Source organism: Stegodyphus dumicola, chromosome 6 (genome assembly GCF_044657685.1).
Source record: "Stegodyphus dumicola isolate Sdum_Otavi_A_Nest chromosome 6, ASM4465768v1".
NCBI classification, from domain to species: domain Eukaryota; kingdom Metazoa; phylum Arthropoda; class Arachnida; order Araneae; family Eresidae; genus Stegodyphus; species Stegodyphus dumicola.
Window position 1 is genome coordinate 178,471,466 of NC_140773.1, and position 144,179 is coordinate 178,615,644.

Below are 144,179 nucleotides of genomic sequence, written 5' to 3' on the forward strand. Positions count from 1 at the left end.
TACCAATTTTTTGGAGTTTTCCCCATATTTAATGTAAGCCACTTTTTCTTTCTTTAAGAACACAGAATTTTTTCATAGCATATTTAAATAAAACTGCTATGCCAGTTAAATTTCCTTGATAGCAGCGTCAACACAGACTAGGACTAGCATCTCGCTGTACACTTTACTGTTGAGGATTTTAGCTCTTTCCAGATAGTCTTTGTGGACAATACCATGGAAATCCCATAAGCATGTGCTCTTTGTTAACCAAATTGCGTTTTACGACACTACCGACAGGCTCACCAGGTTGAGACCAAGCAACTTTTCGGCTTGTGTTGTTGAAGTAAATACACTTCTCACCACAAGTGATGATCTGGTCCAGAATTTTGTCCTTACATAGTGAAACTAGTGGGCATGGCACTACCATCTAACTCCTTAGCAAGCTCTCGAGTGGTTGCATACTGATCTTCTTCCACAACTTCTCGCATGCGAGCCTCATCAACATTGGTAGGCCAGCAAAAGCACTCTGCTTCTTGGATGCCACAGTCCTTGTTTTTTAACTTTCTGTTCCAAACATTCAGAGTGTCATATGATACAACATTAGTACCTGAAGTTATACACATGATTTGGTGACATTTTGTAGCTGACTTTTTGCAAAAGAAGTGGAAGTAAATTATGGTTCTAATCTGGTAGCATGATAGTTCCATTTCAGACACCTTGCATTTAATGACAGTGATCTTTCTTACAAATTTCACAACAGTGTTCTAAAGCAAATCTCTTTTTTTCAAAATGCTAAAAATCATTTGACAAAATAAGATTAAACACACCAACATGAAATATTTGTGCAGTTGATGTTTACAGTGGCAGGACTTTCATTAAAACCCCATAAATCAGATTACCAAGAATTAATGGGTAAAAGAACTAATTTTTCAGAGAAATGTTTCTTCATAGTAGAACTGAAAGATATTTTAATCTTGTAAGCAATATGGAAATGCGAAAAATTATACTATGTAAAATTGTAATCTCTCATTGAACAATTTCGACAAACATTGTAATTTAGCACCAGTAATGATTTAGCAAGATGTTACAATGTACTCAGAAGATGTTTGCCTTGGTTTTATAGCATCTTGGCCAGTTTTTATATGCTATAGTGCTCATTTATTTATATCTCTTCATTATTTAACTAAATAAAAAGTTATCAGTTCTTTCCAGACTTCCTCTGGAATCACTGGTACAAGTTTAAGCTTATAATTACATAAATTTGTATATGCTATATCCATAACTTGTACCTATTACTTGTACCTTATCTAACAAAATAAAAAGCAATCTATATCTTCAAAACTTCCATCAGTGTAAGAATAACTGATGTAAGTTTCAGGATCTCTGCAAACTTTCATACTCAACAAAGTACTGAAAAATTAAATAAGATATTTTTTATTACTATTTTTTAACAGGTGAAAAATATGTCATTTCATTTAGGTGACTTAAAAGAAGCAGCTTAGAACTTAGCACTTAAATATCTAAATGACATAAATGCTGCAAAAATTTCATCAGAAATATCTAGTTTTAAAGCTAATTATTTACGGACACAAAACAGCTTAAATTTTAAATCATTCAAAGATAATTCAAGAATACAACTAAGTTCAAGGTATATCAGAATCTGGAATTTGTTTTAAGAATATTTTAACACTGACACTTATCATTGCTAGTGGTAAGAGAAGCTTCACCAAACTTAAAATAATTTTTTAAACATATAGAAGATTAGATTAGATGAGTAGATTTAAGGGTGCCCCTTGGTATTATCTGTTAGCATAAATTTAGGTATTTTGCATAATGAAACTCGAAAGGCATACGAAACGAACGTGCGCCAAGCTATATAATGGCGAGAGAAAGTAAAGTTCGTGAGCAATGCAGTATATTTGACTTTCACTTTAGTTACGTGGAGTGCATTCGAGTCTCACCTTATAAGCTATTTTGCACCTGGCCAAAGGTCTAATGCAGTTAGTACTTTCTTCTCTTTCAGGTACTATGCCGAAGTATGTTCCTGTTTCTTTTTTCTTATTGCCTAAAATAGGTAAGCCTGATGATATTTAGGACTGATGATGATTCTATGTAAGTTATCTCCTTTTCAATACTTCAATGTTTTAATGTCCGTGAAGATTATTACTTTTTGTTATGCTTAAGTTGAGCAAAATTATCCTATTTTATTAAATAAAGATTTCGTAGTTAACTTTTTGACTTATGATTCTTTAATGAAAACTGTGCTTGAGGAAACTTACTCAATACGCCTTCAGTGCTAATGCACAATCCAACAAAAGATTATGAGACTGATTAATTTAATAAGCTTGAGAAAATTGCCTTGTAGAAATGCTTCTAAAAAAATTGTAATGATTCCAGTGGCATAAAGTATTAAAACGTTTTGTTGAAAATACTAGTTACAAAGTTTATAAGAATAATTGTAACAAATAATAATGTCTATTTTAAAAGAATCAATTTGTATAGAAAAGTTAACAGATGAAAATTATTCAGTGCGGAAATTTAAAATAGAACAACTTCTAATAAAAGAAGGTTTAGATGATGTTGCAATCGAAGAAAAACCGGAAACTGTTACTGATATTTGGTTAAAGAATGATCGTAAAGCTAAAGCTTTAATATGCTTAAACATTTCGGATTCGCAAATTATCCATGTTTTGCATAGTAAATCTGCAAAAGAAATTTGGCAGAAGTTAAAATGTGTCCATGAACGTGTGAATTCAACAAACAAGTTATTTCTTCTTAGAAAACTATATTCCATTAGATATAAGTTCTAAAATGCAGGAACATATCAAAGGAGTACCAGAATAGGCTGAAAAGCTGCGTAGTATAGGTGAAGAAATTAAAGAAAATAACTTAATAGCAATATTACTATGTTCTTTACCAAATTCATACAACTCCTTAATAACTGCAATAGAAAGTAAATCGGAAGCTGAATTGTCGCTAGAATATGTTAAAAACAACACTAGAATGTGTTAAAAACAAACTAATAGATGAGTATTGTAGATGTGTGGAAACTAAGAAAGTTCAAAAATACGATTCAGTTGCTTTAAAAAGTAAAAGCGAAAATAAATCACGATATTTTACATATTGTAAGAGAAATAACCATACAATAAATGACTGTTTTGTTTTCATTTAAAATGCAACGCTACAACTTCCCCGAAAACAGATGTAAATAATAGTAAAGTAAGAAATTATTCTCAAAATTAATAAAAGTAATGCATGCCAAATAGCAAATACACAAAGTGTAGAAAACATAACAAAACTTAAAGAAAATAAGTATCTTAAAAGTATTGAAACTGAAAATTCGCAGTTTTATCAAGTTCTAAAAGTGGAAAATAAACTCTCAGTTAAATGACTCTAATAAACAAATAGTAACTGTAGCCAATGATGCTAAATTAAATTCTTATGGTATTGGTGAAGGCTATTTTAAAATTCAAAACCCAAAGGGTCAGGTTATACAAATAAAGTTAGAAAATGTATTGTATGTACCAGGTTTAGATAGTAATTTACTTTCCGTTCAATCTGTTACGAATAAAGGTTGCATTGTTACATTTGATAGTAATAAGTGTTACATAAAGTGTAACAATATACTCGTAGCCGACGGCAACACTGAGCAAGGTTTATATAAATTGACCGTAAACTCAATTGACGAGAAAGCATACTTACCTAATGATGTTTCATGTTCTAATACGAACTGTATACTAAAATGGCATCAAAAATCAGGCCACAGAAATATAGATGCCATAAAAACACTTGAGAAAAATGATTTGGCAGATGGCATTAAACTTGGCAAATGCACTCATAGTGTGGAATGTTCTACTTGTGTAAAAGCGAAACTAACTAAAAAATCTTATCCCAAAACTAGTTTTAGATCTAAAAATCCACTGGATTTAGTGCACACTGATGTGTGTGGGCCAATTGAAATCAACAGCTTAGGAGGGAAAAGATATTTTGTAACTTTCATTGATGAATATTCGCGTTATACTCAAATTTATTTTATTACTTCAAAAGATGAAGTATTCGACAAACTTAAACAGTATGTTGCATCGACAACAAATAAATTTAGAAAGAAAATAAAGGTTCTCAGATCCAACAACAGTACAGAATACTGTAACGAAACTACTGAAAATTATTTAAAGAAACTTGGAATTTTTCATCAAACTTCAGTTTCTTATTGTCCGGCATAGAACGGCGTCGCAGAAAAGAAAAATCGTTCTTTAATAGAAATGACAAAAGCTATGCTAATAAACTCTATAAATTACCGAAAAGATTCTGGGCTGAAGCAGCAGCTACCACTGCATATCTTCAAAATAGGTTACCAACTAAAGCCACAGATAGAACACCATATGATTTGTGGAATGGTAGAAAACCAAACTTAAGTCACTTACGAGTATTTGGCTATAAAACATTTTATTATGTGAACAAACAAAAACGGCGTAAATTCGACAACAGAGCTGAAGAAGGAATATTCGTAGGATACGATTTACGAAGTAAGGGATACAGGATTTATGTAGGTGGAAGAAAAATAATAGTAAGTAGAACTGTTAAATTTTCAGAAAACGCGTCTTTATCTAACAAACATGCAGAAAATAATGCTGAAGATTTAGAATTAATTCACTTCAATAACTCGCAAGAAGATGAAGAAAATAATGAAGAAACATCTCTTGGCGATGATTTTACAGAAGATTCAAAAAGTTCCGAAGAGTTAATTAAATGTGAAGAAAATGTAGAAAGAAGGGTTTCTAGCAAATCAACCAAAGGAGTCCCACCAGAAAGATTCTCTTATAAAGCAGAAGACGAAGAATCAATCTTACCTAAAAATAAAGATCCAGAAAGCTTTGAAGAAATTCTAAACTTACCAAAACGTGAACAAGAAGCTTGGATCAAGGCTATGCAAGAAGAAATACATTCTCTAAAAGAAAATGAAACTTATACACTTACAGAATTACCACCAGGAAAACATGCAGTAGGCAGCAAATGGGTGTTTAAGACAAAATACGATGAAACTGATAAAAATATAAAATATAAAGCACGCTTGGTAGCCAAAGGATTTACTCAAAAATACGGCAGTGATTATGATGAAACATTTTCACCAGTAGTGAAACGCACTATGATAAGAGTTTTCTTAGCATGGGCAGCGTATAATAATGCCAAGGTACGTCCACTAAATGTTAAAACAGCCTTTTTGTACGGCAACTTAAATGAAGAAATATATATGGAACAACCAGAAGGATTTGTGGTTCCAGAAGAAAGACATAAAGTTTGTAAATTACAGAAGTCGATTTATGGTCTCAAACAAGCAGCTAGGTGCTGGAATGCAGAAATTGAAAATACATTGAAGAATCTTGGGTTCAGTCAAAGCAAAGCAGATGCGTGTCTTTTCACAAAAGTGGTTCGTGATAAAAGAATTAATTTAATAGTGTATGTTGATGACATCCTAATAAGTTCTACAAAAGAAGGACCAATTCTTCAAACAATTAATGATTTAAAGAAACGTTACCAAATAACGCATCTTGGTGAAGCTAAATATTTCTTAGGCATGGAAATAAATCGCAAGCAAGATGGAAGTTATCTCTTATCACAGAAAAATAAAATAAATCACCTTGTCAAGCAATTTCAACTTGAAGAAGTGAAACCCGCTAGCACACCAATGGAAACGAACTATTATAACCTAAACAAGGAAGAAAATCTCCTAACTTCAAATGATAAATTTCGCCAAGCTATTGGAAGTATTTTGTATATATCGTCTATCACAAGACCAGATATCACAGCTTCAACTCACATACTCAGCAGAAGGTGTAATAATCCACATCAAAAGGACTGGAATGCTGTTAAAAGAATCCTTAGATACTTAACACTAGAAGTGCCGTCGGGGTCATTTTGACCTTTTTTTCCAATTTTCCGCGTTTTTTTTAACATACAGCCGAGCTTCGAAGCTGATATTTTTTTACTTTTTCTAAAATGTTTCCAAGTATACTATGCCAATTTTTCATATTTCTACGTTAATTATTTAAATAAATAATCGCAAATATACCTAAAACAGCCAACTGGGGTCATTTACACCCTCATAAGAAAAACGACATATTTTTAAGCGAATGTCCGTTTTCGAATTCCCGATGCCACGTTTTCGTTTTCTGTGCATTGGGAAACACGCAGCTTTTATCGCGATGACTTAGAGGAGAAAAATAAAATCCAGAACGGAGCATATTCTCTCTCCATTGCAATGCCAAGAGGAAGAGGATTGAGTACACAAGAGTGCCTTGCCCTCCTTGAAAAGTTGGAATCAGATATAAGTGGTGATGATAGCAGTGATGAAGATTTTAACGTTGATGTGAACTTGCAGAATGTGTCGCTCTCTGAAAGCAGTAATAGTGATGTCGAGGACAATTCTGGAAATGGGATCCCTATGCGGGAACCGGAAGCTCACGTGGACGCGGTCGTGGTCAAGGACGAGGCAACAACGTTGCTGGCAGCAGTAATGAGAAGTATACATCATTCAGCGGTATTCTCTGGACCCCTATGAACCTTAGCAGCACCGCTTCTACTTCAGGTCGCACGCCAGCTCAAAATATTGTAATCACTGCAAGTGGACCAACGTCGTTTGCTCGTCGTAATATAGGAACAAATCCTGCTTCAGCGTGGCATTTGATGGTGAGTGAATCAATGGTGAAACACATTCAATCATGTACAGGTTCTGAGTCACGACGCCAACTTAGAGATGATAGTAACTGGCATGTTACTCTGGAAAAACTTGATGCCTTTTTTGCCCTTTTGTGTGCCCGTGGAGCACTAGGCCATTCAAAACTTTGTGCAGATGATTTGTGGAACAAGAATTTGGGACCACCTGTGTTCAAAGAAACAATGTCACGCAATCGGTTCATCTCAGATTCGATGTTCGAAGCACCAAAGTTGATCATCTCGCCACTAACAAATTTGCTCTCGCTTCTGAAACCTGGTACAAGCTAATGGAAAACTGTTATTTATGCTATAATCCTGGACCAGAAATAACCGTTGATGAACAACTGTTGACTTGTAAATCAAGATGTAGATTTATCCAGTACATGACGAATAAACCAGACAAGTTTGGCATCAAATTCTGGCTAGCAACTGATGTATAATCCAAACATGTTTTGAATGGTTATCCTTATCTAGGCAAGGATGAAGAACGACCAACTAATTTACAACTTGGGGAAAGTGTAGTTCTCAAATTACTGCAATCACATCTAAACTCTGGAATCAATGTCACAACTAACAATTTTTTTACTTCTGTGAAACTTTCAGATGAACTTTCTGCAAAAGAACCACAATTGTCGGGACGATGCGTCTGAATAACCCCTATTGCTCGTAACACTTCTTCGGCGCGATATTCATCTTTTGCACTGAAAAATGGAGACAAGAAACTCACAATATATAGGTGCAAGAGCAAAAAGAATGTCGTGATTCTGCACACGATGCACAGTAATGTGTTTGTTAACGACAGCATAAAGAAAAAACCGAACACTGTCCCTTACTACAACAGTACAAAATGTGGCATTGATGTCGCAGATAAGATGCTGAGGAAATAGAGTACAAGTAGTGGAAGTCGCAGATGGCCTGTACATGTTTTTTACAACATACAACTTGACATTGCTGCACTCAATGCTATATTCAAAGAATCCTTGGGCACCTTTATTTTCCGTCGAGAATTTATTCTTGCACTCGTGGAAGAACTACGAGTTGGTGCACTACGCAACAGATGCCCCCAGTTGCTCAAATACAGACACTTAAACAAAAGAAATGTGCATTTCAAATTTGAAAGGGACCAAATAAGACTGTTGTCAGCTGTGAGGGATGCCAGAAACCAATTTGTGGTAAATGTGTTGCTGTCACTGTCAAGCATTCATATTGTATCACCTGCGGTAATATATAACAATTTTTGGAAAATATTGGGTGTTTATTCCCAATTTATGTTTTTTCTGTAATTTTTTGCATATGTTCTACTTTCCACTTTTTGCATTTGTATCTTTTGTTTGTTTTTCATAGATTTTGTTTTTGTAATCTTACATTGAAAGATATTGTGTGCTAATTTGCACTAATTGCACGAAAAAAAATTCTAAAATATAAAAAATAAATAAAAACCTCTAAAAACTCTTTTATGTGGTCATTTCAATCATTTACTGTGTTTCTACTTACATTTCTTATGAGGGTCAAATTGACCCCCAATGGCGGTTTTCGGTTAGTCTGAAATTCGGCTGTTCTAGTTTGTAAGAATCTATCCTTACAAATTTTGTCGAGTGAAGAACCTAATATTACAGTTTATTCAGATGCTGATTGGGGACAAGATATTGAAGACAGAAAATCTACATCAGGAAGTGTTATTTTATTAGGAAAAAACTGTATTCCGTGGTTTTCAAGAAAACAAACTTGTGTTTCTTTATCCTCAGCAGAAGCTGAATATGTTACACTATCGCAAGCTACACAAGGGCTATTATAGCTATTAAAATTAACAGAAGATTTCAAGCTACCCCAAACTCTACCGATAAAGGTATTTGAAGATAATTAGTCTACTATAAGACTTGTAGATTCTGAAAAATTCAGTTCGCGCACAAAACATATTGATACAAAAGTTCATCATATACACGACTTGAATAACAAAGGAATAATAAAACTTGCTTACCTTTCAACAGAGCAAATGGTTGCTGATATTATGACTAAACCAATTCCTAAAGCTAAATTTCCATTTTTCAGGCATGAATTGCAATTGATATGAGTTTCATTAGTAAAACAGGGGCAATGTTAGCATAAATTTAGGTATTTTGCATAATGAAACTCGAAAGGCATACAAAACAAACGTACGCCAAGATATATATTGGCTAGAGAAAGTAAAGTTCGTGAGCAATGCAGTATATTTGACTTTAACCTTAGCTACGTGGAGTGCATTACCTTATAAGCTATTTTGCACCTGGCCAAAGGTCTAATGCAGTTAATACTTTCTTCTCTTTCAGGTACTATGTCGAAGTATGTTCCTGTTTCTTTTTTCTTATTGCCTAAAATAGGTAAGCCTGATGATATTTAGGACTGATGATGATTCTACGTAAGTTATCTCCTTTTCAATACTTCAGTGTTTTAATGTCTGTGAAGGTTATTACTTTTTGTTATGCTTATGTTAAGCAAAATTATCCTATTTTATTAAATAAAGATTCCGTAGTTAACTTTTTGACTTGTGATTCTTTAATGAAAACTGTGCTCGAGGAAACTTACTCAATATGCCTTCAATGCTAATGCACAATCCAACATTATCACTAATTTGTTGTTTCATTTATGGTAACCTGAGTAGTTAAATGCTATGGAAACTCTCTTATGACATAATTGGTTGCATGATTGCGGTGAATTTGAATGATGGAAAAAAGTAAAGGGCTTGTTTGTGCATTAGATGTTACATAGGAAGTACGGTGGTTATTTTGTGGTTTACACGGTAAAATGGCTGAATGTGATAAGATTAACTTGAAGTTTCAGTATAATTTGGAATGAAAGGGAGAAAGCATTAATTGACTGGTATGTAAATGAAGGTTTACTTAGTAGCAATTACAAGTGTTGTTTGTAGGAAGGAAATGTGTATGATCGAACGTAGGACAATACTGGCACTGTGGAGGATATTTTTTACTCTTATTTTTGTGAATTTATGTGGCAATGCAAGTATAAACATTCTAGTTCAGATAATTTAGGAAGTTTTAGGATGCTGTTAAGGAATTTTGTTTGACACTGAAGACTCGGAAATTCGTAAATAAGGTAAGGGATATTTCCTTCGTGTAATGGTAAGATAAATTTCCTTTTTAATGTTACTTCATTGTTCAATTTAAACTGTTGTTTATTGAGATTATATATATTTTATTGGCTGCTCCTTACACCTTTTTAAGTGAATATGTGTACATGGATGAAGTCAAGGGAGTGTGCCATGTCTAGTCTGCAATTCGCTGATGTTTTTTAAAGTGAAAATAGGTCAATGTGTGCATAGATACCGAGCTTGTACAATTCTTTGAGTTGTTATTTTGGATTTGTGCAGCGGCGAGTTTTGGCGTAAAAATCGCCACTACACAAAATAACAAGTCAAAGAATTGCACAAACTTGGTGTCCGTGTACTGCCAAGGAGGTGCCGTAAATATATTTTTATCGTAAGATCTTCACTTACACAAGAAAAACTCTCAAATATGTCAATTTTTCCCCCGCAGCATAAATTATATAACTTGATGTAAATTTTGGGAAAAAAATAATTGACAAAATAGAAAAAATTATTAAGAAGTGCTTAAAAGTTAGTATAATACATTTTACACTATTATTTACATTTGTATTATCTGATCTTTTAAAAACTACAAACCATTTCCATAATTTTTTAACACGTAAAGTTGCAATTAAAAATATTATAAGAGTTACAGTATAGTGATTTAAAACAGTATTATAATATTATGATTTAACTTTAACTAATATAAAAATGTACTAATATAATATAGCTAATTTGTCTAATATAGTAAATGTGACTACAGATAAAGACACACATATAGCTCTTTCCTCCAGGTGAAGAAATATCTAGCTATGATTTTGCCTATGCATATTATCCGAATAATACTTTTAAAAAAGGGAGAACATACCTTATATACTACCCCTTTTAAAGAGCAACTAAGGATTAAGGGATTCAATTGGCAAATCCTGATATTGATGAATTATCCTCCACCACCTTTTAGTTCAGGCACCACTTGTTGTTGTCGAGCCCATATAACATGGAAGAATGATTGCCAGAGCCTACTCCAAAGAGAGGTTTGGGCACCACTTCTAGAGTCATTTAGAATCTTTTGATATCAGGAAACTGAAGAAATCTTGAATGCCCTCCCTAGGATTCAAACTCCGGACCTCTCAAATAAACATTGCGTGTGATTCCAGTTACACCAGGAAGGCATGTGGAAAGGAGGGAGAAATTGTCTTACACTCATATTTTATAACTTAAATTTTAATATATTCCTTAGTCTATACTTTCATTCAAATAATTTGAATAATAATTTCAGACAAATGCATGTTCTGTTAAAAAAAATGAACAATATACTTATTTTCATACACTCAGCAGTTTTAATATATTAAAAATTATAACGTCTCTTTAGTTTTCTTAGTCTCAAAATTTCACAAATAATAAAGAAACTTTATATAAGCTTCAAAATGGAGGTGGAAACTTCGCAACATACTGGTTCCAAAATTATATAAAAATTACTGTTACAATCAATTACACATATTAATGTAAACAAGGATAGTATGTCAGTCACTAAAGACTATAAGAAAGTACAGTACTATAAGAAAAACGTTTTTCCGAATAAAACCTACCTGCTAAACTATGCAAGGAAATAAAAGGCCTAGCAATTATTTGCATAGAAGCTGAAAATAATCAACTACGGGATAATTACAGACTACAGTTTTATTGAACATATGACAACTTTTTAAATGTTAACACAATCGAAATGAAGAAAAATGTCACCACTTCATAATTTAGAATAATTTTCTGGCCATTCAAACAATTTAGGAAATTGATCGAGTTCTTCTTGTGAATATTCACTTAATCTTTTCGGCGCCGGTCGCAACTGTCGTATTTGTGAGCATATATTTTCTTTAATTTCTTCAGGAATTTCACTACCAGGGAAGAGATGCAGTCGTTCCATTCTAGTATGACGAAGTAAACTCGTCCCGCATGCTTTATAAACAGCCTTCCATAATACTTTGGTTGCATCTTTATTATGAAGTTCCCATGCAGGAGTAAATGAACTTTTAGCACCCCGCATGTCATTGTGTTGATACATTCTATACTTCCATTCTGTACCCGGCATAGCAATATCTGCAGTATTTATAACAACAACATGATCACCACAGTCGCTTAAAGTGTGGAAAATTGGTTTATGTTTTCCAGACAAATACTTCGCTATGAGATCCGCTGAATCAAACGGATTCTGCCATTTTGCATCATATATATGCCACAAACGAGAAAAAACAGCCCACTGTTTTGCTCTCCTGTGCTTAGATAAAATTACTTTAGCCATGTAGGTTTTAATAAAGTCTAGAGCAAACAACATTAGAAAACAAAAAATTTCATAAAATGAATGTTTGTTGCCAGCGGCAGAATTAAAATTAAGTGCTGATTAGATTGCCAAAACCAAAGAATTCATAATAGGAAGATATATTTCATAATAAAATCTGGCCAAACTTTAGCGATCAGTAGGTAAAATACTTAATTTCAGTCAATATTTTTATTACGTTACAAATTCTAGATCATAGTTCAGTGTTCGAATTATTGTTAAGAAACTTCAGGTCTTTCTTTACTACAAATAAGGAATAGTTAAGAAGCTTGAAAATCAAGCATTTATGCACACAATTTCAAAAAAAAAAAAAAAAAAAACCTTTCTCTGTCAATAAATTAAACTAAAACAATGCTACGAAAAGATTTAAACCATTTTGTGTTTCCATCTTTTCGTAATCAAGTTGTAAATTTTCCGCCTTTCTCTAGTTTTAGAGAATAATAATTTTAATCTAACGCGAATGGCTTTTTATTTCACTTATATATCATAAGTTTTATTGTCAATGAGTGCGTCTAAATCTCTGTTTTTAAATAATTATTTATTTATTCCAGAAATTTTCATCAAGCCATTCAAAATTAAATTAAAACTTCAGAATGGCAATAATAGTAGTGAAGTGTGTTTTGTGTCTGTTTTGATTTTGTGGGTGATCGTGCTCGTAGAATTTTTGTGCACATTGAAATTTTACAAAGTGCTTGTTTTGTTCAGTATGGCTTCGACGTTGGAAAGTTACGTTAATCGTATCCTTTTATGCTCTTGTGTTGTCTGTGGTCAAAATATTATGCTTCAACATGACAGTGAATGAAGGGATGCTAACTGTAAGCATGTAATGTTTTCTTTTTTAATAATGATGGGATAAATCTGACTTCTTGCTGATAGTATTTCTTAGCAAATGATTTCGAATGATTATTAAACTAGCTTTTTTATATCGTTTAGTTGCGTGATATAATTTGCAGGTTATTTAATTGCTTATTTTGCATCGAAACTTTTCCATTAGCAAAATTTAACCATCGTACATACCTTGTCAGTAGATCATTTCAAAACAGATGGAGCTGTAAAAAATGTACTTGATGTTCGTTACTTTGTTTGTAGTATATATGTTTCTTGAAAATTTCTTTTGTCTTAGCATAGTAATACTTAGTTACTTAATATTGAAGATAAAAATACCTGGGTAAAATCCTAGTATATGGTACGGCCTTGCTGTGATTTTGAAAATTGTCGCCAACACCAAAATGACCTGTTTACATAATAAAATATGTAAATATTAATGACAAAACCATCTTAAATGTCCTGTACCATATACTAGAGTTAAACAAATGCCTGTTTTTAGGGCCTGTCTTTTCCAAATATATAGAAGTTCAGAGCTAAAGTAACATTGTAAAACTTCTCGAAATTAAAAAAAAATTAATATTAATGAATAAAAAGTATTTGTATAATATTTCTCATTAACAATGAAGACAGAAATAAGTATATTAAGCATAATTCTCATTAGAAGATATTTTTAAAGAAATCACCTTTTATATACATTTCTGAGAAGGAAGATGTTGCAACAATTTTGAATTATTGTTTTTTGAACCATGTTACAAGCAGGTTTTTGTTTGCAGGACGTTGTTCATAATTTGTTTTCTTTTGTTGGCATAGTAACAGCGAAGGGACTAAGATTCCAGGTAATTTAAATTCAACTAACATAGCAAACTACATTATTCTGTAACTTTATAATTTGATTCATCTTTATTTTTTCAGAATTTTAGTCATACTACTATTTCTTCCGTTGCAGACAAATTCCACAAGTGCATATTTTAAATTGAATTTCACATTTAACAAAAAGTATGATTTGTTTGTAAATGATTCGATATAAAAATAAAAATATAATTTAAAAATTATAAAAATATGATTTGTTATAAAAATCATTGTAACTTGGACACACACACAAAAAGTAATATCTCATCTTAGAAACATGTGTTTAGCACTTGATTTAATAGTATATCTTGATGCTCCAATAAAATGAGTGCAAAAAGACAGAGCTAATCCATCGAGTACTAGAAAAAATTGTGGAAGACTGTAGGGATAAAAATCTTATACCCACTTTACGAAGAGAAGGAGTTGATTCCCAAAGTCAAAATTATGATTAAATCCCCAACTATGATTAGCTATCAAGGAATTTTGCCTTTTGAGACCCAAGATTTGTGTTCTTTGATATGAAACTTCAATGCTGTTTCAACCAAACTTCAACTCGTATAGCATATAGTGTTAGTGTGGTTTGAGATATATTGGGCAGATGCTACTGCAGTTTGGCCAATATGTCTCAAACCACACTAACACAATGTGCTATAAATTCTCCAAGAATTAAAGTCAGAAATACAATCTTTAAGAAACAAACTGTGAATTCTATTGATAGACAAGAAAATGACTTGAAAACTGAACTTTTAGAGAATTCATGCAATTTTACAACTAACAGAAAGATGAAATGGAATTACAGCAACGTTATTAATCTTACTTCTAACAGCGGAACGTCTTCTTTGATGGCAAGTTGAAAATTTTTTAAATGCTTTATCAATGACCATGGAAGAAAATCCTCAGTTAGTGACAAAGGAACTCAAATAATTGAGTTCATTAGTAAGCATTGGTTCCAAGGAACAAACTTTTAGAGTGCGGAATACACAATAATAAAAACAAAAGTTTTTGGCTTAGCCGGATGATATGGCATAGCTTGGGGTGGTAAAGAAACAAAAAAGGGTTTATGGCATAGCAAATTATGGTTGATCTTTACATTATGGTAACTTGGCGTTTTTTTGGCGAAAATTTGGCGATCAACTCTCCTACAGCAACCCTCTATTTTTTTTTCCCGCCGCCATTTTGTCTTCACGAAGTAAAGACGTGTTTCTTTTCTTTTTATCTACTGAACACTTCTTCCAACAATCTACTAGCCGAATTACACTTATGCTAGAAATTTTATCTAACAAAACTGCTTAATCATGACAAATATTCACTGCAAAATTGGGAAAAAGTGCACAATACCATACTCCTTATGTGTTTATCAAAATAACACATACACATAAACCATGTACACGCCGACTTATTTTTACTTAAAAAAACATCCCAGAATTGCACAAAAATGGCATTGCGCACACTCTTCACTATATCCATGTACACTGCTTTTTTCTCATAAATTAGAAAAATTTCACGAAAATACATGACAATTTTCTCAATCTTTAAACCCGGTAAAAAGAACATATATCTGAAATTACCTGATCGCGAAAAAGTATTTACCCTTTCCAAATATGAACATTTCCACATATAAAATAAATAAAATATCCAAAAACTTTTACCTCTAAATCATCTATTACATTATACACGTCACCAACGAATTCATACCGCAAGCATTACAAATACTTAGTATCAAATATTTAAATTATTTCCATGCACGTTTACTTCAACTTAAACGTATACCAAATTCCTACAAACATAAAATTCACAAAATAACTATCATTTAATTAAAATATCACTAAACCATGTACACGTCGACTTATTTTTACTTAAAAAAACATCCCAGAATTGCACAAAAATGGCATTGCGCACACTCTTCACTATATCCATGTACACTGCTTTTTTCTCATAAATTAGAAAAATTTCACGAAAATACATGACAATTTTCTCAATCTTTAAACCCGGTAAAAAGAACATATATGAAATTACCTGATCGCGAAAAAGTATTTACCCTTTCCAAATATGAACATTTCCACATATAAAATAAATAAAATATCCAAAAACTTTTACCTCTAAATCATCTATTATATTATAAATGTCACCATACAAATACTTAGTGTCAGATATTTAAATTATTTCCATGCACGTTTACTTCAACTGAAACATATACCAAATTCCTACAAACATAAAATTCACAAAATAACTATCATTTAATTAAAATATAATTAAATTCAAAAACACTACTTAAAATATAAATGAGCACATACATTAAATTAATAAAAATTACCTTACAATCCTAATTACTTTAAACTAAATCATTGCTAATAACAATTTTCCCAATAATACCAAATTCCTTTACTTCCACCTTACATTTAGAACAATGCATAAAAATAATATCCTCAAATAATTAAAAATACTAACTTACCTAATCTTCTTCAGAATCTTGATTACGTGTCCGATAAACTTTTCTTTAGTTACGGCCATGGGATCCAAAAATTCACGAACACTGTTTCACACAACACAGAATAAACCAAATACAAAATTTCCAGATTTTTTCCCGATTAACCCCTTTTCCGATTAAAGAACCGTAATTCGTCCATTAATATCACATGAAATATCCCATGATCTCTCATTTCCCTCACACAAAATAATGCGTAATCGGAACTGAGTACTGCTCACATTATTACCAAAGTCCCAGGTAGTAACCTTTATCGCCTCCAAAATGTCGCCAAACTACCAGTTACCATATTGTAAAGATCAACCCAAATTATTTATATTAATTAGCATTTATTATGAAATGAAAAAAACTGGCATTAGTTATTTCTAAGAAACAGTATAACTTCGATAAGATCTGATTTGATGAACTTAAGAGCTGAGAAGACTCTTTCCACACTAACTTGAGTAGGAGGAAGAGCTGTTACTGGTAGGGCTACTTTTAACTTTTCAGTATAGTTTTTTTTATAAAAAATCTATACTGAAGAATGTACTGAAAGTTCTAAAAGAGGTGTCTTGCAAGCACAATCATATTTCTCTATTTCTTCAAAGAACCTTGTTTGTATTTTTTCATTTTTATATGTAAAGGCTCTTGGTTATTTATTTTCATTCGCTTTGCCTTAGTCTTTTCAATATTATCCCAAAATATTTCTTAAAATTTAATTCATCACTGGAAGAGGATGATGTAGACTGATTTGCAACGTCCGCAGTTTGACTGTCCTGATTTGAATTCTCCAGTCTGAGAATAATTTCATTATTAATGAAAGTTCATAGATGACGTTCTTTGCCTTTTTAATTTGTTTGTCATCCAAGAAAATTCGGTGTTTCGGATCTACATATATTGAACCCAGCAAGATCTCATTGTCTAGCAAACTATCTTCTCTTTTCTTCATTGAAAAAATGATTCCTTCTGCAATAAACCCTCTATTTCCGAAAGAAGAAACACTTGGGTTCGATTCCAGACAAATGAGTTGGCTACATTGGCAGTTTCGTGACTTTTTCCCATATGCAATATGTATATGAGCGAGTTTGAAAAGACCTTGTTTCTAAATTTACAAATAAAAGAAATAAAGAATACAAATTTAAAAAAAAAAAAAAAATCTGAAAGGTTTCAAATTTTAAATTACATCTAAAGGGGCTTTTTTTTAACATTTTGTGTGTTACCTATATTTATTAAATATCATGTTCTTCGCATTTAAACCATAAAACTCAGTTCAATAGCAATATTGCAAAATAATTTTAAAATGAGCATATCTTTAGAATTTCCGATACAGAGTCTCGTGCACTGGAGATTAAAACGTTTTTTCTCCCCGTAGAGTGTTGCCATTGCTTGTTTTGAAATCGTTTAGTTTGTAAATCAAAAATTCGTTGAAGCGTTACAAAATATAAAATCAATAATAAAACAAAATTCAAATTAGAGCTTCCACATATCCTAATTTGTATTTGAATTCGTATCTTCCATCTTTTATGGAAGATTGCGTTATTAAAATTTTGATGGCTCTATATACCGTTGTTTTATCACAGTGCGAGAAACATACATACATTCATGCAGATTCTTCGTTATTTGATTTCTTTAAATATAATACAGGATAATAATATTTGGTGGCAACAATTTAAAAAGTGAAACAATGGTTATCATGAATCGACTCAAAATGCCAAAATGAAATAAATAGTCCTTCTGGGCATTGCCCCTTTGGACTAATAAGTAAACAATAAATTTTTTCCTAATAATTTAAAGTAAGAAAGTGATTTACTCTGAGCTATAGAAATTGTTTTCAGGAATTCTGAGTTTTGATATTCATTTCATAGCTGACATTAATGATATCTATGTTAATGATATTACTGTACAAAGTCTGTAATCCGGACGTCCAATGTCCGGAATGATCTATAATCCGGACCTCAAAGCCACAAACTTTATGCATGCGTATAAAGAATGCACATATATTACGCATGCACGCGTTGAAAGAAATGTTTAATAAAGTAAACAAATAAATAGTAAGCTTTTTTTCTTAAAATTTGATACCCTTTAGATCATAATTGCTCTTTATTTCATAAATTACGGTTTCATGTTTTTAATTGTATAATTTCTGCATGCCATCTTACCAGATTTAAATTGATGATCTATAATCCAGAAAACCCCCTAATCCAGAATCGCCGAACTCCCGACAAGTCCGGATTACGAACTTTGTACTGTAATGATATCTAAATATGATGACTTATTGTGTATGATAATTTTTCAAATGCAGATCTGTATAAAATTTTGCAAATCGGATTCTTTAACATTGTTTTAGATACTGTGTCTATTATAACTGCTGATGGAAGAAACATTGTCGTAAGTATATTACATATTATGTTTTTAACTGATTTAGAAAAAAAAAATTGGGTTTATCTTTACAATATGGTAACTGGTAGTTTGGCGACATTTTGGAGGCGATAAAGGTTACTACCTGGGACTTTGGTAATAATGTGAGCAGTACTCAGTTCCGATTACTCATTATTTTGTGTGAGGGAAATGAGAGATCATGGGATATGTCATGTGATATTAATGGACGAATTACGGTTCTTTAATCGGAAAAGGGGGGAAATCGGGAAAAAATCTGGAAATTTTGTATTTGGCTTTATTCTGTGTTGTGTGAAACAGTGTTCGTGAATTTTTGGATCCCATGGCCGTAATTAAAGTGAATTCGAAATGGGTATTTATGTATGTATTAATTTAATGTATGTGCTCATTTATATTTTAAGTAGTGTTTTTGAATTTAATTATATTTTAATTAAATGATAGTTATTTTGTGAATTTTATGTTTGTAGGAATTTGGTATACGTTTTAGTTGAAGTAAACGTGCATGGAAATAATTTAAATATCTGACAATAAGTATTTGTAATGGTTGCGGTATGAATTCGTTGGTGACGTGTATAATGTAATAGATGATTTAGAGGTAAAAGTGTTTGGATATTTTATTTATTAAATATGTGGAAATGTTCATTACTTTTTCGCGATCAGGTAATTTCATATATGTTCTTTTTCCCGGGTTTAAAGATTGAGAAAATTGTCATGTATTTTGTGAAATTTTTCTAATTTATGAGAAAAAAGCAGTGTACATGGATATAGTGAAGGGTGTGCGCAATGCCATTTTTGTGCAATTCTGGGATGTTTTTTTAAGTAAAAATAAGTCGGTGTGTACATGGTTTATGTGTATGTGTTATTTTGAAAAATGCGTAAGGAGTATGGTATTGTGCACTTTTTCCCAATTTTGCAGTGAATATTTGTCATGATTAAGCAGTTTTGTTAGATAAAATTTCTAGCATAAGTGTAATTCGGGTAGTAGATTGTTGGAAGAAGTGTTCAGTAGATAAAAAGAAAAGAAACATGTCTTTACTTCGTGAAGACAAAATGGCGGCGGGAAAAAAAATAGAGGGTTGCTGTAGGAGAGTTGGTCGCCAAAAAAACGCCAAGTTACCATAATGTAAAGATCAACCAAAAATTGATTTAATCCAGTGGCTTGCTGGGTATATTTGACTAATTGAAATTTTTAGTGAAAATTCAATACTTGTGTTCTATGACAGCCTTAGCGAGAAAGTGGGTTTCGTGCATTTTTGCATTGGCAAGAAACAAACAGTTAACTATATACATGTATGCAAGAAACAAATGGTTAACCATCTAACTAGTGTTTCACAATTGCATTGGGTCAGTATAGTGGCTTTTCATTGCAAAATACTCATTTTGCTTATTTATTTTCAATCCTTCATCAAGGGAAAAAGAAGCTATAGTTGATATTTGAGCCATTTTAAGCAGAAATTAACATATATATCCTATTTATTATTTTATTCAATACAATTTCTGAAATCCGGATGTCCATTATCTGAAATGATCTAAAATCCGCACCTCAAAGCCACAAACTTTTTTTTCTTTTTGTATGCTCTACGCATGCGCATTTGATTTTTCCTTCCATAATAAAACATCTGGAGATTTCCACTTGAAAATTTCAGTTCTTAATTTCACTTAGACACTAAATAAAATACCTCATTATGGAAAAACAATCATGTAAGCATAAATTTGTGAGATTAATAATTTGGCTCCATAGCTGAATGTCTGCTTGGCATACATCTCAAACTGAAACATTCATCTATTTTTTATCCCTGACACCGACCTGGCGAGTCATTATTTATTATATTATGCTTTCATCACCACATGTTTATCAATACATGTCAGCTTCAATAATAACTCATGCAGTGATGTCTAAACTTTTTTTAATTCATAATTAAATAACAAAAGTATGGCAACCTTTTATGCTAACATTACGCTTGGCGATGATTATAGATTTTTAAATGCTCTAAGAAATATTGACGAGGAAAAGTCAACAAAAATTTCTTTTCATATGCTAAAAATAGATTTTATTAATGAAACTCATCGGCCAAAACATTACATTTACTGATATTTTAATTAAGAATAACTGATATGTTATTCACCATAAACCCAGAAATGGCGGTAGAATATGTCCGCACCGGCCAGCAGAATTTAGGGAAGATGAAATTTTTCGAATTTGGGAAAGCACGGAGCAGCAAAATTAAAGGGATGGGAAGTTTTTTAGGATTTAGGGAAAGCACTGGGATCCAAAGTTTAGGCATAGTGAAAATTTAGAACATAGGAAGGCACTTTGTAGCAGAATTTAGGACCCATAGAGACTGCACCAGGTGGTATCTAGCGCCAACCCTAGATAAAGCCTTAAGTTTATGTGAGAGTTTATTCAAGACTCAGATTAGTTTTAAACATGTGCAAGGAATAAATGTAGGTATATTAAATAACTAAACTAATACAATTCAGGCTTAATTCAGTACACAATAAGAGCAAGACAAAATTTAGCGAAACAACTTGCCTTTCGTCTCCAATCTTGTGATACGAGCCAATAATGTATAACGGACACTATTAAGGTAGGCTAAAATTATCTTTACTGATTCTAAGGCATTTCAGTTAATATAGCAGACTGCACTGCTTCCTAATCTTCTAATTTGATCCAGCTTATTATTTTTTGCAGACTGTTATTATTATGGCAATTTTATAAAAAGTAAGCTTTAACTTTCGATTATGTCAAAAATTCCAATTCTGGAGCTGCCAAAGGATCTACAAAGCAAAACCATGTTTCGATGTCCATTAAACAAAAAGTGAAATTGCTGCAAAAAAATGGATAAAGGCATTTATCCATTTTTTGCAGCAATTTCACTTTTCAAAATTATGCGAGGAGTATGGCATTGGAAAGTCAACTGTATATGACATAAGAAAAAAGAACTTTTTGAATTTTTTGTGGAAGCAACTTAAACAACTTTACATTGAAAGAAATGTTTAATAAAGTAAACAAAAAAATATTAAGCCTTTTTTTTTTTTCGTAAATTTGATACTCTTTAGATCATAATTGTTCTTTATTTCATAAATTGATTTCATATTTTTAATTGTATAATTTCTGCATGCCATTTTACCAGATTTAAATTGGTGATCTAATATCTGGAATCACCAAGGTCCTGACGAGTCCAGATTTCGGACTTTGTACTGTATCGTTATTTTAAATAAATTACTGACAAAATAGTATTAAATATAATAAATGCAAATTTACAATGAATTTCTTATATATGTGTATATTAAATAATCTGCATTATGTAGATATTGCATAGCTGCAAACTCACTCAGTTTTACCGAGAGACTCCTTGATTTTCATCAAATCTTCCTGTCTCTCAGTAAATCATCAAATTTCCTGGTTTTTAATTTTTAGCCTTTAATAAGAAATGTTTCCCAGCAATAAATGATGTTTATTGAATTAATGAACCTTAAGTTATGGGAATTGCAATACTACACCTCTAGCAATTTTCGGAATAATTTTTCTTATTAAATTTGATTTAATCTAAAAATTTTTTGATTTTATTAGATTTTTCTGAACTTTTCGAGTATGAGAACCAGAATGGATGGATATGTTTATGTATTGCAAGTATATACATACATATGTATGGATGTGTTTATATATGCACATGCACACACGCCTACATTTCTAAATCTGGTTCTAATAACTGAAATGTACCAATTTTTCTTAATAAATTTCATTTGATCTGAGCTGTCATAATCTACTAAAGCTATCTGTAGATTTTTATATGAAGATTCAAGAAATTTTTAATTAGCTGATATTTGTATTGAATTTTATTTTACATCAATAATTGCTACATTACTAAGTTTATTCACACAAATATTTATCAATTTTATTTTATCAAAAGTACTTTGATAAACAAAGTTTCGCTATTTGGTATATTTTCGGTAGAAGGTGTAAGAAAATATTAAAATAAAATTAGCATTAAGAACATGAAATCTAGAATATCTAATTAAATGCTAATATATTTTACATCAGAATTGTATTACAAATTGTTCATTAACTTGAAACATGTAATGTGAAGTAAATTAAACTCAGTTTGGAGTTAATTTAAATGCTGTCACTACTCAGCATAAAAACCTCCCAGTTTCTTCTGGTTTTCTGGCAAAAATCTCCACGTTTTTAAGATTGTAAGGTTGGCAGCTATGATATTGAATTAGCTGATATAGCATATCCAAATTGGGATGAGTTTCTAAAGAATTCTCCATGTAGTTTCAGGGCAGTTCTATAATAGGTGAGGTATTTAAATCACACTGAGATTGAAAAACATACCAAGTAACGCTAGTGGAAGGTTCCTGTCCATTGTGGAGAGCTGTTGCTGATCAGTTCCCAATTTTTACCGTGCCTAAATTTTGGGTTTCAGTGCTTTTCCTAAATTCTAGAAATTTTGTCATCCTTTTTATTATTATTATTATTATTATTATTATTATTAACTCACTGCTTTTTTAAATTCAAAAAGTTTTGTCCTCCCTAAATTCTGCCACCCATTGTGGCCATATGATCTCTATTGCCAATGCTGGTTTTATGTGAATAACAGATCAGTTATTCTTAACACTAAATGCAATCTTTTGGCCTATAAGTATCATTAACAAAGTCTCTTTTTAGCATTTGTTAAATTTTTCTTTCTCAACATTTCTTGGCACATTTAACTTAAATATGTTATCATTGCCAAGCATAATGTCAACAGAAAAGGTTATTATACTCTTTGTTATTCAATTACTAATATTAAAAAGAATTCTTTAGGCATCACTGCATGAATCATTACTCAAGTTGTCATGTGTTGGATAAACATGCGGTGATAGAAGCAAAATATATTTAATAATTATTCACCAGGTTGGTGCAGTGATGTAAAATCAATGATGCTTCTATGTAGAATGTTTCAGTTTGAGATGTATGCCAAGCAGATACGCTGCGATGGAGTCAAATTGTTGATCACACAAATTTATGCTAAAATGATGGTTTCTTCAATAACAAGATAATTTATTTAGTGCTGAAGTGAAATTAAGAATCGTGACTTACCACATGTTTTATTATGGGTGAAAAAATCAAATATGCCCATGCATAAAGGGAAAAAAAAAAAAAAAAACTGAAAGAAAAGTTGTTGGTGGCTTTGAACTTTGAAGTCCAGATTTTAGATTATTCTGGGTATTGGATGTCGGGATCTTGGACTTTGTACTGTATTATAATTAATTTCAGTCAGTATTAATTTTTGAGAGAAAAATGACAGAAGTTCAACATGGTTATTATTATGCTGATGTAAAAATGCACCAATTTCAATTTCTGAGGCATCGGTAAAGAAAAATACAACCTAGATTTAGCTTTGTAGCATGATAGGAATGTAGTATTAGCTATTGTATTGTACGTCTACAATTTACAAGCTGCAAAGAAAGATGCTGTGGCTCAAGTCAGTAGACCAAGCCAATAATTTCTCTCTTTTTTTTCTTTTTCTTTTTTTTTCCCCTCGATCTTCCCTTTAAGCATAGTATACATGGAGCTTGTAACTGAGCAGCAGTATGGATAAACAATAATTGTTTTTTTAATTTTCGGAAAATATTGTAACTCAATTATAGTTGACAATAAAGGATAATCCTTCAGGCACTCATTCACATCAGGTGCTGCTGATTGAAGTAGTCAACTGCAGCTCTCCACTGGTAACTGCTGCTACTGTTGCACTTGGTTCGAAGAAATAGTTAGGCTTATTCTTAAGTGGATTGTGTGCCTAGTACTCTTCATCCAAACTTTGCCTACGGCAGATGCTGGTGAAGCATTCAAATAATAATGAGTTATTTGTCATCTGGGGAAATAATAGTTGCCATAAGCTTATGTTAAAATTGAAAATGACAAAAGCAATCTTAATAATTGCTTAAAATAGTTTTAATTAATCCTTAATATCATTCTTTTTTTTAATTAGAATTGTTATTCACTTATTTTGGTAGATGTGACAATGCTAATAAGTGGAGGAGGGGAATGTTCTATAATTTTTTTTTACTTTTCTGTGACAATCCAGGCAGACAAACTTTCATTCCCTTGAATTTTATTGTAATGGGGTTTGACTTTATTTTAAATTTTCATTTTGAAGGATGAATTTGTTTAATATAAAGAGTGCTGCAAAATAATCTTTTACTTTTGGAGAATGAAACAGTAATGCTTGGGATGACTGAACTAGTATACAACCAGCTTCTTTCCAATGTAAAATTATTATGATTAAAAGGTTTCTTCCTGTAATTTGTCAGTTATATTACTTAGGCATTGTGTTATGACTTTCATAGTTTGACTGACATTGTGGAACAATACAAATATTCTCTTATAATAGAAAAGATATTTACTGGCAAAGATAGCCTATAAGCTTTCATATGATCCAATAAATTTTGAAAGATCACAACATGTATATGCTTTGACTATTTTCAGAAGGCAAAACATGCATCGATATTTGTGTTGCTTTGAAAAGAACAAAGAGAAAATCTGAATTTTGATTATGATAAATTTTCGTCGGTGTTTGAGAGACTATACCAAGTTCAGTCAGCATTGTACTGAGCAGACGTTATCTATATTACTGATCCATAAATAATCTGTATGTGACTAGAGATGCACATTAAACTAGCTGGCCAATAATTGTTTGTCTCTAGGTTCACCTGAAGTTGAAGGTCTGTAAAGTATCACTGTAAAATGTGGCAGACCTAAGCAAAGGATGCTTGTAAAACAAAGAACACTAGAAAATGCCAAAAGCAACTTATTTCATAAGAACAAATATGTTTCATTTCTAAGGAATAATATTTAGAGTTTTATCAAAAGTAAATATATAATTTTTAATGCTGTATTATCTAATATTCACCTGTCCTTTAGGAAGAGAATTAGATTTTATACATTAGTTTCCAGGGTTCCTTTCTGCCTTTTGTTGTAGGACAAAATTATGTAGTACTAATTTGCAATGCCACTTTATCATAGACCTGATGTTTATCTGCAACATGACATAAGAATGCCTTGTTAGTGGAAAAGCTATCTTTTTATGTAATATTATAGCACTTTAAGATCATTTGCATGAAAAAATAAGTAAAACAATCATCTAATACTCTGAGATATTATTCTAGCCTATGATTTCTTGACTTCCTGTGTATCTCAATGACTTTGGATGTCAATAGCTGCAGGAAAATACACTTTTACATTATTTGGTATATGCTTAGCTTGGATAAAAACATAATTTGTTTAAAATGTTATATTTAGTATTTGTTCCTCTGTGTTAACATAATTTTCATGCCATGATTTTTCAGATTTATATAACTCTCAAAAATTTTCATATATCAAACAGGTTTTTTTAAAAAGTACTTGTATTTTTAATAGGGTACCCTCAAAGGTTTTGATCAAACAATTAATTTGATCCTTGATGAAAGCCATGAAAGAGTTTATAGCTCCTCTCAAGGCATAGAACAAGTAGTTCTTGGTTTATATATTGTGCGTGGAGACAATGTGTAAGTAACTTTATGCAATAAACACTTTATATAAAAAGCATCTACAGTCAAAAGTCTTTAATCCGGACTCGGTGATTCTGGATTATCAGTTTTTCCCCATTATAGATCATCAGTTTAAATCTGGTAAGATGGTATGCAGAAATTATAAAATTAAAAATATGAAACCGTAATTTATGAAATAAAGAGCAATTATTATCTAAAGGGTATCAAAATTTACAAAAAAAGCTTAATATTTATTTGTTTACTTTATTAAACATTTCTTTCAATGTGCGCATGCATAAAGCATACATTACGCATAGTCGAAATTAGAAAGTTGCAAGCAGAAAATTATTTGATGTGTGTTCGTGATATTTATAATCACGAGGAATTTGATTTAAATCATATCAGAGTACCATAGACACCAACTACTACGGATTCTCCGTAGTTTCTACGGAAATTCATGAAAAACTATGAGCTACAAAAAGTATGGAAAAAACTACGGATTTTACAGAAACAAGAGCAGGAGAACCAGTACGCAAAACGGAACCAACTAATTCATCCGATGATTGGCTGAATACTCATGTTATCATATATCACGTGTTGAGTGCGTTCCTAGTTTTGAAGAATTAGCCAATCGTAGATCAGTAACTCCAACCGTTAACGACTTATCAATAGTTCTACCCAATTGTCTGTCTCCCAGGTTCCTCACTGATGCGTGTTTAGGCTGCATTCGGCTGCATTGTGTAGTTTACGGCGAGAGCTTAGCATGTGTCTTGTGAACTGTGAATCAGGTGAAAGATTTTTAATCATAATGCTGCCTCGAACGAAGAAGCCAAAATTATCAAAGCAGAAGTTTAAGATTCATATTCTTCAGAATTTCCATGCATTAAAGCGTCCGAAATTTCTGTGAATCACGCACACTGCAGTGTATGCAACAAAGACTTCTCAGTTGCTCATGGCGGAAAAGATGACTGTAAACGGCATGTGTTTTCTCAAAAGCATATAGAACTCGGCACCGTAAAATCTAAAGAAATAACAAATTTCTTAATAAAAGATGATGAAACAGATCCTATAAAAGCCGAATGCTATTTTGTTCGTTTTTTAATTGAACATAATCTACCGCTTTCTGTTTCGGATCATTCCAAAGAGCTTTTCAAAGCAATGTTTCCGGATTCTGCCATAGCAAAAAAATTTAGCTGCGGTCATACCAAAACTGCTGCTATTGTGAAAACGCTTGCAGAAAATACTGTTGCTGATATTATAAAATCAGTGTGCAGTACATCATTTTCTCTAAGTACTGATGGAAGTAATGATAACAATGATAACAAACTGTACCCATTGGTTATAACATACTACAGTAAAGAAAAGGGAGTGATAATTACTTCATTGATTTCTATTTTAGAATGCACGAATAATACAGGAGAAGGTATTTTTAATTGTATAAATGAAAACTTTAAAAACAAAGGTTTAGAAGGGAAAAATTGCTTATCATTTTCTTCAGATAATGCTAGTAATATGATTGGAAAGTTTAAAGGTGTAGCATCATTTATCAAAATGCATCAACCAAGTATAATCACCCGAGGTTGTCCGTGCCACCTCTTGCATATAGCTGCAAAAAAAGCTACTGAAAAATTAATTGGCTCAGAAATTGAAATGTTGATAATAGATATATATTTTTACTTGGAGAAAAGTTCGAAACGGAAGCATAGCTTCAAAGTTGCTCAACAAATTTTGGAACAGAATGCAAAATCTCATAAAATTTTGAAATATTGCAGTACGAGATGGTTGTCTCTTTTAGAATCTATAACAAGGATTTTGGAACAGTGGGATGCTATGATAAATTTTTTTGGAGATAAACCAGATAACAGTGAGAATGAAGGAAAGAGATTGCAAAACATTAAAAAAATTTTACAGTCACCGACCACCAAATTGTACTTGTTATTTTTGAAAAATACTTTGCCTTTGTTTATAACAGTAAATATTAATTTGCAACAACAAGCTCCTTATATACATAAATTGAGAAGAGAACTTTTTGAACTTTTAATGAATTTATTTGTTAGATTCGTAAAACCATCAGTAATTTCTAAAGAAAATGAAGATGTTACTCTAACGTCTATTCCATTTCAGAAGTATAGTAAACAAAAAGAAAATGAAAATTTAGTGATTGGTGCGGAAACAAGACTAGATTTAAAAAATGCCAAGTTGAATGAAAGTGAAGTGAAATCATTTTTCAATTCTGTGCGAGCTTTTTTTGTAACTGCATGTTCATATATAATTGATAAATTTCCACTGAGTGATCCATTTCTAAAACATGCTGAAGTTGCTGACATCAACTTGAGAACTGAAGTCTCATTTTCATCTGTTCTTTACTTGATGAATACTTTTCCATCCATTATTGATGAAAAATGTCTTAATCAAGTAGAAATTGAATTTTCCATGTATCAAGTAGATGATTTGAAAGAAATTGTAGATTTGCGTATTGATATAGCATGGGGAGAAATTGCCAAATTAAAAAATATGAATGGGTGTATTAAATACAAAGTATTGCCTTCTGTAATGCTTGCTGTCTTAATAATACCTCATTCAAATGCAGCTTGCGAAAGAATTTTTTCTATTGTTAAAAAAAAATCAGACGGAATTTCGACCAAATTTAGGTCTTAAAACTCTTGAAGCAGTTTTGATTGAAAAAATAAATATGCAGGCAAATGAAGAACTGTGTTATAAAAAAACATTCTCAAAATCAGAACTTAAGCTTGCTAAGCATGCTACATATAAATCTTTGCATTCATAAATTATGCGTATTTTGTTTAATACTTATATGTATCATTCTTGGTTATTTAAATTTTATTTCCCTGTAGAAATCATATCCAGAATAAAGATATAATTTATAGCTTCTGATTTTTTCTATGATTAGTAGTGATTTGAAGTACTTAGTGAATGCTTGAGGAGTTAAAAGAAAATTTCTGATTAAATGTACATATAATTTACAAGGTATATTTTTAATTATTCAGTTTTATATGTATATGGATTTTAAATTTAATAAAATTGATTACAATTAATTATTAATTTAAAATTAATGAATGGTTAATTACAACATACGCTACGCGCACATTTTCAAAGTTGTAAAAATGTTGTTCGCGCGTTGACTACTGACAAGGTTTGCTGAAGGTTGGAGTCTATGGAGTACATCGAGATGAAATATTACATTTAGTAAGGAATTATAAGCTGAATAAAATAAAAACATCTGCCCTGAAGATAAGGATAGTGCTGACAGATCAACTTCCAGTTCATTGTGCTCCGCCACGTCTTCCCCCCCCCAACACAGCTGCGTGAAATTGATTAACAGATTTCAGAATGGTTAGAGAAACAAAGGATATGCCTTTATCCATTTTTTGCAGCAATTCCACTTTTTGTTTGATGGACATCAAAACATGCTTTCGCTTTGTAGATCCTTTGGCAGCTCCAGAATCGGAAATTCCGTAATCGAAAGTTCAAGCTTACTTTTATAAAATTGCTGTAACAGTCTGCAAAAAATAATAAGTCGGATCCAATTAGAAGATTAAGGAACAACGCAATCTGCAACATTAAATGAAATAGATAATTAGATAATTTTAACTTAGCTTATACCGTCTGTTATACATTAAATGCACGTGCATAAACATATTATGCGCATGCGTAAAGGTATTATGCGAATGCGTTTACGCATGCGCAGAAAGTTTGTAGCTTTGAGGTCTGGATTATGGACGTCCGAATTAAAGACTTTTGACTGTAATATGAATTATAAAACCACACTATGTTACACATCTACACATATATAAAGCAAACTCAGTTATTGTACATTATGTTTATCTTAATTCCCCTATTTTTAAGTTCTTCATTTCATAAGTGATAAATAAAGTATTTAGAAATGGAATTTTAATGGTTTATATTGATACTTGTCAGTTTTACCTATGATCAGTCACTTAATAGAGCAGCATTTAATTCCAAACACTATAGCAAACTACAAAGCCAAAACCAGGTAATGAGAATCATGGAATTATTTTTTTTTTCGGAGGGGAGGGCATGAGGAATTCAAAATTATGCCAATTTTCATTTTATAATCAAATGAAAATAAAGCTGTTGCATTCTTCAAGAAAGGAGTATATTAAACTCACTCAAATTTGAACAAAAAAAAAAAGCATGAATACAACATTTTTCTTAATTATATTATTATATTTTTGGAAATCGATTAGTTATTTGGGAGGAGATATAGTGCCTAAACATGCCGGTATATTATCCTTGCCGCTTTGGTCACCGTTAAAACCAATAAGTACCTTTATTTAAAACTTTTAAAAAAAATATTAGAGAATTAATTATACAGTCAAAAGTCGTTAATTCGGACACCCATAATCCGAAATGATCTATAATCCGAACCTCAAACCTTAAAACTTTCTGCGCATGCGCTGCGTTGACACATGCGCATAGGCATTTACGCGTGCACGTAAGACCTTTTACCACTGCGCATATGCGTGTGCGCAAGCGTAGAATACGTTTTTGCGTGCACGTTTTATGTATAACGGACAGTATAAGCTAAAATTGTGTAATTATCTATTTCAGTAAATGTTGATGATTGCATTGTTCCTTAATTTTCGAATTGGTTCCGGCTTATTATTTTTTGCAGACTGTAAGAGCAATACTATAAAAGTAAACTTGAACTTTCGATTATGTCAAATAGAATTTCCGATTCTGGAGCTCCCAAAGGATCGTACAAAACGAAAGTATGTTTCGATGTTCATCAAACAAAAAGTGGAATTGCTGCAAAAAATGGATAAAGACATGAAGAATGTAACAGAGAGGTTAGTGAAAACGAAAAAATTTCGAATGACAAGTTATTCGAATCGGTATTCTCGGCACAACAATTAACGGGACTTGAACAGCGGAACTTTGTAATTGAACAAGAAATTGTGTCTGTTTATAGAATTAAAGAGAAAGTAAAACCTAAAACGAAGCAACTTAAAACAACTTACACTGAAAGAAATGTTTAATAAAGTAAACAAATAAATATTAAGTTTTTTTTTTTTTTTTTTTTTTTTTAAATTTTGATACCCTTTAGATTATAATTGTTCTTTATTTCATAAATTAAGGTTTCATATTTTTAATTTTAGAATTTCTGCATGCCATCTTACGAGATTTAAACTGATGATCTATAATCTGGAATCGCCGAAGTCCCGACAGGTCCGTATTAACGACTTTTGACTGTAATTGCTTGGAGAGTATTAAAAAAAGATCAACTTTAATTTTCAATGGTTATAGATAGTAATGATTGCAGTGGCTTAGTATAACCGTTTGCAATTAAAAGATAAACTTTAATTGAAGTGAATTAGTTATATTGAATTTTCGGAGGTTCAATAAAAAATTTATAGAAATTTCAAGAACTTTGTCTTTTTTACCTCAAGATATGCATTGTATGTAACCAGTTATAATATCAGTTACTTCAACAACATGGGCCAAAAAGGGGTTTGGTCTGCACCCAGTGAGCTCGTCAGTAGCATCGTAAAGTGTAATTTGACTAACAAAAAGATCATGCTTTGTATCTGCTGGCGTTACTGTGGTATTAAAATAAAATCGGTATAAATAATAGCTCTTATCTGGTTCTTGATCTTATGAGCTTCAAAAGAGTACTAGAAAATTACTTAGCTTCTAATCCTCTATTGGCACATTATAACGAAGGGCAATTCACTTGACAAGACACATCTTACACATTTAGCTACATTCCAAAGATAAAAGTAAACAAATTAGTTTTAAATTCAAGGGCTCTCTAGCGCCCCCTATTGACTGAGTTTGCAACATTCTCTGATTCATCAGGAGACGCAAATGTTCATTAAGTGTTGACTGAGAGTTCCAGAGGACATAACAGTTGTACAGGTCTCCTAATGAGAGTTCCATTCGAAAGTCTCATGGTGCATGCATGGACACGACCATCACGTCCAGAATGTAATTCTGTCATACCTATTCGCCATACAAGTCTAGGCACATTGTCATCTTTTATAAAAACTGCAGCGTTCTCTTGAAGTTCTGTGGGCCGGTTTACTGATCGTGATTAGTGAGCTGGCCTAAGCTCAAGAAGCTATGATGCCTTCCATCTTTTCCAAATTCGATTAAGTAAATTTTCTTGGTGTCTTCTCATCTTCAAAAGTTGAGATTCGGACGAAGGATTTCCTTTAATTCCTTTAGTCGCTTGAGGGAGAGTTAATAATCATCGTCCAATCAAGAAATGTCCAGATGTTAGTGGCTCTGGTTCATTTGGATCGCCGAAAACATAAGTGAGAGGCCTAGATAGTTGATAACTGCCTCTATCTCTATCAGTATTATAATTTCCAGTTCTTGAAATGAAATTGATGTTCTTCCTAAGGTTCTCTTCAGAGACATTTTAACTGACCTTACTAAGTGTTCCCAAAACCCCACCAGACGGCTCTTTCGACGATAAATTTTCACTTGATAGATATCTTACCAAATAAATTTTGCACTTCTTCCCCTCTCATGACTTTCCACAGCAAATTCAGTTCTCGGTTTGCCTTCATGACTTTCCACAGCAAATTCAGTTCTCGGTTTGCCTTGTGGAATGTGTTTGCATTATTACTATAGATCACACTGCAAATGCCTCTTCTTCCAACAAATTTTCGAAAAGCTTATAGAAATGACTGAGTGGTTAAGTCAAGAGTCAATTCCAAATGTATCGCTTTTGTTACTGCACAAGTAAAGAGCAGTACATAGGTCTTCTTCATTGTATCTCGATCTTCAATATATAATGGTCCTAAGTAATCCAATCCAGTAGTTTGAAAAGGATATGCGTCTGATATTCTGTCAGCTGACAGTGGTGCAGTAATCTGGGTCACTGGCTTCATCGAAATTTCTGGCATATAAAGCATTTATGTATAACACTCTTAATTCTTTCTCTGGCCCTTAAAATCCATGTTTTTTCTCTAAGATGAGTTAGTGTTCTTGCTACACCTCAATGTTTTAGTCTTTTATGGCAGCCCTTAATGATAAGATCAGACAAGTGAGGAGCGCTTGGCAACAAAACTGGATGTGCTTCTTCTTGTGAAATATTAGCATATTGAAAATACCCTCCAATTAAAATTATTCCTCTTTCATCTGGAATAGGGTTAAATTGCTTAATGATTGAATTTGTTGGCAATGGTTTTTCTTTAGTTAAAGCCAAATATTCTTGCTGAAAGTACTCCATCTGTGTTCCTTTGACCAATACTCTTCAGCCAGTTGAAGTTCTTCTATTGTTAAATACCCATTTTCCTTATTGTGTGAACTCTTCAAATTGTAAATAAATCTCAATCCAAGCTGTGATTCATAATACGTTGCTAAATTTGCTGAATTTCCGTATGTCAAAAAGTGTTTCTGATTCAGTTCCTACAGAAAAGGTAATAGAATTTTCTATTTCAGATTCAGCTTCAAACGAATCAGAAATTCCACTACTCAAGTGTGGTCAGTGGTCTTCGTCTTTTCTTATCCAGGGTGGTCCATTCCACCACAGTTCCTTGTCCTTAAGAGCCACTAAGTTGTCTCCTCTAGACAGCAAATCTGCTGGGTTTCCTTTCCGAAACAGTGATTCCACCAATCTGAATTAGAAATAGTCCTTATTTCTTCAACTCTGTTTTTTTACAAACACCTTCAATTTTCAAGAATTTCCCTTGATTCAATGAAGAACAATCATTGAATCGGACCAGAAATAAAATTTAGTATCCTTTGGAAGTTCCGAGTTGTTTTGAATGTACTGAAATAATCTAGCTCCTACAAGCGCTGCAAGAAATTCCAGCCTAGGTAATGTAATTTCATACACTGGTGCAATTCTTGATTTTGAAGCTACTAAAACCAAACTAGAGTTTCCAACTAAATCGCTGTAACGTAAATAAACTACAGCTTCATAAGCTGTTTTGCTTGCATCTACAAAACAATGAATTTCTCAATTAATTAATTTGTCATTTTCTTTTAGTTCAAATAAATGCAGTGGTGACGTCACTTCATTCAAGTATTGCAATTCATCACACCAATCTTAATATGTTTTCACCAAATCTGGTGGTAAGGGTTCATCCCATTTCAGTCTTCTCTTCCATATTTCTTAAAGTATCATTTACGTTCTGATTGTGAACGGAGAAATAAGTCTAATTGGATTAAACACCTTTCCAACAGTTCTTATTACCTCTTTTCGATGATTTGAATTCATATGCATTCCTCGTATTCATCAGTTTTTCATTGCCAATGCTTATACAATCTTCCTCGGAATTCCAGCAATAACTGGGTACCTTACAGGGCAAAGTATCAAAAGCAATTTTCTCATTGAATCGGTCCTGAAGCAGAGGAATATTTATTCACCAATTCCTCGTGTTAAATCCAGCTTCATCTAAAACGAACTTCGCATGCCAATATACTTCAAAAGCAGTTTCTTCATTTTGCAAACTATGGATTAGATCATCAACATATAACTTGTTACTTAGGATTTGGAACGCAATTGGATAATCTCTTTCATACTTACTTACGTGGTGTTTCAATGTTGCATTTAGCAAGAATGGACTTGACTTTAGTCCGAAACTAACCCATGTCATTCTCAGCACTTCTGGTTCCATGTTCGTATCATCTTTAATCCACAGAAATCTGACAGCATCTCTGTCTTCTGGTGCTAATGCTATCTGCGAGAATCCACTTTCAATGTCAGCTGTCAAGGCGACCCTGTTCAATTTGAACTGCAGAAATAAGGCCAACAAATCTGGCGTTAAATTCGGACCAGGGTTCAGACAGTTGTTAAGGGAAACAGAGTTTGCTACACTAGAAGATCATCAAAAACAATCCTCATTTTTGTAGTTAATATATCTTCATGAATTACAGCTTGGTGAGGCATATAATAAACTGAACTTTCAGCCATACTGGAATCAACCTTTTCGCTTATTCCTTCTGCAACATGCTTCGAAATGATTTCTTTATGCTGATTAAGAAAGGAAGAATTTTTCTTAAATTTATTAACTAATTTTTGAAAATGTCCTTCCGCAATATCATAGTTATCAGATAAAAATTCAACATTTTCATTCCACGGAAGACTGACTTCATAGCAACCATTAACCATTTATATAGCGCCGTCGAATTCCCTTAAAACTTCATTGTCTTTAAAATTTTCATTGCACGCGATTCCCAAACTTTCTAAATCAATTATTTTCTTTAAAATTTCCACTTCTTCTACATTTTCATTTTGAACAATAGTTTTCAGTACTCTGACTTCCCTAGAGTTCAATCTGATTGAGGTCTCAGATCCATTGAACACATATCCAAGTTTCGTTTCCATTCGTACTAATCCTGGCATCCATTTTATTTTCCCAGTAACGATACTCTAAAAATAATCTGAACCAATTAACAATGATATTCTTAAATTTTAATTTTTTTTATTTATTTTAATTCTTAAATTTAAAATTATTTTCAAAATCTAATTCATCTGCCATTTATATTCTCATCTGCTTACAGTAATCATTAATCTTTCTACCAGTTTGTTAACTATAGCTTTGAAAATACACAGAGTTTCGATAGCTTCTAAAGTTATTACTTCCTTCGAATTGTAAACACTTCTGAAGTTTACCTTCACATGATTACTCGTTATTGTTTTTTTCTGCTTTGGAACCAAAAACAAAAATACTCAAACGTTCCTGACTTATCACTTCTAACTTTAATTTACAAGATATCAATTTTTCAATAAAAGTTCTTTCACTCCCTGTATTGAATAAACACTTAATTTTCACTTCCTGTTTTCCCTTAGTTAGCATACCTATGGCTGTCTGCAAATATATGTTGCAACCCTCTCGACTTGAAACAGAATAATTTTATGTATGATTAATATCACTGTCATCAATCTTTGTTTTATTTATTTAATTTCCCAATAAGTCTTTTGTCACTGATCACTCTTTGCAAATATAATGGCTATGTTTTTTACTGCACTTCTTGCACCGTATTCGATCGCGGCAAAATCTAGAAATATGAGATTTTTTTCAAACAATTAAAACAATATCTGAGACATAATAAACTAGCTTTCCGTTCACTTACAGGTAAATGACATCGTATGTTCATGTGTAGAACAAAATATACATGCATTTTTAATTGTAGTAGTATTTAACACTGCTGCTGTTGGTAGATGTTTAGAATTCTCATTTCCTGAACTGCGAAAATTTCATTTTATCGGCTTTGTTTATCTTTAAAAATAAAAATGTTTTCTCACGTGTTTCTGTTTCCTTTTTAAGTAACTGGAGTAATTTTGAACAATTCCACGAGTCTTCTTCATTAACAGAATGATTATATTTTATTATTTTATTACATCTTTAGGAATTAATTTTACTAAAATGGCAAAAAGAATTCCACCATAATTATTTAGTTCTATTCCGGCTGTTTTGAGACTTCGAATCTGAACAGTAATTATGTCATGTAATTGTCTCAGTTCCTTTAAGTTCAAACATGATTTCACAGGAGTTTACATGTGAACCTAAAAGTTTGTTTACTTAAAGTGTGTGCCTAAAAGTTTGTTTACATGTGAACATACAATAATTTCGTTTTTACCAAATAGCTCTTTTAATAGCTCAAGGGCTAAATCATAATTATTTTGCGTTAAATGTCAATCCTTGTATACATTTTAATGCGGAATCCTTTAAGAACGATTTTAAATAGTTAAATTTATCAATTCATGATAACTGTTTATTCTCATAAATTGCACCTTCAAACTGTCCCCAAAATCCCTGCCAATTTTCATATTTGCCGTCGAAAGGTTCAATACCGGCAGTTTGACATTAGGATAATTAATAATTACTGCAAAAACTATTTAACAGGAAAAATAAATCATTTCAAGAAAATTTATTCATTGATGTTTCTAAGTACTAATTGCATGCATTATTTTTTTTTCCCCCTGTAGAAAAAAGATCGTGAATTTTTTTTTTTTTTTTTTTTTTACTAGCTTTTTCTTTAAACAGTATACAATTAATGCTTATAATAATCATTCCTTCTTTCACTATTTTATTACATTCTCACATTCAAAAAGCCCCTAATTATGAGAATATATTAAATCCAGTTTTGTTATTGCAACTATACATTACAATATCCTTTTTCTGTGCAATGGCAGGGGATTATTACAAGAAGCATCAGCTGTATTTTAAAAAAATAATTTGATTTATTTATTTATAAGTAAATTATTATCCAGCATTCACATTCTCTCTTAATTAAGGTTTCAAATGATCAAGCTAAGCAAAACATTATAGACTAAAATATTTAATTAATTATAAATTAAAAATAAAATGTTGAAAAAGTGTATTTAGTGAGTAAAACTGCTAAATACATTTTAAGAAAAAATTATTTCTAAGCTTGCTGTTAAAGAAAAGGTTATTTTTCTCTCAAAGTGCATACTGTATTTTTACTTAATTACCATGTAATAAACATGGTAATAAACATAAAGAAAAACATGGTAATTATCATATATATAATAAATATATATGATAATTACCATGTTTTTCTTTAAATGTACCATAGATATGAATATTTTGATAATACACTATGTATTTAATTTTCTTGCAGTTGGTTTTGTATTAACTTGTATTTGTTTAAAAAAAAATAGACTTGCATAGACTTTGTATTTTATTTGCAGAGCTGTTGTTGGAGAAGTTGATGATGAACTAGATCAAAGATTAGATTTAACGAACATCAAAGCGGAGCCATTGAATCCTGTTGTACACTGAAATCATTTAAACATAAGCATCAAGTGTATTTTATTTGTAAATAAACACACTTTTTTACACTTTTTAAATGAGTGTTTAAATACCAAGAAAGCCATTTACTCGCTGTTGCCCAAATGATCTGGATAAAAATGGGAACTTCCCAAATTCAAATGAACTTCAACAATTCCCAAATTCAATGTTGATGGATAAGAATTACAGCTGTTGCACTAATTTGTAAAAATGGAATTGCAGATCTAAATGCAAAATATCCCTTACCAAATGATTACTGCAGCCAGATGAATGCTTCCAACATATTGATTTGAACAGGACTTGTCTGGCTCTTTCCACATTTTCAGGGATATGTGTCATTCATGTAGCTCCTAGCAGTTTTTTATTCATAATCATGCTGAAGATGTGAATTATGCTGTGTTTTTACAAAACAAATGAAAAGCAGCCTCAGTGAGTATAATGTAAATACTTTGTTTAAATTCATTTGTGCTCCAAATGAAATTTTTTCTGCTTTTGCAAAAAATTTTAGAAGTTTATAGAAATGTAAAAGTTATTTTGCTACTTTACTGTTAAAATACAATTCATGTAAAAAGACATATGCTTTCTTATTTAACTTGGATAAATAACACTTGACCTAAAAAAAAAATGAAGGTACATTATTGTCTATTATTATGCTGTTTTCATTATTGACACTATTATGTTAACACTTTGCGGGCCATCGCATTTATCGAAGTGCTGTTACGCTGCCTCCGGTTCACGCAGGTTCTACTGCTTGCCAATGGTGATATTTACGCAATTTTTCTAAACATAAGTAGTTGGTATATAATTATTTTTAAAGAAAGCACTAAAATAACTGTTACACTATTTTTATTCTATTTTATTCAAATTATATTTTTTAATTAGTACTAAAACATTTTATTTAAAAAATTTAACTCCTAGGATCCATAGTTCTTTTTAGTATGATAATTCTGAAAACATTTTCCAGCGTGCAGAGAAACGTTTCAGGAAGAACACATGTATGCAGTGGAACTTCTTTTCTTGGCAGCAGTGCAGACTTTTCAGGCCCTTCACGGGTTTTGAATTCTCCTATTACCACTAATATGTGTTATTCTATGTTTTCTCATGTCCGTAGTAAGTCTGCCTGGTGAATCAAACCTCGGCGATCTTTTATCACATTCAGCAGCCATTCTTGATTGTTGCTCCTCTTCATTTCCATTAATCCATGCTAGTGCAAGGTTTAGTAAAAATTGTTTGAATCTAATAGGATTTTCAGAATTTTTTATGTATATCTGGAATGCATTGAGTAATGCACAGTTTATGAGATATAAAACCTTCTTCTTTTTTTTTTTTTTTTTTCCCATTTTTTGTTTTTGTTTTGCAAAGTATGGAATAACACGATAGGTATTGATCGGCATGATCAACACCTTTCATAAATTTATTATACTCTTGTATGCAAATTGGTTTAATGCACTTCTTTTTGGTTCTTTTACTCACACATTCGACCATGTCTGCTGAATGTATTGTAGAAATCATCATTATAAATTTTTTGGCTGAATTCCATTTTTGTACCATAATTTTCCTTTTTCTACGAAATTTCATTGACTTATTTTTCAATGTAGCAGATTTTAAACGATTTGGCACTCCTTTGTTTACTCTAATTGTGCCACAGATGTTTGTTTTATGCTTTAGTAACTCCTCTGCAACCTTTACACTATTGTAATAGTATTCCATATATACATCGTGCCATAAATTTAAATATGGCGATAGCAGGGACAATATTGTCGCAATTAGTGATTTTCCTTGCGTGCAATATATTTCTAAATTGCATATATAACCAGATGTCACCTCACACACCATATGGACTAAAATTCCATATTTTATAATTTTCGCAGGATTATATGTACGAAAAGATAGCGTGCCCCTCCATGGAATGATACCTTCATCCAGTGATAATTCTTTCTCGGGTTTATAAATTTTTTGAAACTTTTCTACCTGGTATGAGTAAACTGGTTTTGTTTTATAAAGCTTTTGTTGGCTATGCTCATTATTACTGAAGTGCCAATACTTCCATAACTGCCGAAATCGGTTCCTTGGCATAGTATTCCCAAAAATAGGTATATGTAATCCAGGGTGAGTAGACCAATAATCGTCTTGTTCTGGTTTTCTTATTATTCCCATTAGGATAACAAGCCCCAAAAGTTTTTTCATTTCTACAACATTTGTATCAATCCATGCTTTATTCTTTGTTGATGCATTGTTGTTATCATTATTCTGCTGATTATGATATAAGTTTGTTCATCATGACTGACTGAGTTCTGCCCCCAATTTTGATAGAGAGCACCCCAGGGGGGGACGAGTCTGATTTCCCACCCCTCTTCCCTTACCACCAACCTCTTGAGAGGACTTCTGGCTCTCTGTGTATTTAGAATTCCCCATGCTACACAGACATTATACATTTACAAACATCCACGCCTTTTCCAAGATTCAAAGGACCTGAACCTTTCGGTATAGCAGTCAGGATCCCTAACCACTATCCTGACTGGGCAACGACAAATTTATTATCATATGTAAGTTTTAAAACATAGGGACAGCCTGTTATTATCCATGGTTATTTAAATTATGGCAAAGCACTTAAACTACTACTTTTAGATGAATAACAATCGTGAATTCTCTACTAAGCATTAAATACGAGATACAAATGAAACTACATATACAGCATGTTTCAAAAAGAATATACGCATTTCGAATGCATATATTTATTAAATAGTATGACATATGAATGTGAAACTTTACATACATATGTATGAACCTCTCAAGTTCAGATTACAGATGTTCAATATGTCCTCCATCAGCGACACGAACAATATCACATCGATACTCAAATTCCTCCCATATTCGGGCAAGCATGTCCGTCGTCACTATGTTATGACAGTACGGATCCGGTTCTTCAGCTCTTCCAGGTTCTGTGGAAGTGGTGGTACATAAATGTTGTCTTTAATGAAACCCCATAGGAAGAAGTCAAATCTGGTGACCATGGAGGCCAGCTGAGACATGCTAAGTCACCAGCTTCTTGATGACCAATCCAACAGTTCGATAGAGTTTCATTCAGATAATCGTACACTTGGCGACACCAGTAAAGGGGGGCCCCGTCTTGTTGAAAAGTTGCCTTCGTGCAGCCTAGGAAACAACTAGCAAGTAACATAATTTCTGCTATTTATAACATAGCAAGATGCTTCTGACCGTTAACCGTGTTTCCATCAAAGAAGAATGGGCCGTAAACAGATGATCAGGATATCGCATAAAACACATTGATTTTGGGCGAATCTCATACATGTTCAGTAGCTGCATGTGGGTTCTGTAGGCCCCAAAATTCGAACATTGTGTTTGTTACATGATTACTAACATGAAACGTCGCTTCATCACTGAACACGGTGCATTGTGCGAAAGTCTTAGCATTGTCAACAGCATCAATAATCTGGTTACAAAATGCCACATGTTTGCATTTGTCATCAGGACGCAAAGCCTGTAACAAATGTAACTTGTACGGCCTCATAACCAACCGACATCTCAAAACACGCCAAATTGTTGTTGTAGGCAGTTGTAACTCTCAACTGGCACGATGAGTTGATTTTGAAGGACTATGTTGAAAAGCAGTTTGAATTCATGCAACATTTTCATCGGGAACATGAGGGCAGCCAGAACTCTTTCCTTTACATACACATCCTGTATTTACAAACTGTCAATACCATCTGCAAATGGATCTCATTCGGAGGATCACTTTGGTATCTCAACTTGAAACATCTTAGCACTGTAATCACGGAATTGCATTTTGCAAACTCCAGAACGCAAAATGGTTTCTGCTTCAGAGTAGCCATTTTAAATATGTGATGGTTACCATGCAAAACAGAAGATAAATGACATCTAAGCGGCTATTAATATAAAATAGGACTGTATTCGTTTTGCCAACAGCCAAGCCGAGGCACAGTGGTCGATAGTTTGGACAAAATAACACTAATATGTATATTCTGTTTGAAACATTCTGTATATTACTTTTATTTACAAATTTAAATCTGTGACTAATAAATATAAATTTCCATCTAAATAAAAAAAATATCACCTTTTAACTGAAAAATAAAGTTAGATTTAATAACTTTAGAGTGGAGTAAGATATGAGAATATGCAGAGTTGTGCAGCATTATCTAATTACTATGAGTATCTAAAAACCAATTAATGACTATTAATTTTATCTGCACATCATTGAATGTATCTATTATCTGTAACTAAACTTCACTTGTTCTAAGTTCTTTACAGGCGAAATCAAAGAGCAGTGAAATTAAGAGGTAAAAACTCTTAATGAAGCAAAGAGAAAAAAAAAGGATTGGGGGTTTTCCAAATTTGACTATTAAAGAGCACTTCCATATGTGAAATAAAGTACACATGCTATTTTTCCCATCCACATAATTTGTTTGCATCTGCTCTACGTGTGAGAATACAAACTGCCACGGAACTTTCTTAAAATACTTTCTCAAAACCCAGCTCCAAGACAAGAGAGTTGAGTAAACAGTCTGGAGTTGCTTTACAGTAAATCTTCATGATTTCTTAATGAGATTTAGTTATAAAGGTAGTTAATGTTTCATTAATAAAGATAATAATAATGATATAATACAGAGGTGGCTAACCTGCAGCTCTTTGAAGGATTATTTGTGGCTCTCGATAAATGTAGCCAAGTTCCCTTTTCATTTTTGTGTTATTATATTTTTAAAAATGATTATCCTTCCATGTGTGTTTCAAAATGTCTTTTGAATTACAAACCACAAATATGAAAGACTTAAGTGCAATGTTGTAACAAATTTCATTTCCGTCCAAGTTAACTGTTTCGCATCGAGAGAGGGCAAAATATCTTTTCCCCAAACATCGAAAATGCCTGTGTCTACGAATTTCTCCTGGAATGCTTTTCCTTCCCCTATGACTAATTGAATATTACAGCGCTAACAATAACCTACTTAAGTAAAGCGAGAACTTCTTTCATGGATGCTTTCACCCTGTGTGAAGTTCCCCCTTGGGACCTGATTGCAACTTCGGGCATCAAAAAGCTAAACATTGACAGTAAACAATGGAAAGAGAAGGTGCATTAAAATAACAAAACTACTATTAGTCGCTTCAAAAGAATCACTAGCATGTCATTTGACAACACCTGAAAGCAATGAGCAATGCAGTAACGTGATGGGGGAAAGCACTAGGTAGGAATTTATTCAGGCATTTGGGATGTCCAGCAGATGTCTGAATGTGACTTCAGACCGATTTTGAATTTGTAAACTTTCATTGCAATGGACAGTTGACATTGTGCTCTGGAAGAAACAATTTGTATCACTCTTGCATTAGAATTATGGACATTAGAATGTCTTCAAAGGTGTACCCTACCCTTAGACAGATGGCCTTCATATTGCTTTGCTATAATCTAAAAAATCCAATCAAATCCTTGATGCTGAATATTACAGATCAAAACAAAAAATAAATTTATTAATCAACAAAATATTGGATCATTAATTATTGTAAAAGTCAAAATGTCTTTTGTAAGCATAATATGCTGCAGATAATGTATGACATTTAGTATACTAAAGTACTTCTGTCCTAATAATAATATATAGAATGTCATAAACAGTATATAAAATTTCGCAAATAAATTATGCATAAAAATTGTCTTTTGGCAAAGCTCTTTATTAGATTCAGATATACAGTATATATAATAAAAATTTACACCATGAAACACAGTTTGAAAATATAACATCAAGACTGTGCAGAGAAATAGTTCAAAATTCACAGAAAACAGCCAAGAAAAGTTCAAATTTTTGGTTTAAAAAAATGCATCCATTTTCAATAGATAATACTTTAATGTAGATGTAAATGCATCACTGAATTTTAAAAGTTAGCTGCATTTTATATAATTACTATACTTACAGTTTTATATAATTAACTTTGGGGGGAAAAATTAGATCTTCACAATTTTACACAAATTTTTAAATTCAAACACCATCTTATCAGTTTATCACCAAGTAATTAAAATTCTTCACCAAAGATCATTTTAATTTTAATCTAAATTTAAGATGTACTAGTAAAAGCTTTAAATGCTATGATGAATTAAGCACTATTTAAAGACACCAAAATCTATGTTTCAAAACATCAGATTTTTAGAAACAAAAGTATTCAATATAAAACACTTACAAAATGAGAAACATTTTTAAAATGCATAAAAGAATATACTGTGGGGGTATAAATATAACAAATAGAACATTGTGAAATGGAACATCAAAAGTGATTCCAATGAGATTGACCAAGCACTGTGACCAAGAGACATCAAAAAGAATGTTTAGCAAGAATATATATTTCAATAGTAACTTTATAAACCTGTAAAGAACAAAATAAGATTAAGCTTATGAAATAAAATGATAAAAATAAATGCTCGCAATTTCTAAATCTAATAAACATGATTTTGATAATTATTTTTTAAAAATTGAAAAATATTTTACACATATAGAATAATTAAAGTACTGCTGAAATAATCAAAAAATAAATTTATTGAACTCAGGATAATATTACAAAATTAGAATACTATAACTGTAATAAATTTACTTTTTTGTTACTATAAATAAAAATGATCATTAGACCATATGAACACTAGAGAATACGACTGCAAATCACCAAAGAAAATAACTGAATAATGTTTTTTAAAATTACTTTATCTCCACCATAGGATTCCTAAAGCATCTGACTTTAGCTACACTAAAAAAGATGTTTCAAGAACTGGCCAATGTAAAAAAAAAAAATTACATTTTGAGATCAAAAGCTTAACAAATGTTAATGTGATTTCATTCTGAAAGACATACAAATCAAACATTAAAACAGTACATTTAGCACACGTAGTAATCACCACCCAAATCTGTAATTTTTAGCTGTTTTGGTAGTTTTTCAAAGCCAAAAACAATTTTTTTCCATTTAAGATATCTTGTATTTAATGATACTTTTTTAAAAATTTCATAATACACTGCTAAAAAACTTGGTGGTCGTGAATCCAAAAACCTCATTTCAGACGTCTTGTGCAGCACAGCGGATAGCACCAGAAGATGTAGCTGCAGCTATGAAAAAAGGTAGAAGCCCAAAGTGATATGATAAAAGGTAGAAGCCCAGAGTGATATCAGGGCTATATGGTGGTGTAGTAAAAGATACCATTCAAGACCGTACAGAGTTCAGCTGGTGAATGCAAATATATGCAGTCTTGCACTATCCTGATGGAACATTACCCTTCTGTGCCGGAACTCAGTTCGACATTTTCCCTTGATAGCAGCATCAACACGGATTAACATCTTGCTGTACACTTTACTGTCGAGGGTTTTACCTTTTTCCAGATACTCTTAGTGGATAATACTACGACAATCCCACCAGATAAAAAGCATGATCTTTTTGTTAGTCAAATTGCATTTTGGGATGCTGCCAACAGGCTCACTGTGCACAAACCAACACCTTTTCAGCCGTGTTATTGAAGTAAATCCACTTTTTGTCACAAGTTACGATCCGGTCCAGAATTTTGTCCTTGTGTTGATATTAGAGCAGATTAGTTCAGGCCCAAACATGTTTGTCCTTATCTGCCAGAGTCAGCTCATGCGGCACACAGCAATTGAACTTAGACATCACATTTTTGCGATGCATTGAGCGACTAATGGACATGCAACAAGGTCTAAATCCGTAGCAAGATCTCGAGTGGTGGCATATTGGTCTTCTTCCACAAGTATTTGTAGGCGGGCCTCATCAGTAGCCCAGACAGAGTGTTCTGCTTCTTCATTGTTACAGTCCATGTTTTTGAACTTTCAGTACCAAACCTTCACAGTGTCATATGAAACAACATTAGTACCTAAAGCTATAGACATGATTTAACAACATTCTGTAGCTGACTTTTTGCAACAGAACTGGAAGTAAATTATGGTTCTAATCTGGTAACATGATAGTTCCGTTTCAGATATCTTGTACTTAATAATACTTTTTCTTTTATTTCACAATACAGTGTTTAAAAGGAAGTCTCTCTCTTTCAAATACCAAAAATTATTTGACAAAGTATGATTAAACATGCCAATGCCAACTGTTTACACAGATTATATTTGCAGTGGCAGGAAACTTTCGTTAAAACCCGATATATATGTATCTGATCATAAAAAGCAATACGGTATGCATAGGAAAGAAATGCATATCACCCAATAGAATGGATTTAATTGCATGTCCATGCAATGTGCAGTATTTATTAAACTATACCCTTGCTGTTAATTTTAAGGTAATGTTCATGCACAAGGTGGCTGGTTTGATAATTAATTTTCACAGGTCTAAAGAAATGAATTTTAATTTCATAACAAAATTTAATCTTTAAAAAATGTCTCGATCCTATACATTTTAGCATGCAAAATGGTGTTTTTTTAATATTATTTCAAATAGCTTAGCTAAATGATTAAAGGGCAAAGTTGGCACATGCTCTCTATTTTGTATTCTTAAACTTAATGGTAACATTTGCATATCCATCTAAATTTTCATATTTTAAATTTGATTAACTGGCAAGCTTATCAAAAATTTCATTTTGATGAAATATGGTCGTAAAACGACATAAATAAATTTGAAATTTATCTTTTCAAACTAATTTTTTTAAAAGAAAAATTGCTGGTAAAGCATTGCTGAATTTAAAACTTTGCAAACAATTTTTTGTAACTGTAAAGCAATCAGAAGCTTATATTTCCGAAAATCCAAGTAATCAAGTTCCACTGAGTCTGAATTTGTCTCTCAGTGGCAGAAGCCTTAGGAATGACTGCTATTAAGTTATGTATAGAATCAACTTCTACCAAGTCTATATTAGTTTATTTTACTTTGTTGGTTTTTAGTCATTTTCAATATAAATAGTGCCTATTTTTTATCCATCACTTATTAGTAAAAGATCTGCTGAATGATATAACTACCTATAGATGTTATTGCCTTGTCTATGAATTTCCTGGATTAATGAGCCAGAGCCTCAAGGAGGTTGAACTTCTATTTCCACCCCAATTTTAAGGAAGATCACCTGGAGAGTACGAGGGTATCCCATAACTATTCGGTCTATTGGAAAGTTATATCCTTTTTATGACAATTTTTGACACGTAAGCACATTTATTTGCTGTATGTTCGGTTCTCTATTTTTATCGCTTAATGTATACATAGTGAAGTAGCAAGTTAACTAAAACAAAGTTGATTCACGTTAGTCTTAAGTGTGAAGCGATAGTATACCCTTGGCCACTAATAAAGTTCATTTACGCAGCTGTATTTTATACGAATTTCAACAAGGAAGAAATGCTACAGAAGCATGTAGAAATTTATTGAAAGTGTTCGTGAAGGTACAGTTTCTGATAAGGCATGCAGAAGATAGTTCAAAAAATTTGAAACAGGTGATTTTGAACTTTCTGATAAGCCACGTTCTGGGCGATCATCTTTTATCAGCGATGGTGTTGTTACGACCATGTTGGTGCAAGATCCTTTTGTGATAACATCGGAGATCGCAAAAAGGCTTAATTCAGCTCAGCAAACCATATTCGAATGATAGGATTGGTGTGGAAATATTCAAGATCGGCGCCATATGAATTAAGTCGGAAGAATTTGATGATCGAGTCGTCATATGCACATCTCTGCTTGCTCTGAACAAAATGAAGCCTTTTTTGAACCGGATGATAACTGGGAATGAAAAGTGGATCACCGATAGAAACATCGTAAGGGAAAGGGCATATTGTGAACCCAGAAACCCAGCCCTCCCACCTCTAAACCAAATATGACTCTGAATAAGGAGAATGTGGTGTATATGGTGAGGACCAGTACATTATGAACTTTTAAAACTGAAAAAAAAGCTCAATTCGGAGAAGTACTGTCAGCAATTAGACAATTTAGACACAACAGTCCAAGAAAACAGGCCAGCGATTTTCAACAAGGAGGACATCGTACTGCATCATGATCATGCTAGGCCACATGCTGCTTTGGGGACTCGTCAAAAAATTGCAGAACTAGGCTGGGAAATTCTGACACATATACCATATTCCCCAGACTTAGCACCCTCTGACTATCACTTGTTTTTGTCCTTACGAACTTTTTTGAAGGGCAAAAAATTCAAAATGAAGTAGATATCAAGCAAGAAAGAGATCCAAGATCAATCAAATTAAGGGGAACGGAGTGGAAGATCTGTTTAATGACTATCATGCAGTACACATCAGCACCATTCTGAAGAGAGGAAAGAAGAAAAATATTTTAGAAAACTGGACCTCCCCTCCCCAAAAAAAGAAGATGTGAGACAAGATGAAGAGCAGTTGAGACATTCCTTTCTAATGAATAACCAAGAATACATATACTAAACTAAAAACTTAAAATTGTATGCATATATAACACCATAGGTGCAAACAATCTTACAAATAATAAAAGTTTTAACATTTCCAACATAGAGATGTATTTAATATTATTTGCCTCTTTTTTTACAATGCTTCTTTATTTCGAATCAAATTCAAGAAGGGATTAAAATTATTCCATATTATCCTATTAAAAATCATGTCCTGCATATTTTTTTTAAAAGGTGCAGAAATGCTATCTTAGAATGGATTGCATACATTAAGATTATGTTCAGCACCACTGTAAATTTGTTTTCTTTAAGGAGCATTAAATTTTAAAAAACTGTTACATAAAAGAAAAATCAATACATTTCAAATTAAAAAAAAACATTAAAAACTTATGTTAAGATTCTAAAAGAACTTACTCATAAAATTATCCCATTGGCTCATATTTGGCTTTATCAATATATTTGCCAAGACAGCAAGCTAATATTACACCCAAAAGCTAAAAAATATATATATATATATATATTAAGAGAAGAAAATTCACACATAGTAAAAGTTAAAGCCAACAAATATTTTATATAAATATATGTAATCCTTAACCAGCTATTATTATTATAGCACAAAACAGGTTAAAGCTAGCAAATATTTTATGTAATTGTTTTAACCAACTATTATTATAACACAAAACAGTTTATTAACTGAATATTCCTTAAACAAAATGAATGTATTTCCATTTCAAGAAATTACCTAATAATTATTTGTTTACATAGCTTATGTATTGAGAGAGGTAGAGTCAATTATTCAAATAAGATAATTATCTTAAATTTGATGATTTAAAAAGCTGTTTTTCTTTATTTTAGCTAGAAATTCTAAAAGTTTGCTCTTCAATTACAATTCACTCAATAAGTCTTTCAATTTAGTTGATCCTTATGAAGATTACAAATTTTTGTACTCATATTTATTTAAATATGGTATCAGATTTAAATTTTAAAACGCAATAGAGTGTGTGCATAATGATATTAAAAAGCAACACTAATTATAAAATCACGAGAAAACAAATTTATACGTTAAAAGTTAAAAATAAAGTGAAAAAAATTAACAGTATCATAACCTCTCCAGTTTCAGAAATCAAAATTATAAATAAAAATAAAATTAGGACAAAATGAAGGAAAAATTCTAGCTAAAATAACGAAAAACAGCTTTTTAAATCATCAAATTTAAGATAATTAATTATCTTATTTGAATAATTGACTCTACCTCTCTTAATACATAAGCTATGTAAACATAAATAATTATTAGGTAATTTCTTGAAATGGAAAGTTTATAAGTTATAAACATATCTGCATAAAAATCAAAATGTCTAGTACTATCATCCACTGACAGACAAAAATTTAGCTTCTTGTTATGTAATGCATGATTTTATATGATTTTTCAAGATAATGAATTTCATTTACTATTAAATTAACAAAAAACAACAATATTTAAGCCAAAGCTTCAATAACATACTATTACGAATTTTGTACATATAACAAATAATTGTAGTGTAATAATACATAATTTATACATAACATATATATATATAACATGAAAACTAAAGAAGCGAAGCTTGCAAAAAAAGTAAGACTACAGGGGCAATTCTTTTTGACATTGAGTAAATGGTCATCTCACTAGTTTGGCGAAATACTACCAAGCTGACAACAATTTTGGCAACTAATTTTTGTTGTCAAACATTGACAACCTTGACGATATTTTGGTCCAGTCCCTGCAAAAGTATAATGAGTACGGTAATTGATGCTATAAGGAGCTGTAACTGTATCCGGCCCTCATATGCCTTTCAGTAATTTTGAAAAGTACTACAGATTTCTTGGCAGCTGAGTGAAAACTATAAAAAAGTAGAGGGAGCATCTGCTCTCAGTTTTTAGTTCAGAGCTGAACTGAATATTGAGATACCCGTCTTAGATTCACTCTTTAGATGCACTTTGCTTTACATGGTGCTCTGTTCTTAGTAGTTTAAAGTGCAACCACTGATTGTATTCTGTATGAGTATTTTTGTGGAATGTTCTAGAAGTGTGAAGTGTTTCTTAAGGTAAAATAAATTTTATCAAGCTATCATCAGTTCTGTCTGCATTCAATCTATTATGAACCCATTATAAATGCAACAAGACACTTTTTTAAAAAATTTAAATTATAACAAGAATAATTCAAAATAGAATCAATTATGATAAAATGAAATCCAATTTGTAAATGTAATCTCACACATTTTGTTTCTTTAAATAAGCCAAAGCATGGGAGGGCTATCTGCTTAATCCTCTAAACTTACATTCATCAAGATGACATTTATATTATTAATGAAAGTAAGAAAGCAAAATATCTTAAATTATAAGCTAATATATAACAAGTGACAAAAATCTGACAAACATCTCATGATAGGATAAAGCCAGTCATGCACTCAGAGGATTAAGGTGTGGGATGCCTTCATGCAGGACTTTTAAGGGAAACTGGCTTATGTTATGCATTGTTATCTACATTCTGATAAAATAAAAATACTCCACAGATGCTTCTATACTCTAAAGTGGATGCAGTTCATATAATTTTTACACCAGTATTTTATAATTAAAAAGCACTTCATATTTTATATTTATAAAAGCTACACATACCTGAAAGCAAGCTAGGCCTACAGCACCTCCAAAAATAGCTCCCAAGTTCTGATTTACAAAATCAACAACTTTATTGTAACAACCCTGATAATGAAAAATAAAAAAAATAGTCAAATATTCAGAAATTTATATAGTTATGTCAGGAAACTTGCAGTTCAAAAAATTGTTTCATAAGCCAAAAACACTATTTGAAACACATTAAAAAACGCCTCAATGCAGGAGATTTGTTTTATTTATATGTAAATATTAATAATTACAGAGTTATAAATACATGCATCTTTTAAAATAGAAATTTATGTAAATATATGCCAATTTAAAAATACTAGCATACATACTTATACATAGACCATAAAAGCAAACATAATTTATGTATTTATATCAATTATGTATTTGATCCCTTCTTCTAATATCACTTATTTAGTTATTACAGAGATCAATCAAAATAGCACATGCAGACTGAAAAAAAAATAACTGGGTACACTAAGCTTTGTTTATTCTTTGAAAACTTTGAAATTTAAACTGTATATTTATTTACGTTTACAGTTTTAAAACGTTGTGAAATTAGTAATGCTTTCTTTTTGTCTTTCTTCACAAAACTGTTGAAATGCATATTATACAAAAATTTAATGTAGTGACAGGAATTTACAAAATTTCCATTACTTTACTGACACAGTGTGAATTTCTCATTAAATAATCTTCAGTATCAGTCTCTTCTTCATAACCATGCAGAAGTTCACTTGCACTTTCTTGAATACCTCTTAATTCTATTGTTGCTACATTTTCAGAGATATTCATAATCCTTCAAAACTATTCAATCCATTTTATGTCGCATAATGTTTTTATCACTATTTATATATCAGTGGTAAATCATTTTTAGTTTCATTTTCTAAATAAAGAGGCCTTCTTTCAATAATTTTAATATATCTTTTAAGGATATTTTTCAACATCCAACAAAGTTTATTAATAGCATCAGTTATTATTATTTAACATGTGCTATCTAGTGAACTATTTGTCTTTCGCTCTTCCCACAATGAATAATTCCCAAATTCTGTAGAAATTTATGCAAGTACACGAAAGAAACAGCATTCTGAAATTAAAAGAATGCAAAATTATTACACTACCAAAGACAAAGTACAGGATAGAAATTTTATCTTATCTTCCACCATTCTTCTACATTCATTCAAATGATCTTCAATAACAGTTTTATAGAAAGGCACAATGAGAAAGCTTGTTAAGAAAAATGTCTAGTGAAAATTTTCTGTAATACATAAATGGACGTATCTTTTGAAGTATGATGCATAAATGAAAATCACTTTACATTATTCAAAAATATCTTAAGCCAAGATAATTGAAAATCGGTATATAACTAAGCTGCAGTACAAAGCCTGAGATCCAGACGTCCAATATCCGCAATGACTTAAAAATCCAGACCTCAAAACCAACAACAATCTTTTTTTCCCCCTTGATTGCTTTACGCATGCACATTTCATTTTTCCTCCTCCATAATAAAACACATGGAGAGTCCAGATTCTTAATTTTACTTAATTTTACCTCATTGTTGAAGAAACAATCATCTTAGCATAAATTTGTGTGATCAATAATTTGGCTACCTAACTATGTATCTGCTTGACATACATCTCAAACCAAAAATTTCTAGTACATAGAAGGATCATTAATTTTACACTTACTAAAACTTTATATCTCTGACACCAACCTGGCGAATCATTATTTATTATATTTTGCTTTCATCACTGCATATTTATCAACACATGACAGCTTGAGTAATGACTCATACAGTGATGCCTAAACAATTTTTTTTACATTAGTAACTGAATAACAAACTGCATGGTAACCTTTTATGCTGACATTATGCTTAGCGGTGATCACAGATTTAAGCTTAATGAGCTAAGAAATGTTGACAAGGAAAAATTTGACAAAACATTCTTTTCATATGCTAAAAATAGATTTTGTTAATGAAACTCATAGTCCAAAAGATCACATTTAGTGCTATTTGAATTAAGAATAACTGATAAATTATTCACATAAACCCAGAACCGGGGTCAGAGCTTATATGGCTGCATCGGGTGGCAGAATTTAGAAAAGACAAACTGTTTGGAATTTGGAGAAGCACCGAGCGGCAAAATTAAGAGATGACAAATTTTTATAATTTAGGAAAAGCACTGGGATCCAAAGTTTAGGGGCAGCAAAAATTTAGAACTTAGGGAGGAACTTGGTTGCAGAATTTAGGACCTGCAGAGATCAGGCGGTAAGATATCTAGTGCCTGCCCTCGATGTGGAAATTTTTTTATTCAGGACTCTGATAACCCTTAAGAATGAACAAGAAATAGATGTTAGTATAATAAATAATTTAAAAAATATATTTTAGGCTTAACTGTCTCTGAGCGCAATAGAAACAAAAGAAAATTTACTGGAACAACTTGTCTTTCATCTCCAATCTCATGTTACATAGCCAATAATGTAAAAAAAAAAAAAAAAAAACATTTTTAAGCTAGGCTAAAATTATTCTTTACTGATTCCAAGGAATTTCAGTTAATACAGCAGATTATGCTGCTCCTTAACTTTCTGATTTGATCCAGCATATTATTTTTTACAGGCTGTTATTATTACAGTAATTTTATGAAAATTAAGTTTGAACTTTCAATAATATCGAAAAGAGTTTCTATTTCTGGAGCTGCAACAGGATCTACAAAGCGAAAGCATGTTTTGATGTCCATTAAACAAAAATTGGAATTGCTGCAAAAAATGAATAAAGGTATATCCGCCTCAGCATTATGCTACACAAGGAGTAAGGCACTGGAAAGTCAGTATTGAAGAGGAAATAATATGGCATAAGGAAATGTATATGATACAGTACAAAGTCCGTAACTCGGACATCCATTATCCAGAATGGTCTATAATCCGGACCTCAAAGCCACAAACTTTTTTTTGTATGCTTTATGCATGCGTGTAATGCATTTACACATGCGTGTTTAATGCGCACTTCTGATAGTGAAGAAAGTGACAGAGAGGTTATTGAAAATGATAATATTTCGATTGACAAGTTAGTCAGTATTCTCGACACAGCAATTACAGGACTTGAACAGTGGAGCTTTGTAACTGAACAAGAAATTATGTCTGTTTATAGAATTAAAGAGAAAGTATTAGCACAAAAAATGAAGCAACTTAAACAACTTACATTGAAAGAAATGTTTAATAAAGTAAACAAATAAATATTAAGCTTTTTTTGAAAATTTTGATACCCTTTAGATCATAATTGCACTTTATTTCATAAATTACAGTTTCATATTTTTAATTGTATAATTTCTGCATGCCATCTTACCAGATTTAAATTGATGATCTATAATCCGGAAAAAACCCTAATCCAGAATCGAAGTCCTGATGAGTCCGGATTACGGACTGTGTAAGAAAACCGAAAAAGTAACTTTTTGAATATTTTGTGGATTCCAACACTCCACTCACAATGAATAACAGAAAAATTATTTATTATGCTAAAAGTGACGATCATGACAAAGTGATAACTGAATGGGTCAGCCAATGTTGCAGCAAGGACGTGCCACTGACGGCCCCAATGCTAATGGCTCAAGCCAAAATATTTCAAGATATTAACTTAAAAGCTGAGTACACATATTTGACAGGTTGGTTAACCAAACTTAAAAATTGCCATTGTATAAGGCACTGAAAAATTTCAGGTGAAAAGGCTTTAGCTGATATGGAAGCTGCTGAACTATTTGTAAATGAATTCATTAATAATGAAAAGTTATCTCCAGGACAAATTTACAATGCTGATGAAACTGGTCTTTTCTGACAATATGTACCAAGAAATACTGTAGCAATCTCTACAGAAAAGGCTTCAACTAGTGTCAAAGATTCCAAAGTGAGACTAACAATTTTAACATGCACAAATGCTGCAGGAACGCACAAGTATAAACTTTTCATAATCGGGAAAAATACATGACCTCCAGCATTTAAAGGAGTAGAGATTTTCTCTACTATATATTGTACAAATAAAAAAACATGGATGACACAAACATTAATGAATTGATTTTAAAATCATTTCATGCCTGAGGCTTGGCAACATTTGAATTCCGTTTGTTTACCTGATGACGCAAAAATAATCCTAATTGCAGACAACTGTTTGGCTCATACTTCACTATATGTTTTAATGAAAGATAATGTATCCATGTTACTCTTTCCTCCAAATTATACATCCATCATTCAGCCTATGAAGATAGGAATAGTGCTGGGCTGAAATGCAAATATAAAGTAGGCATTTTCAAAATCCATGCTAATTTTTTTTTTTTTTTTTTTTAATAATGGCAAGACTAGTCAAGAAATTTTTAAATATTTAGAATAAAATCTGCTGTGTGGAGCATCGCAAGATCATGGGAGGATGTGTTTCCAAATGCTTTAAAAAAGGCTTGCCATAATTTATGACCAGCTACCATATTTCATGGTAAGGATGATGATGATGACAGATGGGAATTTGAAGGTTTTCGGATATTGCAAACCAAAGATAAAATTTTCTAATTAATGAATTTTGCAAAGAAATGACGAGTTTTTTATTGCAATGACAATGCCCCAGTCATCAATCAATTAACAGACATGGAAATCTGTAATATGGTTCTAGATCCAAAAAAACTGCTACCGATAGTGAAGAAAGTGACAGAGAGGGTACTGAAAATGAAAAAATTTTGATTGACAAGTCGGTTAGAATTCTTGACACAGCAATTACAGGATTCGAGCAATGGAAGTTCATGACTGAACAAGATAATTCGTCTGTCTACAGAATTAAAGAGAAAGTATTAGCATACAAAATAAAGCAACTTAAACAATTTACATTGAAAGGAATGTTTAATAAAGTAAAGTAATAAATATTAACCGCTCGCCTGATTATCCCGAGTTATCTCGGGTTCGTATATATTGCAGTTACTTATTATCCCGAGAAAACTCGGGCGAAGCAGAATTTGTTAGTATGATTTCTCTTATCACGGTTTTACTCGGTCTGGAGGAAATGAAAGGAAATATTTAGCTTTGATTGGCAGTTTGCCAAATTTTGTTGGTTGCACGGTTCTTTTGTAGGGGCTGGTCGCGTGTTTCCCTATTGTACAGTATACGTTGGCTTGTGGATTAGTAATGTATAAAGAAGGATGCATGTGTTGGAAAAAAATAAAATAATGGCAATGATGGAAGATAGCAAAAGCAACGATTTTTCAGATAGTGATTATGAAAAGGTTGGGGAAAAAAATCAAATCCAACGAGACAGTGTACTCTGTCAACACCTTCTTAAATACAAGCCTCCCTACTGAAGGCTCATAGTTTAGTGATGTCACAAACTGTTGGCCTTTCTCAGTGGGGTGCAAAAGATCGCCCTTAAACCAAGGCCATCTAGATGGCATTAGCAAGTTAGGGGAATTTTGTCCTTGGTCGTGAGAAGGCGCGTTAGTGAACCACGTCTTCTTAATTTAATACTAATATTTTTTTCGATTTCCATTATGCCTTTAAAGTGCTGTGTGCCGTTATGCTGAGGAAATTATACTGACGGTCCTAAAGTGTCAGTATATAGATTTCCTAAGCAACAAGATGCTCTACATAGATGGTTAAAATTGATACCACGAGAAAATTTTACCATTTCCAAGTATTCTCGAGTAAGTTAAGCCTAACTTGAAATTTATTAAGGTAATTGCTTCTGTATTTAAAAGAATGGATACGTTAATATTAAGGAATTTCATTTCTATAGTATACATTATGTATAACATTGTGTAATAACGTATCAATAAGTATAATTATGTATCGAATTGTATGGTTAATAATTATGTATCAAATTGTATGCTGAATATTCACTTACTTTTTAAAATCTCCAATTTTTTACTTTTTGACAAATTTTATAACTTGGAACTTTCAACTTCATACGTATATGGTAGAAAATGAAATTATTTAACTTACTATTTAATATATTTTGGTATTAAAAAATTTTCTAAAGAAACTGTGAAGGCAATAAAATGCTTATGGTTTTTTAAATTGTAATATAAAGTGCACAGTTTTGCGTAAAATAATAAATAATTTAAATTCTTAATACATGAAAATTCAAATATTATTAAAACTTATGTCACTAGGAATTCATTTCTCCCCCTTTCCTCCCGAGTGGGAGACAAACACACATATGCTTGCTATTAACTGTTTTGTTAAAATATAAATTGCATTACTAGAAATCCTACTTTTATTACTTTAAAATTAGTAATTAGGTCTATGTTTACATTTGCGGAGATTTAGGTCTGTGAATTACATTTTCATGAGAAAGATTTTCAGCGGGTTTCTGAATACTACGATTAAAAAACGGGGAAGAAAATGGAAGTTCCATTAAAAAAAGTACTATTGAAAGAAAATGCAGTTCCTTCAATTTTCAGTGCTTGCCCCAAATATTTGTCTTCAACAAAATCATCTCATGAAGAGCCGCTGAAGAAAAAAGAGAGAATGGAAAGTGAGCAACTTGAAGCAGCAATATCTGAAAACATAGCAGAACAGCAAGTATATGAAAAGAAATACTGTTATAGTAATCTGAGTGAGCTTTAATCATGTCTAAAAAATGTCAAGATACCTGTTGATTTAACAATTGTGATTAAAGAAAATAGTATATTTTTTCTACAGGTCAGCACAGAATCTGCTCCTTTTATTTCTGCATCAGTTGTTATCCATGATGATCTGCAAGTGAAAGCATGTTTTAGAGATATTCCATTAACAAAAGTTAGTAACCATGAATTCCCTTTAAAAATTAATAATGTGCATAATCTCTGTTCATTGCTTAAAGAAGTTGCAAAAATTAAAGGTGATAATAATGAAAACAGCTTTAAAAATTTATTATTCCTAACTCAAGGCCTTCTTCGTGAAATAGAAAAAAATGCTCCTGAACATAAAAAGAAAGTAGTTCAGTTTATATTTGAGCAGATGTCATTACTCCTTTTGCATAAAAATAACAATAGGTATAGTTCTGATCTATTAATATTATCAAGTTTGATGTTTTCAATCTCTCCACATTGCTATAAATTTTTAAGAAATAGTGCATATGTTACTTTGCCACATCCTTCTACATTGAAAAGATTGTATTCTGATAATGTTGATCCTAAAGTGGAGCAAATTCCTGAAAATTTCCTGAATTATGCTAAGGAAAAAATTCTCTTTTTAGATGAAAACGATAAGTATGTCACTTTAATGGTTGACGAAATTCACATTAAGCCATTCTTAGATTTCAAAGGTGGAAATCTAATAGGAATGGCATATAATTGTGAAAAAGCTAATTCTGCTGCAGTGTTTTATGCTGCAGAGTTTCTAGTGTTTTATGCTAGAGTATTCTAGTGTTTTATGCTGCAGAGTATTAGATCTTCATATAAAGATGTTATAAGTATTGTCCCAGTAAAATCATTATCAGTGCAATTTTTGCATGGATATATTATGAAAATAATAAAAGGTTTAGAAAATTTAGGTTTTCGTGTAATATGTGTTGCTACAGATAATAATGCTGTAAACAGACGAGCTCTTTCATATTTTGCTAATCCTCCAAAAATTAGTATTGTGTACCAACATCCAACTGATCCTATTCGACCACTGTTTTATATAATTGACAGTGTTCATGTACTTAAATGTGTTCACAATAACTGGCTGAATCAAAAGAATTTAGGGCAATGCATGTATTTCCCAGATTTTCTGGAAACACCAGAAACGAAATCTGCAGAAATTTTAAAACCAGCATCTTTATTGTGCTTAAAGAAACTTCATGAAATTGAATACAGCAGTATTGTGAAATATGCTCCGATTCTGACTACTAAGTCATTGTATCCGAACAATCTAGAAAGACAAAATGTTAAACTAGCGCTTCAGTTGTTTAATTTGAATGTGGCTGAAGGTCTTCGTATTGCTGGTCCTATATATGACATTTAAGAATGGAAACAAACTGCTGAATACATTCGAATTATAAGCACATGGTGGCACATAGTTAATGTAAAATCTTTGTATCAGGGAGAACATAAACTTGATATTTTTCAGGAACCGATTACACATTCGGTAGATGATCAAAGAATTAAATTTTTAAATATGTTCTTGGATTGGTTAGACAAATGGGAAATCAGTGGAGCGGATACCGGTTGTTATACGAAAGAAACTCATCTTGCATTAAAGCACACTACGTATGCTATTATAGAAATTTCGAGATACTGCATAGAAGAACTAAACCAAAAATATGTTCTAACAGCAAAATTGCAAACAGATAGTTTAGAAGATCGATTTGGTCAATAAAGACAGTTATGTGGTTCTCAGTATAATGTATCTATTACAGTCAAAAGTCGTTAATCCGGACTCGTCGGGACTTCGGCAATTCCGGATTATCGATTTTTCCGGATTATAGATCATCAGTTTAAATCTCGTAAGATGGCATGCAGAAACTCTAAAATTAAAAATATGAAACCGTAATTTATGAAATAAAGTATAATTATGATCTATGATCTAAAGGGTATCAAAATTTATACAAAAAAAAGCTTAATATTTATTTTACTTTATTAAACATTTCTTTCAATGTAAGTTGTTTAAGTTGCTTCGTTTTATGTGATAATACTTTCTCTTTAATTCTATAAACAGACATAATTTCTTGTTCAGTTACAAAGTTCCGCTGTTCAAGTCTCGTTAATTGCTGTGCCGAGAATACCGACTAACTTGTCAATCGAAATTTTTTCGTTTTCACTAACCTCTCTGTCACATTCTTCATGTCTTTATCCATTTTTTGCAGCAATTTCACTTTTCGTTTGTTGGACATCGAAACATACTTTCGTTTTGTAGATCCTATGGAAGTTCCAGCATCGGAAATTCTATTTGACATAATCGAAAGTTTCAAGTTTACTTTTATAAAATTGCTCTTACAGTCTGCAAAAAATAATAAGCGGGATCCAATTGGAAGTTTAATGAACAACGCAATCATTAACATTAACTGAAATATATAATTAGATAATTTTAGCTTACACCGTCCGTTATACATTAAACGCGCAGGCGAAAACGTATTCTGCACTTGCGCACATGCATATGCTCAGTAGTCAAGGTCTTACGCGCACGCATAAAACGCCTGTGCGCATGTGGCAATGCGGCGCATGCGCAGAAAGTTTTTAGCTTTGAGGTCCGGATTATAGATCATTCCGGATTATGGGTGTCCGAATTAACAACTTTTGACTGTACACAAGTATATGAAGCAGAGAAAAAATTGCGGGTTCGCTCTCTTCTTCCTTTAACTTTAAAGTCTGCCATTCATGGTGAAATTACCATAAGTAAAATTGAATGTGAGCAAGAGATGGATGGTCACATAGAGGAAACAGAAATAACTGGATCTAAACTTGTTGTTAACGAACAAGACATTATAAATATTAAAGATAGTCTTAGTCCACTGATGTATATAGCTGGTTATTGTGTGCATTCTGTGATGAAAATATTGTAAAGATTATTTATTATTATCAAACGAATTTCATTATAAAGGAGCATGTGAGCTGATAAAAAATTTAGACTTTGGAGGGTTGAAGTATCCATGTGATGAAGTTATCACTATCATTATTTATAACTACATTATTATATCCAAGCTAATATCTTTTGAAAATGAATCTTTTTTTTTTTTTTTTTTTTTTTTTTTTTTTTTAATGTAGAAATCATAGGGCTATAGCAACCCAGCTTACTACAGAGAGATTATGTAGCGATGAAAAGTATTTGCCATTTGAGACATGTGAAAATGAACACTCGTCCAACAGACTTCTTAAACTTCTTGTGCATGTAGCTACAAACATCTTCCTTAAGAATTACTGTAAAAAAATTAATGACTCATTGTCCAAACAAGGTGGAAAGAAAAGAAAAATTCAAACTTTTAATGATGAAAAAATATTACTTTAAATTTTATTTTGAGAAACTTCATTTTCGTTCATGGCATAAAAGTTTAATTGCATAGATACAGATGCCAGTCAGAGCACAAAACTTTACTGAAAAATTTTTATTTAATCTTAATTTGTATGAAAAAAATCTACAATTTGAATGTAATAAGAATATTTTGAGAATATTATTAAAATACTTGGTAAATTGACAGCAGAGGAAAATTTATTTAAAAATTGTGAATTTCAATACGGGAGGGATGGAGTGTTAATGCAAGGGACGTCCGGTATCCTATTATGTCATAGCACTTTTCCTGACATAATTAGGCTCTACCACGTACACTCTGGTAACAAGGATTGGAAACCTCAGCTAACACCTTGCTATTTAAGAATAAAAATAAAAAAGAATTGTAATTCAACTTGTGTATATAGAATTAGTTTCTTTAATGGAAGCTTTTGTGCTTATAAATCTACCCTGCTAAAATTTAAAAGCTTCTAATATCCTTAAAAATATTTCCATACATCCTTCCTATTATTTTTTATGCAGTTAAGTGACTTGAATATTAGTAAAGAGGGAGATTCCAACATTTCCTTACTGTTACTTATCAAAAGTCAACCAGTACTTTAAAGCATTATTTTAACTGTAAACATGCAATACAAGACCATAAAAAAATTAATAGTATACAATATACTTTGCGCATATGAAGAGGTTATCAATATTATATCCGCTACTGAATTGAAAATACATATTTTCATCTCTCTCTCTCTCTATATATATATATATTTACATATAGATAAAGTAAAAAAAAGAAAAATAATATGTACCTACATCACTAGAAAACACCATCTTGTTAGTAAAGCTTTAATAACATATATATTTTAAAGGTAAGTAGTAGGTGACCAACGGCGATTGTCAGCCGCCAGTTTGTGACGTCACGATCTCGTAGTTGGGCTTCTGTTTAAGAAGGTGTTGACTCTGTGCTCCCGTGAAAGAGATTCTAGCGATAAGCCAGTAAAAAAAAGAGACCAGATACCAGTGTAGAATGTCAGGTATTACTCTGTGTTGTCCCTTGTTTCAAAAACTATCATACAAAGATTAATATTTAACTTTTTTTCGTTTGCCCGAGATAACTCGGGATAGTAAACTAATATTAAAAATAAATGCTTTTACACCTTCAAAAAATTAAAAATTCAACTTAAAATCTACATATTTTGATTTGTTTCGTTTTGTTGTATTTAATAATAAAATAAAAAAAATGTGATTTTTTTTGCAATTTTTTTCAAAAAAATTTGTAAGGGAAGCGGTTAAGCTCTTTTATTTGTGATATCTTTCAGATCATAAATGTTTCATTATTTCATATGTCACAAATTTTTAATTTTATAATTTCTACATGTCATCTTACTAGATTTAAACCGATGATCTAATATCCAGAAAAACCCCAAATCCAGAATTGCCGAAGTCCCGATTAGTGACGAGTCCGGATCTCGGACTTGGTACTGCATATACATAAATGCTGAACATATAATTGAAATGTTTGCAGATATTTTTTAAGGTTTAAACTTTAACCAGTCTATAAAGAAAACAGCAAATATATAACTCATCAACCATTCAATAAAATGCAAGACATCTAAATGGTTATGCAAATACAATAAATTAAAAAATGCATGTACGCATAATAAATTTAAATTAAAAGTTCTATAAATAATTAAAGAAGGTGTACGCATAATGAATTCAAATTAAAAGTTCTATAAATAATTAAAGAAGGTATTATAAAACTAAAACAAACATGGCACATGATAAAATGATGATAATGCAGAATTCCAATAATTTATGAAGATCTGCAATCCAAACTCATTTTTGGATGTAAACGAAGAAAATTTCGAATTCTAGAAAATTCAACATAATTTCAATGGTTGTTTTCTCTAATATACACAAAGAAATAAACTTCTTAAAAAAGTACACTATGTTTACAATATACAAGGTAATTAAAGTTGCAATATCAAAATGCTCTAAAACCAAAAGTCAGAATGACATGATATTTTACTAGAACAATTTTGAAGCAATGAAATTAATTTTGGCGAAGGAATAAATAGTTCCAAAATTTACTGAAAGATGGCACTGTCAGAGTTCAATTTGCTACTGTAGAGATATGCAAATTACTAAGGCATGACATGCACACCTCAGACACTGCTGTTATAAAAATGCAGAACACTGCATTTTTAAGTAAAATGGTTATGTAAAATGCAGTGTGGCTGCCACATTCCCTCGACTTGAACCCGTGTGATTTTTGGATTTGGGGAAACTTAAAGAATGTTGTTTACAACTCGCAGGTTGTGAATCTGGCAGACTTGAAGGTAAGCATCAGGCACCATATTCATTGCATCAGCACAGATATTCTTCAATCTGTAGTGGAACATACCGTTTTGCACTTCCAAATAGTAGCGGAACTTGGCGAATCGCATATTGAACAACGTATGCGTTAATCATGCATTTGTTGAGTTCCCCTTTTTCTCTTGTCACTATAACTGTTTTCGCTGTAAACACATATTCTTGTCTTTTTACTAATTTGCCGCAATATTGTTTCCTTTCGGCTAACAAAATTCCTCTGTTTAATGAACCCATTTAGGACTTCCTGATGTTACCCTGAGAGTGCCATCTATTGGCACATTTTTTTATGTTTTTCTTCGCCTTCTCACAATTATTCTGGTAAAATATCAAGTCATTCTGACCAATAATTTTAAAGTTAGAGTATTTTAAAATTTCAACTTTAGTTATAATCACCCCATACATTGATTAAAGAAATTAATTTTACTCATTATTAAAGTTTTATATAAAATTTTCTGCATAACTCTCTGTAATGACAAATAATAAATTTGCAAATTTTGTGTTTTAGATAAATCATTGCTTTTGAGTTGCTAATCCATTCTTTTAATATTAATTTTGAGTTTATGCAGTCTGTGTGTGCAAAGAATTTATTTGTTCACAGCTTCAGATGCAGAGTTTCAAATGAAATGCACTTCAAAATTGATTTGTTTACATTCCGCAGAATGAATGCATACCTGTTCATATAGTTAGCCAACAGAGTCAGATTCTTACCCTTACATAGATTTATGCCACATTAAAAATAAAAAACACGGTAACAGTGATAAAGAAAAAAAAATTCTTTTAGTAAAACTACACTTTCATTTCGAGCACTGTAAAATTGCTCACTTGTAAAATTGTAATTTACTTGTAAAATTGCTAATGATTTTATTAAACCAGCAACACAGATGTCATGGCAGACAAGTGTATGGATTCATTTTGGGAAAAACTTTCTATCAAGACTTTTTTAAACTATTTATTTGTGTACCCAGTTTTTCTTTCATTTAAGAGCATAAAAATGCTATCCACAAAATGCTAAATCATTTATCCTTTTCTCCCCTATACATTTCCTTGTATTGACATTTTCTCTGTATATATTTAAAATATTTCATCATTATTCATGGCATAACAGCCCAGGGTTTTCCAAGGCCTTCTTGGACTAGATCTTTCCAACCACCTCTACTAACAGTCAAACTTTTCCAATTTTTAGTTTTAAGGACTAAAGGCCTCATTCAATTGAAACATTTAGTTATCGTTAGTCGTCATCAGTTGCGATTGATTTTGCTGCTTTGGTATTCAATTGAAACATAATGATTACTCTGAGCTCGCGATCGATCGTTTTCATAGCGATCACTTGGAACCCATCATTCCGCAGTGAAAAACGATCGAATCAATATGGCGGCTGTGTTGTTTGTGCTTTCACGAGGACAGAAATCAAGTGTGCTAAAGAAAATGCTTTAGATCTGCTGAGTGAGCAGCAACTTATATCAAAGTATAGGGTGTATAAGGATCCTAGCAAGGGGAGCTGACTCATCATCTGTGTTGTATCCAAATTAAGGGCACTTGTTGCTAGTAGACATTGATTTAGCGTTGTGTTGTTTACATTTGTGGTGATGGATTGCTACCTAATTCCGAGAAATGCGAGTGTATGCACTGCATCAAATTATTCATATCGTTCCAGAAATAACTTTAGTATGTTCTGTTTCCCGAGAAATGATGAAATACGAAGAAAATGGGTAATTAATTCTTGTCCATTGGAATAGATTCCGATCGCAAGACCGTGCGCTTTTGAAGTAAGTTCAGCTTCGTATGTTTTCATAATTGTTAAAAAAATAAATGTTCATGTTTCAGAGAAATGTGTATTATCATTTAAGTATTGCAATTAATAACAAACTGATTTATATGTACAAAATGAATATCAGAATGTGTATAATCAATACACAGATACCGACAGCGATAAGTAGATGCTGATGTGATTTTTTTTATTGTTATTATCACGAAAGGACAAAGTTTAAATAATTATATTTTACATTTGATTTCAATTTTGTGCATGATTATAACTATAAGTGCACTTTTTATTTAAATTCTAATGCGGGATTCATGGTTTAAAATCGTATGTTATTTTTTTACCCTATTATATTGTCGCCAAATCTGTCAGTTGACCTCCAATGTAAAAAAAAAAAAAAAAGGAAACATTGGATAATATGATTGAAACTATGCATTATATAATATTTCCCTTAAAGTAACATAAATATATCATATTTATATTCATTTTGAAGAAGGTAAGCATCAATTTAGGTATTTAACGAATAATTTTGACCGTATTTATACATCATTCCAGCTCTTTCATTTAACTGCGATTGCTGACAATTTATTTCCAATGTATCAACATAAAATATGTTTTAAAATGCTGTACAAGCTTAGTCACTTATTCTTAATTTAATTCAGACAATTTTTTTTGTGTAATTAAAATAATTTAATAATATATGTTACTGTAATTTACTACTTTTGATTTTAATGTTTTAGAAATTTGCTAAATCAAGTTTATTTTTGTGTGACTTTGTATCAGAGGCGCCAATAATAAATTTGTTTTAGCTTTCACTGCTAAAGTTTTTAATCAAAAACTTATTACGGATGTAAGAGAATGAAAAAATGGTATTTACTTCCTAATCAGTGCCTTATGATATTACAATAACTTAAAAGTCTTCTTACTGTTTCTTAAGTTGCATAACGTGTTTTCATAACCTCTTGTCATCTTTATGTTTTATTTATCTATGTTATTGAATAAATATAAAAGATATGTTTCTAATTAAAAATTCTTTCTTTCATAGCAGTGTTATGTACCATGATGTGATATGTGTTGGTGTTTATTATATAGTTATGAACATTATTCATTATAGAGTTTTATGTATTTATTAAATATATGTAATTTAGATCATTATGTATTATATAATTTTCCTTTTAGAATATATTACATTGTATTTTTTTAGTTGTTAATAGAACTAAATACAGTCAAAAGTCGTTAATTCGGACACCCATAATCCGGACCTCAAAGCTAAAAACTTTCTGCGCATGCACCGCGTTGACACATGCGCATAGGCGTTTACGCGTGCGCGTAAGACCTTTACGACTGCGCATATGCGTGTGCACAAGTGCAGAATACGTTTTCGCATGCGCGTTTAATGCATAACGCACGGTATAAGCTAAAATGATCTAATTATCTATTTCAGTTAATGTTGATGATTGCGTTGTTCCTTAATCTTCAAAGTGGATCTGGCTTATTATTTTTTGCAGATTTTGTAAGAGCAATTTTATAAAAGTAAACTTGAACTTTCAATTATGTCAAATAGAATTTCCGATGCTGAAGCTCCCAAAGGACAAACAAAACAAAAGTATGTATCTACAAAACGAAAGTATGTTTCGATGTCCATCAAACAAAAAGTGGAATTGCTGCAAAAAATGGATAAAGACATGAAGAAGGTGACAGAGAGGTTAGTGAAAACGAAAAAATTTCGATTGACAAGTTAGTCGGTATTCTCGGCACAGCAATTACGGGACTTGAACAGCGGAACTTTGTAACTGAACAAGAAATTATGTCTGTTTATAGAATTAAAGAGAAAGTATTATCACATAAAATGAAGCAACTTTAACAACTTACATTGAAAGAAATGTTTAATAAAGTAAACAAATAAATATTAAACTATTTTTTTGTAAATTTTGATACCCTTTAGATCATAATTGTTCTTTATTTCATAAATTACGGTTTCATATTTTTAATTTTAGAATTTCTGCATGCCATCTTACGAGATTTAAACTGAGGATCTATAATCCGGAAAAATCGATAATCCGGAATCGCCGAAGTCCCGACGAGTCCGAATTAACGACTTTTGACTGTACATTTTTCTTTTCTTTTGCTTTAAAAGGTCTTTTGAATCACTTTTTTTCAGTATGCACGTAAAACTTACTTGACCTATATTTTTCACATGTATATGATTTATGTGAATGGAATGTGTCTCTTATGTTAGCTGTTTTCATAAAGGAATTAAAATAAAATGATACCTTTGAAGAATTTTCATGGATAAAAATTTGAAACAATAGCGCTGAAAAGCCAAAGAGGGAACACCAAACCTGAGTTGCAACCCTAAAGAACTGTTACGAGGAGTCAACCTGCACATCTAGTAGCTCTTTCATTGTTTATTTCGAAACTAACGCAACTTCCGACCACGTGACAAACAGCATCGCGCATCAAGTAACCTCTGGCTACCCCTACGAGTTCGACTGGTAGGGAAGTGTTTCAAATGAATACGAAAAATCACTCGTTTTCAAAAGTGATCGCTAATGCTTGATACAACGATCGCTGTTTCAATTGAATGAGGCCTTTAATAATTCTCCTCTACACCATTTATCCATCAGTTATCTAATCTTTCTCCTCTTCTTGCGTTATCTGGTCTACTTGAAAATATTACTTTTAGTATGTTACAGTTGCTCATACAGATAACCTACTCAGTCCGTTAGGGGTGAGCAAGTTAACTGAGGTGGCCTATTTTAATCTGGCTCTTTGAATATTTGGTATAATTTGGTGTTGCATCTTCTAAACCAGATATCATTTTTCTGAATTTCCTCTGAAGAGCCTGCATTCAGAGATGCCCAAGATCCTTTCCCTCTTCATGGTCATAGTCCAGGGCTCTGAAGTTTAAGGCAGGATAGGATGAATAATTGATCATAATTGTCTTGTAATGTAATAGCTCTGTCTTTCCAGATAGAAAGCCAGATCTCAATAAATCCTTTAATAACTATAAAAAGCTTCAACAATGCATCTCTTTATTTCAGGTAGGATATCCTTGTTTTTTTTTTTTAAACATTGATCACAGATTTAAAAAAAAAAAAAAAAAGCTGTAACCATTTCAAATTTATGATCTCCAATTAGGATACGAGTTAGGATGGAAATATTTCCAATAGTATTCAAATATTTAGTTTTATTTTGGTTAATAATAAGGCCCACTGGTTTATCCTCCCTCTCAATAGCTGTATTCGATTCTTTTGCTTGTATTAGGTATCTTTTGCTTCTGGCCACCTGTGCTATGTCATCTGCGAATGGGAATCATCTGCACTTGAAAACATTTTCTAAAAATACTGCACCCAATGTTTATTCCAGACTTTCTGATGACCTTTTCCAACACAATTTTAAATAAAAGGCATGTGAGGGCATTTCCTAATTTAACTCCTTTATCGGCAAGGAAACCAGAAAGGTATGTCACACCAAGTGTTATTTTTACAAATTTCATCAGTTTTAAGAGAATGTCAAAATCATGCATTGCTCTTAATAATTCATTGCAATCAATGGAATCATACGCTGCTTTGTAGTTAATAAACAAGAGATGCAAATCAATATTAAATTCATGGGATTTCTCCATAATTTGTCTAAGGCCAAACATATGGTGCACAGTGGATTTAGAATACAATATAGAATCCACATTGATAGTCAGCAACAATTCTATTTACATAAGGAAAAAGGTATCTTGTACAGTAATTTGCAGAAAGTTTTGCAGCCAAATGCACAATAAACTTATCGCTCTATAGTTTATAGCTACAACTGAATCCCCCCCCAATGCATTATTTGTATAATCTTGCCATTACAGCCCAAAATCTACAGTTAGATGTTTTTTACTCTTCTATTTACCAAGAAACCAGTTCCCTCTAGGTGCTTCTTGTCATGACAGCTGTAGAATAAGATATAAGATTTCCAGTCCACCTCAACTTCCGGAATGCTGCAATATCTACCTTGTACCTATCAAGTTGCTGTATAAGCTTCTCTAGAACAATACAGGGAACAAACATTCCATGAACCAAAACTGAAGTCTTTAATTCTTTTCTGAGTTCATCTATGAGAAGGATAATGGATATTTTCTAGTTCAGACTTCAAAACAGAGAATTCTTCCCCCAGGATGGGGTTGTTAGCCACATGCTCAATGCCCAACCTAGAAGGCCAGTCCTGATATAATGCCCACAGGCAGGTAACCCAGCTATATCCTCCTGGACGGTGTGTACCTATTTTATTTGCCTCTTAACGACATGCACAAGTTACATTGGGAGTATTTTTTCACACCTGATCACCACACAGGTGATTTAAAATATTTAATAATTTGATATTCAATAAATCTTGATTATATAATTCCTGAAGTATTTTGTTATTTACATGCATGCAATCCAAATTTAATGTAAAAATTACAAAGGGAAAAATCTAAACAAAAGTCAGAGAAGCATGACCAATAACCTGCAAAAATCACTAATCTGCACAATCCTTGGTCCTGAGCTATGCAGATAATCGGAATTCTACTGTAGTATGATGATTAAAAAGGAAATGATGTATATACACGGCAGAACTCATAGTTTTGTTATTAATTAAATTCTATACTGAATGTTATTAGACATGCTCATCATGTGACATAATATTTGCTTAGTTATTATTTTCAGTATTTCTGATATTCTTTCACAACATAAATAAATTTTTACATTAAGCAAAATTGAAGACCTTTTTTCCCCCTAACTTAAAGATAATATAACTAAAACTTTCATGTTATTAAAAATTAAAAGTGGAACCACCGACCAAAAATATTTTTTCAATTAAATAAACGTCAAACTAGAACAATAGAAATTACTTTGCAAATAGCTTCTTATTCCTCAAATGAAAGGCTCAAAAGCAAAATATAATTTCCCACAAAAATTTTTCATTTAAATGTTCAGTTTCAAGGCCATATATCTATATATTCAAAAATCTGTTATATATTATATCATTTTTCTTTTTGAAGCATTATTTATTTTTAAAAGATTCATAGATTAATAAAAATTGTGTTTGTGAATTACACCACTCTTGCCTTAAACTAAGAAATATAACAACTTTTACAATGCATATCATCTTTTCTTCTGAAAGATTAGCAAATTTCGGTACTTTTCCATTTTACTGGCGCAAGCGATAAAGGTCCCCAAAAATGGTACAACCAAAGCCAAACAGGATATCCTCGCTGTTAACCTTTTATGCCTCATTTTCAAAACAATTCACAGCCATTTCTTTTCAGATTGATTGTTTTTCTCAATACTGGCATACAATTATATAGAATTTTTACCAGATAGTTCAATTTTATGCCCTAAGGCCATTCGCGGTGATTAAGTCAATTAGGATGCAATCACACCGCTCACACAAAGGCGAAAATACAGGAAAGGCGAAGTCAAGGATTAAATTCATCAATTATAATGAGAATGCACTAGCGAAGTAAAGCATTGCGGTTTTACATAATTTATGAGTAAGCTATTCGTACCAATTGAAATAATTCTTGCATTTAAACTTGTATTCAAAATTAAGATTTAACTTGAAATTAATGTAGATATTTACTGAGACAATTAGATTTTTGTAGCATAATTTACGTGAAATGAGATCACTTGGGGTCACGTGATATGAAACGGCAAGCCAGTATGTTGTACCATGAAAGCATAGTAAATTCTTAAATTAATGTCTTTTTACAAATTTATTGTCTTTTTACAAAAATTTTAAATGATATTAAAATGCTCATGTCTTCGAAATAAAAATTTCTTAGAATTAACATTTCTTAACAATTTTTATGTGTATACTGTGTGTTGTCACCAATAAAATCTGCTTGGCGAGATTTGCTCCGACGAAACGGAAACCCAAATTTCTTAAATTCCTTCAATGTAAGAATGATGCAACTCATAAATCTATTTTAAAAACTGCATATGGATTACTTTAGAAAGACAAACTTCAATAATACAGCAGAATGAATACACTTTTCAAAGTTAAGTAATAATCATAATTTAAAAGACACAAAAATAAATTCAATAATGGCTTGCCCCAATCTAATCCTATTAAGTTTAATAATAAAAGAATTGAAACTAATTAAATGTGTAAATAATAAGAATCCATATTATGAAATTTATTTTTAAATTATGTAGAAGGGATGAAGTAAACATAACTTTAAAACAGAACTATAATCATATGATTCAAATTACTCTGGAACTCTAATTAGGATTACTTGTTTCTTCTAGCAGAGTAAAACCCAACTTGTGAATACATTCACAAGCTTTTATTACATTAATATTTATTATTTTTACGTTACAAATTTAAATCAATAAAAAATAGCTTTAATGTAATAAATAAAAAAATCATAATTAAACTGCATAAAAATTATTTTAGTTTATTTTTAGTTGGTAACCTAAAAAAAATCAGCATTTCTTAAATACACTATTCTGCTTCAACAAAGTTCCTCAAATGATTAAACACCAAACACTCTCAAATTTCTCATTTTAGTTGATATTTTATAACAGTTATATAGTTAAATATATCTTTCATGTTTAAATTTAATTTTGCTCTTTATTTTTTAAATTAACAAGATTTAACCTACATTGTCAATAACCAATAAAGGTCATGAACAAATTAATAAGAAACCAAGAAAACACAACTAAAATTACTTAAGATACTTAGATATGAATTGTAAATTAATTATTTATAAATGAAAGTTATATTATCTCATTTGAAGTTAAATTGTGAAAATGTAAAATAAATGGAAGTAATGATTATTACAAAAATAATTAACGAACAATAACAGGGTTCATAGCCACATTTTAGTTAAAAAAATAAGCACCTATAAGCACTTTTCAAGCACATTTTAAGGAAAAAATAAGCACCTGTCTAATTACATTATACACAACTGCATAACCTTAAAAGAAAAATTAGACTTGTAATTTAAAATATGAGCAATGCAATATTTATTAAGAGAATGAGCATTACCTCAACAATGGAAAACAATTAACTTTTTTTTTTTAAAATTTTAAATGACAGTTCAATTTACAGAATTAGTTTACAATGAGAGGAAAAAAAACTATGCAGAACTAAACTCTATTACAAAATTTAATGATGATATTTCTGTTGAAAATATAGAAAATAAATAATAATAAGCCATATTAATTATATTCGTTTGGCACCTAATAATAAATACAATTTATTTTTTTACTCATATTAATATTTAAATAATTTAATATAAATCAAAATTCTGAACATTTTCTAAATTTTCATTGCATAACAGTTTTCCCTTAACATATATCCCAAGCAAAGTAATTTAAGTAAAAAAGAGGCACATTTCTGAAATCAGAAGATTGGGAAATTGCTTCATTCAGTCATCCTTTAACAGTAAAAGCTTAACTAACCAGCATACTCGGAAATTCCCAAATTTTCCGGATAGTAACTGGAAAAAGAGGAGTGGGGAGGATTGTAGCCATTCTTTAGATTTAAATTTAGGCTAAATAAATGATTTTGACATTTTGATATGTGCATCATATAAAAACCAACAGAACTGAGAAATATTCTGCTTGGAAAGCACAATAAAACTCTTTTAAGTGTTCATGAACAAATCTCAGACTGAACATCAAAATTAATTATCAATGCAAAATACCGCAAACGTTATTGCGCAATACGTGCGGCGTAATTTTCCCATATGTGATATTACGCAATTGGAATCGACACCTGTCGGTATTCGGAGAAAGAAGAACTAAATAAAGGAAAAGAAAGACTTACTAATCTGGGGTATTTCTGATTCTAATTTTCAACACACTGTATTAAATTTCCGGAATAGAATCAATCTTCGCTTGGGTTGGGTAGACCGCAAAAACTTTTAGTCCTATTCAATCCAGATTGGACAGTGACAAAAAAAAAAGTCCGCTGCTTCAATATTAGAGATTTTGTGGAGAAACAACCCCCGTACTGTATAATGTATTGGCAAAGAAAATAAAATTATTTTGACTATTCGATTACTTTCCTTTTATTTAAGCCATTCCGAATATTATTCCTTAGAAAGCTAATCTGTGTAAAAACACGCCCATTTTTGGAAGTTTATCTATACTTCAGCAGTTACTGCAATTATATTACAGTCAAAAGTCGTTAATTCGGACACCCATAATTCGGAATGATCTATAATCCGGACCTCAAAACTAAAAACTTTCTGCGCATGCGCCGCGTTGACACATGCGCATAGGTGTTTACGCGTGCGCGTAAGACCTTTTACGACTGTGCATATGAGTGTGCGCAAGTGCAGAATACGTTTTCGCGTGCGCGTTTTATGTATAATGGACGTATAAGCTAAAATTATCTAATTATCTATTTCAGTTAATGTTGATGATTGCGTTGTTCCTTAATTTTCGAATTGGATCCGGCTTATTATTTTTTGCAGACTGTAAGAGAATTTTATAAAAGTAAGCTAAACTTTCGATTATATCAAATAGAATTTCCGATATATATTTGTTAATATGTAAAGGATCTAAAGCGAAAGTATGTTTTGAAATCCGAAATCTGTTTATCAATTTCACACTGCTCGGCAGGGGGAACGCCGTGGCGGGCGCGTAATGAATTGGAAGTTGATCTGTCAGCACTATCCTTATCTTCAGCACAGATGTTTTTATTTTATTTGGCTTATAATTCCTTACCAAATGTAGTATTTCATCTCGATATGCTCCGTCTTTGATATGATTTAAAACAAGTTCCTCGTCATTATAATTCGCTTCCGATAGTGAAGAAAAGTGACAGAGGTTATTGAAAACGAAAAAATTTCGATTGACAAATTAGTCGGTGTTCTCGACACAGCAATTATAGGACTTGAACAGCGGAACTTTGTAACTGAACAAGAAATTATGTCTGTTTAATAGAATTAAAGAGAAAGTATTATCACATGAAACGAAGCAAAACTTAAACAACTTACATTGAAAGAAATGTTTAATAAAGTAAACAAATAAATATTAAGCTTTTTCTTTTTGCAAATTTTGATACCCTTTAGATCATAATTGTTCTTTATTTCATAAATTATGGTTTCATATTTTTAATTTTAGAATTTCTGCATGCCATCTTACGAGATTTAAACTGATGATCTATAATCCGGAAAAATCGATAATCCAGAATCGCCGAAGTCCCGACGAGTCCGGATTAACGACTTTTGACTGTATTATAAATATTCATAAATATGCTCATAATATAAGCATAAGGATCGTAATAAACACGAATATGAACTGACCACGCGGAACGAGAATGCAAATTTATTAAAATCTTGATAGAAATTCAAACGTGTGTAGTATTTGGGTGGGACGAAAAGAATACCGAATGTACCGGAATTTTCTACGTTTTTGCAATTCTTTGGCCAATAGAACGACGTGCACCTGTCTGTACTCTCGCATGCACCATAGGTTACATTAATGCAGAGGAAGGGGGGAAAAGCAATTTTCGGGAGTATGATTCACCATCTGACGTTGCATATAAGGGAAAAAAGTTGTTTATTTAGTTTCGGCTTTGGTACGGGGAAAAAATGCTCGTTCATTAAAAACAATTAAAAAAAAGCACTAAAAGCAAAAAATAAGCACTAAAAACAAAAAAATAAGGACTTTAAAGAAAAAGTATGCACCTATAAGGGCCTTTATATTTTATTTTCAAATATAAGGACTTATAAGCACTTGTAAGGACCACTACGAACCCTGAATAAATATTAAAACACTTATCGGAAGGAAATGCAACATAAATAGATTAAATAACAATGGCTGGCTTAAATTATATCAAGTATCTAATAAAAACATACAATGTTTGTAACATTATATTAACATCATAAATCACTTACTTCTTCATAGATTTCTGATGGGTCTTCCACAGGAGCATTATGGCAACTGCTTTTGTCTCGACAACAACTAAGTGGGACTGAACGATTCTGCCACCATTTAGCATTCCAGTCTAAGTAATCATTAACACCGCAGCACTTAAGCTGTAAAAAATGTCAAATTCAGATGACTGCAATTTATAAAATAAAAAACATATTTCACATATACCAAAATATTTAATCAAATTAATTATTATCGCTTGATTATTTAATTTTGCACTATACTGGGCAACTTTCATAATTAATAATAAATAAACTTTGGCTTATCTATAGTGTGTGTGTGTATATATATGAAATATATGTTTAAATTTTTAGTGATAAGATAAACAAAAGAACCATCTAAAAAAAAGCTATTAAATATAAACAAAAACACTACTGCAAGCAACATTTTAAACATAATAATAAACAATTTTAAAATGAAAGTAGCACACATCAGAAGAAATGTTTATAAATCATCATTAGTAGCAGACCACACAACATGGTTGAGAAAGAATCATATCCAGCTGTATTTCAGAAATATTTAAAATAGATAAATCAATGAAAAGAATCAAATGTAAATACATAAAAATATGAAATTGCTGCCTTCCACACAGCAAAAATAAAACTTTTAGGTACTAAAAATACTGAAATTTGAGGTTATGAAACAATATTTATTACAAGTCATTAAATGATAGTATTTGTTTCAGCATTATTTTACTCATTTAAAAATTCTGCTATTTTACTTTTTAGCTGGGCACCAGCGATGATTCAGCAAATACTGTTTTACTATGTTCACTGGCATTCTCTGCATGAATTTCTAAAACTGGCATTTGATTAATTTACTACTGTTCCATTATGTTTTTATTTTATTTGGGACTTAATGACAACAGAGGAGCAAGAGAATTTCCCCCCCAAGAAAAAGGCATTTTGCTTACTAATGCAGCTTAAGCATGAAATTAAATCATACTTTGCAGATGGCATTTGATAGCAATGCAACATTTCTACCTGCTGCAGCAAAAAGTCTGGATCATTGAGACAATTTTTTAACATTTCTGTTAAGACATCGGTAAAATGGTGCGACAAGTAGTTGCAAATAAGCTAGGACATAGTTACAGACCCAAATATATATATATTATGGAAATATGCAGCCAAAAAATAAAGACTTTGTTGAATTCATGTGGAGAGGGGAAATAAATGATCTATTTAAAAAAAAATATCAGAATAATATTAAAAGACCTTGCTGGCACCCCCTTCAAATGAAGTAAGAAATGTGGTAGTCTTTTTATTTCTGCGTATGTGTGTATTACAACCACTGCTTTGAGTTTTAAATTAAATATTTTCAATTTATGGCATTTCATATTAAAAGTTATTTTGGGTATTTTAAATGAAATGAATGAAAATTATTTTTATTTTACTTTTTGAATGTGTTTGTATTTTTTCTATTGATGTTTAAGCATTTCATTTTTTTTAACCACGGAATGGCATGGTATACCATGTCCAAAATAACACAAATCTGCAAATGGTAACATAGCACCTAACGTGAAATTACCAAAATTTCATCTGTACAGCTACTTTTAGATCTTAACTTCAAAATTCAGTCTTTAAAAAAAAAATTCATATGTCGCCCACAGAGTATAGTGGTTAGGGGAGCCTACTATGGTACCGAAGGGCCCTGGTTCAAAACCCAGAGAAGACATGGATGTTTGTAAATGTATAGTGTTGGTGTGGAGAGCTGAAAGTCCTCTCCTGTGGATTAGTGGAAGGGGAGATGGGTGAGAGACCCCCGGGTCTCCCGGAGTGCTCCCCCTAAAAAAACCCTAAAATATGGAGGTGGGAAAGAAAAGTCTATCCTTTCTTCAGAGTAGGCCCTGGCAACTACTGTTCCATGTAATATGGACAACAACAAAAAAATCATATCAAAAAAGTAAAAGCATTCCCATGGACACAAATATATTTCTTAGTTTCTTAATCATAAAATAAGCTAGTTGAACAATATGACACAGCTTTATTTTAGAATTAAAACTTAAAGATAAAATAATTTTGACTGTTATGCATTTACTTTCAGTAAATAATATGCAGGAAAATATAACTGATAACTCATTGCTGGAAAATATAACTAGTTACAGCTGGTTGAAAGTATATTCTTAAATAACTGTAAAAGCATTAAACACTAAATGCTAAATGTAATTTTCATAGTTTAGCCATTATACAGCCTTATAAACATTTCTATATTACCAGTTATCTAAAACTAATGAAATAAAATCTTACATAGGACTGTAAAATATCAATGTCTTTATCTCGAATGCCACCTTGGCCGTAATGATCAACACTATTATTTAATCCTGTTTTAAAGCCATCTTTAATTTTGCCACGGTAGATGTATCCAGCTACTCCAGCTACCAGTTCTAATATAAATATCAAACTTAAGAAAACAGCTAGCTGCAAAGAAAAGTAAGTAACACATTATTTTTATTATTCAGTTTAGAACTGCTAATGCCAAAACGGCATATAATTAAATTTTTATAGAGTTGGAATATAAAAAGATTTAGTATTATATATAAATCTCTGTGTATGGCTGGAAACTAAATAAAATCAGAAACAAAAACTATAAATAAACTTATCTTGAATTAATAACAAATATTGAGAAATAATTATATGAACCTTTTTAACCTTTAGAATCCAATACAAATGTCTCAACAGTTTTATTGAGAACTTTGCATTTTAAATCTTACAAACAGAAAAATATCAAAATTTGATGATACCTTTTAACTATCACAATAAATATTCTCAAAGACGCATTTTAAAAAATTGCATTTTTGCCCCCCCCAAAAAAAATATTAAAGAATTCAACTGGTATAGCAGTATACTTTGTATTCCTCATCAGCAATTCAAACTAAAAGAATAATAAATACAAAATTTAATAATCTGTTTCCCAATGTAATATTCTATTATACATAATAAAAAACACTAAGCAACATTGTGGTCAATACATTATTACATATAACAAAAAACCTTGTCATCTACATTATACTGTCTGACAAATTACATGTTTTGAGCATCAGTATAGTCATTTACAGAGTTATTTAGCAAAGTTATTTAGCTGTATAGATAGAGAATTCAAGCATTAAAACATTGTTAACTATTACATCACATATATTTTCTTAGACTATTCAAAGTCTACATTTGAAATTCACACAGGTAACCAAATAAGATGTTAAAAAATGAAAATCTTTTTAAGTGTAATGAAGCAGCAATACTACTTGCCATATATAATAAAACTGGCTGGCCTTTCACTGTACAACAGCAAGCAAAGAGGCCTACCAACACAATCACAGCTCCAGTTCCAATAAATATATATGGGACAGCTTCATTATAATCATCTGATAGTTCAAGAAGGTTGTGGAGTGAGATTTTCATCCATAATCCAAAAGCTAAAAGAGCTATTCCAGCAATCTGGAAAAAAAAAAAAAAAAAAGGATATCAATTCTAAAATTTCAAGATGCATGTAAGAACTTTAACTGTAAAAGAGTTGAAGTAATTATGAAAATAAGAATACTGCTAATATTTCTACGAGTCACTAATATATATTATAAGTATAAATATTTTTAATTACATACTAAATTATTTTTAGCAATGAAATCTTTATTCTTCAGGTATAATTACACATCTGATTAAAAATTAATTAATAAAAGGTTTTCAAAATGCTTTTAGTTTTGTTACAATATCTTAAAAATTTACCCATTTACCTCTAATCATATATATGTGTATGGGTAAGATAAAAAATATAAAAGCAAACTTTAATTTTAATTGGTTACAACCTCTTTTATTTTTCATTTAATTTGGAAGCTTCTTCTCTTTATCTTAAAAATAGAGCTATAAGTCTAAACTGCCTCATTCAAATTAATCATGCGATTTTATGACATGATGTGAATGATTTAGAACTTGGTGGTAACATAATAGATGCCTAGTAAAGAAACTTGGCAAAACAGACATGGCTGGATTCAAGATAATTTTATTACTGAAGAAAGTAATTCTGGACTCTCAATATTTGGTTTACATACGGACGGGCGTCTGATGTGCCCTACATTTTTATTAACTCGGCACATATTCAGTGAACAAAGAAGGTAGCTAAAAAGCACAAGATCACATGATTAATTTGTATGATGCAGTTTAGACTTGTAGCGCTATTTTTAAGATAGAGAGAGGAAGTCCCCAAATTAAATGAAAAATAAAAGAGGTTATAGCCCATTAAAACATGAAGTTTACTTTCATATTTTTTATCTTACACATGTCTAAACTGCATCATTCAAATTAATCATGTGATCTTATGTAATGCTTAATGAAGATACCTCTTGTTCAATCACTAAATAATTGTAAACCAAAACTTTTTAAACTCGAACTGCGACTCCCTCCCTTCCTTTCTGAATTGCAGCAACACTTTTCTCCTTGCTAAATGCTTTTTTGCTACCTTCTTTGTTCACTGAATATGTTCTGAGTTAACAAAAATAAATGTAGGGCACATAAGACACCCGTCCATATGTGAAGCAAATATTGGGAATCCAAAATTGCTTTCCTCAGTAATAAAATTATCTTGAATCCGGCCATGTGTGTTTTGCCACGTTTCTTCACTAGGCATCTATTATGCCACCACTAAGTTCCAAATCATTCACATCATGTCATATATATATTTGCTCCAAGAAATTAATTTTTAATGGATGGGGGGGATGTTATAGCTACATTTCCCTAAAAATTTTTGAACCTTTAGGTATAAATACTTAATTTCCAGTTTCAAAATATATCATAAACACCATGCCAAAAATATGAAGCTACACTTTTTTTTTTTTTTTTTTTTTGTTATTTTCATTTACTTTTACTTTCTAGGCCAATTTTTTTATTATTTATTTATCCCACTATGCTTAATTTAAAAACAAAAAAGACGACTCGCATTTTCTGAGGAGAATATAGAAGATTTAATCTCAAAACTAAAGATGTGTCAAAGTTGTACATTCATTTTTCTCAAGATAACATTTTTTTAGATTCTTGATTCTAATAAAGAGTTATCAACAATACATTTTATCATAACATATTCTCTGCCTAATATTCTAAACAGTTCAGTTAATAAATGCATGAATAAAGCTTTAAATGGTACTTCTTTACATTTAAATTACAAAACAGACTTTAAATTAAATATTAACTGATATTAAAAACTGTTACTTTTAAGAATCCACCAAAAGATTAATACTAAAAAAAAAAATGTTTACAGAGAATATTTTAGAAGAAATAATCACTGAAATATTATGAAAGTTAATTTTTATAAAGTATTAACAGGAGACCCTATTTCCTAGCTAGACTTAAAATATTAAAAAATTTACAGAAGTGAAATTAAGTGTGATTAAAATATGAAGCTCTGGTTCTTATACTGGTTAGTTCAGCAAAAATATTTTAAAAATACAACTCAAACATCTCCTCTTAATAATGACCCACAGGAAAAGTCCCAATTTTCTTGTGGATCAAACATATATGATTATATATTTAAGCATTGAAAATTTTAAATTAAGAATTATATGAACAACTGCATATTAATGAAGGAAATGCAGTGTATAAAACCTCATAGAAGCCTTATTTGAATTTTAGTTAACCTTTTGAAGACAGGATGGCCATTATAGTGGCCATAGAATCCTCTCTTTGTAAAGACGGGGTTGTCCACTTTAGTGACCATGTCTTTTCCCCCACTTTCCAGGCTGAAAGAGGGATGAAATAAAAAATCTGACGTCCCTGGGGTTTTAACTATTTATCTCTTTGAAAGGTCTTTGTGCTAAGGATCCAGATTTCCCAATATTTCCCTTTTCATTCTTGTAGCTACACAGCAACAGAATTCACGATAACTGAGTCTGTAAATTGTATACAGAGCTTTGCGGTGCTTTGGAATATTGCATATTTTCGTATGATTTTCTCGCAAGATGCCGAAAAGGAAAAGAGGGCTGACTGTAGAAGAAATACAAAAGCTTCTTCAAGAGCTTGATGAAGAAAACTATGGAGCTACAGAATCCGACTGTGAGCTGGACATAGAAAATGGATCTGAAAGTGAACATGAGGATGTGGAAGTAACTTCATATTTATTAACTGATTCGGTAAATTACGGTGATGAACAACAAACTGATAATGTGGACAAAATCTCTCAATTCAAAATTTGAATGGCTTGAACCAAAACCTGATGACAAGGTAAATGTTTTGAATTTTATTGGAAGAAACATTACAAAAGGCCTTGCTTCTCAAGCTGCAAAAGAAATTGAATTTTTAAAAAATCTTTTCTGGCAAAATATTATTGAAAAAATTATCAAAGAAACAAATCATTATGTGGAACAAATACTAAGGAAAATTCCAGTTTTAATCCTGAATTAAAAAAAAAAAAAAAAAAAAAAAAAAAAAAAAAACCATACAGTTACATGGAAAGGTGTTAATGAAAGTGAATTGCTAAATTTTTTGGTGCTGATATTGCTGATGGGGCATATTCAAAAAGACAAGATAAAAGATTACTGATCGACAGACGAAATGCTTGAAACCTCCTTTTTTAAATAAAACTATGCATAGAAGATTCTTGCAAATTCTTCGTTTTCGGTACTTCAAAGGTAACATATCACCACCAGACAGAAAGGATCCTAATTATGATCGATTTTGGAAAATAAGGGATATATTTGGGCATTTGAGAAAGAATTTCAAGGAAGTATATGAGCCCTCCAAAGAACTGGCTGTAGATGAAGTAATCGTTCTTTTTAAGGGAAGAGTAATTTTTAAACAATATATTCCTAAAAAGCATAAGCATTTTGGAATTAAAATTTATAAGCTTGGGGACTGCCATGGTTACACATACGATATGAAAGTATACCTCGGATGACATTCCTACGAGTCGAACAATGAGAAATATGCCTCTCATAACATGGTAATAGCATTAGCAGAAAGTGTAAAAGGCAAAGGACAAACTTTTTATGGATAATTTCTTTTTTTGACCGGATTTATTTCATGAATTGCTGCATAAATAAAAAAATAAACAGTTGTGGTACAATTCACAGCAATCGGAAAAGTTATCCGAAACTGAATGCTGGCATTCGAATGCAGAAAGGGCAATTTAAACAAAATTTTCATCAGGAATGACTGCAGCTTGTTGGAAAGAAAAGAGAGAAGTATTTATGCTCAGCAACATGCACAATCCCATTGCAGCCTTTGACGAAACGGGAAAACCCGAAATTGTATCAACTTACAACAAAAATATGGTATTCGTTGACGTAAGTGACCGAATGGTAAATAGTTATACATTCGGAAGGAAATCTTTAAAATGGACACAGAAAATCTTTTTTCATTTACTCGATCTAACAGTTTTAAACTCCTTTATTTTGTACAAAATGAAAATTTCAGACTTATCTTTGGCAGATTTTAGAAAAAAATCTTATAAAGCAACTCCTCAATGATTCAGAAGCTTCAGTCAGCTCTCCCCATGTTTCAGACACAATTCCATTGATAGGCCACTGGCCCATTCAAATCAAAAACTCCACGAAGATGTGCTGCTTGTCAGGGAAGTGGAATAAGGAAGCAATCAACGTATGCTTGCGAAAAATGCAATGTACAGCTCTGTGTTACTTGCTTCCAAAATTTCCACAAAAGCAAATGAGAATATTTCTTTTTAACATACTTATAAAAATTAATGGTTATATCATCCTGAAACTTATTTTTTCTGTAATAAACTGTTCAATATCTCTTTCCTATTTTCCTATCCTTAAAAAATAATCAATGGGTCCTCCACAAGATCCAAAATCATAAAGAGAAGAAACTATACATTTTCAAATACTCATGGTGGGATGTATATACATAAACATACAAATATAATGTACATATATAATTGAATACATATATATATATATATACAGTACAAAGTCTTTAATCCGGACTCGTCGGGACTTTGGCGATTACGGATTAGGGGGTTTTCTGGATTATAGATCATCAATTTAAATCTGGTAAGATGCCATGCAGAAATTATAAAATTAAAAATATGAAACCATAATTTATGAAATAAAGAGCAATTATGATCAAAATTTACAAAAAAAAGCTTAATATTTATTTATTTACTTTATTAAACATTCCTTTCAATGTAAGTTGTTTGAGTTGCTTCGTTTTTTTGTGCTAATACTTTCTCTTTAATTCTATAAACAGACATAATTTCTTGTTCAGTTCCACTGTTCAAGTCCTGTAATTGGTGTGTCGAGAATACCGACTAACTTGTCAATCAAAATTTTTTCGTTTTCAATAACCTCTTTGTCACTTTCTTCACTATCAGAAGTGGTACATCGAAACATGCTTTCGCTTTGTGATCCTTTGGCAGCTCCAGAATTAGAAACTCTTTTTGACATAATCGAAAGTTAAAGCTTACTTTTTATTAAATTGCTCTAACAGTCCGCAAAATATAATAAGCCGGATCCAATTAGATGATTAAGGAACAATGCAATCTGCAACATTAACTGAAATAGATAATTAGATAATTTCAGCCTAGCTTATACCATCTGTTATACATTAAATGCACATGTGTAAACGCATATGTGCATGCATAAAGGTATTATACGCACGTGTAAATGCATATGCGCATGCGTAAATGCATTATGCGTTTATGTATGCACGGAAAGTTTGTAGCTTTGAGGTCCTGATTATAGATCATTCCGGATTATGGACGTCTGGATTAAAGACTTTGTACTGTATATACATGTACAGTCAAAAGTCTTTAATCCGGACTCGTCGGGACTTCGGCGATTCTGGATTATCGATCATCAGTTTAAATCTTGCAAGATGGCATGCAGAAATTATAAAATTAAAATTAAAAATATGAAACCGTAATTTATGAAATAAAGAACAATTATGGTCTAAGAGTATCAAAATTTACAAAAAAGAGCTTAATATTTATTTGTTTACTTTATTAAGCATTTCTTTCAACGCGTGCATGCGTAAAGCATACATTACACATAGTCGAAATTAGAAAATTGCAACCAGAAAACTATTTGATGTGTATTCGTGATATTTATAATGATGAGGAATTTGATTTAAATCATATCAAAGACTGAGTACATCAAGATGAAATACTACATTTAGTAAGGAATTATGAGCTGAATAAAATAAAAACATCTGCCCTGAAGATAAGGATAATGCTGACTGATCAACTTCCAGTTCATTGTGCACTGCTGCGTAAACGCATTATGCATTTATGCATGCGCAAAAAGTTTGTAGCTTTGAGGTCTGGATTATAGATCATTTCTGATTATGGACGTCCGGATTAAAGACTTTTTTGACTGTATTATATGACACCTTTTACATCCTGTTTGTATTATCATAGTTCAAAGGACAGTGACATTTCGCAAATGCTACTCTAATTTATTCTGAACGTCCCAGTTCAACATTATTTGACCGTGAAATCGAGGCACTGATACAAAGGTAGCTTTTAAAATGTGCCATCAGTCGGTAATGTGTCATGGAATAGCTAGACATAGAGCTCCTGGGAGAAACACAATGAAGAAATTCTTCTCTTCTATGAAGGCAAAACCTTTCAAACTGATTCACTAGTTTTAGTATATTTACGATTTCCAGTTGTCAGACTGAAATTGTAAAGCTTTTTTCATTTCTTTGATACAAAATTTATATTTATGCTCATGTGATTTGTTTGAACAACAGTGACATCACAGTAAACTTCCATGTGAGAAAGTCACATATGGAAATAAAGACAGAAAAATCTGTTAAAAATGAACTGATAAGAATGTAAGAAAAAACTGCCTGTACTTGTATACAGGTACATGGGAATTTATATTTGTTTATGGAAAGGGATACCTACATATCAATGTAGTTAGTATGTCTGCATTTATATAATATGGTATAAAAACAGGTATATACATAAAGCGGAAAGCATGCTTACCCTTAAATGGGAATAAAGTATATATACACATGTACATGTAACACAGGCACACATATGCATTTATATATATGATTTATGCATGTAATTAATTAATTATATACAGTCAAAAGTCTTTAATCTGGACGTCCATAATCCGGAATGATCTAGAATCCAGACCTCAAAGCTACAAACTTTCTGCGTATGCACATAATACCTTTACACATGCGCAAAATACGTTTACGCATGAGCGTTTAATGTATAACAGACGGTATAAGCTAAAAATTATCTAATTATCTATTTCAGTTAATGTTGCAGATCACGTTATTCCTTAATCTTCTAATTGGATCCAGTTTATTATTTTTTGCAGACTGTTAGACCAATTTTATAAAAGTAAGCTTGAACTTTCGATTATGTCAAAAAGAATTTCCAATTCTGGAGCTGCCAAAGGATCTACAAAGCGAAAGCATGTTTCGATGTCCATCAAACAAAAAGTGGAATTGCTGCAAAAAATGGATAAAGGAATATCCTTTGTTTCTCTAACCATTCCGAAATCTGTTTATCAATTTCACGCTGCTCTGCAGAAGGGGGCACGGTGCGGCGCGCAATGAACTGGAAGTTGACCTGTCAGCACTATCCTTATCTTCAGGGCAGATGTTTTTATTTTATTCGGCTTATAATTCCTTACTAAATGTAGTATTTCATCTTGATGTACTCCATCTTTGATATGATTTTAATCAAATTCCTCGTCATTATAAGTATCACGAATACACATCAAATAGTTTTCAGGTTGCAATTTTCTAATTTCGACTATGCGTAATGTATGCTTTACGCATGCGCGCGTTGAAAGAAATGTTTAATAAAGGAAACAAATAAATATTACGCTTTTTTTTGTAAATTCCGATACCCTTTACATCATAATTTCTCTTTATTTCATAAATTATGGTTTCATATTTTTAATTTTATAATTTCTGCATGCCATCTTGCAGATTTAAACTGATGCTCTATAATCTGGAAAAACTGATAATCCGGAATCGCTAAAGTCCTGACGAGTCCGGATTAAAGACTTTTGACTGTACTTAACTCTTTAATTCAGATATACTTTCTTGTTCAGTTACAAAGTTTCATTGTTCAAATACTTTAATTGCTGTACTGAGAATTCCGACTAACTCGTCAATCGAAATTTTCTTGTTTCAATAACATCTCTGTCACTTTTCACTATCAGTAGCAGTATTTACTGAATCTAGAATCATACTTTGGCACATACATACAGTTGATTGATGATTGGGAGATTGTCATCACAACGAAAAACGTCTGTTATATCATCTTCATTTATTACCGCTTCTCCACATTTGTTTACAAAATTCATTAATTGGAAAATTGCACCTTTGGTTTGCGATATCCGAAAACCTTCAAAATCGCAACTATTATCTTCATCATCCTCACCATGAAATACGGTAGCTGGCCATAAATTATGCCAAGATCTGGAGCCACATCCTCCCACGATCTTGTGATGCTCCACACAGCAGATTTTATACTAAAATATTTCAAAAATTCTTGAACAGTCTTGCCATTGTTCAAGAAATTTAACATGGACTTTTAAAATGCTACTTTATATTTGCATTTCAGCACAAGCATTATTCCGATATCCATAGGCTGGACGACGGATGTACAATTTGAAGGAAAGAATAATGTGGATACACTATCTTTCACTAAAACTTTAAATTAAATGTGAGCTAAACAGTTGTCTACAATCAGGGCAATTTTTGCATCATCAGGTAAACAAATCGAATTCATACGTTGCCTTTATCTCGCTCTGGAATCTTTGACACCAGTTGAAGCCTTTTCTGTAGAGGTGGCCAAGGTATTTCAGCCACAAAATTTGTTTAATGGGCATCAAAGCATGCTTTTGCTTTGCAGATCCTTTTGCTGAGACGCATATACCTTTATCCATTTTTTTCAGCAAATCCACTTTTTGTTTAATGGACATCAAAACATACTTTCGCTTTGTAGATCCTTTTGCAGCCCCAGAATTAGAAACTCTTTTCGACATAATCGAAAATTCAAGCTTAATTTTTATAAAATTGCTGTAATAATAACAGCCTGCAAACAATAACAAGCTGGATTGAATTGGAAGATTAAGGAACAGCGTAGTCTGCTACATTAGCTGAAATTCCTTAGAATCAATAAAGATAATTTTAGCCTTGCTTAATAGTGTCCGCTATACATTATTGGCCAATCTTACAATCACTTGTCTTTCATTGCCAATCTTATGATACATAATAAGATTGGTAATGAAAGACAAGTTGTTCCGTCTCTGTCTTGCTTCTATTGTGTACTGAATTAACCCCTTAACTGCCTCGGGCATATATATACACCTTGCTCAGTCGATGCATTAACTGCTACGGGCGTATACGAGGGCATTTCGAAATGTAAAGATACAATGGCTTGCATTCCTTAAAAAGAAACATTTATTTAGAAAACGTCAGTTACATCTTATTTACTGGATTATTTATTATTTTTCGACATAATCAGCCCCGTTATCGAAACATTTGTTAAATCGGTGCACAAGTTTTTGTATCCCACAGTCATAGAAGGTTGCCGATTGTTGGAACCCAGCACACACACAATTTCCTGTACCCTAACTTGACAGTCACAACTTCATAAAGAGTTGTCACTGATACTTTCAGTATGATCTGATGCAATTCTTTCAATTTGAGACGTCTATTCGCATAAATTACTTCCCCTGTTCTCTGAAGAAGGGCATCAGAGATCACAGATAGCCGACCTGTTCTTTGTTCGTCATGAACATCGGTCCTACCTTCAGAGAAATGACGATACCATTTCGTTACATTTTGTCGATTCATAATGTTCCCATAAACAGAAACAATTTCTTTGTGAATATCCGCTGGTCGTTGACCTTTTGCATGAAGAAAACGTATGATGGAGCACACTTCGCATTTGGCGGGATTCTGAATTGGTGCAGCCACTTTAAACATGACCTACTCCAACCAGAATAAACGTTGAAATGCTGAACGACCGCGAGGAAAAAGCCAACGGTTCAAGGTTAACACTGTTGCCAACTTGCTCACCAAAACTTTTGTTTCCTCTGGCGTATGGTGTATCTTTACTTTTCAAAATGCCCTCATATATACGGCCTTCCAAAATACTATCATTTGCTTTGCGCTGCTACCCGTAAAATTATTCACAAAGCTTTGGAATGCAACACACACAATGACCTTGACAAAGTATGCGAAAGAGGATACTATTTCAGAGAAGTGTGGGGAGAAATTGGAGAGAGGGGTGTGTCTAAAGCGATGAAAGTAATGACTGCACGGTATTGGCTGATGTTGTTTGAGTAAAACATATTTTTTCTTATTCTGTGTCTCCCGTTTTCGTTTACTTTTTGTAGTAGGTTCCAGGAATAAAGAAAGATATAACGGATGTTTCAAACCCATTTACTTTTTTCGAATTATTTTTTTATGAACTGCTCGTGCTTCATATTATTACTGAATCTAACCATTTTGTAGACGAGCATATGAACTAACACCTTGCAAACGAAAAATCAAGAATAAAGCCGTGGCATTCAACCAATTCAGAAGAAATATATGTTTTTTTAGGCATAACGATTTCACAAGGTATAACACTAAAACCTGATACAGTACAAAGTCCGAACTCATCGGGACTTCGGCGATTCCGGATTAGAGTTTTTTCCGAATTATAGATCATCAATTTAAATCTGGCAAGATGGCATGCAGAAATTATACAATTAAAAATATGAAACCATAATTTATGAAATAAAGAGCAACTATGATATAAAGGGTATCAAATTTTACAAAAAAAAAGCTTAATATTTATTTTTCACTTTATTAAACATTTCTTTTAATGCGCGCATGCGTAAAGCATACGCTACGCATAGTCAAAATAAGAAAATTGCAATCAGAAAACTACTTGATGTGTATTCATGATATTTATAATGACAAGAAAATTGATTTAAGTCACATCAGAGTACATCGAAATGAAATACTATTTTTAGTAAGGAATTATAAGCCGAATAAAATAAAAAAATCTGCTCTGAAGATGAGGATAGTGCTGAGAGATCAACTTCCAGTTCATTGCACGCCACGACGTCCATTCATTTTTTTTCTTTTATTCTTTATTTTGTGAAAGTAAACAGTTTTTAGAAAGTAAAACTTGCACTTCCCCACCCCCAATACATCACATAACTACGCACGCCTGTGTGGAAAAACCGTGCCACTGGGGAAATGAATCTTGCACGTTTTCCGTGGCAGTTAAGGGGTTAAGCCTGAATTGTATTAGTTTAGTTATTTATTATACCTACGTCCATTTCTTACACATGCTTAAGCCCAATCCGAATCCTGAACAAACAAACTCGCACATAAACTTAAGGTTTATCGAGTTTCGGAGCTAGATACCTGTTTGATGCAATCTCTGCAGGTCCTAAATTCTGCTACAAAACGCCTCCCTAAGTTCTAAATTTTTGCCGCCCCTAAACTTTGGATCCCAGTGCTTTTCCTAAATTCCAAAAATTTTGTTGTCACTTAATTTTGCCGCTCGGTGCTTCTCTAAATGGCAAAAACGTTGTCTTCCTTAAATTCTGCTGCCCGTTGCGGCCATCCAAGCTCTGTCACCGTTGTCTTTCCTAAATTCTGCCGCCCGTTGCAGCCATCCATGCTCTGTCGCCGCTTATGGGTTTATATGAATAACATATTCGTTATTCTTAATTCAAATAGCACTAAATGTGATCTTTTGGATTATCAGTTTCATTAACAAAACCTATTTTTAGCATATGAAAAAACATTTTTGTTAAATTTTTCCTCGTCAACATTTCTTAGCCCATTTAGGTTAAATTTTAGTGCAATGTCAACATAAAAGGTTATCATGCACTTTGTTATTCAAATACTAATATAAAAAAAACTATTTAGGTATCGCTGCATGAGTCATTACTCAAGCTGTTTATTTAGTGCCTAAATGAAATTAAGAATTAGGACTGTCCACAACATGGAAGGAAACATCAAATGCGCATGCGTAAAACACACAAAAATATTTGTGGCTTTGAGGTTCGGATATTGGATCTCGGACTTTGTATTGTAACTACTTACTACTTTTAATTAAACTTTAATTTAAAAGATTATGTAAAATTAGATCTTTTGATTGAGTAAAAAATGTATAACTTTTGATTTTCATTTTGAGTTTGAATACAAGATAGTTGGGGAATATTTTTTCTTTATGGATCTCGTTTAGTTCAGTTCTTAATACTTAAATTGAAAGGAATATTTAACTTATTTTTATTATTTTATGACAGGTCTTTTGGCTTAAATGGACTAATTTTTATCTAATTATTGAGTTTTGTTCATAGCTTATGATCTAGCTCTAACAAAATAATTATTTAGTCCTTACTTAGAAAAAAAAAAGACGAAACACTCTCACTTAATTGTATTATTGTTGATTGATATTACATTGGTTTGTTCCGCTTGACAAGTCATCTGTAATCGATGACATTAACTACTTTTTCAGTATTTAGTTTTTAACTTGAATTTGGTATTTTGTCTAATCTTTGGAATATGGTAACTTGGTGATTTTTTGGCGAAACTTTGGTGGCCAACCCTGCTACAGCAACCTGCTAGTTTTTTTTTTTTTTTTTGGACGCCATTTTGATTTTATGAAGTAAAGGCTTTTTTTTTTTTACTCAACATTTTTTTCCAACAATCTGCTAACCGAATAACGCTTATGCTAGAACTTCTATGGAACAAAAGTGCTTAATCATGACGAAGATTAGGTGCGAAATTGGGAGAAAGTGAAAATCGCCCACTGCTTGCCGAGTTTTGAAAAACTGCATATACACGATATCCATGTACACGTTGACCTATTTTCACTTAAAAAAAAATCCCAGAATTGCACAAAAGCGGCATTGCGCACACTCTTGACTTTATCCATGTACACATCGACCTATTTTCACTTAAAAAGTCAAAGAAAATTGACAAAAATCCAATTCTTCTTACTCTTGTAAAAAGCGCCAAACAAATAAGTGGGCGCTTCTGCACTTTAGCAGCGAAATTGTTTTAAGTGCTTATTAGCTAAAATCCCGATTGGAATTTTCCGGAAAATGTCACATTACATGTCTCATGATCTCTCATTTCTCTCTCTGAGACAAAATAATCTGTGCTTCGAACTGTTTACTTCTCAGATTATTGCTAAAGTCCTAGCTAGTAACCTTTATCACCTTACCAAAATGTCGCCAAACTACTTGTTACCATATTCCAAAGATTAGCCGGTATTTTTGTGATTCAGGACTTTTCTTTGCAATTCAGGATTTTTCCTTTACATGGTTTTTACTGCAATAAAGGACTAGATTATACTGATTTAAAATGCTAATTAAAATACCTACTAAAAATTTTTCTATTAATAATTCATGGTTTTAATTTAATTTACATTCCTTCGAGAAAATACATGAAAAACTTTTTCTAATAATAAATTATTGGTTTATTTTAGCAGCTTTAGTGCAAGTTTTAGGCTTATTAATTTACTCATAATTACTTTTACTTATAATTTTATATATATAATGTTTGGTGCTAACAATTGCAATAAAAAAGGAAGCTGCATAATTAAATGTTATAGCAGTCCCATGTACCAAATTTTAATGTTCTACAGCTAATCGTTTCTGACCTATGAGAGACATACATACATTACATACATACATATGTAAGTACAGACATCACAAAAAATCCCTTTTGAATCCACTTTAACCCTTAGCCTGTCGAGTTATTTTCTACAAATACCTTTAAAACTGTCACTAATTTTGGACCCAGCTTCCCTTAAAATGTCGGGAAAATAACCCTAAACCTCTGAAAAATGCCAGCTACTGCTATTGTTATTTCTTTCCCCTCCCTGAATACTAGATCAAGGGTTCCGACTGTAACTAAGATGGATTACTACCATAAATATTAGTACCTGTAGATGTGAGTTGTCAAGAAAGTTGCAAATGACTATAATAGCTTCTAAGTGATCACCGTCCGAATGCCGCAGGGTACAGGTGCGAATACTATCTTAAAAGTTTTCTTTCCTAAAAGACTCTTATTTAGAAATAACTTGATTTTAAAATTTACCTGCTCTTTTTTTATTATTATTATTCATATTTAATCTAAGTTACTTAAATCTCTGGGTCATTGATTATCATCTGAATTTCAATGCAGATTGGTTAATTAATAAAATCAATATTAAAAATATCTGGTGCAATATTCATTCCTTCTGTGAGATTGCTGAAACATTAGAAAGGCAATGTTTATAGTTCGATTGCATTTGATATTTCTGGTTTTCCATGTTTTTGTCATAAATTAGAAATGCATTTAAATGCAGATAATAATTTTAAATAATTTCTTTTTACTTAAATATTACATATAATTTAAGATATTTAGCATAACATTTGAATAATTATTATGAAAAATATCTGTTGTATTATTTCTGCCAAATTTAATCAACTTGATGTGACTTTTAAACTTGCTTTTAGAGAAACTCTAGTTAAATAATATTAAGGAGATTTCAAAATTTAAACTTTTAAGGCATATTTATGCTGAAAGTTACTTAGTTTTTAAAACGGATGTTATTTTCTGAAAAGATTTCGTTTTTTAAATGAACAATACATACTTAATGTATACCAAATATGTTCTTTTAAGTAAATTATTCAGCGAGCTAAGATTTGGTAACTGAATATCTTAATTTCAAGAGCGGAACAAGATTTTCATGATTATACCTGGGTAGCTAGCTGATTTGAAAAAGGGATGGGTTTCAAATGTGACTTTTTCATCTGATTTATGAAAACAAAAAATTAGGTGATTTCAGGATATAGTATAAACATTTGCTTTAAATATCTTCTCGATCTCAAAGAAATTAAATTTGCTCTAGGTATAAATAAATAATAATGCCTTTGTTTCTGCTTTTTCTTTAGCAATAATTTCGAGATTTTTTTAATACAAAAATTATGGTATTAACTTTTAAACACCTGATCTGTTTTTAAGAGCAATAAACAAAACATTTAGGAGTTATTTAAGGGCTGAAACAGTGATAATATCAATGTCAAATTTGCATTTCACTTTTTTATATACATTCAAGATATTCTGAAATTGAATTTTAACCTGAAATAGTTTTTCTTTATGAATTTTCAGTTGATCATAAATTTATTGGCTAAATTTAAAAATTCTTGCCTTCCCCCGTCCTTAAAACACCAGTGCACTTTCTCTGAAATAGGATTAAAAACATTATCCTATAATAGAAAGCTGAAAAGGAAAGATGACACATAGTTAATAAGAAACAATACAATGTTGTTATTTTATTAGCTTATAATATAATATTGTATCAGTATGGTATAGTTTGTTCAGTATGATATTTTTGTAAATAAAGGGTACTATTGTACTTTTTGTAAAAAATAAGTAAGCATTATATTTAATAATCATAACAATTATTAATTATTTAATAAGTCATTATAAGAATATAATTCAATATTTTTTGTGGAATATACTTTTTGAGGATATTTTCTTCCCTAGGAATCCCAGCGTTCAATTGTTTGAAGCATTAAGTTCTATGAAATTGTCTTGCTTCAACGCAGAATTAATTATTCACATGAAGTCCCTTAACCAAAGAAAATGCCTTACACGGGTGTATTTTTGAACAACAGCTTTTATTAGAATAAATATTTTTTATTTTAATACTATTACTAATATACAAACAAATATTTACGTTCACTAGAGTGAATAAGAGTATTGTATGTTGATGTTTGTTCTGGATTTGTCGCTAGCAACCAAACAAGTTAGCGGCTTGGTGTCTTTATAATTTTCCCCATGCGTTATGCGAGTTCAAGCCAATCTCATTTTGAAAATTTTCCAAGAAGGTATTCTCTTAAAACAGATAGTCTAGGACTATTTTAACAACTGTAAAAAATAATCTATGGATATATTTTGTTATACGACAGCACAAGCAAAATGATTTTCTCTGCAAAAACATATGCACCAGCACTGATTATCGGCCGCCGTTAACTATATCGAACAATAGAATAAATGCATTCTTTAAAATTCACTTTATTTGTTTACCATAGTGACACTCTGGTGCTAAGTTCACTTAAGAGTATTATATTTCGTTCATATTATAACTCAGAGTGTGAATTATCTAATCGTTGCCAGATGTTCTATTCAAATACTATAATAAAGCTAGCATGATGTATAAAAGAAATTAAACAAACAAAAGAAAAAAAACGTTTTTCACAGACGATTGAGTATTTCTCATTCAATTAATTCAGTTCTCACTTCACAAGAAGGCAAAAATACATAAAAACTCAAAATATCTGTATTGTTCTGTATCTGTATTGTACTCAAAATATCTGTATTGTTAAATATCTGTAAATATCTGTACTGTTCTCATTTCGCGACAAGGCAAAAATACATAAAAACTCAAAATATCTGTATTAAAAATTACGAAGTAAATCTTAAACACTTATTTCTGCGAAAAAACTCCAGAAAGGATTAAGCATGATTTAATTCGCAATAATAAATAAAAGCATTATCTTTGTTGTAGCGAAGCTACGTTTCTCTAGATTGGCAACAAATCCCCTACATTGCTGCTGTTTCAAATGTAAACAAGCAATGGCCGCTATCAAAAAATTATTAGGTTTAGCGGCACTTAAAAGAACTAAAAATTTGTTGATAATTCTAAAACTATTGCATACAGATTTACTAAAGGCATAAAAACCTTAACCTGAAGATAAGAACAACATAATTCAATGATTTTTAAACCAAAAAATGTACAATTTACAAACATATAAGAGTAAAGAAACTGAGATCACTGAGCTGGGTAACAGAGTGGATATAGTATACATAAAAATATTTATATACGTTTTGCTCAGCCGATTGCAACCAAAATACGAGGTGCACATCTACATGTTATAGTAGTCCTATATACAAAATTTCAATGTTCTGAGGTTACTCGTTTTTGAGTTATGCAAGATACATACGTACATACGTTCGTACCGACGCCACGAAAAATTCTCTTCAGAATTCATTTTAAAGCAGTTTTATAATTTTTTCGGAGGAAAAAGAGTCTTTTATTCTGCCCTTACGTACAGATATCACGCAAAAACATCGTTAAATTGCATTCGAAAGCAGTCAAAATGGATATTTTCGTTGAAATATGCTGCCTGAAACTTTTCGCGATTACAATACTTCCTTTTTACTTCGTACAAGGAAGTAAAAAAAGGGTTCAAATTGGTTTTTAGCTTAAACATTATTTTCAGTATTAAACATAACACTAATTATGTCAATAGTATTCAATATTAATCGTACAGGGGTTGGACAAAAATATGGAAACACTTTTAAAAAGACATGTTTCTTTGCTTAATATGGTGTAGGAAACCCGTTGGCATCCAAAACAGCTTGCAGTCCTCTCAGAATGGATAAATACAGTTCCTGTATGTTTGCCAAGGGAATATTATACCATTCTTCCTGCAAAACAGTGGCAAGTTCAGATAACGATATTGGCGGTGGATAACGAGAACGCACTTTCCGTTCCAATGTATACCACAAAGGTTCAATAATATTCAGGTCTGGTGACTGTGGTGGCCAGGGGAGATGGGACAACTCATCCTCGTGCTCAGAAAACCAGTCCTGGACAATGTGAGCTGTGTGAACAGGGGCTTTGTCGTCTTGGAAGACACCATCACCATCGGGGAACAAAGTTTGTACCATGGGATGAACTTGATCGGCCAAAATGTTCACATAAATCTTGACAGTCATGTGCCCCGACACAGTTATCATATGGCTAGCAGAGAACCACGATAGGGCTGCCCAAACCATAACAGAACCCCCGCCATGTTTCACTCTTGGCAACAAGCAGTCTATATTATAGGCTTGAGATGGCGTTCTCCAGACGTAAACTCGGCCAGAAGTGGGAAACAATGTGAAAGAAGACTCGTCAGACCATGTTACTCGCTTCCACTGCTCTATAGTCCAGGCTTTATGACTTAAACACCACCTTTTCCTGTTACGTGCATTAGCATCACTGATGAGTGGCTTCTCAATTGCAGCACGGCCAGCAATTCCCTGTTTATGAAGCTCCCTTCTAATTGTTTTGGTACTCACAGGGTTCGGTAACACAACATTCATTTCAGCAGTAACTTTTGCAGCTGTGGTCTTCTTATTTTTCGTCACAATTGCCCTTAATGATCGTCTGTCACGATCACTCAGGGCACACTTTCGTCCGCGCTGTGATTTAGCATATGATGTTTTTCCGCTTTTCAAATATGCAGAATAAATCTTTGATACAGTACCTGTTGAAACACTAAACACCTCGGCTACCTTGCTTACGGAAGCACCTACCATACGTGCTCCAACAATTTGCCCATGTTCGAAATCTGTTAACTCTGACATAATGCAATGACAACCTCACATAACAGTACTCCGACAACAACTGAACTGTTTAGCACATTTATGAAGTTGTATAGGTGGCGTCAGTAGTCAAAAACGCAAGCGCCACCTACATATTTCATTAAAATCAATCTTTCTTTTCAAACATGCATTTGACAAGGTGTTTCCATATTTTTGTCCATCCACTGTAGGTTTGTATTCATAAATATAATGTACACAAAAGCGGCAGTAGAATAAATTTAAATGAAATTTTATATCATAAAAATTTAGATTAGAATTGTTCACAGCACTTGAAGATCACATGCCTAAAAGGAGTTGCGTCTCGTAAAGGACGTTTATAGGGAAAGAATTCGTATTGCGTTCACATGAGGAAAAATGAAAAAACCATGTGTTATAAGAAAAGGGGAACATAAAAATTTAGAAAAATGTAATAAGAGCACAATAAGAATTTAATTCACTTAAAAAAGCATCCTTTTTTTCGGGGGGGGGGGATTTACAGAAGATAGTAACGTGCTTTCAGCTGAGTTCATTCATCAGAGAAAAACTTTGCATATAAAGCTGTTTTTTGAAATGTTTCACTATACAAGCAATACAAAATGAAGCATAGAAATTTTTTTCTCACATGCCCGAAATGCACGCATTACCCTTTCCTGGATTTGAAGAACTCACAGAGAGAGTAGAAAAATGGACAACAGATTTTTATTGGTGTCTGACTAATAGCTTTTGGGGAAAAGTAGTCAATTTTGAAGTAGTCTTTCAGTCACTCAAGCTCCGACACATTTGAATGCGTCTATATTGAACGGTTCTCAGAAGCTATTTGAACAAACAGGGTCAAAGGGTTTAGTTATACTACATTACAAAGAAGATAAAAGTGACGTCCACTATGTTAGAGGAAAAGCCTTTTGGTGGTGAAATCAGTCAATGCCTACATCAAGGGTTGGCCTCTTATCTGTTGATCTACGTCTGTAAAGAAATATCGCAGAAACATGTGTTCAAAAAGACCACTCTTATACTTCTAAATACTTTCGGTCTGACAGCAAAATTTTTTTAAAAAATCAAGTTGTTTTTAATATAGAAAAAAAAAGTAATAAGCTAATTTAAATTGTTTTTCACAGAATCAAGTAAAATATTATTATATTTTCTTAGAGATTATTTTGCGTTTTTCAAGTTACGAAAATCTCACCTAAGTGCATGTATTTTCAAATAAGATTTATTTAATGCCTAATTTACTAATTTGTCTTAATTTACTAAACAATCGCACTTTCGAACATATAAAATATACATTAATACATACATAAAAATGAAATAAAATTTGAAAAAAATGCAATTTAGGAATTAGTGTATTAAAAATAATTAAAAAAATTTGTTGTGATATCACTTTTTACGTTATATGCATTTATTTTATTTTTGTTATATGCGTTTAAATTTATTTTATTTTGGTATATGCATTTATTATCCTTTGTTGTCAAATTTTGTCCGATTATTTGAATATGGCAAAGAAAACGGGATCTGTCTGTCTAAGGATAGACAAGTCGCCGTGGTAGTAAACGAACCAGATTTATAAAACAAAAATAAAATGCTTGTATCGGACATAACTAAATCTCGATATAACACATAATTACACTCATAAAGTGAGGTGTTATATCACTGAATTCAAATACTAAATGGAATATGCATTAATTCTACATAAAGAAAATTTGGTACTTACGTATTAACGCAACCAGGCCAAAATTCGCATAAATCGCCAAATTTGGCGACCCTACTTACGGCAACCTTACATGTTATACGTAGTTTTGTAAAAAGAATTTATTTGTAAAAAGAAAAAATAACACTCGGCGTGTACTACCACAACAATGGGTTTTCGGCGGAATTTGCCGATAAAAGAAAGAGACTTTTTTGGTTACTGTACCTAACAGAAGCGCCATTACCCTCGTGGAAAAAATTTGCGAAAATATCAAGGAAGGAAGCATCATTTATTCGGATTGCTGGAAAGGATACAATACAAGTGAGTTCGAAAATGCTTGATTTCTGCATGGAACTGTTAATCACAAATATAACTTTGTGGATCCCAACACGGGCGTTCACACACAACATGTAGAGCGCATGTGGGGCTCAGCCAAATGGCGCAACAAAAAACAGAGAGGAACAGCCCGTAATCATCTTGACTCATACCTTATCGAATTTATATGGCGCCAAGCTCAAGCCATTAATGGTGAAGACGGTTTTCAATCAGTGCTAAAAGCAATAGCCAAAAGATTTCCGCCGAAAAAATAATTCTGCAACTTATTCAAATTCGAAACCGGAAGGGTTTAACTGCTATTTTATATTTTAAAACAAAATAATATAAAAAAACTGTATTAAAAATTATCTGTAATTAATAAATGTACATTTTCTTTCTATTCATACTTTTTTACTCAAACTTACAAATCGCGCCAACCTGGTTGCGATAATACGTAAGTACCGAAAATTTTAGCAAACTTCGCGGGGAATGTGTGTCGGCAAAATCCTTTTTATATACATCGTTATTTTAAATTCATCGCATATCTCGTATTTTTATTCTTACCTCAAAACACATTTAATTTACAAATAACTTTATTTTTTATTTAAAATTAATAACTTTATTTCCCTATAAAAATTTCTCTTGATCTTTTCAGTTATAGGATAAAACGCGCAAAACAATTTTCTCTTTACAAATATATGAGCTAGTAAGAAAATGAACTTCAACAGCAACTCATTTCGATGATGGTAAAATTTTTCTAAACATAAGAAATTTGTTACTTAAATTCATTTTTTTATTAAACAAAAAACGAAACAGAATGAGACATTATTAAAAATGTTTCATTGACATTTCATATTCTGAAAACAAGAACATTGCTATAAAAGCAAAGAAAAAAAAAAAGGAACAGCATATTTCATTTAATGGTATTAGCATTAGTATTGGTATTATTTAATTATGGCAAAGCCTCGAGGGCTATCTGCCTAAGGGGAGGAATGCCTTCGTGGAGGACTTTCTAAGGGAAACTGGCTCCTATAAACGTTACACAAGGGGAAAACCACGGAAACGCCCATGCAGCCAGCCCGTTCGCGGATTCGAACCTTGGGCCGAACTACTAGTGTTCAGCGTCTTTACCGCTCGTCTGCTGGTGGGCTTCATTTAACGGGCTTCATAAACTTTTAAGTACAAAATACTTTAAGCATGTTATGCTGTAGTCGTTTGGTTTATTTAATTATGGCAAAGCACTCGAGAGTTACTTACATAAGGGAAAGGATGCCTTCACGGAGGACTTTCTAAGGGAAGAAGGCTTGTGTACATGTTACACATAAGAAAGACACGAAAGCATCCCTTTCGGCGGGATTCGAAGACCAGATAAAACTACCAGTATTTCATTGTGGGCTAGCTTGGGTAACGGAAATGATCAAAATCTCACAAAATGATAGCCTGTATAATATGAAGGTTTCAATAGCATAAAGTGACTTTCGCGATATTGTATTTTATTTTATTTAGCTCATGACAAAATACACGAGGACTATTTGGTAGTTTGACCTGGATTGAAACCCCTGGGAACTGGCTCACCACATCTGCGTTTTCGTGAATTTACCTATATGTAACACCGGTACGAGATAGTTTCCCTTAGAAGGTCTTTCAAAAAAGCATACCCTACTTAAACAGATCACCCCTTGCGAACTTTGTCATTAATCTAACAGTCCAAACGGAATCCCAAGCGAGGAGTCGTAGTCAGAGCACGTCTTCGTGAAGGACTTTTTAAATGAGATTGGCTTATATTCGCGTTAAATATAGGCGGCAAAAATCCACGAAAACTGCCATGTAGCTAGCCCATTTGCCGGGATTTAAACTCGATTCAAACTGCCAGTTTCTACTAGGCCACTGCGGGCTTTTGTTGTAACTTTATAAAAAATCTTTGCAAAGTAATCGCGAACGTATAGTTATTGATTTTTAATTTGGTTTGGTTTTATGTGACTACGGCAAAGCCTCAAGGGCTATCTGCCTAAGAGGAGGGATGCCTTTGTGGAGGACTTTCTAAGGGATACTGGCTTGTATACACGTGGAGGAAATCACGAAAACGCCCTTGCAGCCAGCCCGTTCGCGGATTCGAACCTCAGACCGAATTACCAGTGTTCAGTGAAGTTTACTGATTGGCCGCTGGTAGGACACAATTATTGAGTACCAACGGATTAATTAAGTTAGGAATTTAATAACTTTCATTCGTAGTGCTGCTATCAGCACTGACATTTGGAGAGGTTATTTTCTAACGAAATTCTTTTAATGTAATTAATTTAATTCGTTAGCTAATTGTTCCTCCGACTAATTTTTGTGCGCAGTATATGTAACCCTTTCATACATTAACTGTTTTACTTAACTTATACTCCATTAATTTTAAGCGATTTTATACCGGTAGATTTCTTTCCAAAAAATTTCCAAGAAATGCATATTTTTTCCCTAGATTTTAAAACTAATTTGTATTTCAAATTGTAATAATAAAATTTTTAAAAACAAATATTTCTAGAAATTCCTGTGGCATATGAATTTATTCGATTCAATTGAAGTTTTTGAGTAGAATATCTTCCTTTCGACATCCAAGAAATTTTTATATGTCAGTTCGCTTTTATAAGGAACACACAGCCACATATACGAGTATAAAAATCAGGCATGCTGAAAGCACAGTTTTTCTATTTCAAACTGTAAAATGGAAAAATATACCATTAAAAACACCGGCACTTGAAATACGAGGGCAAACAAGATAGATGTTTGCAGCATTTTATATTTTTTCCTATTTTTGATGAATCAGAAATTGTAATCAACTTATAATGCTAAAATAAAATATTTAATTGTATAATATATGATTTATTAAAAAGTACGTCTTATGTTACAATTATTATTTTTTCCTGTTCATTCTAAATTTCAGTAAAGTATAGTAACAACGAGCGATTTTGCTTGACTTTCATTTGCGTAAATAACCACAAGGCAAACTGTTGTAAAACAATTTATCTTCATTTACAAGCTTGTAGTCGTGAAAACGATAACACACACCTGCTGTCTGACAGTGATACTTCATTCTCAGGACCCATCCGTAAAGCGTTCTTTTCAAAGAGACTTCACACCCTATTAAGACTTTTGTGTCAACTCACAGCCGCCTGCAGAAAGGTAGGGGAAGGAAGACCATATCGCATCGTCTAAACACGTCTTAAGCAATCCTCGCGAAATTTGGGCTTCGTGTATACACGTCTCAAGCATTTTTCGTGTGATTTGAAATTCGTGTAAACACGTCTTAAGCATTTTTAAAGGAAACTCCAAAAACGTTTAAACACGTCTTAAGCAGTTAAAGGGTTAAATCCATATTACAATCTCTCTTGGAAAAAAGTCTTTTATTCTGTTGGTCTATAAAAATGTCATGCACAAAATCATCCAAATGGATTCCCCGAATGCTCAAAATTTATATTTTCTTTGAAATATGGTAATACATAATTTTCATGATTACAATAGTTCCTTTGCTTCATACAAGGAAGTTAAAAAGAAAAAAAGAAAAAAAAAACTGCTATTTTCAGACTGTGCATTCTGCCCATGTGCAATCTGAGTTTGAGAACACTGACTTAAAGTATATGCTCTTTCAGAATAACCTCTAAGAAATTGATTTTGCACATAGAAAACATTGTTACTAAGCAGATTTTTCATTTGCTCATGAGTATAAAACAGATAAACCATATTATCATTTACTGCAAATGAAATCTATTACCCATAACTTGTAAAAAGTTTTTATTCATCACACGTAATGACTGTTTATTTGCTCAGCATTTTAATTCACGTTATTTAAAGGAAGGGGTCATTTCATGAAAATACCTATAATCCCCAATCCATAAAGCAAAGATTCAAGCAAGAACATGAAAAGTTATGTATCCAGTTTTTCAACAGAACATTTGCCAGATATAATGACTCATTTTGATTTCACTTCAGTAAGAAAGATAAAATCATCGATACTTATAAAGCAGGAAACTTCTATATTATGAAGCAGATATACGAGGTCATGAAATTCACAATCATGAGGTTTGATTTAGTTCATTTTAACCCTTGCGGCACGGTGTGTCTGGTCTGGACACACCTAAAAATTTCTTTCTGTACGCACAGAAAAAGGATTTATAGGTTACTTTGAACCTTCTTTGTTTATAGTACATGGCAGCTCAACAGAAAACAGTCAATGTATTTTAGCCATGTTTAATTTTTTAAGACCCTCATTTTTCAAAGAAATCTAGATTTTTTTAGGGTATAAGAGGAATTGTTTGAAAAGAAATTTCTATGTTATTATTTTGGCTGTATGCTAATCTCCTTATTCTATATTAGTTTTAAATTTTTACCTTGAAATCTTAATTAAAATCAAACGGCGAACCCTACGTGTGCCCAGACCAGGCTCACCAATAATCTAGGACAACTGAGAGTCTGTATTCTTTATTTCTCCGCCATCTCATCGGTCAGTTCATTGACAACAATGCTCGTTTTAGCACTCTTTTCAAAGCTCTATTCAATCAGTGTGCCACTTGGGCACACCCACAGAATTAAAACGATAAGTGCTATTTTCACAATATTTTACTTGTGCACTCCTGTAGACCTTATTAGACCACCTACCTTTTTTTTTTTTTTTTTTTTTTTTTTTTTAACTCCGACTTTAAAAGGTAGCATGACAGAAAGGGTTAAGCATCCTACAGCTTGCTAGGACTTGCCTAAAGGGTGAGATATGCCTTCATTAAGAGCATCTGAGAGAAACTGGCGCTTATCCACAACACATGGGGATAACCGTGAAAGGCCCATGCAGACAAATCGTTAATTTCTTGGTCACTTAGATTTAAATCTGATTTCATCTATTTATGATGTGATCTAACAAATGCAAGAAAAATTTACTCTTTAATTTCTTTCATTCTGATAAATGTAAGCTGAAAATTTTTTAACACGATTCCTTCAATACATACTCTGATCACGTCTTAAAAAACATGAAACATATTTATTTGGATTATCATAATTTTAATACACTATTAATAAATTAAACGTTTTAGCCAATACTTTAATATTAATCTAGAAATGTTCTTTTAAAATGCTTGGAGAGTGGGGGTGGAACTTCAGAATTTCTAAATAATTACTAAAATGGAATGACACAAAAATTCCTCAAATGAAAAATTAAAGGTTAAATTATTAAGAATTTCAAAATAATCTTAGCATCAATATATGTTTGAAAACATGGGTAGAGTTGACCTTAAAGTATACCTTGTATTATGGCAAAGTTGTTGTTTGATTTATTGCCAAGTTGTTTCATTTATGGTAGCCTGAGTAGTTGAATGTTATGGAAACCCTATTGTGATGTAATTGGATGCATGAATTAGAGAAATTTTGAATCGTCGGATGTTTTGTAAGCGTTTTTGTGGTGTGTGTTCATTTGATTTTTTAGACAGTAGAATGGGCAAATGTAGTAAGATTAATTTGAAGTTTCTGTACGATTTGAAGTGAAAGGGAAAAAGAGCTTTAATTGATAGCTGTGTAAATGAAGGTTTACTTAGTAGCCATTATAAGTGTCCTGTATGCAGGAAGGATATGTGTCTAGTCGAACATAAAAACCATTTAGACAGATTTGAATGGGTTTAGAGGAAGAAAGGTTCAGATGGTCACTATGTGAAGCGTTCGATCAGAAAGAGTACCTGGTTTGAAAAAAGTGGTTAATCTTCGGATTATGGTAACTTATCGATTTTTTGGCGAAAATTTGGCAACCAACCCCGCTACAGCAACCTGCTAGTTTTGTTTTGGACGCCATTTTGTTTTCACGAAGTAAAGGCTTTTTTTTTTTTTTTTTTTTTTTTTTTTTACTCATCATTTTTTTCCAACAATCTGCTAGCCGAATTACACTTATACTAGAACTTTTATGCAACAAATATGCTTAATTACGACGAAGATTAGGTGCAAAATTGGGAGAAGTGCAGAATCGCCCACTGCTTGCTGCATTTTTAAGAATTATGCATACACAGTATCATCCATGTACACGTCGACCTATTTTCACTTAAAAAAAAGGTTGATCTTTACAATATGGTAACTGGTAGTTTGGCGACATTTTGGAGGCGATAAAGGTTACTACCTGGGACTTTGGTAATAATGTGAGCAGTACTCAGTTCCGATTACGCATTATTTCGTGTGGGGGAAATGAGAGATCATGGGATATGTCATGTGATATTAATGGACGAATTACCGTTCTTTAATCGGAAAAGGGGGAAATTTGGACAAGTATCTGTGGATGTATATTATTTTGTATTAAGCTTCATTGTGTGTTGTGTGAAGTAGGGTTGAATAATTTTGGGATTGTATGGCGCTGTCTAAAGTGAATTGTAGATGTGATAAAGAGAATTTTTTTTTTATCAAATTCTATCAAATTCGGAAAAAAAAATCGTTCAGTAATTTTATTGAATCCATAATAAAAGTGTATCCACCATGTAAGGAAGATTCGGAAGAAGATTAGGTTAGTTAGACTTTGTTAAGAATGTGAGTAGTATTCAGTTCTGATTACGCATTATTTTGTGTGAGGGAAATGAGAGATCATGGGATATGTTATGTGATATTAATGGACGAATTACTGTTCTTTAATCGGGAAAAAATCTGGCAATTTTGTATTTGGTTTTATTCTGTGTTGTGTGAAATAGTGTTTGTGAATTTTTGGATCCCATGGCCGTAACTAAAGTGAATTCGAAATGGGTATTTAGTGGTATTGAAAAGGATAGTAATAAATGTTTTTTAAGGTTGTGCGAGAGAGAAATAAACATGTTTTATTATGTTATTTATTTTACCTGGTATCTTGCTTTGAAAGATAAGTATGATTTTATAGATTCTGAAACAGAAGTAAGAAAAGTGTATCCGCCACGTAATCAAGATTCTGAAGAAGATTAGGTAAGTTAGTATTTTTAATAATTTGAGGATATTATTTTTATGCATTGTTGTAAATGTAAGGTGGAAAGGAATTTGGTATTATTGGGAAAATTGTTATTAGCAATGATTTAGTTTAAAGTAATTAGGATTGTAAGGTAATTTTTATTAATTTAATGTATGTGCTCATTTATATTTTAAGTAGTGTTTTTGAATTTAATTATATTTTAATGAAATGATAGTTATTTTGTGAATTTTATGTTTGTAGGAATTTGGTATACATTTAAGTTGAAATAAACGTGCATGGAAATAATTTAAATATTTGATATTAAGTATTTGTAATGCTTGAGGTATGAATTCGTTGGTGACGTGTATAATGTAATAGATGATTTAGAGGTAAAAGTTTTTAGATATTCTATTTATTTTATATGTGGAAATGTTGATATTTGTAAAGGGTAAATACTTTTTCACGATCAGGTAATTTCATATATGTTCTTTTTACCGGGTTTAAAGATTGAGAAAATTGTCATGTATTTTGTGAAATTTTTCTAATTTATGAGAAAAAAGCAGTGTACGTGGATATAGTGAAGAGTGTGCGCAATGCCATTTTTGTGCAATTCTGGGATGTTTTTTTAAGTAAAAATAAGTCGACGTGTACATGGTTTAGTGATATTTTAATGAAATGCTAGTTATTTTGTGAATTTTATGCTTGTAGGAATTTGGTATACGTTTAAGTTGAAATAAATATGCATGGAAATAATTTAAATATTTGATACTAAGTATTTGTAATGCTTGCGGTATGAATTCGTTGGTGACGTGTATAATGTAATAGATGATTTAGAGGTAAAAGTTTTTGGATATTTTATTTATTTTATATGTGGAAATGTTCATATTTGTAGAGGGTAAATACTTTTTCGCGATCAGGTAATTTCATATATGTTCTTTTTACCGGGTTTAAAGATTGAGAAAATTGTCATGTATTTTCGTGAAATTTTTGTAATTTATGAGAAAAAAGCAGTGTACATGGATATAGTGAAGAGTGTGCGCAATGCCATTTTTGTGCAATTCTGGGATGTTTTTTTAAGTAAAAATAAGTCGGTGTGTACATGGTTTATGTGTATGTGTTATTTTGAAAAATGCGTAAGGAGAATGGTATTGTGCAGTTTTCCTAATTTTGCAGTGAATATTTGTCATGATTAAGCAGTTTTGTTTGATAAAATTTCTAGCATAAAGTGTAATTCGGCTAGTAGATTGTTGGAAGAAGTGTTCAGTAGATAAAAAGAAAAGAAACATGTCTTTACTTCGTGAAGACAAAATGGCGGCGTGGGAAAAAAAATTGAGGGTTGCTGTAGGAGAGTTGGTTGCCAAATTTTCGCCAAGTTACCATAATGTAAAGATCAACCAAAAAAAATTCCAGAATTGCACAAAAATGGCATTGCGCACACTCTTGACTTATCCATGTACACTGCTAAAGTCCTAGCTACTAACCTTTATCGCCTTACCAAAATGTCGCCAAACTACCTGTTACCCTATTCCAAAGATTAGCAGAAAAGTCATTTGAGTATGATTGATATTTTGATTTTTACGTGGCTCTGGGTGTACGAAGCAAACTAAAAAATCATGGTAAGTGAATATTTGCTTTTGGTAGTGTTTAAGTGTATAACATGTTTCTCCTTTTTTATGATATTTTATTGTTTGGTTTAAAATGTATTTTATTGAGATTATATATTTTTTGTTTGCCTATATTGTAGAATTTGGTGGTCTTTTGACTTTTTAAGTGAAAATATATGTACACGGACAAAGTAAAGGGAGTGCGCAATGCAAGTTTGTGCAATTCTGGGATTTTTTTTTAAAGTAAAAATAGGTCGATGTGTATATGGATAAAGTTAAAAAAGTGCACAATGCCATTTTTGTGCAATTTGGGGATTTTTTTTAAAGTGAAAATAAGTCGATGTGTACATGAATACCGAGTTTGTGCAATTGTTTGTCTTGTTAATTTGGCTTTGTGTAGCAGCGATTTTTGCCCCCAAAATCATCGCTTTGCAAGCCAAAATAACGAGTCTAAGAATTGCACAAAATCGGCATCCATGTACCGCCAAAAATCGCCATGTTGTACCCTAAACTATACTTTTACCGAAAACATATTACAGAAATACTTATAATTTTAAATGTATAATTTTAATTCCTTTATCCATCTGAAATATAAGATTACTGATTACTAAATAAATTTTCTAATTTTTGTAGCATTAAAAAAATAATAATAATAATAGCATTTTACATTTTCTAAAATCTCATTATAAGTTCATTTTTTTATTTGTATAGCACTATTAACATTACACTGTTTATGAAGGGAAAATATTTGCTTATGTTCATACGCAATTCCCCAGATTTCATCCGACTGCATACAAAAAAGTAAAATTTGAAAACAAATTTTGATTTAAATAATCAAATATTTTACGTTCTACTTTATGAAACAAGAATTTCAATTCTTATCCAATAGGTTTGGAGAATTACATTTAAGACCAGATTAATTAGGTCACAGAAATGTTTTAAGTAAAATATACACGTCATAAAATTCTATTCTAGAATATAAGTCAAATTATTAGCACTGTATTTAAAGAAAAAAATATACACAATAAAAGCATGATTTTAAAATTTAAAAAATTATTATAATAATTAGCAAAATTCATAAATACATCTAAGAATAGCTCAATTTTTGAAAGTTTCCATTCTCTATAATTTCAGTAGTTTATTAAATAATTACGGCATTTAAACAAACATTGCTCTAAAATATAAACTCTTACAGTTTAAAGAAAAAAATAGACGCAAAATAAAGATACTGAATCATTCAATATGTTATTAAACTTTCACAATTTTTAAAGGGCAAATGAGCAGCTGTTTTCTAACACATTATGCGAAAAAATTTCTGACAGTATTTATATAATTACCCAAAATATCACATTAAAAATCAATAGCATCAATTTCATGCATGTTACAGCTGCAACAGTCTGTAATCTTCGACTCATACTGTATGCTTAAAAACCACACAATCACAGACACAGTTTGCCTACTACGTACTAAAACTGCACAATAGCGTTAAACTAGAAATTTATCACAGCAACAGCCGATTGCGCTTATCTTTTCACTTCTGAGGTTTCACTCAACTACCTGTTATTCAACATGTCTTGATCGAGGAAGTGAAATGAAACTGCTGATAACATGTTGCAGTTGACTGCACAAAGAAGACTCAGTTTCGGTTTCTTTACGCGGTAAGAATATAAAGTAACAGTTTTCTTTAAATTAAAGAGCGTTGGAATGAAAGGAAATAAAATGCAAATTGTTTACATATCTGTTTAGCTATGGTTTTACGGACAGAAAATATTTTATGAAATCTCAAAAAATTGATTTATCGATGTTCATATTAAACTTAATCACAAGGGCAAAATTTTGAACATTTTTTAATAAATCAGTTTCTAAAAACATTTATAGTTCACATAGCGAGACCATTTTTAGAGGTAGATACCTTCAAAATTCTTAAATTTATTCTACATGTCTTAAGGTAATAATTGCTCTCGATGATACATTTACAGTGGTCTGTTCCCTGTTCTACCTCAATGTGCCTTTTCTTTTCCTCCTCAGTAAATTTAAAAGTTATGACAAATGGCATAGCTATCTAATCTTTATAACTGTAGTTTAGAAATTTAAAGCAGAAGATGGAGTGGCATCATTCAGGAAATGCCAGAATTTCCCTCAGTCTAAGATATTTTAAGTAATTATATAGTTCCAGACGAATAAATTTCTGTGTTCCAGGTAGAACTGTTTTTGTAGCTATTAATATATTTTTAACATTAGAAAAACAACTTATTTGAATAGCTTTTAATACGTATCGCATCTCGTTAATTTTAGCGCTCCAGGTGGCTCCTCCTATAAGCCAACAATAAATCAGGCGTTGTTGTGCTCTGTTACTTCAAAACAGGAATTTCAGGATCATTTTTCACCGTCTGACTTGCCTCGCAACCATGGGAATGTGAGCTATACAGGTGGTTCGTTTATCCTAAATTTTTCTTCCACTCGATTTACATTTATTGCGTTTCGTTTCGTGAAAAGCACAAGAAGGAAGACTGGCTTCAAATACTATCTGAAATGAGATGGAAAAAATAAGGGTATCGCGGTAAAGGTTATAAAATAAAGAGGTGCACTTTCGACTGTTTAAAGTAATTGTTTATAAGAATAGAATAATATATATTACTGAGAGCTGGATCAATTAAAGGTTCAATTACAATGCTCATAGGCTTCATGCCTTCATCCCCACATCATCAAAGATTAGATAATCATTATCAAAAAGAGGGGTCGGCAAAGAGATAAAATTTAGTGTCGAATTGTCAAAATAACAAAAGGATAACTACCTTCCACAATGAAAAAGATAAAAACATTGAAGGACTTAATTAATTTAGTAATTTTTAGATCGAATAAAGGGCCAGGATAAATTTTGATCATAAAAGAGTTACATCGTGAATTTTGAAAAGATTCCATACTTCCTTGATCAATGACCTTGCAGTTTTAACAATACGAGAAAGGAATCACTCACGAACGGTCATTCAAGTCGCAAGTGATTCGGGTCTGGGGAGCGAAGGGAGCGGGGAACTCATTAGGCGAGTTTAGATTTAAAGAGACAGGGCTAGAACTGCCTTTGAAAAAAAGTCGTAAAATTTATCAACTAGATATAATTTTAATTTATACCTACATTGTTGAAAAAGTTAAATGAAAATTTAAATTATTAAAAAGTGCTTTTATTAACTTTAAATCTCTCCATTGGTTAATCAATAGTAAACTGATTAAATATGAAAAATTAAATAAAAATCTTATGCTTTTACTGAATCGCAACGCCCTAAGAAGCAGCTCTTCCTGAGTACGCGTGAAAGCTAAAAGAAATATCTTATATTTCATGCAGTCGCAATTCTCACCAGCTTTCAGATTCTTTACTCGTCCATCAATTTTTTTAAGCACATTCATGTCTACAAATTTTGTTTTTATAATACAGGATTTTAATCGTTCAGTTAAAAAAAAAATATACTTCCTTTCAGGTCTAATAACAACAAATGTGAACAAATAACTTGCAAGCAAAATATATGCTAGCGAAATTCTTAGTTTTAACTGATTGTGGCAAAGAATGTGAGAGATATTTGCCTGAAGGAAGAGATGACTTTATCAAAGTCTTCAGGTATTTGAACTGGTTCATGTTATACTCGAGAAAAAAGCAATGAAAATGCCATGTAGTCAATCTCGAAATTCGATCCAGACTAAACAAATAGTGCCCAGCTGTCGTATCCACTTGTGCACCTGTAGGCCGCTGTTGGGAATTAAATCGATTTTCTTTATTTCTGGAAATTTCATTTTAGAATCTTCACATCACCTGCATCTTTTATTCTTGATCGGGCATTTTACTAAATACTTGTTTCTTATGTCTTTGTTGTTAGGTTAAGTTGGTCATTAATAATTCAGGTATGTTTAGTTCGTTGTGAAAATTTTCGGGGGTTATTCAACACTTACCTATATGATAACTATAAATTAATTATTTCTTCATCCATTGAAAAAAATGGTCCGTTTTTTTTTTTTTTTTTTTGTTTTTTTTTTTTTTCACAATAACTGAGTAAAGAGGGATTACTTTATATAGTATTCAATGCCTTTTTATCCCGCTAAGACGAGAAACTTCTTTCTTAATAAAATATACCTAAAACAAAAATGTGCATTAATATGGAAGATTATTTTGATAATTTGGGGTGGATTCTTGCTTTTAATGAAAGCAGTAAGTACATACATTTATTGAAATCCGTCTCGCAGATCCGTTTTAATTATGCGACGTATGCAAGACTACCTTACAAGAGTAAGTATCTACAGTCAGTAGGATTTTTGAGACAGAAGACTCGAAAAATGAGCAATGCCCTTGCCGGAACTCGAACCTGGACCTCTGGAATTCGCGCCTAGTTACACCACGAAGGCATGCAGAAAGGAGGGAGAAAATACTTTTTATAACCCCCCTTTTAAAGGGCGAATAGGAAATTAGTCGCCAAATCCTGGTGGTGAAGAATCATTATCCACCACCTTTTAGTTAGGGTACCACTGTAGAGTCATTAAGATTTTTAAAACGGGAGACGCAAAAAATGAGTAATGCCCTCCCATGTACTCGATAATACCTGGACTACCTGAACCTGCTCAAACTACCAGTGTTCAGCGACTTAGCCATTCAACCGCTCATGGCGTTTATTAGCATTTATCTCAAAAGTCTTCGCAAAATAATTGCGTAAATACAGTTATTAAGTAATGTCGAATTAATGTATTAAATAAGTTTTCAATATAAAGAAAAACTTTCACTCAATTTATTGCTATCAGCACTGGCATCTGGAAAGAAAATAATTTTTTTTTTCTGATAATAAAATATCTTTTCAATTGCAGTGTTTTTGCGCAAAATATCTAACACTTTTACGCTCTTATTGTTTCATTTCATTTATATTCCATTAATATATGAACAAAAGACTAATAGATTTCTTTCTAAAAAAAGTTCCAAGAAACGGTGGAGATTTCCCCTCCCCATGCGGATTTTAAAATTTTGTTGTATTCCAGATTTTAATAAATTATTTAAACAAATTATTGGTCTCCATAAATTCTTTCGGCATATTCATTTACTCAATTTAATTTCTTGAGTAGAATATTTTAATTTCTACATTTTAGAATTTTTTACTTATGTTTGCGTTTATAGTAAGTAGTCAGTCCCACATACAAATTGCGAAATTCAGGCATGCTCAAAACAGTGTTGTCATTTTAGAAAGCAGAAAGAAAATACCATTAAAAACTCCACTTGAAATATGAAGGCAAACAAAAAGTTAATTTTGACATTATATCTTTTTGATAAATCAGAAACTGTAATCAGCTTTTAATACGAAGTATGAATACATAGTCTATTATATATTATATGATTTATTAAAAATGCATTTTTCATTGCATTTCTGAATTTTTCCTTTGGACTTCCATTACTATAAAGTATGGAAGTTGTAAAACCATTTATCTCCATTCAATAAGCTTGCAGAATAATATCCTTGTTGTCTTAGGATAAGGCTTCACTCAGAAGACTCTTCCGTAAAGTGCGCTATTCAAACAGATTTCACACCCTATTAAGAGCTTTTTGCTAATGACAGCCGCCTGCGGAAATGCAGGGGTGGGGAGGAAGATCTCGCTCAGCATCTCAACACGTCTTAAGCATTTATTGGAAATCTTGCCTTTGTGTATACACGTCTTAATCATTTTTCCAGAATTTCAGTTCCGTGTATACGCGTCTTAAGCACTTTTAGAGCGATCTCTGGAAATGTTTAAACAGGTCTTAAGCAGTTAAAGGGTTAATAAATGTAATAAAATATATTTCATACAAAAATATACATAAATCTAATAACGAAAAAAACTTCCCATATTCATGTCTAAAATAGAATAATAACCTAACAAACAACATACACGAAGCACTATTTAAGAAAAGACATGAACTAGCAGTGTTTGAAAGTATGAAGATAACAGAACTAAAATTTCCAATCAATAAAATATTATTTGTGTTTTGTAAATAGTAAGCAATTAAAAGTGCAATAATTATGGACTGCAGTATTTACTAGTAATACTGACGTTTCTTAACACCATTTCTTTCGATCATATGTAAGTGTATTTACCTATTTTTAGTTTCTACATTTTAGAATAGTGGTAGATTACAATGATTATTTCATGCACTTTTTATAATAAGTAACTTTCCTTTTGTTACAGTACAGAATTAATTGAAATAATATAGTATACGATAGTAAGCTAAAGAGCGCACGATGAAACACTTTGTGTCTATTTATTATGAATTTCTTTGTTATCACAAGCCCATAAAAAGTAAGCGAAGAAAATAGAATATACTTTAATTTAATAAAAAATAAAACCTAATTTCCAACATTATTGAGATAATATAATAAACATACATAACGGGAATATAAAAAAAAATGCGAATTACACAGTGTTTGGAAGAATAGATACTAAACGAAAAGTAATAAAACTGCAATTTGCAATCAATAAAAAAATATTTAGTGTTTTTTAATATTACACAGTTAAATATCACATAATTATAGATTACAATATTTCATAGTAATGCTAATGTTTCTTTAACACTATTGTTTCGATCATATGCGGATGTATATACCCATTTTTAATTTCTGCATTTTAGGATAATGGCAGATTACCATAATCATTCATACATTGTTTAGAAATATTAACCATTTCTGCATACTATACAAAAGGCAACATACTACTGAATGTGCATTATTATTAATTTTAATGTATTGCTTCTTGTTATTACATATATCTAATTAATCTTCAGCAGTCATATTAAGTACTGGTACAAATCGAATAATTTCTTTGTATTTTGAAAGTAATGAACATATCATAACAGCTTGAATTGTTATTGCTTCTGTATTGATTGCATTTTCAGCAAAACCAGAAAGTGCCTTACCGTTGTATGCTACTTTTGTTTTTATATGAATTAATTCTAAGCACCAACCTTTCACTATGAACACGATAATCTATTAATATGAATGATATACGATATAGCTTTTAGGACGTTATAACCGAAGCACAACGCTAATCAGGGTATCCAAATATTGCACGCTGGAACCACTGAAGATTGGAGAACACTACCATATAACTTTTTAATCACCAGAAACACATTAAACACCAAAACAAAACACTATTTCACTCTATGGACGATTAGCATTATAGCACGTTGCATCCGATATTTTCTAAACAATGTATCCAAAATTTTGGTGTCTTCTTGTAGAGCAGATATTCACAAACAAAATAAGCACAAATTCGGCATTCCCACGATGCTTTCTCCTCAAATTCAGAGGTTCGCAGCAATGCAACAAACAGGAGAGGACTTCAAACAGGAGCTCACAGCAATGCAACTTCACTCTCTGAAGGCATTTGAAGTAAGTAGATAAGGACAGAACAATGAGAAGATTCATAGTGCGTTCTTTGATTGACAGTGCATTACATTTACTTTTAATATAAGCAATATTATTTATAGTATCAGTCATTGCTTGATTCAATTTCAAATATGAAGTCATTCTTTTCAATTTGGTAAAAATGCCTTACAGATGGCATATTTACCAAATTACCTTGAAAGAACTGCTGAAGTCTCAACTATTTGCACAGTTAACAACTTGTTCGAATTTGGCAGCTAGCCAAAGCGCGCAAACCTCGAGATGTTCGTTTATATAAGCATCCAGTAAATAATGTGCATGGAATGTCATCGGTTGAAGAGCAATGCACTGTAACTTTCAGCGATTTATACGATTGCATCAAACCTTTCGATGGTTCTTCTGATAATTTAATAGAATCTTTATCAAAAGGCGTAGAAGAATTATTTCAACCAATAGAATTACGAACAATGTTCACAAGATTATATTTACAAAAAAATATTTATTGGGCTCGCTAAAACATTTGTAATGTCAATGTCGCCAAATCCCGAGTGTACCGTAGAGGATTAAACCAAGAATTTTTGAATGCATGAAGATGGACAATAACGTAAAAACATAACAAACACTTCATCAGAATTTTTATAGTTAATAAATTTAGTATTTTTGTTCACAGTTTCTCTAATTTTTATGTCAACATTTATTAGTCATTTATCAAATCCATTAATTTTGTCGTTTTCCATGAAAAGTGTTAATATTTCTTTCTCTTTTTCCATTACTTTTTCCGTTCTGCTTCTCCTGACTGTCGGTGAGTTTTCTGTTATATATATTGGACAGCCGTTAAATATGCATGGATATGCATCGTTTTTTTAACATTGGAGGTTTTCTCGGAATTCTTAAAATCACTCCATTTTTATCCGTGAATACATCTTTACGCACAATTATATTTTCGCGAAAATTGTACTTTTTGCACTGTATGCAGTAAAATGCTTCATATTATGTCACCATAGTAATTCAAATAAATTCGTCCTTACTTCAAAAATAATAAAGTCATATTTCAGAAGTGAAATAATTGCTAACATATGATTTTGAATTGGTTTCGGAAATACGATTTTTTAAAATATATAAAATGCATAACTTAATAACTTATTTTATAGATAAGTTTAATTTTTTAATATTTTGCTATAATATTTATAAAATTATATTTTAAGTATTAATTATGTTAAAAAATTTAAACAATAATTTAGCACGTATTTTTAGTTCTAATTAAATTTAATAATCCAAAAGTATTTGTATTAAATTTGCATTTCATTAGATGAATCTACCTTAGATTAATATATTTAGATGAAATATTGCAAAGTAAATCTATGCGGACTTCAGATTCTTGAAAGGGCAGAAAGTACGGTTGTGGAATCCGATTTGTCGGAAAGTACTCCCTCCTAAATTACAGTCACCTTGGGATGGTCCTTATAGATTCCTAAAGAGGCTGAACGACGTCGTTGTTCGAATACACAAGTCTCCGAATTCTAAGCCTAACGTCGTTCATTACGACAGGTTAGCTCCTTAATATGGCCATAGTATATAGTGCATATAATGTAAATATATAAGATCATGGTCCTAAATGTTTCTAAATTGGTAAACAATTTGTGCACTCATTTATTGACTCAGTATTTAATTTAAGTTACTTATTCAGAAGTCAAACAAAAAAAAATCAGCGTTATACCTACAAAATTTTCACAGGACTAGTTTCGATGGTTTTACCGAACCATCATCTTCAGCTGCAAAACCGCAAATGAACAAGATAGGAAATAATGATTAGATAAGATAAGAAAGCCTGGACAAGAATAAGCAAGTGGCACCATCTGTTGGCGAAACCAGAACTAAAACATAATTTCTCTAAAAGCCGAAGGCAAATTTGGATTGGAATTAGGATCGTTAACTAGAACAGAAAGATTTTTATGAATGTGAAATGCCTCTAGAAAATCCAGTTCTCCAATGGAAGATGTTTTTTGAATAATTTTGGCAGCAGAAAAATTGAAAGTGTGATTTTCGGACCAACAATGTTGAGCAACAGAAGACTTCTGTGTTTCCTTTTTTCTAACATATGCCTCATGTTCTTTGACGCGAAATTTTAAGGCTCTCTTAGTTTGGCCAATGTAAATTAAACCACACTGGCAAGGAATCCTATAAATACCCCAGGAATTCATGTCCGGAATGGGGTCCTTGAGTACAGAAGTTGGAATTTTATTGATGGGAGAATAAACAACCCGAAAGTTAAATTTCTGCAAAATATGTGCAACTTTATAGCTAATTGATGGAAAGAAGGGAATGACAACAGAATTTTTATAATCTCCTAAAATAAGAGTGTGGCTTTTAGTGTGTTCAGATGAGAATTTTTTAACTGCTTGATTAATAATGTTGGGTGAAAAGCCCCTGTCAATAGCTATTGCTTTTAAATAATTTAGTTCTTCATCAAGGGCTAACTTGGAGGAGCAAACTTGAAGAGCACGGAAAACATAGGAATAAAATCCTTCTTTCCATCAATTAGCTATAAAGTTTCCCTTCTTTCCATCAATTAGCTATAAAGTTGCACATATTTTGCAGAAATTTAACTTTCGGGTTGTTTATTCTCCCATCAATAAAATTCCAACTTCTATACTCAAGGACCCCATTCCGGACATGAATTCCTGGGGTATTTATAGGATTCCTTGCCAGTGTGGTTTAATTTACATTGGCTAAACTAAGAGAGCCTTAAAATTTCGCGTCAAAGAACATGAGGCATATGTTAGAAAAAAGGAAACACAGAAGTCTTCTGTTGCTCAACATTGTTGGTCCGAAAATCACACTTTCAATTTTTCTGCTGCCAAAATTATTCAAAAAACATCTTCCATTGGAGAACTGGATTTTCTAGAGGCATTTCACATTCATAAAAATCTTTCTGTTCTAGTTAACGATCCTAATTCCAATCCAAATTTGCCTTCGGCTTTTAGAGAAATTATGTTTTAGTTCTGGTTTCGCCAACAGATGGTGCCACTTGCTTATTCTTGTCCAGGCTTTCTTATCTTATCTAATCATTATTTCCTATCTTGTTCATTTGCGGTTTTGCAGCTGAAGATGATGGTTCGGTAAAACCATCGAAACTAGTCCTGTGAAAATTTTGTAGGTATAACGCTGATTTTTTGTTGTTTGACTTCTGAATTAGTATTTATTCGGCGTGTTATTGTGTCTTAATTAAGTTACTTATTTCAATTTTTGTTTATGTTGTTTGTCATTATATTGTAATGTTTACTTACTGCACTGATTTTCCTTAGTTGCAAGTACGGCTGCCCGTCCAGGGATTGTACTGCCCAGGACGTGCAGTCCCTGGGAAGAGGCAATGTTACGAATTTTTACTTAAATGGGTAATTTTAGAAAAATTATAAGTATGTTTTATTTTTCTGTGTGATGTAACGCAAGACAAATTTTAAGAGAAACTACCCCAGAAATACAAGGGCAAGTGTATTTAACATTGAGTAAATGGAATCTCGGTAATTTGGTGAGATATCAGTTTTGGCGACTTACTTTGTCGCCAAATTAGGCGGGAAACCGCTAAGAGTCGCCAGATTTTGCAACATTTTTCCCGGTCCCTGTATCACCGTAATATGTAATGAAATTGAATAAATGTAATTGACAGCTATGTTAGCTGTAACCGTGATTTCACCCTCATATTGCTTTCAAGTAATTTCGAGAAGCAAAAAGCCTTTTGAAATATCTCGGCGGCCGGTTGAAAACTATAAAACCCCGGAGAGAGAGCATCTGCCCTCAGTTGCTTAATTATTGTTGTTGCGAGTTGTAGTTCCGCGTAAACTGAGACAAATTTGAGTTGGCTTTCTCTGTAGATGTACTTTGCATTGCGTTGTGTTTAACGTTCTAAGTAGTTTGAAGTGCAACTTCTGACTATACTGTGAAAACTTATAAATAGTTAATACTGTGAATATTGCCGCGGAAATACTGTGAATATTACCGCGGAAATACTGTGAATATTTCCGAGGAAAATTCCAGAGTTCTGTAATATTTCTTTTGATAAAAATAAATTTTATTAACCTATTATCGGAAATGTGCATTCAATCTGTTACGAACCCGTACGCCCGCAACAATATCAATTATCTGTTTGGTAACTAACTTTGGAGCTTATTATAAAATGAATCATATTCAAATCTCTCCGAGTGTGGTCAAGTATTTTCCGGGTATAGTAACCATTTTGATCCATGCCACCATTTATTTATTTTTTTGAAGTTCGTAAATTTTTACTAGTTAATTCTCTTGTTAACAAGCCTGCAGGATTATCTTTACCTATGCAGTGTCTCCATGCACTGAGATTTGTAGTTTTTTGAATTTCTAATCCGCTATTTGAAGCAAATTGCTTCCACTTAGATGCCATGCCTTTTATTCTGTGTACCACAATTGTTGAATCACTCCACAGAATAATCTTTCCTACATTTTTAAAAAGATCTTTACAATATTTGGCTAATCTTGTTACAATTACTGCACCCATTAATTCTAGTCGGACAATGCCACCTTATTAGTTGCCGCAACTCGTGACTTAGAAATTATGAAGCTAGTTTTAAAAGTATCGTGTGATGCCTTGTATCTAAAGTATGCCACTGCTCCAAAAGCTTTCAATGAAGTATCGTAGAATATATGAATCTATAAATCTTCTCCTTTCCGATTTGTGCCAAAAAATAATTGCCGAGGAATCTTAAATTTTTGAAGTTCTTTAATTTTACTACACTAAGCTTGCCAATTTTCTTTAATTTCTATTGATAACTCCTCATCCCATTCTACGCCAAACTTTTGTAAAAAGTACAAAACAACTTGTAAACAACTCTTGTAAAAAGCACTTCATTCGAACTAAAGACGGAGAGATAAGTCCAGATGGATCAAAGATTTTTGCAACTGTGCGAAGTACGTTTCGCTTAGTACATTTATTAACATCCTACGTGGAAAACAATGACTTTAAATCTAGACTTACTGTATCTCCAATATTATTCCGAGTCCTCATACTTTTAAATGTGAATTAGAATTTCATTTGTTTCGATAAATGAATTAGAATTCTTTCAAAAATCTTTCATTTCTTTAGAATTAGTGTCAAATTTTCTCATATTCATGTTTGCGTCCTTTAAAATAAAAAAAAGCATCACAAGATAACGATAACTCATAAGCTTCCTGAACCTTGGAACTTCCATGAAAAAGACCATTCACATAAATCGAACTACTAAACATTTTATATGTGACAGGCTGCGTATTCTTGTAAGCATTAATATGAGTTTTAATTGTTTCAACCAAAATGTAAGGAGAACAAGTAACGCCAAAACAATATCTATTAAAATGATACATGGTTATGATCTCGGTTTTGTCGCACATTTTTATAATACAGAAAACATAAATAATTTCGGTCATCTCCCGTGACTTGAATTTGAAGAAATGGCTCCAATTTGGTGTTTTCTAAACTTCAAAATATTATCTACAAGATTAGCATTTAAATTCTTTCCGGGAGGAAGACATTCATTAAAACTATTGCAACTTCATTGTTTACTACTGGCATCATAAACTACCCTAGTTTTAGTACTAGAAGAATCTTCCCTGAAAACTTCTCTATGAGGCATTACACACCCAGTAAAACTACTATTGTTGCATATTTCAGTAATCCCTTCATAATTGCATTATATCTCTCAAATAATAACTCATCACCCTGAAACCTCTTTTCTAATGCAGCAAATCATTTTGTCGCGATTTCTAAATTACTAACAGATTTTTCTCGTAAAGTCTCCGACTTCCATAAAAGTGGTGAATCATACCTTCTATTTATAAACCGTAATTGCGTTTTGAATTCTGTAATACTATCCGAGATTTTAACTTTCTCATGTTCAAGCAAACATGCTTCAGAAGTCCATAAACATTTCAAATCATTTTCTACCGAAGTACATCCAATCTTCAAACAGGATGTAGAATCATGCAGACGATTATTTGGAATCTGCCCCATGCTTATATCGCTGAATAATGTCTGCTAAATATATAAGTTTTTATTTATTTTTTTAACTTCCCCGATTACCGTCGAATAATATCTGGAAGGATCTGTTATCTCGTAATGATTCCGAAATTTCATAGCCATTTGGAATAAAATTTTGTAATAATTCAGGTTTGATATTCGAATATTATCTAAACTCCGCTGATTTCATCAGCCACTAAAGCTTGAATAGTTATGCTAGAATAAAGGGGTTATTTACTTCTAACAATGATATTAACGACTTCAAAATCCTTCTCATAAGGGTTACTTTTCGCAAAAGTATGAAGTAAAGCATTTCTTTCTTTGAGGGTTGCACTTTTAAAGTTTTCGATAAGGCTTTCCTAATAAATGATTTTTGCGAACCCGAATCAAATAACATCAATGCACTTAACCGATTAGAATAATTTACCACTTGTACGCAAGTAGTCTAAAATAAAGTAGTGTAATTTTGTACACAGTTTTGTGACTTAAATATAGAAGACATCACAGCGTGTTTATTCTTATAAATTAAACGTCTTATTCTGTTTTTCTTCTAAACAAAAGTTCCGAAAATTTCTCCTGAACCCTTTCATTTTAATTAATATCAAGACTGTCGAAGTAAGAGTCAAATCTATTAAATTGTTTCGCGCAAGCACTTCTAATGACTTCTAATGACTATTGGATTTCAACTTGTAAAGAGTTTTCATTTTACGCAACAAAAGTTCAAGTGATAACAATTCAAGTGATGTTATAAATATAAGAGAAGCTCAAATGAAGCTTTTATCGACTAAAATTGCACATAAAACAATTGTTACATTGTAAGAACAATATTTAAACTAACAATGACTGTTGCCATTCAATGTAGTATAATTTTAGTGCTGCCAACAATATTAAATATTATACCACATTCACCCCTCCCAAAGATTATAAATAAGTTACATAGTCTGCCAAATAAGAAGGCTGACGTCTCTGCCTTTTCGGACGCAAGGATTCACTCTCATGCAAGTTATCATTTGAAGTATTTTCAAAATCCTCTTGTCTGCTAGGGTACGGTAAATCACTGCCTTGGGGATCTTTTTCTGTCGATCTTCTTACAGTTTTCGATACGGGTTCAGGAGCTTCAGTGGCCATACCTTCCTTCTGTTGAGCAAAAGAATCTGAAAGTTGGTTTTCATCCAACTCGATATCATGGGCATGCATGAGAGTATCTCCTCTGGGTGCTAAATATCGTATTGAAACGTTGGTTTCACGACCATCTGGAAGTTTAACGCAAGCGTAATCTGGGTTAGCTTTAATGAGCTGCACTTCCTGCACAATAGGCTCATATTTATTACCGCGTGTATGGTTCTTCATTAATACTGTTCCGGGTTGTGTTAACCACATAGGTAAAGAACGTCCATTATATGATCTTCTAGCATGGATGAACATACGTTCGTGTGGTGTGGCATTTGTTGCTGTATATAAGAGTGACCGAATCGAATGCAAAACAGGTTGCAGAACGCTTTCCCAACGTTCGATAGCCATGTTCTTTGATTTTAATGCCAGCTGGATGGTTTTCCATATGATTCCATTATACCTCTCTACTTGGCCATTTCCTTGAGGATTATATTCAGTTGTGCGACTTGTTGCTATACCAAGTGAAGAAGCATTTTAATTCACGAGACATAAATGAAGATTCTCTATCAGAATGTATGAAGGCTGGCATCCCAAAAATTGAAAAAATATTTTTCAGGTGAGCAATAACAGTAGCAGATGACATATCAGGGCAAGGTATTGCAAAAGGGAATCTTGAAAACTCGTCCACAATAGTAAGAAGGAAACGGTTTCTGGAAGCCGTAGGCAAAGAACCTTTGAAATCTAGATTTAGTCTTTCAAAAGGTGCAGTTGCTTTAATTAAGTATCCTTCAGATCTATAGAAACGAGTTTTTACTTCACTGCAGCATACAGATGAATTAACAGTTCTTCTAATTTCTTCTAGTGAGAAAGGCAAATTTTTAGATCTTACCCAGTGATACATTCGAGTAATTCCGGGATGACAAAGTTCGTCATTTAGTTCCTTTAGATCTATTTGCAGTTTTATAGCTGCATTTATTCTTGATAAAGTGTCTGCAATTTCATTTTTATTTCCAGGGCGATATATAATATCAAATTTGAAACAAGAAAGTTCTAACCGCCAAAGCATAATTTTCTCATTTTTTATTTTACTGGAGTGCTGTTGATCAAACATAAATGCCACAGATCTTTGATCGGTAAAAACTTTGAAGTGTCTTCCAATTAGATAGCGTCTCCAGTTTCGTAAAGATTCAACAATAGCATATGCTTCTTTTTCAATAGAAGAATGTTTTCGTTCGGAAGAGTTTAATGTTCTTGAGAAAAAAGCTATAGGACGACCAGCTTTACTCAGGGTTGCTCCTATTGCAAATTCAGAAGCGTCAGTTTCAGCTCTGAATGGTATATTATCCTCAATTGCAGTTAAAGAAGCTTTGGATATATCTCTCTTAAGGAAACTGAAGGCTTTCTCGGCATCTTTACTAAGGGGAAAAGGTTTAGTTAAAAGAGAGCGAATCTTTTCAGAAAAATTGGGAATCCAACGGCAATAATGAGCAATCATTCCCAGTGCTCTCTGTAGAGATCCTACATTAGGAATCGGTAAATCCATTAGCGGTTTCAGTCTATCAGGATCCGGTTTTATTATATTATTAGCTATATAGTAGCCTAACAGTTTTACAGATTTCGTGGAAAATATGCATTTTTCCTCATTCAGGGTTAGGTTATACTTCTTAGCAGCAGCTATAAACCTCTCCAAGTTATTATTATGCTCAGTTTCATTCTTGCCACATATAGTTACATCATCAAGGTAGGGAAAGGTTCCTGATAATTCTTCATTTGAAATTCTTTCATCAATTGTTCTTTGGAAAGAAGCAACTCCATTTGTTGAAAGAGTTTACCATAAGCTTCAAACGCAGTATAGTGTTTCTCTGATTCTTTGATAGGAACCTGATGATAAGCACTTCTGAGATCAATTGTACTAAATATTTTATATTTTAATACTTGTGAAATCAACTCTTCAATTTTGGGAAGAGCATAGTGAATTTGTTTATAGTCTGCGAATAATCTATTACCATTCTGGGTCTATGATGTTCTCCTTTCACAACAAAAGCTTGTGCCCGCCAAGGAGAATTACTTGGTTCAATTACACCTTAAGTAATTTACTACATATTTCTGTAGTATGAATGTTCTATCTTCTTCAGTTTGGCGTCTTGACTTTGTAACAATACGTCTACAATCAGGAGTTAAATTGGAGAACAATGACACAGGGGCTACAAGAGCAGTTGCTAATGAACAAATTTTAAGAAGCGGTCTGTCACCTTTAAGTTCTATCTCAACAGAAGAATGATCTTTTAATAAATCATGCCCGATAAGAAAGTCTGAACAGAGGTTTTTCATAATTAATACCTCTACATTAGTGTATGCATTGGTTTGCAATTTGATATTAACTAAAGAACAGGCTGTAATATCTGAGAGTTAGCCATGGTTATTCTACCAAAATATGGTTTTACTTTAATTCGACATCTTTTTACAAAACACTGATTTATAACACTTAGTGAACTACCGGTATCAATTAGGGCATTCAGCTGAACTCCATTTACTGGGATTTAGTTACTGAACTTTCAAGACAGTGAGGAAGCACTGAAGCTGATGCTAGTGAATAAACTACCGCTGTGGGATTAGTAGTACTGCGTACAACTTTGGATTTGCATACCTTTTGACAATGGCCCTTTTTAGGACATCCTCGACATATTGCATCCTTAGCTGGGCAAATACTTCGTAAATGAAGGTCTCTGCCACAAAAGAAACATTTCCTGCATCGAATAGGAGCAACTACTGCCAATTGTTCACTTTTGTCATTTTTGTCCTCCCACTGTTCAACAGCAGCTACCGGTGCTGAGGAAGATATCAAATATGAGGCAGAATTATGTTCAGCAAGTTCTAAGGCTCTAGCTTGATCATAAGCTTTTTCGGTACTCTTCTGTTTTAGGGGCCGTAAAAAAATTGCAGCGAAAATGTATGCGCAAAAGCGCCAAATCTAGCAAACGCGCCCATTTAACAGCGCGACAAATCTAGCGTACGCGCTGGTTTCAGATTGCGTAAGTTTATATAGTTCTATATTTCTTAAGACGCCATTGAAATACTAGTTCAATTTTTAAATGCTTTTTTGATATCCTATGGATTTAACAATTTGGAAATTGCCCGTGGTGAAAAGTCGGCAATAGAATTTTGGGTAAAGTGCAGAATCACTCACTGCTTGACGCGTTTTTAAGGATTGCATACTCGGTATCCATGTGCACATCGACCTATTTTCACTTAAAAAAAAATCCCAGAATTGGACAAAAATGGCACTGCGCACCCCCTTGACTTCTATGTACACATCGACCTATTTTCATTTAAAAAGTAAAATAAAATTGACGAAAATCCAATTGTTTTACTCTTGTATTAGCAAGGTGGCAAACAAATAAGTGAGCGATTCCGCACTTCTGAATTCCGATTCTGAATATTTTCAAAGAAAAGGCATCATTCATTATAGAAAATTACGTTTGAACAACCAACGAGATGAAATTATGTTTTAGCGATATGTCGGTAGCGAAATAGCGATGCAGGCATCCATTCGGTTATGTTTAGCAATTTTTATATAAATTATTTTAATGATTTGAAATAGTTATTTACAATGCTTTATTTATAATGCTTCCATTCAGTAATGTTTAGTCTTTTTCATATAAATTATAATGATAAAAAAGTATTATATGAAATTAACCTGTCATCTAAATTAAAACATCTATCTTAGATAGTTATTTACTATTATACTTCCTTTCTTGCAGCAATTATTAGGGTTGCCGCAATTATTTTTGGCAGCATTGGCATCAACAATAGTTTGGCGATTTTTTTACGGCCCTCGAAACCGAATAGTACCGCTTTTTCTAACGAAATACTGGCATTTTCTAATAACCGTTCTCGAATGCGTGGGTTCTTCAAACCTCGGATGAATGCATCTCTAATATACTCATGTTTATATTCTTCTGCAGTAACAGACTTAAATTCACAATCCTTGCTCAAATGTTTTAATATTTGTAAATATTCATTTACAGACTCAACCGTTTGTTGAAATCTGGATGCTAAACAGTGTCGAGCAAATATTTCATTTCTTTCAGCAATGTACAATGAATCCAGAACATTAATTGCATTATCATATTATTGTGAATTATTAATATATTGATAAACACTTGCAGATACGAAATTGCATAACAGCTGTAGTTTTCTTTCTTCAGTTGCCTCCTTCACTTGTGTGAGAAAATTTAAAAAAGTTCTTTTCCAGTGTTTCCATTTAGATTCCGCTCCAACACAGGCAGGGTCAACATCAAATCTTTCTGGTTTCAGTAGGTTTCCCATTTTGCAAAAAAAATAAAGTATAAATTAATTTTAGTCGATTAAATTGTTATAAATATAAAAGAAGCTCAAATGAAGCTTTAATCGACTATAATTGAGAAGAAAAAGAACGATGACTGATTTTTTGTCTGTGTGATTCTATAGCTAAAAAATATAAATAAATATTAATCTTATTGGAGTAAGAGCAATGTTTAACATTTCCTATATTCAAGACATCCACACTGGTTTACCCGGATGCGATTGAATTCAACTTCTAAAGTGTCTGATGAAAAAAGAACGTACGATGTTTCTGTAATTTTACGAGATGTCACTGACATTATAAGCACTTTATAAATAGTCACCTGTTACCGAATAAATGTTACGGACAGCGTCGTAAGAAGCTACTTACCCATTTTTAAAGTTCCGCAATTTTCTCCTGAGTTTGACAGTGAATTGAGTGATAGTTTCGATTCGAAGTGCTTCTGGTGCGCATGGATTACATCAAGAATTGATGAATCGATTGTTTTAGTGCATCTGTGAAATGTAAATTCCGAGCGTACTTGGGACTGAAATACTTCTAAAATGGTAAGGCAACTTTAAAAATTTAAATTTTGTTCTATACTGCAATATAACTTTAGAGGTAATGAATGTAGTTAGAATTTTCGGTACTACTTTGGTAGACGGTTGCACGGATTTTTGGCGATTTACCTTGGCGCAATTGTTGGCGCGATTTTTACAATCATCAGCCATCTTGAAAAACGCTGTTTTTACGTATAGTAAAGTATTCGAAACTTAAAAAATGATAAATATCGTTAAAAGTAATGGATGAATTTTTTGTTGAAAATGGCGTTTTTTAAGATAGCAGGCAAGTGTAAATAAATACATTTACTATGAGTATAAAATACTAAAGTAAGGTTATTATTACTTTCATATAGCAAAGAAGAGAATAAAAACACCGCTATAAAAACATTGTGCCAACGTTTAATTAGATTAAAATATTACTGAAATTGAATATCGAATTAATAACCATCATACCAACATTTAAAACAATTAGAATATTATTAAATTCAAATACTTTAAAATACGTTATATAGAATCTAATTAACATTAAAACATATGTGACAATAATTATCTCAGCAATTTTTGAAAATAGTGTATTAATTTTTTTAAACAAAAATTGAAGTATACAATTATAAAATAAAAGAAAAATATGTACTTACATTTTTTTAAGTCATTTAACCTGTTGTTTATTGACACACTGGCCAAAATAAGGTCTCAAAGGACAATTTTTGATTCCGATACCAATAATTCTTGGTACGTACCAATAACAACATTCATCTTAGAAACAGATATCTTTGAAGGAATTTGAAGATATGAATTAAATTTTAAAATTGCGCGGAAATGCAAAAATTTTCAGTAACCAATCAGGGAGTTGATTACAGCTCGTTAATGCACAAATATTCTACAACCAATCAGAGAGCTTATTACATCACGCCTAGAATTAAAATTATTTAAAAATTCATACATAATAAAATCATTTTTTAAAAAATGCAAAATTAAATTGCATTTTAATATTTAACAGCCATAAATAATGTTTAAAGCATTTGATTAAATTTATACATATTAAAACCAATTACTTTTAAAGTACTGTGACATCATTGATTACATCAGCCACAACATAAAATTTCATAAAATATGTTAATAAAATTTTTATTTTAAATAAAAATGCAAAATTAAATTGATTTTTAATATTAAGAAGCCATAGATAATATTTAAAACACGGAATTTATGCACAATAAAACACATTATTTTTTAAATAAAATGACAACAAAGTATCGGTTACCATAAATAACTTATCTAGCAATGGGTCTACCATAAGTTGTATTACTCGCCAAAATAAAAATCGCCAAAATCCGTGCAACCGTCTACCAAATTAGCACCGAATTTTCAGAATGCATCAAATGTGTTAAGAATAAATGAACTATTACTAAGCAAACTTTAGCCGGAAAAGCTATAAAAATATAAAATTAAATAAAGGTAGCTGTATTTCCGTTAAGCCTAATTCTGCTATGGCTGAAGGAGGTGAAAGTAAACAAGCCGAAACTAATGCAACATCTGCGACTGTCGCCAAGGTCAGCATCAAAATTCCTCCTTTTCGGAAACCTGACTTACTTACACCCAACATAAAAAACAGTAAAATTAAAGAACATGATGTGCAACATTACATCGAAACCAAAGGTAACCCTGTATCCTTTAAAGTCAGAAGACTTTCACAATAAAAGTTGATTGCGCGAAAAAGGAATTTGATTATATGTTGCAGGTTCGAAGGTCTCTGCAGACCATCGAAAAGCAGCTGGTCAAGTCAATTACACCTCACTTTAAAAAAATCCGGTGACTGGAGACCATGTGGCGATTACCGTGGCCTTAATGCAAATACTGTAGCAGACCGTTACCCACTACCATTTATAACTGACTGTACTCGCATTCTGCACGGAAAAACGATTTTTTCAACCATAGATTTAATAAGAGCATACCAACAGATTCCTGTTCATGATGCTGATATTCCGAAGACAGCAATCATAACACCTTTCGGACTTTTTGAATTTCCTTACATGACATTTGGCTTACGAAATGCTGCACAAACTTTCCAAAGGTTAATGAACACAGTGCTTAGCGGCCTAGAATTTGTATTTTGCTATCTCGACGACATTCTCATCGCCTCTCCAGATGCTTAAACACACAAAAAACATCTTGAATTAATCTTCCAAAGACTCAATAACTATGGACTGTGCATAAGCATTGTAAAAATACAAATTTGGCTTGAGTAAAGTTGAATTTTTAGGATATGAAATATCAACGGAAGGAATCAAGCCACTTCCATCCAAAGTCGATACAATTAAAGAATATCCTAAACCAGAATCATTCACAAGCTTGCGCAGATTTTTGGCCATGGTGAACTTTTAGCATCGTTTCATTCCAAACTGCGCCAAACTACAACAACCTCTGACAATCTTGCTTAAAGGAGTAAAGAAAAACAGCAAAAAACCTCTAATTTGGACCGAAGATGCGCAGAACGCTTTCACTGATATCAAAAACGCACTGTGCAACTCTGTAATGTTAGCTCACCCCAATCAAACGGCGCAGATCACCCTAACTACAGATGTATCTGATTCTGTCGTGGGTGCTGTGATTCATCAACTATCTAATAATGAAAAACAACCGCTAAGTTTTTTCTCCCGATCCCTATCACCAACACAGAGAAATTACAGCGCATACGATCGAGAACTACTTGCAATCTACCTAGCGGTGAAGCATTTAAACACATTCTGGAAGGACGATCATTTACTATCTTCACTGATCATAAACCTATCACTTACGCGCCTTCCACCAGAATTTAGATAAAGCCTCTACAAGACAAGTACGACAGTTGAACTACATTGCTGAATTCACTACAGATATACGCTACATTTCTGGAGAAGAAAACATTGTAACTGACACGCTATCGAGGATCGACACCATCGCTATCCCAGCTCCAATTGATTATACAGTTATAGCAGATTGCCAGGAGGATGAAGACCTCAGGATTCTCAAATCAAATTCCAGTTTCAAAATAATACTAATTCCTATTCCGGATAGCAATAAGAAAATTTACTGTGATACCTCCACTAATTTTAACAGGCCATACATTCCTAAAGAATTTCGCGAACAAGTATTTCTTTCTATACATAACTTATCCCATCTTGGAATTCGTGCAACAACGAAGCTGGTGACAGAAAGATTCGTTTGGCCTGGCATAAACAAAGAGTGTCAGCAGTGGTCTAGAGCATGTTTGCAATGCCAACGAGCCAAAATTCACAAACATACCCATGCTCCAGCTGCTGAATTCAAAGTTCCCAATCAACGTTTCAAGCACCTTAATATCGATATCGTTGGCCCTTTACCATCTTGCAAAGGTTTTAGGTACCTGCTTACCATCATCGAAAGATTCCCTCGGTGGATCGAAGCTGTACCTTTGGAAGACCAAACGGCAGATTCCGTCGCAAATGCGCTCCTCACGACTTGGATTTCGAGATTTGGAATTCCAGAGAAGATAACATCTGACCAAGATCGACAATTTGACAGCCAACTCTTCAGATCCTTGAGAAAATACCTAGGCTTCAAGGCTAGCAGCACCACGGCTTATCATCCACAATCTAATGGTTTAATAGAACGGCAACATCGAACCTTGAAAAACAGCCTAAAATCCCACCTGCAAAAGTCAAATTCTTGGACTGACGTGCTACCTTTGATTCTTCTTGGCATTCGATCCGCCATTAAGGAGAATTTGCTTTGTTCTTCTGTTGAACTTGTGTACGGTTCACCAATCTGTTTGCCTGGAGAATTTTTCAGTTATGTCCCCACTGTTACGCATTCAGATTTTATATAAAAATTGCAGTCACATCCAAAACCTAAAACCAACACCAACAACCAGCCATGACAAAAAACCAATTTTCGTGCACAAAGACTTAGCAAATTGTTCACACGTATTCATCTATAATAACATAATTTCATCTTCTCTTCAACCACCCTATCTCGGACCATATTTAGTTAAAAAACGTTTTGAAAAATTTTTCGATGTGGAAGTTTCAGGTAAAATTAAAAGGATATCGATAGATAGACTGAAACCATGTTTCAGCCTCAAGAATGAAACAACAACAAATCTCCCGACATATGAAGCTGATAACTCCAAAATCTTACCTCCACTTCCTGGAGACAATGATTCTTCCCAAGATATTCATCCTAGAAACACAAAAGCTGGACGAAGGGTGAGATTGCTTGCATACCTGAAAGATTACGAGGTATAACGCTGTCAATGGGAAGGGGGTGTGTGGCGACATCATTCGCGTTAATGAAGCGCCATCTGTGAAACTTCTCGCATGCACTTTTCTTTTCGCCAGAATGGCAACATGAACCAAAAGAGAAGAAAAAGAACGATGACTGATTTTTTGTCTGTATGATTTTATATCTAAAAAATGTAAATAAATATTAATCTTATTGGAGTAAGAGCAATGTTTAACATTTCCTATATTCAAGACGTCCACAGATGGCAAATGTAAATAAATACATTAACTAAGAGTATAAAATGCTAAAGTAAGGTTAAATTATTACTTTCATATAATAGAATAAAAACTCCGCTATAAAAACATTGCGCCACCATTTAATTGAATTAAAATATTACTTAAATTGAATATCGAATTAAAAACATCATACCAACGTTTAAAAGAATTAAAATATTACTTGAATTCAAATCCTTTAAAATAAGTTTTATAGGATTTAATTATTTAGCATTAAAACATATGTGGGAATAAATATCTCAGGAATTTTTGAAAACATTGTATTAATTTTTTAATAAAAATTGAAGTATACAATTATAAAGTAAAAGAAAATGGTTGAAATGCGGTTTAGCCCACTACTTGGCGATTGTTTTTCAATGGGCAATAAAAGCGCCAACATGGCTAACCCGATATTTTGAAGCTGTGTTGTTATTCTGTTGCCACTAGATGTTATCGCCCTGGTGTTATATTTAAAGAAATTAAATATTGAAAAATCTGCATAAATGTTTCTCGCGTTGTGATAAAACAACGGAACCTAGAGCCATCAAATTTTGAATAACATACGTTTCCAAACTAATATGGGTGTTGTATCTCTCAATAGAATTCTAAAAGGTAAAAAGAAATCTCTTACCTTTTCTTTCACCCGGGAGCCGAGCTTGTTCCATTCTAATTCTTATTCGATGAAATATCTAAATAATTCCAAGCTTTTGCATAAAAACTGACACTTCTGTATAAATAAAGATATTATATTTAGATACAGTTATATACAATTATTAGATTACATGAAATTACGCGCTCTCCAGCTAACAGTCAATCGAGTTCGGATTCAGAGTTCTAACTACGTTCTTACGTAAGATTATTCTCGAGTTTAGATGTAATGGTGCTGATAGTTCGGAGTTTAGATGTAACATCTCCTCCCACCATTGAGATCCGACGATGCGGAGGAACTCAATACACATAGGTCCAGTCGATGAGGAGGCCGAACAACTCGTCCAGCTCTGGTCATCACTCGAGGACTTGAGGCAGGTTCTGGAATACTAGCAGCCTGATCAGCCTGACCAGTTGCATGGTCGTTTCTATCTCGAGGTGCTCTGTCGGGAAACGGAGGGCCAACGGATTCGGAAGTAGAGATCTCCAACGGGAAAAGCCGGGGCACTGGACGAAGCAGAATACCATTTCTTGTCTTGACCCTCGCTAGTCTAACTATTCCGTTTTTACTGGGGAAAAGCTCGACTATCTTGGCTAAAGGCCAATGTATGCGTCGTTTCTGGCTGTCTTCCAATAGAACGACATCGCCTACTTGCAACTGTTGAAATTTTCCCTTCTTTATTGCCTGTTGTCTCAACTGACCAAGATATTCATTACGAAATCTGTTTCGTAGATCATGTCTTATTCTCTGTCGGTATTTGGCTCGACGGTTTAGTTCTTTGGAATCTACGTAGTCCATATCAGGAACTCCTGATGACGGCAATTCTTGCAGAAACATCATAGGGGTCAGTGGTGATGGATCTTGATTATCCTCTGATACATATGTGATAGGTCGCGAATTAATCACTTGTTCACAGTCACATAATATAGTGTATAATTCTTCATAATTTAAGGACGTTCGACCTAACACTCTTCTTAAATTTTCTTTCACCATTCGCACAAGCCTCTCCCACCAACCTCCCCACCAGGCGGCGGTCGGAGGGTTGAACTTCCATCGTATCCTTTGGATAGAAGCAGCTGAACACATGGCGTTCCAATTAACTTTCTTAAGAACACTGTTAGTCCCTACAAAATTAGTTCCGTTGTCGGAATATATCACATAAGGTCTACCTCTTCTGGCAATGAATCTACGTAAAGATTGGATGAAAGTTTCTGTAGATAGAGAAGTAACTAGTTCGAGGTGAATGGCTCTATAAATGGCACATGTATACAAGACTATCCACGCTTTAGACCCCTCACGGAGATAGAGAGGACCCGCTAGATCTACACCGACGACTTCAAAAGTCGCCCCTTCTCTGACTCGATCTTCGGGTGGAAATCCTGGCTCGACTTCCACTCTTTGTGTAACAAATCTTTTATATCTTACACATTTTCTGATAATATTTCGAATACTTTTTCTGGATTTTAATATCCAAACGTTTTCTCTAAGATTTGTCATTAAAGTGCTGACACCAGCATGCTGGAGTTCTAGATGTTTCTCGTAAATTAGTCTCTCAACAAGAATATGTTTTGAAGGTAAAATGATAGGATATCGGAAATTTTCATTATCTTGACGCTGTAGGACGTTCGTTTTGGCTCTTAAAATTCCATTTTGGTCTACGATTGGTCTCAGCGCACGAATGGCGGGATCGTTTATGCCTGTAAATGATTCTTTCTGTACCAATCTACAAAGTGCCTTTTCAGCATTCTCCAATTCATCAACTGAGACATCAGGAGTGAGGTTTTTATCTTTGTTCTTTAAATTGTGATAAAACCTGAAAATCCAAGCGATCATTCTCACGGTTTTTCTATATGAAGAGAAGTATTTGTAGTACCGGTCCAAATTGTCTCCATGATCTAGAAGAGTCAGAATCGTTTTCCTTTTTTCCTTGTTTATAAGTTCTTCATCAGGCTTTTCTTCTACATGGGGCCACTCGTCTTCTGGTAAGTAAAGCCACGATGGGCCCTCCCACCATGCCGATTTCTGTAATTGCTCAATAGTACATCCTCTCGATGGGAGATCCGCTGGGTTTAAACTTCCAGGTACATGCCTCCAGTCAGATATTCTGGCAAGCGATCTTATTTCTTGTACTCGATTGTGAACAAACGTACCCCATGCTTGATCCCTTCTTATCCACCCCAAAGCTGTAGAAGAATCACTCCAGAGCACTGTTCTACAATTCTTAAGTTTCAAATCTGATAGAATTGTTTTGGCAAGCCTGGCACCTATCAGACAGGAAAGAAGTTCAAGCCGTGGAATCGTAAGTTCCTTAATAGGGGCTATTCGACTTCTCGCACTTACTAACTGAACCTTTACACCTTCGATGGTTTCAGCTCTTAAAAATGCACATGTGGCATAGGCTCTTTTACTAGCATCCGAAAAAACGTGGAGCACTACGGTATCTTCGTTTTCGTAATCAATATTTAACCAACGAGGAATTTCAATCTGAGATAGCAGAGGCAATTGGTTCAACCAAGTCCCAAACTGCTCACTTAGGGGAAGAGGAAGATCTTCATCCCACTTAATCTTCTCGTTCCATGTTTCTTGCAAAATTAGCCTAGGAATTACAGTTATCGGTGCAGTAAAGCCAATGGGATCAAAAATTTTCTGGGTAATTGACAAAACTTTTCTTTTGGTAATAGGTTCCCTCAAGTTAAATGTTTCTTCGATCTTGCAACTCAAACTATCTTTTTCTAAATCCCATACTAATCCTAATACTGGGACAACTTTTGTCTTGCTCTCTATCTCATCGATCATGTCAATGCGAAAATTTGATCGCCAACATCTCAAATTGAAATGCCCTGAAGCCAAAATCAATCTTGCTTCTTGAACGAAATTTTCAGCTTCATCTACGTGATTTAAGCTAATTAACGAATTATCGAGGTAAAATGAATCTTTCAAAATATTAGAAGTTTCTACAAATTTTTCTGGGACTGTAGTCAAAAGGTGACTAAGTGTAGCGGCTAGCAGAAACGGACTTGATGTGAGTACAAAAACAACTCGGTTATGTCTGTAAATTTTAAACTTATGTTGATTATCGAACCATAGAAACCTTAAAAAATCTCTATCCTTTTCTGCTATTTTGATTTGACAAAAGGCCTTTTCGATATCAGATGACACTCCTAGGCGATATTTTCGAAAACGATTCAATATACGTGGAATAATTTCTATTAAATTTGGTCCTTTACTCAGACAATCATTGAGAGAGGGTGAATTAGAACGTGCAGATGCATTGAAAACAGGCCGTATCTTTGTAGTTTCACTAGACTCTTTTATTACAGGTCTGTGTGACAAGTAGTGCACTCCTTCCTCCTTTTCCTCAGTTACTACCTCAATAATATCCTTCGCTTCCCACTCATCAAATATTTCTTCGTAATCTTTTCTTCTGCGTGTGTTAATTAGTTTACTTTCGGTTTTGACGAGGTATCTTTCTGCCACAGTACGGTTACTGGATAAGACGGATTTATCTAAAATAAAGGGTAAGGTTACTTCATATCTCCCGGAGCTATCTCGTTTTACACTTTTTAAGAAATGTTTTCGGGTTTCTTCTTCCAAGGCACTTTTCGTTTTGTTTTCCTGACTTGAAATCCCCAAAGTGTCTAAACGCCAAAGATTGGACAAATTTGTATCGGAAACATGTAAGGATAAAGAAAGAACGGACAGGGAACTCGACGTATTCGCATTCTCTTTAATCTTGCCCATTAAAGTCCAGCCTAACTTGGTCTCAAAGGCTACGTAATCCCCCGCAAAATGTTCAATTCTTTCAGTGAACAATTGTGCTGCGGTGTCCGCTCCTAACAGCATATGAATCTCTTCCGGATTTTCTTGAAGCAGACAGAGATTTCCATTCACATGATTGTCGTTGATAAGGATTCCCCTTTTTTCCATCACTTTAATTAATTTTTCGTCTTTGATCTTAGGTAGTGACGAACAAATTTTCCTCTGGTCTAGTGCTTCGATTTTACACCTGTACTTTCCATCCAAACTAGTTAAATCTATTTGATAACGATTATGATCTTCCGAAACTTCTACACCCCCAAATAACCCATGTTTAATTCTTTCAGTTCCTATCTTTTCTAATTTCAACGTTTTAGCAGCATATTGACTTATGTACGTGTTCTGACTTCCGGTGTCTATTAGCAATCTTAAATAACCCTTTAAGGTTTTCCCAGCTACCCCTACGACCAAAGTTTGTAAATAAACTTCAGAACGGTTGCTTTGATTCGAAAGTACTTTATTTTCAACTTCCTGGACAGTTTTGATCGTTCCCTTTTTACTCTCGGAATTAATTCTGTTGCACATAATCGTAGAATGCTTAGAGTGACAATGGGTGCAAAAAATGTTAGAATCACAAAATTTGCTGATGTGACCCTTATTTTGTAAACACCTAAAACAAGTGCCATTTTTGAGTAGTATTTCAACCTTTTCGTCATTAGTTAGTTTCTGGGCAATAGGACATTTATGGCTTGAATGGGAAAAATCTCCGCAAAAAACACATGCCTTAATCAATTTTTCTTTAATACCCGTGGACACTAAATCAGAAGCAGAAGAAGCTTTCGTTTCTAATTTATTGCTCTTTCCATCGCTGAAATGACGAGTGTTTATTTTCTGGACTGCATACGCAGACTGACGGCGCCCACTATTCGCTGTCGAATGCTCTGAATTCTTATTTATGACTTCCGCCCTTTCGCGTGAATCTAAACATTGAGCTATAATCAAGCACAGGCTTTTAATATTACAATATGCACTTCCATTACTCATTCTGTTAATCTCAAGCAAAATATCTTGGGGAAGTGATTTCAGAATTATTGGACATAACACACTTGATAAATTCTCGAGAGATTGACCCAAATTTTCTAAACATCTTAATTCGATAGAAATATTATCATAAAATTTTCTAAAGGCGCGAACATCATTCGAGATTTTCAACGGTTTAGTGTTCAAAATGTTATTTATGTGAGTGTAAATGAGCACATCTGTTTTCGCAAATCTTTCTTTTAGAAGATCAATTGCGGAATCGTAATTAGCAGCAGTAATCGGTAATCCTTCGACTGTATTTAAAGCAGAACCACCTAAATGAGCTTTCAAATAATTAAATTTGTCTATTTTATCTAATGAATCATTTTTATGAATGGCAGACTCGAAACTGTTCCAAAAGGTTAGCCAGTTGTTTATATCTCCGTAGAATTTCGTTAAAGTTAACTTAGGTAATTTAATTCGAACAGACTCGTTATGTTTTGGTTCGCTTTGAATATCAGTACTGAACTGGTTATTTACTACCGTTTCAGTAGATTTGCGTTTTAATTCGTCGATTCTTTTGGAGGTACGGAAACTGCATTTAACGACCTTTTGGCGATATTCTTCAGATTTTTGGAATTCAGCATCAAATTCTTCGACTTTAAAAAGAGGTTCTAATTCTGTATCGACACTTTTAAGCGATTCGAAATTATTCTTTAATATTTCTAAATTTTCTTCCAAATCATGAATTTTCGGATCAATTTCCGAAAGCTGCGATTCCAAATCTTTAAGCGATTTCGTTACTGATGTTCGGAGAGCTGCGCGCTTCTTTTTTAATTTATTTAATATCTCTTCAGACATGTTCTTAACAGTTCAAAAATTCAAAATGTAATCAATAGTTGTATTCTTAATCTTTATTTTCTAATTTAAATTCTTATTCTTAGCTCGGGCGTCCCGGCAGGGATGCCAAAATTTGTTGTATCTCTCAATAGAATTCTAAAAGGTAAAAAGAAATCTCTTACCTTTTCTTTCACCCGGGAGCCGAGCTTGTTCCATTCTAATTCTTATTCGATGAAATATCTAAATAATTCCAAGCTTTTGCATAAAAACTGACACTTCTGTATAAATAAAGATATTATATTTAGATACAGTTATATACAATTATTACATTACATGAAATTACGCGCTCTCCACTAACAGTCAATCGAGTTCGGATTCAGAGTTCTAACTACGTTGTTACGTAAGATTATTCTCGAGTTTAGATGTAATGGTGCTGATAGTTCGGAGTTTAGATGTGGAGGCGCTGATAGTTCGGAGTTTAGATGTAACAATGGGCATCTGGAAGCCCAAACTTGAAATTTGGAATTTTTTTCATTATCTGATTGATATTTCGTAAAACTTGAACGAATTTTTGATTAACAAACTCAAAGATTTGAAAGCGAACAACGGCAACACAGTACGTGGAAAAAAAAAAAAAAATTACGTGCAAAGCGCAAAACTGTGTATCGGAAATTCTAAAGATATGCTCATTTTAAAATTATTTTGCGATATCGCTGTTGAACTTAATTTTATGGTTTAAGTGTAGAAATGTAACACACAAAACGTTAAAAAAACGCCACTTTGGGCGTAATGTAAAATCTGAAAGCTTTATATTTTTTAAAAATTTTTACTTGTTAATTTGAGCAGTTAATTCTGTTGCGGTTTGAATGTTCTTATGTGGTGGTTCTTTTTTTAATCGAGTATTTTTCCCCCTGTGGGTTTTTGCCTTTTTCCTGCATATATTACGGAAACGGAGTATAAAACGTTAGTAAATTTATTTAAAGATGAGGGGGGATCCAAAAGGGTTTCCCCCTGAGATAAATTCAAATACATATATAAAAGCCCTCAAAAAGATTTTAGATATTTCTTGAAAAGGGTAAATAAAAAAAATTTTCTTGTATGGTTTGTTTTAAAGGTTGCTTATTTTTAATATTTTGTATTTCTTTTTGGCTCGATCCTAGAAGATTGCAAAAGCTGAGGTTGTGCAATTCTGTGATTTTTTTAAGTGAAAATAGATCGATGTGTACATGGGCAAAGCCAATGCAGTGCGCAATGCCTAGGTTGTGCGCGATGCCGAGATTGTGCAATTTTCTGATGTTTTTTTAAGTGAAAATAGGTCGATGTGTACATGGGCAAAGCCAATGCAGTGCGCAATGCCGATGTTGTGCGCAATGCCGAGTTTTTGAAAATCTGGGATTTTTTAAGTGAAAATAGATCGCTGTGCACATGGGCAAAGCGAATGTGGTGCGAAATGCCGAGGTTGTGCGCGATGCCGAGTTTGTGCAATTCTGGGATGTTTTTAAGTGAAAATAGATCGATGTGCACATGGGCAAAGCCAATGTGGTGCGCAATGCCGAGGTTGTGCGCGATGCCGAGTTTCTGCAATTCTGGGATGTTTTTTAAGTGAAAATAGATCGATGTGCACATGGACAAAGCGAATATGGTGCGCAATGCCGAGGTTGTGCGCGGTGCCGAGTTTGTGCAATTCTGGAATGTTTTTTGAAGTGAAAATAGATCGATGTGCACATGGACAAAGCCAATGTGGTGCGCAAAGCGCAGGTTGTACGCGATGCCGAGTTTGTGCAATTCTCTGATGTTTTTTTAAGTGAAAATAGATCGTACATGGGCAAAGCAGTGCGCAACGCCCAGTTTGTGCAATTCTCTGATGTTTTTTAAAGTGAAAATAGATCGATGTGTACATGGGCAAAGCCAATGTAGCACGCAATGCCAAGTTTGTGCAATTCTCTAATGTTTTCTAAGTAAAAATAGATTGACTTGCAGATGGACAAAGTCAAGGCAGTGCGCAATGCCAAGTTTGTGTAATTCTCTGATTTTTTTAGTGAAAATAAATGGATGTGTACATGGGAAAAGTCAATGTAGTGCGCAGTGCCGAGTTTGTGGATTCTCTAATGTTTTCTAACTAAAAATAGATAGACTTGCACATGGACAAAGCCAAGGCAATGCGCAATGCCAAGTTTGTGCAATTCTCTGATTTTTTTTAGTGAAAATAGATGGATGTGTACATTGACACCAAGTTTTTGCAATTTTTTGAAGTTTTTCGAGCGATTACAGATCGTTGTGCACATGAACAAAGCGAGGCTGTATGTTATATCGAGCTGTAATGTAACGTATTTTATATGCAATGTTTAATGTATCGGTTGTGTATTTTAAATTTGCATTGTTGTTTTAATTGCAAGTTATACTTTAGACATCTTTTTTTTATTGTATTTTGAATTGTTTGGTTTTGATATGTTGATAATGCTTTCCGAAAAATATCGATAATCCGACGATCTACTCAATAGTAGCAAAATTTGACCCTATGAATAAATTATACTTTTTTTTTTATTTTAATACGTAGTATTTGCTATTGCAATTGCACTTGATAATATGAGTTCATTGATAATATGTGTGTGTGTGTGGGTGTAAAGCATTGCTTAGTGTTCCAAATTTGTAGTGTTTATTTTCTTTCATTGTGAGAAATTAGATTTTTTATTTGTAGAATGTATAGAATTCTAGTAAGACTATAGAATATGACGTGATTTAAGAATTTAAGAAACAGTGATATGAAAGCTGTGTATGATGTTGATCTGCAATAAAAACATTTATTATTTTTTTTATTAATGTAAAGTTTAAAATTTTTAGAAAATAATGAAGATTGTCTACTTACTAGTACCTAAGGGATTGTGTCGTTACGTAGCAACAAGGTAATTTGTAAAAATGATAAATTAAAATGTTCGATAATATGAATTTAAATTTGTTGGCAACTACTCCGGTAAAAGAAAAAGGAGAAAAAAAAAAAAAAAAGAAAAGAAAAGAAAAGAAGGAAATAGTTTTTGATTCGAGCGTATTGGCAACAGAGAGAAACAAGACGAAAACCGTAGAAGTAGCACTTTTTTTTTTAGAACTTGAACTCGATTTTTTGGTAGTTTTTGAATCGGCTGCAATCGGATATTGTTCTTTAAATGATTATCCTTTTAAACTAAAAATATAAATAATATTATGTCAATATAAACCCCCCCCCCCAAAAAAAAAAATCAAAATCTTGTGTATGATTTATTTTACGTTAAATCATTCATAAAAGAAGTTAGTATTTTTCTAGTAGCTCTCCGGAATATAATCCAGCATCAAAAAAAATCATCAAAGGGGTAAGTCTTGAAATTTATTAAGCCCTTATATTAAGAGTGAATTTTGAAAAGTATGAATGTAGCCTTTTGGCAATAGATGGCGCTGACCATTGCACCTGTTTTCTGACGTCAGAATAACGGGTTGCTAAGTTTGGCAGGATTCTCGCCGAGGTGAAAATGAAATTTTATGCAAAGAGAGTTGACGCTAATGGCCCTGGTAACAATAGCAAGACCGCATTAACACAACCCCTTAAGCTAAGAACACCATCTGGAATACTTTGGAATGGAAAAAGACTTCATAGGTGGTCTATAGGCTTTTTTATTTTTATTTTATTTATTTTTTTTTTTTTTTTTTCCCAAAGCAGAAAGTGATTGTACATTCACTGTGATTCAGTGTAAATACATTCAGTGATTGTCTTTCACTTGTGCAATGTTAAGCGCTGTAATGAATTAGTATTTTCTATTCGTTCATTGTCTTCTGTAGATTTAGTAAATTTCATTTCCAATATTTAAAAACGCTAATTCGCTTTCCGATAAGATCATAAACTCTAGGATAACAATTATTAATAATCAAAGCTATCTTTCTTTCTTCCCCCTTGTGTTGCATTGGTACTTTTTTTTTTTTTTTTTTTTCGTCTTATTTAGGAATTTTGATTTGCCTATTCTGCATCGGACATTATAAAATTTTTACCGCATTATAAAATAGTAGAAGCTGTAAAAAAAATGTAACTCATATGTTTTATAGCCAAATATTTTGTGTGATAACTTAAGACGACCACCTCTTAAAATGACTAGTCTTTCTGAAAATATACATAAAGCATTGCTTTTAAACAACCGTCTTCATAGAAAACCAAATCTTTTAGACATGTTGAAGATTGTCTTAGAAAAGCTATAATCTATTCTGTAAATTTCTTCAATTTAAATGATATTCGGCATAGCTAGAACATTTGGCGCCCGGGGCGGACTCTGAGTGTGTCCGCCTAGGCTGTCTTTGAATTTGTCTCTCCTCTAGGTATAAGCAAATGACTGAATGTAAAAACGGCAAAGAGAAAAATACATTAAAAATCTACCTTAATTCTAAAAACAATTTTAATTCCATCATTTTAAAATTTCAAAACAGACAAATATTTGTTTACAAAGCCACCTATTATAGAGTACTATGCTGACAAAACTATTTCTTAAATACAAAATTAATCATTTGTAATTCTAAAATGATTTTTATTTAAAAAAACTCTTATCACAACTAGAAACACAATAGTGAAAAAATTCTCAACAGTAAAAAATTACATTATCTGAAGAACTGTGTTTTAGAACAAATAGTAAAACATCAATAGGACCCACATTTTCATATTCCCGTTTCGCTTTCTTTAGTAATAATAACGGAAATAAAACTTTCAAACACTTCTCTCTAACTGAGGGAATACTTCCTTATTAACCTTTTGATAGTTCTCAACCGAGCTCAGCTCATATTCCAGTTATGCACTGCAGTGGGCGCAAACAAACGCAGCTCGTATTACAAATTTACGTCTGACAGATATCGCTCGTATTTGGAAAGAAAAATTTGCTTAATCTCGCTACCCCCCGTAGGTCTAATGCACCGAGATCACAATTTAATTGATATTCGTAATTTTCAAGTTTTGAAGGAATAAAAATGGTATAAGACTGCGTAGCTGTGGAAATCTCGCGGAGATTCCTTTGGATACTAATCTACAGAAAAATTTATTTTTCTTCTTAAATTAATTTTATAAAGTAGTTCAGAATCATATTGTTCTTTATTTGCTTGAAAGATTCACAGGACTAACCTCCATCAAATATTATTTCATATGAAATTGGCGCCTCAAAATTATGCTGTCTCTGGCGAACTAACCCCCTCTAACTACGCTACTATGTCTGACATCACATGAATTAAAGAAATGACGATGGAATTTTCGTGTATAATTAAAAGCCTTAATTAACTTTATAAGAAAAACACAAAGAAAATGGAAACAAATTATCTGAATAAAAATGTGTGTCTATAAATTATAAGACGTGTGAATATATTGTAAATTTAAGTTCTTGTTTCTGCATTTCAGCTCTTTATTAGCACTTGGAAGTAGGTCTTACAGTTTTTACTCTATGGAAAAATTAAAACTCGCTTCTTTTTAAAATAGGAGACGTTGCTAAACCACGTGCTATAATACCTATGATAAGGAACTCGCTGACCAATTATGTATTGATATGCAATATACATCAACTTAGGCACCATAAAGAATATAAGGAGCAGTGTTGCAAATCATGCATTAGCTTCAAATTTTTACCAGTATTAAAACTATTTATTGTTAAGATCCATTAACGGCTCACGGTAATATTGCTGAAAACAGCTAGATCAACTCCATTTCACATTCCGGCGGCCCACCAGCGGCCGAGCGGTAACGTTGCTGAACACTGGTAGTTCGGTCCGAGGTTCGAATACCGCGAACGGGCTGGCAGCATGGTCGTTTTCGTGGTTTTCCCCATGTGTAACGTGTATACGAGCCAGTTTCCCTTAGAAAGTCCTCCACGAAGGTATCCCTCCCCTTAGGCAGATAGCCCTCGAGGCTTTGCCATGATCACACACACACACATTCCGGCGAATGAGCTATCTGCATAGGAGTTTTTCGTGGTTCCCTCCCCAAGAAAAGATGTATACTTTTATAACGTGTAAAAATACAACCAGGATCTCTTGAAGCGAGGTTGGTAACATTAGCAAAATTGGACTGGTTTTTTTTATGGATGAAAAAAAAAATGTATTAAAAAAAGGTAGGACATATAGTTTCGTATATGATACTTTTTGGAAGTATAAATGAGATCATAAAGATTCCGAAGATTTATATAATACCTTCTTTATTTAATAAATCAGTAACTGAAATTGAAAATCGTACTTGCATAAGGATGCCGATAATCAATTTCAAGGAGAGACTGAGCTTCAAATTTGTGCACGTTACCTCTTGCTGCGGCACCGTTATGAAGGCATCCCAATTTGATTGCATCCTCGCCTCGTGATAAAGTTCATTGAATTACCTAAAAAAAAATTATAGTTCAGCATTCTAACCGTTACGTAGCCAGGGACTGTTCCCGTCACTGGGGGGGGGGACTTTAAATATATTTCCTCGAAAATTCATTCTTCAAAAAAAATAGTGAGTTATTTTTTTACGTTTTCAAAAGTTTATCGAGGTCATTATGTTTTAATTCAAAATGATTCATGCAGGTTTTATCCTGTTAAATAAAATGAATTTTAAAATAAATCTTTCATATGATAGCAAAAAACGTGTAGAACTATGAGACGTAAGTTTTCACAATTTTTCATAATACGCATCTTAAAATATATTAATTTAAAGATAAATAACAAATACTATACTCAGAAAAAAAATCTGAAAACTAGCAGCCTCATGAGTAGCCGAAAGATTAAACTGCTGAATACTGGGAGTTCGATCCCAGGCTAATGGGTTAGCTGCAGGGTTGGTTTTCAGGGTTTTCCCCTTATGTTAGGTGAATACGAGCCACTTTCCCTTAAAGTCCTTCGCAAAGGCATCACTCCTACTAGGCAGATAGCTGTTGCGTGCTTTTCTATATCTGTATAACCTAACCTGAAAATTAGCAACAAAAGAGAATAAAGTATGAAATCTCCTTATACAAATATCTCATTCTTTTATAATCGTTTAGAAGTACCATACAAAATATTCTGCGCCAATGAAATTATTAGAATGTATTCTTTTTTAATACTAACAAAAGTGATGGTTGAGAAGGATATGGCATTTCGAAAGGGAGCACTTTTGAAAGTAACTCTTTACCTAAAATAGCAGATGATTTTTAATCCTGTGTTCAATCGAAAACTTGTTCTAAATGCATTGTGCAGGACCTCAACAAAAGTCAATAAACGTATGCAGCCACCTGTGTCCCCCAACAAAAGTT

General features: G+C 32.4%; 3 protein-coding genes across 3 annotated transcripts; 1 reads left to right on the plus strand and 2 right to left on the minus strand.

Moving 5' to 3' along the window:
* Nucleotides 1-11,434: 11,434 nt before the first annotated feature.
* mRpL13 (mitochondrial ribosomal protein L13) lies at nt 11,435-12,150 on the minus strand. Its single transcript, XM_035375955.1, has one exon. It carries the CDS (start codon nt 12,099-12,101, stop codon nt 11,517-11,519), a length of 585 nt encoding a protein of 194 aa, XP_035231846.1. The 5' UTR covers nt 12,102-12,150; the 3' UTR covers nt 11,435-11,516.
* Nucleotides 12,151-12,627: 477 nt separating this feature from the next.
* On the plus strand, nt 12,628-38,486 carry LOC118203678 (U6 snRNA-associated Sm-like protein LSm8). The gene is made up of 4 exons (XM_035375956.2): nt 12,628-12,841; nt 18,593-18,633; nt 26,048-26,175; nt 37,814-38,486. The coding sequence occupies exons 1-4, from the start codon at nt 12,811-12,813 to the stop codon at nt 37,902-37,904; spliced, it is 291 nt and encodes a 96-aa protein (XP_035231847.2). The 5' UTR covers nt 12,628-12,810; the 3' UTR covers nt 37,905-38,486.
* A 5,103-nt stretch (nt 38,487-43,589) lies between these two features.
* Nucleotides 43,590-108,295, minus strand: LOC118203676 (tetraspanin-6-like). The gene is made up of 7 exons (XM_035375954.2): nt 108,084-108,295; nt 78,141-78,329; nt 77,145-77,315; nt 74,862-75,002; nt 50,929-51,012; nt 48,691-48,770; nt 43,590-44,297 (listed from the first exon to the last, which is right to left on the minus strand). Exons 1-6 carry the CDS (start codon nt 108,159-108,161, stop codon nt 48,699-48,701), a joined length of 735 nt encoding a protein of 244 aa, XP_035231845.1. The 5' UTR covers nt 108,162-108,295; the 3' UTR covers nt 43,590-44,297; nt 48,691-48,698.
* Between the last annotated feature and the right edge of the window lie 35,884 nt (nt 108,296-144,179).

Bases quoted from the DNA above. Each gene is read 5' to 3' on its own strand.
- mRpL13 (XM_035375955.1), bottom strand. From the start codon at position 12,101: ATGTTGTTTGCTCTAGACTTTATTAAAACCTACATGGCTAAAGTAATT.
- LOC118203678 (XM_035375956.2), top strand. From the start codon at position 12,811: ATGGCTTCGACGTTGGAAAGTTACGTTAATC. The intron at 12,842-18,592 runs GTATCCTTTTAT...ACATTGTTTTAG, and splicing joins GTTGGAAAGTTACGTTAATC to ATACTGTGTCTATTATAACT. The intron at 26,176-37,813 runs GTAAGTAACTTT...TTTTATTTGCAG, and splicing joins ATTGTGCGTGGAGACAATGT to AGCTGTTGTTGGAGAAGTTG.
- LOC118203676 (XM_035375954.2), bottom strand. From the start codon at position 108,161: ATGAGTCGAAGATTACAGACTGTTGCAGCTGTAACATGCATGAAATTG. The intron at 78,330-108,083 runs GTAATTATATAA...TTTTTTTTCCAG, and splicing joins TTTTTAATGTGATATTTTGG to ATTGCTGGAATAGCTCTTTT. The intron at 75,003-77,144 runs GTAAGATTTTAT...CATTTTTTACAG, and splicing joins TTGATATTTTACAGTCCTAT to CTTAAGTGCTGCGGTGTTAA.